At 35.2% G+C, this 144,179-nt stretch overlaps 2 protein-coding genes and 2 long non-coding RNA genes across 6 annotated transcripts in view; 2 read left to right on the top strand and 2 right to left on the bottom strand.

The window, feature by feature from the left end:
* Positions 1–3,630, top strand: part of LOC136025110 (nucleolar protein 14-like) — a 147,476-nt gene extending 143,846 nt beyond the window's left edge. Inside the window, exon 15 of the mRNA XM_065700843.1 lies at positions 3,496–3,630. Within this exon, the coding sequence (XP_065556915.1) occupies positions 3,496–3,589 (94 nt within the window). The 3' untranslated portion in view covers positions 3,590–3,630. The remainder of the gene's footprint in view (positions 1–3,495) is intronic.
* A 13,205-nt stretch (positions 3,631–16,835) lies between these two features.
* Positions 16,836–116,388, bottom strand: LOC136025112 (uncharacterized). Its single transcript, XR_010617014.1, has 3 exons — positions 116,289–116,388; positions 24,077–24,274; positions 16,836–18,688 (listed from the first exon to the last, which is right to left on the bottom strand). It is a non-coding gene; the product is annotated as an uncharacterized LOC136025112 (long non-coding RNA).
* On the top strand, positions 18,884–92,924 carry LOC136025111 (5-hydroxytryptamine receptor 1-like). Of its 3 annotated transcripts, XM_065700846.1 has the most exons (4): positions 18,884–18,985; positions 49,220–49,367; positions 85,493–85,706; positions 91,561–92,924. In XM_065700846.1, the coding sequence occupies exon 4, from the start codon at positions 91,584–91,586 to the stop codon at positions 92,853–92,855; it is 1,272 nt and encodes a 423-aa protein (XP_065556918.1). In that variant the 5' UTR covers positions 18,884–18,985; positions 49,220–49,367; positions 85,493–85,706; positions 91,561–91,583; the 3' UTR covers positions 92,856–92,924. The 3 variants fall into 3 exon arrangements, with proteins under 3 accessions (XP_065556918.1, XP_065556916.1, XP_065556917.1); XM_065700844.1 differs by lacking the exons at positions 18,884–18,985; positions 49,220–49,367 and adding an exon at positions 59,262–59,379; XM_065700845.1 differs by lacking the exons at positions 18,884–18,985; positions 49,220–49,367 and adding an exon at positions 59,269–59,464.
* A 26,829-nt stretch (positions 116,389–143,217) lies between the features above and the next one.
* The window catches only part of LOC136025115 (uncharacterized), an 18,526-nt gene continuing 17,564 nt past the window's right edge, over positions 143,218–144,179 (bottom strand). Inside the window, exon 2 of the long non-coding RNA XR_010617015.1 lies at positions 143,218–143,514. This is a non-coding gene — a long non-coding RNA (uncharacterized LOC136025115). The remainder of the gene's footprint in view (positions 143,515–144,179) is intronic.

Raw genomic sequence — 144,179 nt, forward strand, 5'->3', positions numbered from 1 at the left:
TGGTCTTCCATAGGGAGAATTTTCCGGGGTGAACTTTCCAAAGAAATTTTACACTGGGGGATTTGACCGAATTCCTGTGCAAAATTCTTTTTATTTATCTTAATTTCTCTTTGCCAACTCAACTTTACATGTGAAGATGTTCCGGGGGAATTATCTGATGGCTAGTCTGGATTTCCGGGAAAACATTTTCATGGAAGAAATGATTTTCGGAATAATCGTGAAAACGGTTAAAAATCAAAGTCTTTTTCAAATGAAAGTATACTAAGGAGAATTTCTTTTGGCTGAATCGTCCACAAGAAACTTTATGAGGGGGATTTCACTGACGATGGAATTGTTCGGAGGGAATTTTATGGCGGGTTGTATTTTACGTGGGAGGAACTTTCCACGGAGGCTTTTTCAATGAGGGGAGGGAATTTTTCATGAAGGTTAAGACAGATTTACCGACATTATTTGAAAAACAATCAGAAATTAAATAAAAAACTTTTTTCCAATTGAAAGTAAGGAGCAACACTAAAACCCAAAACGAACAGAAACTATTCTGTAAATGAGGGGGTCACCCCCCTTCTGAATACCTTGCTCTGTACGTATAAGTTTTTTTTAGAACTTTTAAAAAAGCTTATTGTTCTAATTAAATCGCTATTGTGTTTCAGGAGTTGTTCTTAAAGAATTGGGACAAAATTAAAACTTTAGCGAGGTATTGCGGAGGAGGAAAACCCCCTCATATACCGAATAATTTCTGTTCGTTTTGAGTGTTACTGTTCCTCCTTACTTTCAGTTGAAAAAAAAATGATTTTTTTTATTTAAATAAACCTAAGACAAGAGGATATACAGCTAAATAGTAATCCAAGTGTAAAACAAACATAAATCACTATCGATAAACAAATTAAACTTAAAACCAACAGAAACAACAGTCAACAGGAGTGGGCCTTACGTCCCCTAGGCCTAGAAAGTCACTTGTGCCTTACTGAAAACAATTCTTATTTTGAGCTGAGTTTCTATTAAGTGTATTTTGTTTTCAGTAAAGTGTAAATGACGTTCTGGTGTTTACGAGGCATAGGGGACGTTAGTCCTATTCCTCTTTGCTGTAATTTCTGTTTGTTTACATTTAGCTTGATCAAGTTTGACTTGATTTCCGCTCGTCTCAGGTTCAGTGTAACTCTTTACCTTCTTTTGAATTTTCTTTCGTTGAAAAAGTCTTTTATTCTATTTCATTTTGTTTTATTCTGTTTAGTTTTTAATACTGGCCATTTTTTATTTATTTTTTTTATAGCAGCTGACTTTAGAACTTGCAGTCATTGGTACGTGGAATATTATTCAAATAAATGAATTGAAAAGCCTGCATAATTTTTGGGCTTCTATACGGTTGAAACTCATCTGACCACTATTATAATCCTCTCAACATGCCTTAAAAGTTTCAACTTAATTCCCTTAAACGTTCCCGAGATGTCGCCGGCAAAGGCTTTGACTATCTTGAATGTACTTTGTCTTGATTCAACATCCCCCTCAATATGCCATGAAAGTCTCGACTTAACACTCTTAGCCGTTCCTAAGACATTAAACTTATGTCCTTTGGGCCATCTGGATCCACACAGTGTCTGTGATTCAGCCCAACACCCCCTGAACATACCCTAATGGTTTTAACCTCATTCCCATAGAAATTCCTAGGATCTTGCAGATATCCCTAGTGACAACCAGGATGCACATACTTTCTTTTGATTTAATTCATTACGCTCTGTAAATTTCATCTTAATAAACTTAACCGTTCCTTAGATAACGCAGGTACATCTTTTGAGAGCCCTGGAGGCACATATTGTATTTTTATTCTGATAATCTTCTCCAACAATACACCTTTAAAGTTCTAAAGTAACACCCTTATCTGTTCCTGAAATTCTTGACAGACCTGCTTTTGACAATCTGGATGCACAGTTTCTTTTTATTTAATGTCACTCCCCCCTTAGCTTTCCCTGGAAATTCCAAAACAATGTGTCATTTTGACAACCTGAATGCACAAAATTCCTTCAGTTAACCTGTAATGTTTCGGTAGCAACTAAAAACCAACAGAAAATGATTTTAAAACTATGTTACTTAACAAAAAGCAAGAGAAAAGTTAAATTCTGAAACAAGTACAAATAAAAGTTTTGTAACAAGGTAAGCATAAATTGAGCATAAACTAGTGTGATTGAACTAAATGAGTTCTGAAATGAAAAGGAACTAGAATGAGTAATCAAGCCCAACTTGGAAACAACTGGTAGTACTATGGATGAATAGACAATACCTAAAATAGAGCTGAAATTCAGATGGATAAACTAGTCAAAATTGAAGAAAGGAATTATTGTACATTCGACGGGGATTTCCGCTCTCCCTTAAACCATCTGATTACTAGAGTGTTATATGTGCTTCATTGGAAAAAAAATATGTTACAAATAGTTTCTCTTTTATCATAATATTGAAAGATTGGGAATTAATTTCGTTATATCTTAAGCCAGAAGTTTATTTTCAATAGTGTGATATGATGTAAATTTGTATCTATATTTTTATCTTTTTAAATAAATTCCTTTCAAATGTATAGAAAATTAGTTATTGCATCATTTACTGATTCGCCAATCCAAAACATTGGTTGAATAAACTAAACAGACGAGAATAATTTGTGAAAAAAATATATCCTTGTAGAAAAGTACAATTACATGAAAGTCGCATGTTTAATTGTTCTAAGAATTTTTTTTTCTTTCGTTTTTGTTGTTGATGTTTTGATACACACTGTTCGACATACATTATCATTCTCAGGAAAACGAAAAGATGTCCAAATCTTTTAGTGGGGAAAGGGAAAGCTCCATTTTTGTTTGGAAACCGTGATGAGGCTTCTGACTGATTTTAGTTTGCTGTTGTTATAAAAAATAAAAAATGCACCGCTTGAAATAGAAACAGTTTTTAGTTAAGTTCAAATAACGTTCTGGTCTTCAATTGGTTTAAAGGAGCGGTATCTTATTTATGATACCTTAATTTTTATTCGTTTTAAGTTAGACTTGACTATTGATTTTTGATTTGGTTCATGTAATGTTCCATCTACTCATCTATAATAGTATTTGTTAATTCAAAATTTAATGTCATTATTAATTTTAATTTCTGTTTGCTTCATGTTCTACTTTGTTTCTTTGAATTTTTTAGGTTTTAAGATTAGGTTTTAGGTTTTAATGTGGCACTTTAATTTTTTCTATAACCACTTATTTTTTCGGGATTTTTCTTTTGAATTGATATCAGTAAGTATTTGGACTAAACTCACATTATTTAGTTTGAATAAAATGTCAATTATATTACAAGGCACAGCTATTCTGAATAGACAAGTGTTCCTTTTAGATAGCGAGGCCCTGGAATAAGTTACTTTCTTGGTAGCTTGTATAATAGCCAAACGATGTATTGACTTAGGCTCAGGATATTCCCAGTGGAGTTGAATCATTCTTTTGCTTCGAATAACGTTTGAAACTCTTTGTTTTTCAGGGACGTCGAGCGAAAAGAAAAGGTGAAGAAGTTGCTTGGCTCTTTGGCAATGCAAGAAGGAGATTTCAAAAGGCTAAAAAGGAACAAAAAATAACAACTTTTTTACTGCGAATAAACGAACCATCGTTAGCTCTATTCTGCAAAATCAAATCTATAGATTACAGATGAAACAATAGGTTGAAGGTATAACGGAAGGTGAATTCCACAGAGATTTAATTATTTTCCATCCTCCTTTTTTCGTTACTCTTCTTTATCTGGGTAAGCTGAAGAGGGGAGGGGGGGGTGGCTGTCAGCTCAGTAAGCTTTATCTTAGCATTAAGATTGTGGAAGTTAAATTACCAATTCAATCAAAAGCATTCTATTGTGTTTCAGTCTGTCAGTCTGGCATATTTTGACCACAAGTTGTCACTTCAGATCAGTGCTAGTTGATTGAAGCAATCTAAAAGGGTGAAAATGTCAGGTTGTGTCAGTCCCATAAAATCGGGCAAAGTCGGTCTGCAATATCGGTTAGTTTGAAACCTAAACCGCTTAGTTCTTCATTGCGAGATGGCTCTCAGATCAATGGATTCACTTTTTTTTTTAAATGAGTATTGCTAAGCTAGACGCAAGTACAACTGGTGAGACGAGGCCACAGCGTTCTTGGTTTTTTCGTCTCACCCTAACGTTTAATGATGCTTGTTGCTATTTCAAAGCATTACTAGTCTACTGGGGCTAATCCTAAAAGGACAAAAAAGGCATATGCATCGTACTGGGCAAATTTTGCGGAAGGAATCAATTGTTGGTTTAAGACTCTTCGTATTTCTAGTTATTGCAGAAAGAAAATAGTTGGCACATTGCCTATATTAACATTATTAAAACAAAATTTTTATAGGTTTTTGCCTTCCTTTTAACTTAAAAAAGTGACATACAAGATATAGGCTATCTTGTTTCATCTTATGGCAAGCGCAGTGTTTTATTATTTTTATTAGTATTGTTTTAGACTCAATGAAAATAATAAATAAAAAACCAATTTTTCGAATGAAAGTTAAGAGACATATTAAAATGTAAAACGAACGAAAATGGTCCCGTGGAAGAAAAGGACTCCTGCCACCTTCAACCTTCCTCTTTTGACGCAAAAAATGGATTAGTGTCTTAATGAAGGCATTTTAGTACGTCAATTGGAATTTGATAATCGTCCAATTATCGTCATTTTATAATTGGGAGAGTTTTATTTACCGATTGTCCTTTGGAACGTTTGAAATAAAAAAGTTCATTGTTTAGAGCAAATGCGAATAAATATGCATAGTCCCTCTTTGGGTATTGCAGTAATATTTTTTTTAATTTTTATCACTAAGTTCTTGTGTCATTCTAGAAGCATAGAAAAAAAAAATATTTAACGCAAAGAGAGGTGGGTCAGGGGGCAGGTCAAGTACGTCTACAGGATTATATCTGTTCATTTTTAGTTTTAATGCTACTCGATGGTCTTTGAAAGAGAGACACTGTAAGAATACTTCTTTGATAGTTTAAAGTTAATTCGCTATATCTGGACTTTTGCTCACTAACATTCGGGTTTCCGGCCAAAACTCTTCGTTTTGTGCCACAAAATGGCATACACTGCCTAGTTAAGATTTTATTGCGTGAAATGGAACTATCATAAGCCATGGAAAGTCGAGTTTGTATTTTTAAAAATGTATTTTGAGAATGAAAAAATATAATTTAAAAAACAGCCCGCACTAATAGAAAATTCAAGGTCAAGATACAAAAACGGAAATTCCTACGCAATAGGAATACATTTAAAAAAGGGAAAAACTAGGTAAAAAGGAACTATTATATTAATAAAAAAGAATAAAAAGTAAAATAAATGTGGAATATGGGAGGGATGCAAAATGGGTTAACTGTGATGGTTGTTAATTCTTTCTGATGTATAAAGAGCAATTTTTTTGCCGTATTTCGAGGTTAGGACTCGTACGGATGATAAGATTGACTCAGCCTAGAAAACACTATAAGGGGGATGAATTTTGAGGAGGGGGAGGGAGGTGCTTACCGGGAAAATATTTTGGTAGCTTTGGCTGACTGCTGATCCCCCGTAAGATTGAAGAATTGAGTAATTCCTACTGGAAACCTGAAAGATAATGTCCTCTAAATGCACTTTTTCTTTTTAATTTTCACCCCCCCCCCCCCAGAAATAAATCCGACAATAATTACCAAGAGTCTGATCATAATTTTTAGTGCTGTTTAGAAGCGATCAGTGACATGTTTTGACATACACGGTGGGGAAAAAAACAGGAACAAAAGTATACTTGTAAAAAAAGTTAGATCTTTGCGTCTTTAGTAGGAGGGAGTATGGGACTTAACCCTCTCTAAAAGTATTCGATGGGCGCCTGCTACAAATATCCCAGTTCTTGTTTGAAATACCTGTTTGCCAAAGGGGACAAGGACATTCAATTAGAGGATGACCAAACGAAACATGCGTCTTTAAAGGATGAGTAGTAGGACAGTCAAACTTATTAAGCAGCCTTAAGAGGGAAATAGAAGCTGACACTCGATGGTGGATATTTTTCTAGTTGATATTTTCTGACTTTATATTATGGACTTTATGTTAAAAAAAATCGTTATGCTTAGTAGTTACAAGGAGACAGCAGAAATATCACGAGGTACAGGATGAAGAAAAAGGGACGACGTTCCAAGGAAAGTACCTGGCACTATATGTCGAATGAGATAGTCCTAAGGCTGAGGCACTCCATGCAATGTCACTGAGGATGCGTATTAGATATTTCTAACAAGTTTTTAGGACCGTAAGTCATTAACGATTTTCCAGCTGTCAGAAAAATATTTCGAGAGGCTGTTGATCGCAATTGAAGAAAAGGAGGGTTCCTTGGGGTACGCCAATTTGGGAAGGCCAGTCTAGAAGGAAGTTAACCCGCAAATAAGGTTTTGCGTCTTTCTTTTTGACAGGGCTTATGAAATCTTGTTTCCAGACTTGAGGAAATTGACGAGATCCGGGAATCGCATTGAAAAGTATGGATAGGAACTTTGAAAGAAAGTAACTTAAAGTTTTTATAAGGGAAACAGAGACATCCGACTGGCAAGTGCTTGATTCTATAGGTTCCCCAAAAAAGGGTCAACAATGTTGTGTTGTTCATACACCTTGAAAATTAAATCTGTAAATCCCTTGATCAAAGGGAACCCAGTGCAAAGCCGGTGCCAGTTTCGATTGGAGCACCATTTCTCTAAAGTAGGACCTAAAAACTATATTTTCTAATTAACTTGAAGCTTTAATGGATCGTTCACAGAGTAAAGAGACCTTAAATTTTGTTGGACAGGGAAAATAGTTAGGGAACCTGAAAATAGGCTAAAAAGTTTTTGACGGATATCCCGATAGACTAATTTGAAACTTGTGCCCATGACTCCGTAGGCTAAATGGACCAAAATGTACAAAAAATCCTGGTAGGTTGTGAACAATCCCTCCCCAGCCCAAAAATTGGGCTCGAAAAAATACTGAAAGTTTTTTCCGGCCGACTTTAACCTCACTTACTTAGTTCCTTGGAGAAAGGAGACCCAAATACACAAGAAAAGATTACGAAAAACTGTTTGTCTTCGATTTGGAAAACATATTTCTTTCTGAACGTCTTGACGTAACATCGGTTTGAATTTATGTCGGCCAAGGGAACCCTAATGTAAAAAAAACAAAAAAAAACTGAAGCATGGGCTCCCCAAGAAAGGGTAACAAACTTTTTTCTCGAACGGCTTAAAACTTACTTCCGTAAGTCCCTAGATCAGTGGGCTAAAAAATAGTCTTCACGGATTTTTATGTCGGAGCGTGGGTTCCCAAAAATGGGACAAAAGAAAGTGATCTTATGACAAGTTTAATATTTTCAATTGTTGGATCCTGGGCAAATGACATCTCTTATTTTTGGGAGAGGAAGAGGCTGTTGTGAGACTCAAAAATAAGCCAAAAAACTTTTAATGTTTGATCTGTTTGAAACTTGCATGTTTAAGTCCATGTGGCAAAAGGGTCACAGTGTAAAAAAAAAAATGAATTGGGTTCCGAATATTGCCAGCGGAAAGTTTTTCGATTCGATTACAGCTTGTGTCGTCTAATTCGGGGTGAAGCGGATCCCAATGCGCAAAAAAGTGATGAAACACTAAGTTGGCTCGCCCAGACATCGACCCAAAAACAGGCCGATAAAACTTCTTTACTGGTTGAAACCAACATCTGCGAGTTTCTGGACGAAGGAGACCCTTCGTCGAAGACCTCTCTTCGGCTGCTATTTTTATGTGATTTGAAGTGTAGGTGGCATTTAGATTTTGTAAATGTTTAAGCAGTTTTTTTTTTATTTCAATTTATGGATGCCACTGAAAGAAGAGGAGTTAGGACTATTAAAAGAAGACCATTCTGTAAAAGAAGTCCAGTCGGTTATAAACTCTTACTTGTAAGTTCACTGATGAGCCAAATAAAAGTAGTCAGTTCAACAATCGGTTCCAAAAACTATCAGCTTTGTTTTTACTGCAAACAGCTGAAAATTACCATAAGTAAGGCCCTTGGCCATAAAGACTTTTGAATATAGGCCATTCGTTCTCTCCAATAATAGCCTTCTCACAATTATCATTGCTGAGAATGAACCACACTGCAAATAACCTGACATGACAATTAAATAGATAGAGACTGCTAAGATTAATTAATCAACAAAAAATATCAAAAATTAAATATTCCCCCCCCCCAAAAAAAAGACCCTATGGCAGGGGTAAAGAAAAAAAACAACAGAAAAGGGAGACGGAAGCAAAAAGGAGAAAAATGAAAGACGCACACTTTAAAGAGAATTACAAATAAACATCAATCTGATCACTCGCAGAAAATCAACCGAGGCAAAGTTTCTTGCCCAATGAATAAAACAAAACACAATTCTAGCTTGAACCAGAGACATCAAATGCACTTGGACCGATAAATATATAAAATGTCAGAAGATCAGAAATGCTTTCATGATTGTAAATGCATCAAACGAGTGACACTGTAATTAGACACCGTAATCGAGGATAACCATAATTAGGAAGATAATATATAGAATGGTCAGAGAAAAGAGACGGTCTAACCTTAAGGGCCCACCTAATTACCATGGTGGGAACACCACCATGTAATTGAAGAAAACCAAAAGTCATTCAAGAAAAGGTATAACCTCAATTCAAATCAAGCAACAGCTTATTAATAGAGCTATTTGTCACTGTTTGATAGAGTTCCTTCGTTTGTCGTATACCCTAGACGATAGTAATGGGGGAGGGCAATACTACAGACAGAACACCTTATTTGGGCAGTAAAGCTTCCCTATAGTACAGACAGTACACCTTCAGTCGACACTAAACATTACCTATACTAAATTAGAGGATTGACCTACTTACATAACCATACTAAAAAAGAGATACCTCATAAGCATAACCGGTTTTCCTAGCAGCTAGATCCGGTAAATGACCTACATATTCCTGTTAGGATGATTAACATTTATTCAAGCTTCACGTTCACAAGTCAATTGATTCAAGTACAGAAAGGCGTTGATTACTTAAGTAAACAATTTTATTTGATTTCAATTGGGACTAACAGAATATATTATAGTATTGTATATGTAATATTGAATATATAATAGTATTGAACTTTACGTGAGAGCATCTATAACAAAGGGATAGTGTAATCGCTTGTATGATAATATTCACGGGAATGAGTGCTTATATCAACACTTCTTTTAGAGGGAACTTATGGTCATCCGTGTTCCAACATCCAAGGGTACCAATGCCCCTCCCCCAAATTTTTGCCCCCCATTTTTGTACTTAATTTATGTTACTTTTTTTCTTAGAAGTTTGTTCAATTTTTTTTATGTCTTAAAATGATAAAAAATATGCTTAAAAAAATCACTTTTGATATTTTCGAAATACGAAATGAAGATCATAGAGAAATGTTATTTGTGATTTTTCCTATTAGAAAAATAATGTTTATATCGACATTTTTTTTTTTTTTTTTTTTACTTCGAATTTCTTTGGACTTCAAAGTATTGATTAGTATTGAGGTGAGCATCAAATCGAAATTAATGAAGACATATATTTTAAGCGATGATACGGCAGCCACATGAGATAAGTGATAAAATAAAGCCTATTGAAAAGTATTGCTGAGTATCGGGGTATTCATGAAGTCGTATATTTGATCATTTGAGATAATTGGGAAAAAAAAAGGTCGCACATGGTTAAAACTGAAGAAACTCGGGCTTTTAGTTCTCGGAAATAAGAAAACACACCTTTAAAATACATATGATTCTTATTGATGATATTTAATCATTTTCAAGAAATAAGAACATCAGTTTTCAGAAATAAGAACACTCACGGTTAAAACACACCTGGTTTTATTAATAATAGTTCATCATTTCAGAAACTTGAGGTTTAGTTTTCATAAAAAAAGGATCGTACACGTTAAAATTCATATTATTTTATTAAAAATATTTGTACGTTTGGGAAACTTGGGTTTGGATTTAAGAAATAAGAAGATACACGGTTAAAAAATATCTAATTTTGTTGGAAATATTGACCATTTAAGAAGCTCGGGTTTTAGTATTGATAAATAAGAACACACATGGTTGAGATACATCTGATTTATTAAAAATATTTGATCATTTAAGAATGTTGGATTTTAGTTTTGACAAATAAGAACACACACACGGTTAAGATGCATTTGACTTATTAAAACTATTTAATTAGTTAAGAAACTTAGGTTTTACTTTTGACAAAGAAGAACAAAAACTTGGGTCTTAGTTTTGACAAACAAGAACAGACACGGTTAAGATAAATCTAATCAATTAAAATTATTTTATCATTTAAGAAACATGGGTTTTGGTTTTGACAAATAAGAACACACACATGGTTAAGGTACATCTGATTTATTAAAAATCTTTTATCATTTAAGAACCTTGGCTTTCAGTTTTGACAAACAAGAACAAACACGGTTAAGGTACATCTGTTTTATTAAAAATATTTAAGAAACTTGGGTTTTAGTTTTGACAAATAAGAGCACACATGGTTAAGATACATCTGATTTATTAGAAATATTTTATCATTTAAGAAACTTATGGTTTAGTTTTAAAAAAATAAAATACACACGGTTGAGATACATCTGATTTATTGAAACTATTTTATCATTTAAAAAACTGGGGTTTAGTTTTGTCAAATAAGAACACACATGGTTGAGATACATTTGACTTATTAAAAACATTTGACCATTTAAGAAATTTGGAATTTACTTTTGACAAATAAGAACAAACACACGATTAAGATGCATTTGATTAATTAAAAAGATTTAATTAGTTAGAAAACTTGGGTTTTAGTTTTGAAAAAGAAGAGCCAAATTTTGGATCTTAGTTTTGACAAACAAGAAGAGACACGGTTAAGATAAATCTGATTTATTAAAAATATTTTGTCATTTAAGAAGCATTGGCTTTGAGCAAATATTGTTGATAAAATCAGATATATTTTATCCTTATGTGTCACTTTTTTTTATGAAAACTAAAGTCTTAGTTTCTTAAATGGTCAAATATTTTTAACAAAATCAAATGCATTTTAACCATCAGCGACCTTATCTATCAAAACTAAAACCAAAGCTTCTTAATTACTCTAACATTAGTTAACTGCTTTTAAATTAGCGTTTAGCTTGCGTTAGGCTCGGATGGCCGGCCACTGTAACATAATCCAAGCGAACCTGTTTTAAAAATAGTTAACTCAATGTAATCTAGCCGGTTATGCCGCCATGTATAACTATAGTGAAATAGGCAATAGTTGGGGTATTATTCATGCTCATGTGTCTCTGGCTTTGAAAAAATTCCAAATTAGTACGATTTCATGATATTTTTTCATTTTAAATTGACTCTCACACTGTCGATTAAAAAGGAACTAAAATAATCTGTTCACATTTAACAAATAGATAAAGAAATATTGACCAGTATACATTTACCACTTTCATTTTCTCATTCCAAATAAAAAAAGTTTTAAAAAATATTTGAGCAGTTAAAAAATTTGGGTTTTAGTTTTGATAAATAAGGTTGCATATGGTTAAAATACTTTTGATTCTATTAAAATTGTTTGATCATTTAAGAAATTAAGGCTTTAGTTTTCATAAGATATATGGGTTTTAGTTTTGCCAAAAAGGAAACATAGGGTTAAAGTCCATTTGATTTTCTTAAAAATATTTGGGCATTTTAGAAACTTGGGTTTTAGTTTTCAGAAATAAGAACACAACCGTTTAAAATAAATCTGATTTTATTAATAATAGTTGACAATTTGAGAAACTGGGGTTTTAGTTTTCAGAAATACAAACACATACGGTGAAACTACATCTGATTTTATCAATAGTATTTGATAGGTTCAGGTACTTGGGGTTTAGTTTTCATAAAAAAAGATTTCGCGCGGTTAAAATTCATCGTATTTTATTTGAAATAATTGTGCATTTAAAAAACTTGGGCTTTTAGTTCTAAAAAATAAGAACACACACCTTCAAAGTAAATCTGATTTTTATTAATAATATTTGATCATTTTTAAGAAACTTGAGTTATTTTCAGAAATAAGAACACTCACGTTTGAAATACATCTAATTTTATTAATAATATTTGATCGTTTCAGAAACTTGGAGTTTAGTCATTTATAAAAAAATCTCATATGCTTAAAATTGATTATATTTTATGAAAAATATTAGTACATTCAAAAAACTTGGGTTTTATTTTTCAGAAATAAGAAAACAAACGATTAAAATTCTACGAATTTTATTAAAAATATCTGATGATTTAGGAAATTAAGGTTTTAGTTTCCATTAAAAGAATGTATACGGTGGTGAAAACGTGTGATTCTATTGAAAATATTTGACCATTTAAGAAACTCGGGTTTTAGTTTTGACAAATAGGAACACACATAGTTAAGATAAATCTTATTTAACAAAAATATTTGATAATTTAAGAAATTGGGTCTTAGTTTTGACAAATAAGAACATATACACGTTTAAGATACATCCGATTTATTAAAAATATTTGATCATTTAAAAGACTTTGATTTTAGTTTTGAAAAATAAAAAGACACATGGTTATGATACATCTTATCTATTAAAAATATTTTATCATTTAAGAAAGGTGGGTTTTAGTAGTGACAAATAAGAATACAAACACGGTTAAGATACATCTAATTTATTAAAAATATTTGATCATTTAAGAAACTAAGGTTTTAGTCTTGACAAATAAGAACAGACACACGGTTAAGATGCATCTGTTTTATAGAAAATGATTGATCATTCAAGAAACTTTGGTTTTAGTTTTGACATATAACAATACAAAGCGTTAAGATACATTTGGTCTATTAAAAATATTTGATCATTTAAGAAACTCTGGTTTTAGTTTTGACAAATAAGAACACACACGGTTAAGATTCATTTTATTTATAAATTTTTTTGATCATTTAAGTAATTTCGGTTCTAGTTTTGACAAATAAGAACACACACTTTTAATATATATCTGATTTATTAAATATAAATAAATTTGATCATTTAAGAAACTCAAGTCTTAGTTTTTATACATAAGAATACACTTGGTTAAGATACATCTAATTAATAAAATATATTTGAGAAACTTGGGTTTTAGTTTTGACAAAAAGGAATAAACACGGTTAAGATAAATCTGATTTATTAAAATTATTTGATCATTTAAGAAACTCTGGTTTTAGTTTTGACAAATAAGAGCACATACAGTTAAGATTCATCTGATTTATAATTTTTTTTAATCATTTAAGAAATTTTTGTTTTAGTATTGACAAATAACAACATACACTTTTAAGATACATCTGATCTATTAAATATAAATATATTTGATCATTTAAGAAACTCAAGTTTTAGTTTTGACAAATAAGAATACACATGATTATGCTACATCTGATTTTTAAAATATATGAGAAACTTGGTTCTTAGTTTTGACAAATAAGAATAAACACGGTTAAAATAAATCTGATTTATTAAATATATTTGATCATTTAAGAAACTTGGGTTTTAGTTTTGACAAACAAGAACACACACGATTGAGATAAATCTGACTAAAAAAAATTTAATCATTTAAGAAACTGGCGTTTTAGTTCTTACAGATATGATCACACACGGTTAATGTACATATGATTTATTAAAATGTTTGATCATTTAAGAAATTTGGGTTTTAGTTTTGACAAGTTAGGACACACACGTTTTTGTTAAAAATATTTGATCATTTAAGAGACTCGGGTTTTAGTTTTGACAAATAAGAACACACACGGCTAAGATATATCTGATTTATCCACAAAAATTTGATTATTTAAGAAACTTGGGTTTTAGCTTTGACAAACAAGGATGCACACGGTTAAGACACATCTGATTTATCAAAAATATTTGATCTCTTAAGAAACTTGGGTTTTAGTTTTGAGAAATAAGAACCCAGACGGTTAAGGTACGCCTGATTAAAAAAAAAATATTTGACCATTTAAGAAAATTGGGTTTTAGTTTTGACAAATCTGAATACATACGGCTAAGTCTCATCTGATTTATACAATTTTTTTATCATTTAAGAAATTTCGGCTTTATTTTCAACAAAAAAGAACACACAGTGTTAAGATACATCTGATTTATTAAATTAGTTTCATCATTTAAGAAACTCAGGCTTTAATTTTGACAAATTAGAATACACATCGTTCAGATAACTCTGATTTATTAAAAATATTCGATCTAATAAGAAACTTGGGTTTCTTAATAGAACCCAAACGGTTAAGGTACATCTGATTTATAAAAAAATATTTGATTATTTAAGAAAATTGGGTTTTAGTTTTGACAAATAAGAACACAGATGGTTAAGATTCATCTGATTTATAATTTTTGTTTGACCATTTAAGAAATTTCGGCTTTAGTTTAAATAGAAAAAGAACACACACTGTTAAGATACATCTGATCTATTAAATATGTTTTATCATTTAAGAAACTCGAGTTTTAGTTTTGACAAATAAGAATATACAAGATTAAAATACATCCGATTTATAAAATATATTTAAGAAACTTTGGTCTTAGTTTTGACAAATAAGAATTTAATGAGAAATAATTTAATGATTAATGAGGATAATGATCCTCATTTAATGAGGACAAATAAGGATTTAATGATAAAATTTTCGATTATTTAAGAAATTTGTGTTCTAGTTTTGACAAATAACAATTCACACGGTTACGATACATCTGATTTATAGAAAATATTTGCTAATTTAAGAAACTTAGGTTTTAGTTTTCACAAATAAGAAGAGACACGGTAAAGATACATCTGATTTACAAAAATAACATTTAAATATTTAATAAACTTGGGTTGTTTTCTGATTTACAAAAATAACATTTAAATATTTAATAAACTTGGGTTGTTTTCAAAAAAATATTCGAGGACTTAACAAACTTTTGTTTTATATTTGACAAATAAGAATACACATGGTTAAGATACATCGAATTTATGAAGAAAAATTTGATCTTAAAAGAAATTTGGGTTTAATTTTCATATAAAGGAATGAACACGGTTGAAATACGTCTGATTTATCAAAACTATTCAATCGTTTAAGGAAATTGGGCTTTATTTTTGACAAACAAGAACACATGTTTAAGATACATCTGATTTATTAATAATATTTGACCATCTAAGAAACTGGGGGTTTAGTTTTTATAAGTAAAAACACCCACACACACTGTTAGATACATCTTATTTGCTTTAATTTTTATAAAAAGTAACATACACGTATCATCGCTTAAGATATATACGAGTCTATTGATTTCGACTTTATGCATACCTCAATGTTAAGCAGTATTTTTCAATCGGCTTTATTAAACCATTTGCCTCATAGAGCGGTTGTATCAGTGCTTAAAATATATACAACTTTATGCATACCCCAATACTAATCAACACTTTTCAAAAAGTTCGAAGAAAAGAAATGTCACTGAAAGCATTATTTTTCTAATAAAAAAAATCACGACTAACATATCTATAACATCTTCATTTCGTATTTCAAAAATATCACAAGTGAATCTTGTTTTGTTTTAAGCATATTCATGTCATTTGAAGACATGATAAAAAAGTTAAAATAATTTCAAAAAAAATAAAAAATAAAGTACAAAAAAGAGGGAAATGGGACAACAGTTGGTGGAGGAGAATTGGTGCTCTTGGAGGCTGGGACATGGATGACCATAAGTTCCCTCTAAAAGAAGTTTTGATATAAGCACTCATTCCATAAATATGATGATACAAGTAGTTACACTATACCTATGTTATAAATGTTGTCAAGTAAAGTTCCATACTATATCATAAATTCTATTAGTCCAATTTGAAATCAAATAAAATGGTTTACTTAAGAGGGCATCGCCTTTCTGTGCTTGAATCAATTGACTTGTGAAGGTTGAATATATGTTAATCAAGTCCTAACAGGAATATGTAGGTCTTTCACCGAATCTAATTGCCAGAAAAACCGGTTGTGATAATAAAGAATCTTTCTTTTGGTATGGTTGTGTAAGTAAGTCAATGCTCTAGTTTAGTATAGGAAATCTTTAGTGTCCAAACAAGGTATGTTGTTGGTAGTATAGGGAAGCTCTAGTGCCCTAAATAAGGTGTGTTGTCTGTAGTATTGTTCCCCTACCACTGACAATGACATTAGAAGGCAAAAATTGTTGGTATACACATAGTGGAGAAATAAGAGTCGCAATACTGAATTAAACTTTTTTTTTTAGAATCTACAAAAGAAACATGTGTTTTAGCTTTCTAATAATTCCAGGTTTTCTTGATATGTTCATTTTAGTATGACCAATATGACGACCGAAGAAGATATTCTTATCAAAAAGAATGCCCAGGAATCGAACAGAACGATACTGAGAGAACCCCTTGAAAAATGAATTTCCATAAGTTGAGGGCAGGCCAGATAAATTTTTGAAAGGCTTAGCAAATAATTAGCAAACTTTATAAATTAAACGAACCTAATAAGCGTAGGTTTTGGACTCCCTAACAATCTGCCACATCCAAAATATATAAGGTCTTCTTGGCCCTAGGAACGATCCCTGAAATTTTCAAGACAACCCAATAGTCAGATGAAACAGCCCAGTCTTTATACTACTATGAAGCATACCTGTTGGTGATTAGTAACTACCTTGATTGTCGCTTTCTGTCCAGAAAATGAGAACTACAATTTTTCACTTACAATCAAATCAACCTCTCTTTCAAGTTTTTATGAGCGCCTTTTCAAAATGAGGTGACAAGAAAAAACAATATAATAATTTATTCTTAAAATTAACTGAGATACATATAGGGAAAAGGCACGCATACTCATGAAACTTTAATATCTATAATTAAAAATTAAAAGCCTTTGTGTCACTCCCTTGGAAAATCTAATTTTATCAGATCGTATTTCAATTGAAACATAATTTGTTTAGATATTCTGCACCCATTTAAATTTAGTTTTTGATGATATAGCCTTTTGATTGAGGACGCTGATGTTTTGGCAATGATTACCTAATGCCACTGAAACTGGTTGTGAAACTTTCAAGATATTCCCTGACACAAGGTGCGAGGCGGTTAGTTTCTACTTTTGTTGAAGGAATTTAATTATGTCGGTTTATTTTGAGAAATTCTGAGGCGTGTCGAGAGAGTGACGTCGGTTGTAACAATGAGAACGAGTCGAAATGATTCTTTTGTTAATTTTTTACAGATCGAATGCGTCTTGGAGTATTTTTAGAACTAATCCAGGATAAACCAGTCAAGTTTCATAAGACAACAACAAATGAAATAAAGCTTAAAGTTACACGCACTCAAGGGATACTAAAAGTGACAGTACATTCTAGGCTACGTGTGATATGTAAAGTGTAATGGAGACTGAGGGAGGGGTGCTTCAGTTCCAATGGAAGAGTTCGCAACGTTTAGAATAAAATATATGTCTTTTCGGCAAAAAAGCTTTTATTCTAGGCCTCCATCTTCTGACAAAACTGTTAATGGCCCATCTGATTCATCAGAACATTTTAACTTTGTGTCCTAGATTCACCTTAATTACAACCTTTCTTTGTCCCCTAGGAAATAACTATGTGCATAACCATGGAGGTATGTATCCAATGTAACACTTTAGGTCAGCGTTGCCGTAGCGGCCTAAGTCCGAATCGGGATATTAGCAGTAAGTGACTGAAAATCTCCATGTAAAAGAAAAAAAAATTGTTACTATTTTACCTTTATCTGTTAACAAATCAAACTGAAATTACAAAACAAGAAATTAAATGTCTACCACGTAGATTTTATAAATGAAGCAATAATTATTTACTATATTTTTCAGATTCCTTTACCTTTTTAGCAGGTCCGGTTTGCCCCTACTCATGTAATTCTGAACATGTCATTTTGCAATTAGACTTGCATTGAATCATGCTTTCGACCGTGTCTATCTGAAAGCGATTACATTCTTTAGTCCCCTCTACAACTTCTAAAAAAAAAAAAAGTTCCACACTGGCGTTAGGATCAGAGATAGCCTATAGGCATGGGCGCATCAAATTTTGAAAGCTAAGTAATTTTGGCTGTTTAATCATATTCAGTTTCAGTTTGAATCCACAAAGACTTTCCTGCTGCCGTTCGAACTGTGTTTTTTTCAAAGGCCCTTTATGAGTTCATTAGCTTCAATAACGGCTATATTTGGTTTTTCTGTTATCTTTATTTGTTCCTCAAGTAGCTTCGATTTCAATTTAAAATAAAAGCTATTCGTCCCATGGCTCTCTTGTCTTCCAGATTTTATGTTAGTACAATCGGCGCTGTGTGCGTTTTCCAATGAAATATTTAAGTCCTTCAGTATTCTTATGCTGAAAGAAACAATGGTTTCTAATGTATAATTTTTGCAAAGAGTCCAATTTTGTCAATTTCAGCTGCTTACCATCGGTTTTCCGAGAAACACTGAATGAGAATGGAAACAACTTTTCAGAGTTCCTTAAAATTTACTTTTCTCCAATTCTTGCTTAGTCTTTTGCGTAGAATGTATTGCCAGTATCTTTTTCTTTTTTATTATTGTTGTAGCTTTGGTTCAAACAGTTGACTGTTTCGCCGCCATTTTTGAATCAGGATAATGGGTTGGGTTCAAGGCCGTATGTAGGAAGAGGGGGCTAAGGGATTTGAACCCCCCTTCCCCCGAAATGTTTGTCTGACTCCTACAAAAAAAAAAAAAAATCAAAAATGAACATAGATAAATTTTTGATGAATTTTTCGAAGTTTTTTGTACCCCGTCCCAAAAAAAACTGTAAAATCCCACCGAAAAGAATCCTGGATACGGCCCTGATTGCGTTCGATTTAGTGTTGTAGTTTCGGCATTTTAGACTACCTTTCATTTATTTTTATCAGGAAGGGCTCGCCGCACCGCACTTTTTTACTGGTCTGTACTCTACACGTTAAGCTTCAAACCGGTGACATGTCCCGGTGTACCAGGACTGATGGCAACCCTACTTTAGGTGAGTAATCTATGGCATAATTACTGTTCTGGGTTTACCAGGTACGTACGGCGGAATAGGTTCTGAGAGCTCCAAAGAGGATAAATGAAACAAGCAATTAATGAGTAAATTATATTAAAAATCTGTGAGATCATGGAGGACAACCAAAAAATCACTGGATTTCGGGAGGAGACTGGCCCCAAGACCCACCTAATCAGCTTTCAGAAAGAGGGAGTTTAGTCAAAGCATTGCAAAAAAGGGGCATTGCACTTCTAGAAGTTTATCTAAAGTTTTATAAAATCATAATTATTCGGAGACACGGTTAGATCCTGTGCCCCTTCCTGGATATGCTCCTACGTGCATTCATTGTTCACAGCTTCTTGGAGATCGGAGTGTTTGTTATAACAACGAAAAGCAAGAAGAAATAACCTAGAGAAACTAACATTGTTGCTATGCAAGCTTATCATAATGAAATTACTACATTTACTTTAAAATGTGACCTTTTCATCTTTCTTGGATTTATTCCTGCTTTCAGGAACCAAACAATACCATGTTTAATTGTTTCGATTTCCCGCTGAACAAAAACTTCTACACAATTTTAATCACCTTAGTGTTCTAGTTCGCAGATGCTCTAACATTGGTAGGGAACTAACCACTTATGGGTGAATAAAATTGGACAATGGGTCAATATCTAAATGCTCACTCTATTGATGCGATCCCTTTGAGCATAGTGTTTAAAAATGAATTTGGTACAAAAAGTTAAAAAAAAAACAACGAACCACATTAATGATAATCTCCAGCGTTGCCAACGCGGCACAATTGTACCGTTTTTGGAACAATTTAGAGGTCCCTATAGAATGCCGTACATTTGGGAAGACTGGTACAACCAAATTTTTCGGTACATTTTGGTTTTATATGCTCCTTTCTAACTTTGATATTTGCTTATGTTTTAATTTGTCCAAAGTTTTCTACTTGTTAAGGCTAATTTTTAACCTGCTGTTCCAATAGTACGAATTAATCTCTTGCGGCAAAATGTTAGTCGGACAACTGAGTTCCGTTCGATTGAGCACAACTTAGTTAACTAACAAGTCTACTTTCTTCACTGTTAGGGCTTTATTTGCCAGAAAGTGAACTAAGAATGTTTACCAGGCTTTTGCAAAAAGAATGGAAAGTTCGGTAGAAAATTCGAAGTTGCTAAAACATGAGCCGTACAAAAAATTAGGAACAGACCATCAGACTTAGGAAGGGGAGGCCTCGAACAGTCAAAATAATGAAATTGGCCAAAATCATCTTGGCTAACAAGATATGAACCTTTTTGTGAAAATTTATTCCTTTTGTTTCCTTTTACAAGAAAAAACTCCAACATTAAAAATACAGCCGCTGAGTTAGCGCTTTTAATAAGGACCTGCATTATTCAATCTGGGAAATCCTAAGTGAATCTTCACGTTTTGCAAGGGACAAGCCTTTTACCGTAGAGGCAAGCATGACCTGCCGAGTTTGAATTTTTGCCCCAGATTCATTGTAGAATCTAACAACAAAGAATTCTTAGTAGTAGTTTTAAACTCAACTTTTCATTTAACTAAGAATCTGTTCGTAAAAAAACCTTCAAAGTAAACTAACAATAAAAAAAAACCCGGCAAAATCACTTATCAAACAGTTCGTGGTAACGAACTGTAGTAAGGAGCGACCCGGCTCAATAGTAACCAAAACTCTAAAAAATTGAATTTTGATATCAATAGCTACATCAAAAGAATCGCATTTTAATGCTGATTTTAAATATATAAGTTTCATCAAGTTTAGTCTTACCCATCAAAAGTTACGAGCCTGAGAAAATTTCTCTTATTTAGGAAAATAGGGGGAAACACCCCATAAAAATTGTAGGATCTTAACGAAAATGACACCATCAGATTCAGCGTATCAGAGAACCCTACTGTAGAAGTTTCAAGCTCCTATCTACAAAAATGTGGAATTTTGTATTTTTTGCCAGAAGACAAATCACGGGTGCGTGTTTATTTGCTGTTTTTTTTTCCCAGGGGTCATCGTATCGACCAAGTGGTCCTAGAATGTCGCAAGAGGGCTCATTCTAACAGAAATGAAAAGTTCTAGTGCCCTTTTTAAGTGACCAAAAAATTGGAGGGCATCTAGGCCCCCTCCCACGCTCATTTTTCCCCAAAGTCAACGGATCAAAATTTTGAGATAGCCATTTTGTTCAGCATAGTCGAAAACCATAATAACTATGTCTTTGGGGATGACTTACTCCCCCACAATCCCTGGGGGAGGGGCTGCAAGTAACTTTGACCAGTGTTTACATATAGTAATGGTTATTGGGAAGTGTACAGACGTTTTCAGGGGGATTTTATTTTGTTTGGGGGTGGGGCTGAGGAGAGGGGGCTATGTTGGAGGATCTTTCCTTGGAGGAATCTGTCATGGGGGAAGAAAAATTCAATGACAAGGGCGCAGGATTCTCTAGCATTACTATAAGAAAACAATGAAAAATAAACATGAAAACGTTTTTTCAAATGAAAGGAAGAAGTAGCATTGAAACTTAAAACGAACAGAGATTATTACGCATATGAGGGGTTCTAAAAATACTTTAGCATAAAGAGCGAGGTATTTAGGAGGAGATAAATACCTTGCTCTTTATGCTAAAGTATTTTTAGTAATTTCAACTATTTATTCTACGGCCTTTCTGATTCAGGGGTCATTCTTAAAGAATTGGGACAAAACTTACGATTTAGTGTAAAGAGCGAGGTATTAACGAGGGTACAAACCCCCTCGTATACATAATAAAAATATAAGGTTATGAAAGTTTGTTACGTAAGTTAATTCTTAAGTTACGTATATTTTTTACTAATAAAAACGTTCGTTAAAAATTTAAAGTTCTAGTTGCCTTTTTAAGTAACCGAAAAATTGGAGGGCAACTAGTCCTCCTTCTCCACCCCTTATTTCTCAAAATCGTCTGATCAAAACTAAGAGAAAGCCATTTAGCCAAAAAAAGAAGTAATATACAAAGTTCATTTTAATAATTTATGTGCTGAGAGCCAAAACCAAACATGCATTAGTTCAAAAACGTTCAGAAATTAAATAAAAAAAACTAATTTTTTAGCTGAAAGTAAGGAGCGACATTAAAACTTAAAACGAACAGAAATTACTCCGTATATGAAATGAGTTGTCCCCTCCGCAATCCCTCGCTCTTTACGCTAAAGCTTGACTCTTTGCCACAATTCTACTTTTTAAAACAATTAAAAGCTTTAGCGTAAAGAGCGAGGGATTGCGGAGGGGACAACTCATTTCATATACGGAGTAATTTCTGTTCGTTTTAAGTTTTAATGTCGCTCCTTACTTTCAGCTAAAAAAATTAGTTTTTTTTTTATTTAATTAGTTAAGTAATGAATTAAATCGAAAGAGGCTATTGTGCAGTTTATTTCAAAGCGTTGAGAACGCTGATAATCTCTCGACTCTTCAAATAGTGCAAAGTAAGACACCTTGGATAAGACAAGATGCTTATTTCATAAATTTTCTATTACAAATCCCCAAGGACTGAGTTCAAATTTTGGGGTTAAAAAAATACTAAACGGGTAAAAATACAAACATCAAGCGAATAGGCCAAAACCAATAAAAAAACAGATACAACTAGCTAAAATACATTAGAAACATACAATTTAAACAGGCCTTTAAAAACAAAACAAAAACATGGAAATATATACAAAAACATAGGCAACACCTGGGCAAGTAATAAAAAAAGATAAGCCCTCAGGATGCTCGATTAATTTTTTCAGTAATGTAGCATACAAAAGTTTTTTTTTTCATATCTGGAGGTAAAGGTGTAAATAGCCGGGGGCAGGCGGAATCTAGGATAGCAGTGTCTTTTGGGGAAAATTTTTTCCGTGTGAGGGTTTGTTATTGCATTTTTTCAAAAACAGAGGAACAAAAACTCTCCTACACTCAAGCGTTACCAACATAGGTTTTTTTCTTTTCTTAGAGGAAGTGCGTATGGAAGATCAACTTCATTGAAAAATTGAAGAATATTTGCAGGGATCTTCTTGGATGGATTATATTTTTTTTACTGATTCTTCCCGGGAGACGCTAAAGTGACAAAGTGGACAAGCATATTTAAGATACCGGTAGGCCAATAAATCCTTACAGAATGGCACCAATAGAGCTTTGCATGTTCACCGTTCAGTTTTGACTCCTGGGTCCGACTTTACCTTCCCGATACCACAAGATGCAATAATTCGAGATCCATTCCAAAAATGCGGGCAATTTTTGTCAATGAGGTAGTGGCAGCCGTTTTCTATGACAGTGAATGCGTTGTATTTGTGAGTTTTCTAGAAGGTTGAAGAGATCTCTAGATTTCCCTAAAAATAATCTAAAAGGATGGAAGTATTACCCTTGCGTTCTAGAAGTAACTATATAAAAGTATATATATAAAATATTCGTATATATAAAATATTCTATATATAAAAGTTTAGTATGTCCAACTTATTTCACTAAACCCTCCCCCCATTGTTAAACACCAAAAACTTTAGACATACAGGTGTGGAATAGCAATAAACAAAAATAGTTGGAATGTAACCTGACAACTAAAAAATATCACACACAAAAAAAGAAATAGGTTTTTAGTACCAAGATTTCTCTATAGGCTATACATGAAAAATAGTTTTATCCTGTCTATTAAATAGTAAAAATAAATAATACTGAATAAGTAAACATATCGATAGGTGATCCTTCTTTCAATATACAACTTTCAGTGATTCCAGAACCACATGCCTACACTTCTCCAACCCCTAAGTGGGATGGGATTGGGGTATGGATTTAGTGATGGACTAAAATGTAGTTGCAAACCATTAAAATGGAGGATTTCCATTTTCTTTTGAATCAAAATGCTTGACAAGTTTAAAAAATAAATATATCACGTTTACATAAGCAGTAAATTATTTGAAAAATTATTATATAGAAGGGACAAAACCAGGATTGAAAACAAAAATGCACAAACACAAATTGAGCATTTGACATTCTGATTTGAAGTCTAAATCTCTATTGGCTGGACTACGGCTCTGTGAATATAACTTAATCTATACGTGTTTGTAGGACAATAACTGCGCAACTTACTAAGGGGGCTTGAAGGGAGAGTATCTTGCAAACGTTGCAAAGTTGCAAAGTTGAAGTGTTCCTGCTAACTTCCAGTAAAGGGTTTTGGACCATAACTTCTGAAATGATACCGTTTTAAAATTTCAAGCTTTTCCACTTCAGAAGTGACATCAAAAGCACTGTTTTTGGTGCTATATCGTGCACTTGCAGATGGTACAACTGAAAAAAAGCCCGTAGTTATGAGCAGTAGCTTTCAAATGAACCATTAAACATAATTCTAAAAGGTTCTGGTATCCCACTAGCCCCAGCTTTTCCACTTGAGACATGTCACCAAAAGTGCCATTTTTAGTGCTATTTGGCACTTGTAGATAGGGGAATTTATACGAAGAACGTAGATATGAGCAATATGAGCTATTAAACATCTGTCTACGATGTTCTGGTAGCTCGCCAGCCTCACCCCTTGCCATTTTTAATGCCAATGGCACTTGCAGATTGTGGATTTTATAAAAAAGATGTAGATAATAGTTTTCAAATGAGCCATTAAACATCTCTCAATGATGTTTTGGTGACCTGCTAGCACAAGACAAAAGAAGAAGAAGAAGAAGAAAAAAGTGATTTTCCTTGTTGTTCAAGACGGGGGCTGCAATTTCTCTCTGCAACATTTCAACCTTGCTGATTCGAATGGTGTACTTTTCACTTTGATCACACGCCCTTTTTGAGGTATTTCAGGCTGTCCAAATCATCATGAATTTCTTTTTGCAATAAACTTTACTTTTAAGATAAACGGATATAATAGTTACCATTCCTGAATCAGTGTCAGATGGCAATTTTTATTTTCACTATGCAGATTTTTTTTAGGACGCGTTTTGTAACTTTGGTTACTATGGACTTTTGTTCGCTTTCGACTAGGCTGCACCTACTGCTGCAACCATGATTTTTCGGTGATTTGCTCATAGATGTATGCTTTGTATCAAGGCGGTGTCAGTTGATCTTTCGCTCTTGATGCCATAGGCTTACTGAGGAGAATAAAAAAGTTATCAGCGCTCAATATGGGGGAGAATGGAATTTATAACTACTTCAATAAGTTTCGTAATCATACTAAACAGGCTGGGGGGACTATAAGTAATGGGTTTCCTTCCATCCATCTCGATCAACCCTCTGTTTAAGTATTCGTATTGGACTTACTACCAAAATAGATGGGTGGCTTATATATTGATCCCACGAATATTTTGTCGCGAATGGGGTTAGTAGAGCAGGTTGAAGTACCACCAAATCCTAACTAATACACTTTTTAATGTGCATAATCACATGGTCCTTAAAAACACCCAGAAAGGTTCAAGAACACAAAGGGGCACACTATATTTTTGATTGAGTTAAGACTCACTCGATGTCAGTGATACAAGGGCGACAAGAAGCCAAATATTATCTGACCTCTCCGTTCCATCAAAAGAGCGCTTGTGAGCAGATAAAGTATAGATGTTTATTTCAATATAAATTTTTATGTTATTTCATAAGTAGGATTCTATCACTTTTTCGGCATATTAGTATTGTTGAAACTAAAAAGTATTAACCAAAATGTACATTTGAAATGCAGTGAAATGCAAAATGATTTAAGGATAAACGACAATCTTTTCATTTAAATCTGTGTACATTAACAGAATGCTTACTACTTTAAAGAATAAACACATTTCACATTAGTAAGAAATCTCTAAATGTATGTTTAAGTCCATATTGAAATTCCTGTAATGAAATCACTTCTGTCACCTATTTTGGTTGGATTCTGCCGTCATGGCAACCATTGTTTTGAAATCTGGTAAAGTATAAAACTAGCTCAAAACTTAAATCCTGAAGCTTGAATAAAATAAGAAGCTAGAAACCTGTTAAAAGCTAACCAAATGAAATGACTGTAATACAGACATTAATATTAAAATATTTACTTTGTAAGGGAATAGAAATTATTGGCTGCAGGCCAGAAAATTAGTCACTTACAAAACTAAGCAAAGTACGATAAAAGGAGATTTAGTTTAAGCTTAGCTTATGTATTTGCATAGAAACAATGAAATGCATGTACAATAAAAAGCATTAACAAAAAGACTGATTGTCCCAGGGAATGAGGTCAGTGGGACGACAGCCTTGAAAAGTATCAGTTTCAGAATGATTAAGCATCCTTATAAAGGAGCTGAAAAAAATTCTTTTATCTAGTGATAAAGCTCAGAAACAGCTAACTTTTCCCATTAAAACTAAAGAGAGAATTAAAGATTGAAACAAGCAGAAATTATCCTATCATAAACAGCACAATAGCAAAGAGCGATGTGGGCACAATGTATTATTATCATTTTTTTTTTTTTGTTATTATGGTTTTAGACTAGGGCACTTCGTATTAAAGGAGTTGTCGTAGAAACTTCGAAAAGAACTCATTTGATTGGAAATTGAAAGAGCTAGTGCCCTTCTTGATAATCAAAAGTTATTGGAGGGTAACTAACCCCCCTCCCACGCCCACCATTTCCCCAAACACGTCTAATCAAAATTTTGAGATAGCAATTCAACGTAGTTGAAAGGTCCGAAAACTATGTCTTTGAGGATGACAACCCCCCCTCCCACGACCTTCAGTGCAAGGGTTGTAAGTTATGCCCTGGGGATGTTTAAAGTTTATATTCAAAGGGTTATCATATAAACTTCGGAGGTAGCTCATTGGATTGGTTATCAAAAGTTCTAGTGCCCTGTTGAAGATTATGGGTGATCAGAGGGTTGATACCCCCCCTCCCCACACACATGGAGTATTTTTCCGAAATGCATCTGATAGAAATTTTGAGATGGTCCTTTGTTGTCGTAGAAACTTCTAAAAAGGCTCGTTCGATCTGAAATTGAACGGGCTAGTGCCCCTTTAAATAGTCGAAATTGATTAGAGGGCAACTAACCCCCCTCCCACGCCCACCGTTCCCCAAACACATCCAATCAAAATTTTGAGATAGCTATTTTGCTATGTGCAGTTAAACAATCCAGCAATTATGTCCTTAAGGATGAACCCCCCCCCCCACAGCCCTCAGGGCAAGGGCTGTAAGTTCTTCCCTGGGGACATATAAAGTTTTCATAGAAAGGGTGGTCGTATAAAATACGGAAGGGGCTCATTGGATTGGTAATCAGAAGCTCTAGTGTCTTCTTTAAGATTCAGAGTGAGCGGAGGGTGGATACCCCCCCCAACCTCGCATTTTTCCAAAATGCATCTGATAGTAATTTGGAAGTGGTCTTTTGTTGTCGTAGAAACTTCTAAAAAGACTCGTTCAATTGGACATTGAAGGGGCTAGTGCCCCTTTTAATAGTCGAAAGTGATTAGAGGACAAGTAACGCCCACCTTTCCCCCGAAAACTTCTGACCAAATTTTGAGATATCAATTTTATTCAGCGTATTTAAGGTGTCTTGAGGATGACAACCTTCCTCCCCGACCATAGCCCTCAGCGCAAGGGTTGAAAGTTATGCCCCGAGGGCATATAAGGCTCTTATGGAAAGAATGGCCATATAAACTCCGGAGGGGGCTCATTCGGTTAGAAATAAGATGTTCAAGTGTCAAAATGGTTGGGGGCACCCCCCCCCCTTACGTCCAATTTTCCGCAAATGCATCTGATAAAAATTTTGAGATAGCCATTGGTCCAAAAATAGTCCAAAGATCATATAATAAGGCCTTTGAGTTGGACAGAATCCCCCAGAGTCTGGGGATAAGGGTTGTATGTTATACCCCCGGGGTATATAAGTTTTTATGGAAAGGGTGGTCGTGTGAACCTTAGAAGAGGCTCTTTTCATTTGAAATATATAGTTCTAGTTCTCTTTTAAGAGTCAGAAATGACGGAAAAACACTTGCCTCCCGTCCTAACATCCTCTTTTCTCAAGACACATTCAATTGAATTTGTGAGATGGCCATTTTGTTACCAATATTCCAAAAATCATATAGCAATGTCTTTAGGGTGGACACAATCCCCCAGAGACTGTTGGTAAGGGTTGTAAGTTATGCTCGGGGCATATAAGGTTTTTATGGAACGGGTAGTCGTATAAACTTAAGATCGGATAGAGCTCATTTGATTGGAAGATGGAAGTTTTAATATCCCTTTTAAGAGTCAAGACTGAATGGAGGACAATCAACCCTATCCCTCCAAGCCCATCATTCCCTAAAACATCTTTAGTAGAAATTTTAAGAGAGCCATTTTGTCCAGCCTTGTTGAAAGGTCCAGTTATTATGTCTTCGGGGATGTCAACCTTCCCACAGTCCTCAGGACAAGGGCTGTAAGTTAGGCCATTCGTTCATTGTTTACACCTAGTATATGTTATTGAGGAAGGTATGCATGTTTGAACTTTACTTTCCAAGAAGACAAAGGGTATTTAGGTGAGACTTTCAGAGAATGCTGAGGGGCGTGTTGAGCTAAATCAAAACACAGTATGTGTATACGGATTGTCAAAAGGGTGCAATAGGAATGACTGAGTGTATTAAACTGAAAAATTCAGGAAATAGTAATCGAGATGATCAAAAAAGCAATATTTCCATGCAATCAATACTACTGCAACTACCACAGCTACTACTACCACACTACTCCACTTACAGAATTAATGGAATATTTGAACTAAATCTAAAGACGCTAGGTGCATGCACATTGTCAAAACAGCGTATCTCAAGAATTGATTTGGGTTGTCTGAAAGTTGGAACTTTCAGAGAATAGTTAAAGGGGATGATCGTCTCATCAAAAGGCAATATGTGCACAGTACTTCTAATACTACTGTTACTTTTACATTTACTACTACTACCACCAATACTACTACTACTTCTATTGCAGCTGATTGTAGGACTAAGAACATTGAGATGAAAATTTCAAGAAGTATACGAACATACAGGTTATCAAAAGGACATATCATCAATGTCATAGCGATGGCTACTTGTATTAAGTTTAAACTTACAGGACCTGATAAGAGGGATGTTCTACTGACCAAAAGGCAAAAGGTTACTCCTACTGCTGCTAGTATTTTTACCGCTATTCATTGTAATTGCCAGTAATGTCAATACTTTTACTGTGACTACTATTATAACTATGCCTAAGGGTATGAAGGTGAAATTTCCAAGAAATTTTGAGGGGGGAAGATGAACTGAATCAGAACATGCCCTCTGTATGCAGGCTGTCAAAGGGGTGCAACAAGAATATCTTAGGAACAGTTTGGTGTGTGAAGTTGAAACTAACAGGGTTTGTTGTGAGGCATGCTGAAATAACGAAAAGAAAATATTTGCATCCTAATGCTACTGCTTCTACTCATGCTACTGCTACTGTGAGTATTATTACCATTTCTACTGCTACTACTGCCACTAAAAATTAGGCTAATACAATTAATTTTACTGCTACTACTCATGCTACTACTATTAAAACGAAGGTATGAGGGTGAAAATTTTTAGATAAATAGAAACTGTATGGAACTAAGTCGAAGCACACTATGCCAACACAAATTGTCAAGCGGACGCATCAGAAATTCTTCAAGAACGGTTGATGGTATGTAATAAGCTGAAACTTTTAGTGTGTGTAGAATGGGATGCCTTTGAAACCAAAGGTGCTATGTGCATATTGCTACTAATGCTGCTACAACTATTTCTACTGCGCAAGCTAAAAGTATTAAAGTGAAGCATTTAAGGAATATTTAGGCAGATGTTGAGCTAAATCAAAACAAACTATGAGCTTTTACATTTTCAAAAAGGTAGCACAGCAATATCTGAAGAGCAACTTATATTATTAATTTGAACCCTTAAGGTTAAGTTGTGGGGGGCTTTGAACTAGCCACAAGGCATTATATGTATACTTTTAATACAACCACTACAGTTACTGTAACTAATGACGTCTAGGATATTAAGAGGAAACTCATAGGGAACGCTTAGGAGTTACAATTAAAAAAAAAAAAAAAAAAAAAAAAAAAAAAAAAAAAAAAAAAAAAAAAAGAAAAAAAAACTGCATGCATACAGGTTTTCAGATGGGCATATAAGCAATATCATAGGCAACACCACTCTATATTAGCTAGCAATATCATTGAAACATTTAAAGGAAGCTAATTCGTTTCAAAATTAAAAGTTCCGGTGCCTTTTCCAAGCGTATAAAGAGATTAGAGGGCAAACGAACAGAAATTTATCTAAAAAACATTTTGCACAAAACAAATTTTTCAAAGAAAAGTAAACAGCTCTAGTAAGCCAAGAATGAGCAGAAACAATGTCGAATAATCTTCCAAGCGTAAAACTACGACAAATCACTAACAATAAATAAAATGAAACTCCAGACGAACAGAAATTACAAGAATAAAGCCGGGTCAGGCTTATAACGAGCAAAACTTAACATGAGTAACGGAAGATTATTGGAGCAGCCTAATGGAACTCTTTACTTTTCCATAAAAAACTTGTTTTGTGGAAAAAGTTTATTAAATGAATTGGAACCAAAGGAGACAACTTTGAATGAAGAAATAAAAGCTAAAACGGATGGAAATTACAATGAACACTGAGCCTAAACTAAAAAAGAACATAAATTATTACAAAAAAGACTGTTGCCATCTTTTACCTCCCGCACCCTAAAAGGCCAGAGTTTTGTCTAAAGTTTACTGAGAAAATAAATACACTACTTAAATACAATTTTTGTTTAGTTGAATAATTTTTATGAAGTTTTCTTCCCAACAAAATCTTCTATAGGCTTGAGTGTCATTTACACTTTACTTAAGAAAAAAAAAATGTATTTTACATGGTTTCTCTTTTTGTATTTCAACATTGAACACTTGAAATTGTTCAAATTTATTACCTTACGAATCAATACATTTTAAATTATGAATCTAGCTTCATTAGTCTGACATGTAATTTCTTATCAATACTTCCATATTTTTGGTGATATTTCTCTCCAGTGTGTAACATATTGATTGGCAAAACACTTATTTCACTATTCAGCAAACTAAACAGGCTGCTTTAAAAATTACCAATGTTTTTTTTTGTTGAAGTCTGACTTAGGTATCTAGTTTTTAGGTCTTTGAATGAAATAGGATTACAAGAAAAACTATTGGCAAAGAAAAGCGTCATAAAAAAATAAAACTGGTTGTTACTGGTATGTGGCTAGTATGTATTTATGCTATGAAAGTACAGTTTTCCATCTAGAAAATTCCGATAGTATTGTGTTTTTGTTGATGCTAGTGCAGAAAAAAGTTGTTGAAAATTCTTATCGTATTAAGTAAAGACCAAATGACCCTAGGGAGCTAAGCCCATTAATCATTCGCCATTTTTGTTGGGTGGAAGGGGGAACATAAAGTCTCAAAAAGTATATTTTGGCTTAAATTTTCCAACTTTCCGTGAGAGGTTCATAAGATCGTTATGCAGTGCAAAATTCAACTCTGGTTTTTCTTATGAAAAACTGTTTTTTTTTTGTATTTTGAGATCACTACTTTGGCATTATCTTAGATTTTTTTCCCTCTCCGTCGATTTCAGTTTACTGCAGTGTTCCAAGTGTCTAATCTCTCATGGGTTTTTTTTGGGGGGAAATGCAGATCTCTGGCCCGAATAATTAATTAGGAAGTTGATTTAAGAAAGCTGCTTACAGTTCTTGTCCGGACATAAATAGAATGGTTTTCAATTTTCCTTGAGCCAGAGCCTGCATGGTTTGAGCTGAATCGTAGTTTTATTGCCTTTGTCAGAGAGGACTACATGTACTGAAGCTCTTCTGCAAAGCTTTTGTCTCTGTGAACCGTGTTTCTGCTTTCAGAGTGGAACAGTCGAAAAGGCAAGCAGACGCAAGTTTCAAATTAATTAAAGATAGACTAAAATTAAAAAGTATTAAAAATGTGTAACGGTTTCCTTGACCAATCGTCAAAACGTTTTCTATAATAATTGAAATACCAAAAATAGGGATTTTTTTTAATGAATTTCATGTTTTACATTTATTGTGATATTCAGCTTTTGTCATTTTTTTTTCTTCCAAATGTTTAAATTCATTGAACATTTACCGTGCGTTAATTTACATTAACTAACCGTAGCAATAAAGTCTAGTGTAATTGCTAGTAAATGGTAGCCTTTAAGTAATGACAAACCTAAAAAACTAATTAAAAAGCAAAAAATAAACACGCTTAAATTTCTATTGCTTACGTGAGTAAATTTGTCTATCAACCTTCCCAAGGAGCTGTGTGAAAAAGTGTCTAATTTTGAAATCGCTGAATGGAAACAAACAAACTGAAATTTGAAGCTTATGCGGCTTCTGAGTATTACGAAATAGAAAAACGATTTGAAACTTAATCTAGCGTACCATGAGAACCTGAGCTTAAATAATAAATCTAATCATAAATATAGAATGGCTTGTTTTATTTTTGTGCGATTTTGATTTGTCAAGTTTATTGTCCTTCCGATAAATAAAGGGTGAATCCTGCAAAGCTAGCTCATAAGAAGGATTGTTGAATAGCTCATTGAGAAATATATATATATATTTTTTTTCGTATGAGTATCTTAGAAACACTTATGACATTTTAATTTTGTCGAGGGGGCAGGAGGGTTAAGTGAAAACTAGGAAAACAAATTTTCTCAACTTAAGGGAAAGCCGTCTACACTATTTACCATCAGCTAAATTTCTCTGGCTTCATTCTATTACGCAACTAATTGGGGCTTTGAGTTTAGGGTTTAATGTATATATCGTCCAGATAATGTGTTTTAGATCAGTAACATTTATTTTGGACGTGCTTGACATGGTTTGTACCATTTATTTGGACACAATGAATTTTGTATTCCAAATTTGGTATTAGGTATTTCTTCTTACGAGAAGAAAATGATTTTAAACTCCTAAGCAGCTCAAATATAAAATTTTGGATAGACAGTAAAGAGTACAATACAAAACGGAAGAAAACAAATGCTTGGCTCAGATTTCGCATTAGCATTTGGCTCAGATCCATCTTAAAATATGGACTCAAATGGTATAAATATCACTCTAAAGATGACAGTTTTTTGTAAGTGAACAAAAACAGGAGTATTTGCTGCTTTATTTACATAACCAACCAGGTTTGTCCAAATACTAACACCCATGCGTAATTTATGGTTGAATTTCCACAAGTTCTTAAAAGCCTTCTTACAAACAAATATTCTTGGCTTACTGACAGTTTGTTTGTGAAAAGCACAGAAGAGCCATCAAGATTGAAGATTTGTCGAAGTTCATTCTTTGCTATCATCAACTTCTTATTTTTCTACCCACTCTGCGACTTCTTTAGAGTCACCTATATAACGGCGAGTTTCTTGATAAACACAAGAAATACTTTTGGCTCGGACATAGTTTTTTCTTTTCTTTTCAAACTTTTCCTGCTTCAATTTAAGAAAGAGTTTACGCTAAAAGTTTATTACAAGCGGCTATATAAGTTGTCTGTTGAATTTAAGCTATGTATTGGTATCAACAGTAGAGTCAAATTACCGAGTTTTCTGCGTATAGTAAAAAAGGTGACAATGAAAAAAATGTTTTTCTTTTCTTAAAAAAATGGAAAGTTTGATGTCTTGTGTCGAAATGGTTTCTACTGTCAAATTTTTGATGATCAAGAAACAATTCCGTTCTCGTGTAGAAATATATTTTTATACAGAAAAAAAAACTTCTGCTATTTCATAGACTTAAAATTATTCCTAAGAAAACTATTCATAGGCTTAAACTATTCTTTTCAAACTGTTCCTGCTTCAATTTAAGAAAGAGTTTACACACAAAGCTTATTACAAGCGTCTATATAAGCTGTCTGTTGAATTCAAGCTATCTATTGGTATCAACAATAGAGTTAAATTACTGGAAAATGTGTACAACATATAGTTGTACACTGTAACATAATTAATAATCACTGTAAAATGATCCTAAATGGTAACCATTTATTTTGTGTTGACTACGTGCATCTTTAAAAACCACTGCTCAACCCAGAAGCAATGCGGCCTTTCGTTCCTTGAAACTGGGAAGCTCAAGATATAGTTTGTCTCCAATAAAAAGAGAATCGCGTTCACACCTCATAGTAACCAAAAGTTTGAAAATGCGCTTAAAAATGCTTAATAATAAAACATTGCCATTTGTAGCTTATTCTGGAATGGTAACTATTATTTTGACTAGTATTAATATCAAAATGTTATTGCGAACAGGAATTTATAGGAATTTTGAAACAGGCCTGAAAATCCTTGGAAATGGCATAGTTGAAAGTTTGACGTGTTTGTTGTTTAACTTCAAGATGTTTTAACTTAAAAGTTGTTTTCAAGAACGGCTAAGAATATTAAGTTGAAACTTTCATGAAATGAAATGAATGCTGAACTAAATCAAAAGACACCATATGCATCCTGGTTGTCAAAATGGTATGTATGCAATATATAAGGACCAGTTAAGGATATTACGTTCAAACTTTCAGAGAAACTTGAGGGAGAGATTAAAGTTAATCAAAAGTTACTATGTACATCCTAGTTCTCAGAAGGGTACATCAGCAATATCCCAGGAACGACTAATGGTATGTAGTTGAATGTTTCAAGACATGTTGAGAAGGATGTTGAACTAAATCCAAAGATACCATTTGCATCCAGGTTTTCAAAACAGCCAATATCTCAGGAACAGTAAGGGTATTAATTCGAAGTTTTCGGAGAATGTTAACGGGGATGCCGAAATTAATCAAAAAAATTAATTTTTTCGAGATTTACAAATTTTATACCTCACATCTAGCAAATACCCATGTCAAAGTCATAAAAAGAGTTTAGAAAATAATAAAGAAAGAAAAATGAGTGATGCCTCTGATATATATTATCCTCTTGTTTGATTTTTCTTCATATGTAATACTTTTGTCCATTTTCAAAGGGGGCCTCCCTAGGCATATTATCTATAGGTTTTTGTTGAGTTGCAATCGTAGTTCAAGAATGGTTCTAAACCTTAATTTCAAATTGAGCGCAACTTCTTCAAAAAAAAAAAAAAACGGATGACCGTATATTGACAGTTTAAATGAATTATACTGATATTTATTCCTTAAAGTTTTGGTAATTTTTTATTTATGAAAGAAAAAATTTATGAAACTGTTTAAAAGGTGTTTTGTTTTCAGTAAAGCGCAAATTATGTTCTGGTATTGATAAGGCATGTGGGTTATCAGCCGTACTGGCGTTAATTTTTGCTCGTTTTGAGTTCGACTCGGTTATTTCTTGTAATCTCTGTTCTTTTTTAGTTTCATTTATTTATTGATAGCGATTTTTGATAATTTTACGCTTGGAAAATTATTTGACTTTATTTTTGCTCATTCTTGGCTTAATGGAGTTCTCTACTTTTCTTTGAAAAACTTATCTTTTGGAAAAAGTTTTTTTTTTAAATGAATTACTGTTCGTTTTTATTGACACAGTCTTTTTCATTACAAAAAATAATATTTTGTGTCTTTTCAGTTTTTTCCCGTAGTTTGGGTTGCTATTTCCAAGTTGGAGTAACTTTTTCAACAGCTTATAATCCTGACACAAACAGAATCTTTTGATGTAATTTTATAACTCCTGAAGTTGACCTGAAAAATAAAACAATAACATTTGCAAAAGATTCTATGTATAGTTTTCGACAACCTGGATAACCCTCCCCTTTTTTATTTATTGAAATTGTAAGAGCATAAGTAGTAATAGTATTAGCCCCAAAAGTTTTGACTTAATACTCCCAGTCGTTCGCGATGTATTGCTGAGGTGTCTTCTTGGTAACCATGAGCATAATGCCGTTTTGACTTAGTTCAAAGCAACACTTATTTTTAAAAGCATAATGGTAAAATTGCATGTTTGTGGGGGGGTTGGTATACCCATTATCCCTAACGACATAGTTACTGAACCGTTCTACTATGGTGAACAAAATAGCCGTCTCAAAATTTTGACTGGATGCCTTTGGAAAAGTAATGGGCTTAAGAGAAGCGCTGCTTGCCCTCCAATCTCTTTTTACTCTTAAAAAGGGCAACAGAACTTTTGATTTTGAATATAATTAGCTCTTTTGAAGTTTTCAATAGCATATCTAGCTATTATAGAGCTGTGCAGAATATGATATTGCTCATATGCCCTTTTGAAAACATACATGCACACAGTTTTTTCGTCTAATTGAAACTCCTCCTAAACTTCTCCTAAAACTTTCACCTTAATGTCCTTAGCGTCATTAGTTAAAGTAATTGTAGTGGTAGTATTAAAAGTATACACATAGTGCCTTCTGGCTAGTTCAAAATCCACCACAACTTACCCTTAAAGGTGTAAATTAATAATATAATTTGTTCTTCATATATTGCTGTGTCAACCTTTTGAAAGTCCACATGCTCACAGTTTGTTTTAATTTACTTCAACATCCACCCGAATGTTCCTTGAAAGCTTCACCTACCTTTAGATTACACAGTAGCAATGGTTGCAGTAGCATTGGCGTAAGTATGCGCATAATATTTTTGGTTTCTTCAGCATCCCCTTCAACGCACGCTGAAAGTTTCAACTTAACACCATCAACCGTTCTTAAAGCGTTTCTGATGCGTCCGCTTGACAACCTGTGTGGGCATAGTTTGTTTTGATTTATTTCCATTTAATTACTATACATCCCAAAATTTTCACCTTAATATCCTTAAATTTAATAGCATTAGAAGTTGTATTGGCAGTAGAATTAATTGTACTAGTCTAGGCTTTAGTGGCAGCAGAGGTAATAGAATTAGTAATAATAGTAACATTAGTAGTAGTACGAGTAGAAGCAGTAGTAATGGGTTGAAAATATTTTCTTTTGGTTAGCTCAACATCCCTCACGACAAGCTTCGTTAGTTTTAACTTCACGCACCAAACTGTTACTAATATTTTGCTGTTATAACCATTTGACAACCTACATACAGACAGCGTGTTGTGATTTAGTTCACCTCCTCCCCTCTAAATCTACCCTCTTGGCATAGTTGTAAATGTAGTCACAGTAGTAGTAATAGTAATAGTATTCACATATTGGCCTTTGATCAGCAGAAAATTCCTCTCATCAAGTCCTAGAGGTTTCAACTTAATACAATTAGCCGTTGCTATGACATTGCTGATATGTCCTTTTGATAACCAGCATGTTATCATATTTTCCTTTCAGTGCTCTTAGACTTACAAGTAACATCAATAGAAGTAGTAGCAGCAGTAAATGCAGCAGTAGCATTAGCACCAGCAGTAGTGTGCACATATTGCCTTTTGGTGAGATGTTATTCCCCTTTAAGCCTTCTCTGAAAGTTCCAACTTAATACCCAAATTTATTTTGAGATAAGCTACTTCGACAATTTGCAAGCACACATCATCTTTAGCTTGAATTTTCCATCAATACTGTAAAGATTGGTCGGGTAGTAGTAGTGGTGGTAGTTGCAGTAGAATTGGTAGCATGCAAATATTGCCTTTTTTATCATCTCCCTTATCATTTCCTGAATTTTCCAAATCAATATTCTCAGTTATTCCAGTGTTACCCCCATTTGACAATCCTTTTACACATAAAACGTTTTGGTTTAGTTCAAAACATTCTCTAAAAGGCTCACCTTAATGCCCTTCATCTTCTTGGAAAGTAAAGTTCAAACATGCATACCTTTCTCAATAATATATCCTGTATGTAAGCAGCAAACATATTGCCTAACTTACAGCCCTTGCCTTGAGGACTTTGGGCAGGTTGACATCCTTAAGACTTAATTACTGGACCTTTCAAAAGGCTGAACAAAATAGATCTCTTAAAATTTCGATCGGATATATTTTGGGGAATGATAAGCTTGGTTGGGGCTGATTGCCCTCTATTCACTTTTGACTATTAAAAAGGGCAATAAACTTCCGACTTCTAATCAAATGAGCTCCATCCAATCATAAGCTTATGGGACCATCCATTCCCAGAAATTTTTATATGCCCCGGGGCATAACTTACAACCCTTGCCCATGGGCTCTACAGGATCGCGTTCACCCTAAAGACATTGCTATATGATTTTTGGACTATTGGTAACAAAATGACTGTCTCACACTTTCAATTGAATGCGTTTTGAGAAAAAAAGATGTCAGGGATGGGGGCAAGTTGCTCTACTGCATGTTTGACTCTTAAAAGAGAACTAGAACTATACATTTCAAATTAAATGAGCCTCTTCTAAAGTTCACACGACCACACCTTCCGTAAATGCCTGATATGCCCCTGGGACATGACTTACAACCCTTACCCGCAGACGTTTATGATTTTATATGATTTTTGGACGATTTTTGAACAAATGGCAAACTCAAAATTTTTATCAGATGCTCTTATGGAAAATAAAACATAGAGGGGGAGGAGCTGCCCCGATCATTTTGACTCTTAAAAAACAAACTAGAACATATGATTTCCAATCCAATGAGCCTTATCTGGAGTTTAAACGACCACACCTTCCATAAAAGCCTTATATGTCCTCGGGTTATAGCTTACAACCCTTGTGCTTAGGGCTGTGAGGTTGTCATTTTCAAAGATAGAATTAGCAGACCTTTCAATTTCGCTAAGTAAAATGGCTATCTAAAATTTTTGATTAGATGGGAATTGATAGGCGTGGGGAGGAGGGGGGGGGGGCTTGTTGCCCTCCAGTCACTTTTGAGCAATAAAAAAGAAAGTAGCACTTTCAATTTCCGATCTAATGAGTCTTTTTGAAGTTTCTACGACAACTAATGGCCATCTTAAAATTTCTATCAGATGCATTTCGAGAAAATACAAGGTATGAGGGGGGTATCCAGCCTTCAATCACTCTTAATCTTAAAAAAGACGCTAGAACTTCTGATTACTAATTCAATGAGCCCTCCTGCGAGGTTTATACGCTCACCCTTTCCGTATAAACCTTATATGCCCCAGGGCATACCTTGCATCCCTTGCCCTGAGGGCTGAGGGAGGGGGTTGTCATCCTCAAAGGCATCATTTCTGAGCCTTTCAACCAATCGCAAGAATCCCCTACTACGTTTTACGACCATTGATTCTATGCGAAGTGCTAGTTCTTCCTTGTAATTTATGCAATATATTTCACTACATATCATCCTTTTAAAAGTTGTTTTCTTTTAATCTATATCACCCTGCTCCATGAAAACTTTTTTTAAATCCTCTGAGGTCATTTTAGTAGTGAAAAGAAAACATAACTTGCAACATGGACAAAAGTTATTGCTTGCCAAGAAAGTATAACAATATTGTTCAAATATTTTTCCTGTGTTGTTGAATGTCTTTTATTCTTGTACGTTCAGAAGGTCTAAATCGATTGTGTCGAGATAAAACTGGCTAAACAAAGGGCGTAATACGTTCTCTGTAAAGTTGTATTTGATTATATATATGTTGCAAGTTATGGCTATGCTGTTTGACCTATGTGATTGTATGGATGAGTAGGTTTAAGGCATCATTCAAGTGTCAAGTGCTGATCTATATTAATCACTAATGTAGGGAAACAGTCTTCCTTTTCTCCTTCTGTCTTCCTTTTATTTTATTTTTTTTTTATTGTGTTTGTGCTGTTGCATTGGTGATTTCTCTTTTCATGATATATATATATATATATATATATATATATATATATATATATATATATATATATATATATATATATATATATATATATATATATATATATATATATATATATCTATATATATACATTATATATATATATATATATATATATATATATATATATATATATATATATATATATATATATATATATATATATATATATATATATATATATATATATATACATATATATATATATATATATATATATATATATATATATATATATATATATATATATATATATATATATATATATATATTTACGAAATTACTGATTATATTGCTAATTGGCAGTATTATTAGTAAAGACGGTGAGTGCCGTTAATATGTTTAAAGTAGGATAGCCCAAGGCTCAGGATGTTTTTTCACAGTCGAAAAAAGTTTGGAAGAATTGGAAGATAAGCCTACTAACCAAGATTAGAATATTGGAAGGTACAGTGACGACAGTGGTCAAATATGGTTCTGAACCATGGGCGCTCCGAAAAACAGGAAAAGATTTGCCAGATATTTTCCAGAGATATTGCGTACGGATTGTTTTGGGTACCTGACTGACTGACCCTATTTCAAACAGTAGGCTGTAGGAATAGTATGGTTCAGCCCGCTTTGAGAGAAAAGTTGAGATGGCTAGGGCAAGTTCGTCGGATGAAGAGTGACACATTGCCAAATATTGTCCTTTTCGGCCCACCGTCGAGGGGTAATGGAAAGCAGGTCGTCCACGTTTGGGGTTGAAGGATTTCGTAAGTAAAGAATCGCTTGGTGCTGCAGTGAGTCGCTGGTAGTAGTATTAATGTTCGAGAGAATAATGTATACACAAAAAGAAATAGCACACCTAAGTAAAATAATCTTAAGCCTAAACTTTGAAAAGAAATGATCAAATTCACCAAAAAGAGGGTATAGGCAATGAAAACACAGAGAGAGAGAGAGAGAGAGAGAGAGAGAGAGAGAGAGAGAGAGAGAGAGAGAGAGAGAGGGGTAAGGTTGGGACTGTTGAGAAGGAAACTTGTTATGAAAACAATTCTCACTTCATAATATGCAGAATAATTTTAGTTCACACATTTTGACTGCAGCTCCGCTTTACTTTACCCTCAACACCCTAATATGCAAATATGTATCCCAAACTATATATTTTCCATGTGTATTCCGGTTCTTGATTTCGTCACAGTTGATTCAATTTACGGGTACACGGGTTGAAACAAAAGTGACAAAGGGCGAAAAAGTGAAAACACTTAATTGGAGCTATATATTTGCACGCAAGGGGGGGGGGGTATAAAGTAAAGTGAAGCTGTAGTTGAAATGGGTCAACTACAATTGTTCTGTATATTATGAAGAAAGAATTATTTTCTTCAACAGCCCCAGTTCCAGGCTTTTAAACAAAAAGATATGTGCGTGTGTGTATGCGTGTTTTTGTGTTTGTAATTTTCCTTTTTGCTAAAAAGCAGACAAAACTGACCAATTCAAAAACCCAAAAATTGAGGCAGAATAATTTCGGAACTATATCAATGGGCAAAACCAATTAACTGGATATGTGACGTTTTCATAATAAGCGTGCAAGGGCCGAACATAGGAGGATGAGATAGTTGGCGTTTGGCTATATTTGCAAGGACCAAAGACCAAGCTGCGGAATTAAGCTCACTAGGATCGAAGGAGCAAAAGAGCAATAAGGAGGCGGAAAAATTCGAAGAAGCGAGCTTTTAGCTCGTGCACAAACATGTATTGGCGCGACTGCTACTACTAATAACAACTCACTGCGGCACCAAGCTGCCAGAGACAAACACATATACACACGATCCTTTTCTATCCCAATCTATTCAAAACCTCCCTCTTTACAACCAGGAATTTCTCGTTTCCCTTAAATTTTTCCTTATGGAATGGAACTACTGGTATCAATAGCCAATAATTCAAGTTCTCTCAACAGCCACTCCGAGTGATATTACATAAAAAAACTAGTTTTTTTAACTGAAAGTAAGGAGCGACATTAAAACTTAAAACGAACAGAAATTACTCCGTATATGAAATGGGTTGTCCCCTCCGCAATCCCTCGCTCTTTACGCTAAAGCTTTTAATTGTTTTCATATACGGAGTAATTTCTGTTCGTTTTAAGTTTTAATATCGCTCCTTACTTTCAGTTAAAAAAACTAGTTTTTTTATATAATTTCTGAACGTTTTTGAATTAATGCATGTTTGATTTTGGCTCTCCACAAATAAATTATTAAAATGAAATTTGCATATTAATTCCTTTCTTGGCTAAATGGCTTTCTCTTAGTTTTGATCAGACGATTTTGAGAAATCAGGGATGGGGAAGGAGGCCTAGCTGCCATGCAATGTTTTCGGTTGCATAAAAAGGCAACTATAAAGTTTAATTTTTAACGAATTTTTTTATTAGTAAAAAATATACGTAACTTAAGAATTAACTTACGTAACAAACTTTTATATTCTTTAATTTTTATTATGTATATGAGGGGGTTTGTACCCTCGTTAATACCTCGTTCTTTACACTAGATCGTAAGTTTTGTCCAAATTCTTTAAGAATGACCCTTGAATCAGAAAGGCCGTAGAATAAATAGTTGAAATTACTAAAATACTATAGCATAAAGAGCGAGGTATTTATCTCCTCCTAAATACCTCACTCTTTATGCTAAAGTATTTTTAGAACCCCTCATATGCGTAATAATCTCTGTTCTTTTTAAGTTTCAATGCTACTCTTTACTTTCAATTGAAAAAACTTTTTCATGTTTATTTTTTCATTGTTTTTTTTTATAGTAATTTTAGAAAATTCTGCGCCCTTTTCATTGAATTTCTGTTCACTCATGACATATTTCTCCAAGGAAGGATCCTCCCACATAGCCCCCTCCCCTCAACCCCACCCCCAAAACAAAAAAAATCCCCTGAAAACGACTGTACACTTGCCAATAACCATTATTATATGTAAACACTGGTCGAAGTTTTTAACTTGCAGCCCCTCCCCCAGGGACTGTGGGGGAGTAAGTCATTCCCAAAGACATAGTTATTATGGTTTTTGACTATGCGGAACAAAATGGTTCTCTCAAAATTCTGATCTGTTGACTTTGGAGAAAAAATGAGCGTGGGAGGGGGCATAGGTGCCCTCCAATTTTTTTGGTCACTTAAAAAGGGCACTAGAACTTTTCGTTTCTGTTAGAATGAGCCCTCTTGCGACATTCTAGGACCACTTGGTCGATACGATGACCCCTGGGAGAAAAAAACAACAAGCAAATAAACACGCACCCGTGATTTGTCTTCTGGCAAAAAATACGAAATTCCACATTTTTGTAGGTAGGAGCTTGAAAATTTTGCTATAGGGTTCTCTGATACGCCGAATGCGATAGTGTGATTTTCGTTAAGATTCTGTGACTTTTAGGGGGTGTTTTTCCCCTATTTTCTAAAATAAGGCAATTTTTTTCAGGCTCGTAACTTTTGATGACAAAAGACTAAATTTGATGAAACTTATGTATTTAAAATCAGCATGAAAACCTGAGTCTCTTGATGTATATTTTAGCATCAAATTTCCGTTTTTTAGAGTTTCGTTTACTATTGAGCCGGGTCGCTCCTTACTACAGTTCGTTACCATGAACTGTTTGAAACGAAAGCTTGCTGCGAGCTGGTGAAATTTCTCATAACAATGCAAACTAAACTAAAGATTTAGGGAACAATTTAAAAGTGCGGACTTTAAGGCGCAGGATATAGGCCAAAAGCCTCTTTCTTTTCTTGATGCATACGTAGTGTGATGTTTTGGCCTCATTAAGAAAATAAAGTTCTTTTTCACTTAATTAACCAGTAAAGTTCGTAGATTTCCTACCGGCTCAAGTGACCAACTAGCGAAGAGGCAAAAAAAGATTCAAGTTACGTTTCTTTTTCGATGATTTTCCTCACATTACAGACAAAACTTTCTCTGGGTTTCGCATTTGACATCATTAGATACTGCAAGATAGAAAAGACTTGTAACGTGTCTTCGAACACGTTACATTAAAATGAAACTCGCACTCGAAACTTGTTGTAGATAACTTCGAAGACCACACTGCCTTTCCATGACGAAAGTAAAACAGTTCAAAATAAGGATAAAACCTTTTAATTGACAGTGAACAGATATAAAATTATTTAACTGGATATTTCGAACACATATACAGTGTTCATCATCAGCAATAAAACTAAACAAAAACTGCTGGTGATGAACACTGTATATGTGTTCGAAATGCCCAGTTAAATAATTTTATATCTGTCTACTGTCAATTAAAAGGTTTCATTCCTATTTTGAACTGTTTTACTTTTGAAACTTGTTACTTTGAATGAAACACATTATTTGAAAATAAAACACTGTTTTCATTTAACCTTTTTCACTTCCCCCTTTCCGTGTTTACATTAGCTCCTAGAGGTCGTTAATCATCGGAAGTTTCCTTTATGGTGTTTTTGGATTCAGTAGAATTCTTCGTAAGCTGCTAGTTGCCTCAGAAGTTATGGTCTAAATGTATGACCGCAAAAACCGGGCAGTTTTTTGTGTCCTAATCGTTCATAGTTACAAGATCAGAATTTCACCCAAATTTGAAACTTTTTTTCTCTTTTGCTGGCTAGTAAAATTCTTCAACTTTTCCAGAAACACTATAACAAAAAGTCCCAATGCCCAATGCCACAACCAGATAAAATTGCAGGCCGAATCACATCAAAATTTGGGTATGACGACCCGTTAACATCGAATAGACAATTATATTTTTTAGCAGAATTTTCTTGTGACTTAGGGTAAATATTATAAGGCAAGAGTAAATATGATATTTTCAATAGGGCTCCAGTTTTTCCATAGGTATTCCATAGATCTTTCGGAGATCCGAAGATCTTCGGAAAAATCCGTAGAAGTAGAAACACTGCTCTCTTTTCCTGTGGAGTTTTTCCTTTTACGGGTGCCATCTCTGGTACCCGCTACTAAAACCAGTGTGTGCATTCTCGGGATTTCCCCCCTATAATAGGTATTTTTGAGGTCTATTAGGGGCAAATTTTTCATTTAGGGATTTGGGGACTTTAAGAGTCTTCCGGATTTCTTAAGGAATTTGTAGGCTTTTTTCTAAATCTAGTGGTTTTCACAGTATAGCGCATAGATTCATTATTCAATCAAATAAATCATGGAGGAAGCTAGCTAATAAAAAAAAAAAAAAAAAAAAAATAGAAAATAGTGGTCCATTGCACCTCCCGATATGTGCCGAATTAGCATTTATGCAGATATCGGACTATCTCCTTTGAAACTTCCAATTTCGAACTATATGAGACATAGACTTCAGAGCGTTATCATCAAGAGGATAAGCACACCTAGTTAATCGCAAGATTGAAAATATGTTCTTTTTTTCGTAACATTTGCTCAGATTAGTTTTTTTCTTCATATTTAATGTTTTTTACTCTGTATAATCTATCAATTCAAAATTAGATTTTCTTCTGTTATAATCTTTGAAAGTGGAATGGAGTCATTGAAAAAAAAGGTAGGGATACATACAATATAATTTTCTGAATGAAAAAAAGAAATTATTGAAAAATAAAATAGGACTTGGTTCTTTTAATAATAAGATTTGTAATATAACTAGATTGGTTAAATCGATTGTGGTTTGATGACTGAAGTTGGTAGGGAGTGAGGAGGTGGGCTATCTCCTCTGGGAATTGTTCAATAGGTTTAGTTTTTACTTCTAATGTCTAATCGATACTCATATAATTGTCAAAACTCTCAAGTTGTTAATTGAAATACCTAATAAGCCCGAAAAACTTCTCATTTTATAGAGGTTTCAAGCTTTTATCTGCAAAAAAATGTTGAATTTTGTATTTTTTGCCAGAAGAAAGATCAGGGACATGTATTTCTTCCCTGGGAAGATCGTATCGCACCAATAGTCCTAGAACATCTGGAGAGGGCTTTTTTGAACGGAAATCAAAATTTCTAGTACCCTTTTTTATGTGGTCAAAAGAACTGGAGGGCAGCCAGCCCCCTTCAAGATACCCCTTTTTTATCAAAAATCGATCGATCAAAACTTTGAAATAGCCATTTGTTCATCATAGCTGAAAGGTTTCAAAGCCATACGCACATATAAGCAATATCAACCTATACTCTTTTTCTATGGTTTTCGGTTTTAATAAGGGCCAAATTCCAGTTTAGCTACTTTTCGCTATCTTGGACAAGGTTTAGGTTAGGAAAATGAAACTTTCAGGAATGGGTCTACAAACTAAAGCATGTCCCGCGAAGGTATTTTGAAATACCTACCTCTACTCCTTCTCCCTTCAGAGGGCCCTGACCTTTGATTATTAAAAAAAAATTGTTATAAAAGTGAAACCATGCAAAACAAGTATTCAGCTTAAATGAAGTATAAGAAAACTGTTTTCAGCTTCAAAAATTTGCTCAATTTCAATCTATAGGGTTTCAAGGATCTGCAGATACATTTCCTAAATTTAGAAAAGATACCATTGGTATGGCTTAAATTCTACTCAAATACCAGGAATTACATTTTTAGAACTAAAACTAGAGAAAAAGAAAATGCTAACTGAAAATTAAGGAAAATGTTATTTTGCAAAAATTTCAATAGGTATAAACCTGTCAAGTATAAACCTAGGTATAAACCAATAGGTATAAACTGTCAAGTAGGCAAGTTTCTAAGATTTAGATACTAAAAGAGGGTTAACTAACATAGAAGCTTGGTAATATCTTCCCAGTGCATGTTTTTAGTCTTGGGTTTACTGCTAAAAGTTTCATTTTCCTAATCTAAGCCATTTTCAAGAAAGCAAAAAAGTAGCTAAACTAGAATTGTACCTTAATGAGCAGTACTAGGAGACCATATTTCGCTTTGTGAGAGGAATTTCAGATATAAAATAATATTCAGTTTACCCCGCCCCCTCCGAAAATGTATACCCTGAACACTCGGATTCACAGAAAAAACTATTGTGTAATTTCTTCAGGAAAAGTTTTTTCAGGTTTCCATCTAAAAAATAAAAAAACAACCATAAAGTACAGTGTAATTACTGGGACACCAGCAACAAGTTTGAAGATGATCTTTTCAATATTTTCATGGAAAAAATTTGTCCCGGTCTTATTTTTCTTTAACAAAAAAAAAGACCCAAAGAAATTTTTTCTTCCAATATATTTCGTTTATTACTGACGATTAACTAAGAAACTTTTTCCACAAAATAAGTTTTCCAAGAAAAAGTAACGAAATGCGTTAAACCAAAAATGAGTAAAATTGAATCAAATAATCTACCAAGCGTAAGACTACCACAAATCAGCATCAATAAATAAATGAAACCCAAAACGAACAGAAATTTTACAATAAATAACGGAGTCAAACTCAAAACGAGCAGAAAAGAACATGATTGGGGTTCACAACTCCTTTGTCTACTCAAGGTCAGAACATAATTTGCATTTTACTGAAAAAATGAAATGTTTCCACTTTAATAATTTCAAGAAAAAAAAATCATTAACAATTCAAAGAATAAATATGAGCAAATGTATATTAAACTGACAATGCAAATTCATTTGTATTTTTTCAGTAGAGTGCAAATTATGTTCTGGCCTTGAAAAGGCATAGGGGTTGTGAACCCTGATCATGTTAATTTCTGCTCGTTTTGGGTTTTACTCGGTTATTTATTGGAATTTGTGTTCATTTTGGGCAAGCCTGGTAGATTAGATGATTCAATTTTTGCTCACTTTTGGTTTAATGGAGCTCTTTACTTTCCTTGAAATACATATTTTGTGGACAAAGTTTTATCTAATTACCTGTCTGTAATAAATGGAAATATATTTGGAGAAAAACATTTTCGTTTGATATTTTTATGAAAGTTACATATGCTTACTAAAATTTGTGAAGGGCGAGACCAAGTTTTTTTTATTAAAAATATCAAAAAAAAGGTTATTTTCAAAATAGTCGCTGGTGTCCAGTAATTACGCTATCTAAACTAGAGTAAAAAGAAAATAGTTCCCATATTTGTTGGGGAAAACCGGGGTTTTGAATGGACAAGGAAAATAAAATTAAATATTAAAAGTAAATTTTTCGAGTAGATCTCCGATGAGCAATTTTCACCGATCAAGGGATAAGCCCTGGGAACCAAATCAGGAAAACACAGGGAGGAAGCAAGGATTTTGTTGTATTCTCTGCGAAACGATGCGAGAAGGCATTTTTCAAAATTTCAAGGGTAATTTTCGCTTGAGAAAAAACAAAACACCAATCTAAAGGTACTTCTCTACAGATAGGAAGGTAATTTTCGCCCTTACCATTCGCGCGCCTGCATAGATCATGGAAAAGAAGCAAAATAACTAGTCATCACATTGATAAATAGTATTAAGATTTTAGAGGTTTTTTAGTTAATTTAGGGATTTTCTTCAATAATCTAGTGATTAATGTGCTGATTTAGTGATTTTTTCACCAGGTAGCAACCCCAAAAGAGCCTTCTAGGCGAAAGTTCTAGGCGTTTACCCCCTCCCCCTAGGGAAAATAGGATTTTATAAATTTGAGAGTTTCTCTTAGACATTCTTATTGATATAAGCAAACATCAATACAAAAAGAAGTCAAAACAAAAATAATACTTGAAAAAGCGACTGGCTGGATATTATTCATGCCAATCCTTCGTACCAATTCAAATAAAAACAAATAAGTTGCAAAATTAGTTATAGAGAAGGAAAAACAATGGCAAAGAAAAAAAAATAGATTATATTTGTATGGTACAGGATCTGAGATCTGGCACCGGAATCTATGGATAAAAACCGAACTTAACTATTCGGTAAATGCAAAGTATTGTTTTAAACGTCAAACGAAGAAATTTTGGTAGAATTAGAAATTCTTGAGTTGTAAAATAAGTCGTCTTAAGCAAATGCTATTAAAAGTCAATATAATAAGGCATTACTTGTGACTTGGAAAGCAGTCAGATAATGGAGAAACTCTTAGGGATTTTGGTGTTGAATAGGGATTTCTAGAAATTCTCCACCAGCATTTTAGGAGTTTGAAAAAGATTTAAGTGGAAACATTGACTAACGCGCCGTATGCAGTTTAGAATTGTAAGTTTGTAATTATATATATTGTATTTATGATTTTGTTATTATCTATTGCTAATGCTAGTGCAGTATATACCAATTTGATATTAAGTTTTTCTTTTATTTTATTGTTTCTTTTTTCCTCTTTGTTTGCAGTGTAACTGTATAACGTTTTTTTTTCAGTAAATAATAATAAATAAACCTATGCCTGTGAAACTTTCTCTGAAAACATGACAAATTTTGTGCTTTTGCACATAAATGCATAGGACCTTTCTTAAACAGTTTTCGGACAAATCAAACTCGGTGATTTAATGTCTGTGAAGATCATCTTTTTAGTAATGCTTTCCCCTCGTCAAAAATTTCGATAGGTAGCTTTAACAATAATTTGTTTTATATTACTTGAACTCACCGCTAAAAGAAAGTAATATTGATGCACGTCCTTTTAAAATTAATTTTTCGGAGTTTTGTTACGATTGCCACTTATTGCCCTTTAGCTTTTCATCATTACCACCCACAGTTTTCTAACCTTTGTTATGCTACGTGCTCCATTTGTATTGTTTCTTTTGTTGCTCCATTTCTTTTGTTTTTCCATTCCTTTTTGCTCCTAGGGCGTGGGCCAAATCCTAAGTCAAGCAGTTTTTTTTATTGCAGGATTTTTTTCATTGAATCTTTCAAAAGATCGGGCAAGAAGAGGAGGTAATTCCCCTCCCAAGGAAAGGACAATCTTGTCTGGAAAACCTTACCGTGCAAGAATTCCAAGTATTTGAAATGTTGTACATTTTTCGAAAAGGACAATCAGGTGTGTTTGTTTATAAATTTGTTGTTCTTCACCAGATAGTGTATGATTTTTTTTCACCATACATGGAGGAGACTTGTAGATCTTTGTGCAAGTGGGGGATGGTCGTCAGAAGTTTTTTTTTGCCTAAATTATTTAGCTCTTAATTTCGTATGTAAACTTCTGCTTGTTTTTAACTATTTACTTAGTATGCAAATTTCTTATTGACCCAAATTGTCACTCTCTTTCTGATGACCCAATTGTCACTCTTTAGTTAGAACTAAGAAGATTCGAAATTATAAGACTCTTTCAGTTATGAGTTTAACATACTAAAAACAAGCTTGATTGATTGGATAAAAAAAAACCTTTGGCAAAAATTTTGATTAGTATAAGGAAATGAATGGATAATAAAAATTATAAGTTGGTAGCTGGTTGGATATGGAGTCAAGTTTTTGCCACGGTTGGGTTTTATCCACATTTAAATGCAGTATTTTGTTGAATTCATTCTAAAGAGACACAGAATGATCGGTGGCAGAACATGGTATTGAATGAGTGATACTTGGAACTATAGAAAGGATATGATTGTATTTACTAGGCTTTTCCACTCAGATTAATCATTGAAAAGTTTCTAGATTATCAGACTTCTTCTTATTGTTTTATTGATTATGGATTCGTCTTAACTAAACAGAATCGTACACATATTAGAGGCAATCTTAAACGAGCATACCTATGCATACAAGCTACAAGATGTTTAAATTGCATTAGTGAAATATGTTGAAGTTTCATCCTGGAAAAAGAAGTCTAAAGAATGAAGGCTTTTTTGTACATACAAATTTTATTAATAAAAACAAATTTACGAGCATTATTAAAAAACTTTATTTTAGGACATTGAAATCAATATTATACAGGTAGGAAGGAGAAATTTTCAACTAGAAAGTTGTTCAATCGAGGATTATCAACATAAATGCTGAGTAATTAGCCATAAATAAATCCACAACATCAACAGTATAATACAGCATGAAAAACATTACTTTTAACAAATAAACCTGAATGTATTGAGAGGAGGGGGTGATTTGTTAGAGATAAATTCAAGGGAGCATAAGACATGCGCCTTAATTCTATATTGCGTTAATTTTTCTTGGTATTATCTTCTGGAATTTTCCAGCCTGTGACACTCAATGGCTGACACACGGCACCCTCTGGCAATTATTATCACACACTGGTCATTTTCGCGTAATTTCTGCAAAAATATCTGTTTATACTAGAATCGATCGTTTAAACTCAATCGAAAATCTCCAATAGCGTTTCTTCTGATGACTCCTGGTAATTGAGGCGTCCGTTGCACAATTTACCATCCTGATGACACCGTCTGGCATACATTATCCCACCTTGGGGTTTTTCGACCTTTTCTCCACAAGATAGCTTGATAAACTAAAATCACTATCGTTTTATTTGAACAGCGGAAACTTTCCATTTCATTGTTAGATTGTGATGTTCCATGGCAATTCCCAGCCTATGATACTCACTGACCGACACACGGTACCTTTTGGCAAGCATTATGACGCAAATGAGATTTTTGGCCATTTTCTTACAAAAATATCCATTTACACAAGAATCGATCGTTTAAACTGAATGAAAAATTCCCAAGAGCGTTTCTTCTGATGACTCCTGACAAATGAGGCCAGTGGTGTACAATATACCAGCCCGGTGACACCCTTTGGCGCACATTATCACACCTTATCACACCAGGGTAAAATAAACAACAGATATGTTATTTTGGGTATTTCCCTGCAGAAATATCTGTTTACAGAAGAATCGATCGTTTAAACTTGAAAACCCCCAATAGCGTTTTTTTATGACTCTTGTCAATTGAGGATTGCGTGACATAGTATATCAACCCTATGACAAAACAATCGATTCTAGGGTAAGTGGGTACTTTGGCAGGAAAATGTCCAAAAATGTCATATGTTCTATAATGCTTGCCAGAGGGTGCCGTGTTTCAGCCATTGAGTGTCAGAGGCCTGGTAATTGTCATGGAACATCGCAATCTAACAATGGAATGGCTAATTTTCGCTGTTACAATAGAAATTTTTAGTCTTATTAGTCTTTTTAGTGAATAAAGTTGTTTTTGTGGGAAAAAGTTTCAAAAACCCTTAGGTGTGATAATATGCACGAGAGGGTGTCATCGGGCTGGTACATTGTGCCACGCTGGCTTCAATTGCTAGGAGTCATCACAAGAAACGCTATTGAAGGTCTTTCATTAAGTTTAAACGATCAATTCCAGTTTGATGCCACGGGCCAGCCACATATTTCCACAGTGGTGTGAATTTCCATGGGGGGCATCACTAGGGGGTGGCTTGAGAAAACACAGACCATTTGATTTAAAACATAATTTTTATCAAGAATATCCTAAAAATTCCTCAGGAATGATGATATGCATCAGGGATGCGATTGGCCAGTCATAGTACCCCAAGGTGGCGTCAATTGCTGTGGAACGTCGCAATCTAAAAATGAAATGGCAAGTTTCCCCTGTTAAAGTAAAAACAATGGTCATTTTAGTTTATAAAGTTAAATTTGTGAGGAAAAGGTTGAAAAACTCTTAGGTTAATAATGAGCGCCAGAGGGTGACAGCGAGCTGGTGCATTGTGCCAGGCTGGCCTTCATTGCCAAGAGTCATCAGTAAAACCGTCATTACAGATATTTCATTAAGTTTAAACGATTGATTCTATGGTAAACAGATATTTTTGCAGGAAAAAGCCCCAAAATGTCATGTTTGTGATAATGTTTGCCAAAGGGTAACGTTTGTCAGCCATTGAGTGTAACAGGCAATCCATCCATGTAATCAATGGAATTGTCATGGAAAATCACAGTCTAACAATTAAATGGCAAGTTTCCACTGTTCAACTAAAAAAATTGTCATTTTTAGCTTATTAACTTATTTTGTGGGAAAAAGTTGAAAAACATTAGATGTGATAATGTGTGCCAGAGGGTGTCATCCGGCTGGTACATTGTGTACCGCTGGCCTCAATTTCCAGGAGTCATCAGAAGAAACGCTATTTGGGTTTCTCATTAAGTTTAAACCATCGATTCCGGTGTAAACGGATATTTTTGCAGGAAAATGCCCAAAAACCCTATCTGTGTGATAATGCTTTTCATACGCTACCATTGTAAGCCATTGAGTATCATAGGCTGGAAATCACTATGGAACATGGCAATCTAACAATGAAATGGCAAGTTTTCGCTGTTCAAATGAAAATAATGGTCATTTTCAGTTTATAAAGTTATTTTTTTGAGAAAAAGGTTGAAAAACTCTTAGGTGTTATAATATTTACCAAAAGGTGTTAATGGGCTTGTAAATTTTGTCAAGGTGGCCTCAATTGTCAAGATTCATCAGAAGAAACGGTGGTGGGGATTTTTATGAAGTTTAAACTTCTGATTCTAGTTTAAACGGATATTTTGCAGGAAAATGCCCAAAAATACCCTTATGTGTGATAACGCTTGCCAGAGGGTGCCGTTTGTCAGCCGTTGATTGTCAAAAGCTTGGAATTTCCAGGAAATAATACCAAGTAAAAATGAGCAAAATATAGAATTAAGTCACATGTCCTATGCCCCTTGAATTTACTTATAACAAGTTACCCCCTTCTCTCAATACATCTAGATTTATTAGTTAGAAGTACTTACAGTATCATATTTTTAATGTTGTGGATATACTTATAACTAATTTCTCAGTATTTAAGTTGATAATCCTCGATTGAGCAAATTTCTAGTTGGAAACATCTCCCTCCAACCAATATAATATTAATTTGAGTGTTTTAATATTAAAGTGTTTTAATAGTGCTTGTAAATTAGTTATTACTAATAAAACTTGTATGTTCAATAAAACATTCATTCTTTAGATTCCTTGTTCCAGGATAAAACTTCAGTCTATTTTAGTAATGCAATTTAATTATCTTGTGGCCTATATACAAAGGTATGCTCGTTCAAAATTGTATCTAGTATGTGCAAAATTCTTTGTAGTGAAGAGGAAAAGATACACTTTGGATCGTATATGACGGTGTACAATATTCTAGTAATAATGATACTTTTGCTTTTCTTTTACCTCTGCTAGCGCATTCAAGTTCCAATAGAATAAAAGACTCTATTACTAAAGAATGTGATAAGAACAATCCTCGATGTTATTTGATAATACCCTCTAAATAATTTCTTAACAGGCAGGTGCACATCAAATATAACCAATTTCCAGTGATCGATTTTCTCCCCCGCATGTCAATTATTGCAGACATAGGAAACGCGTGATCCATAGATTTTTCGAATTGTTTCCATTAGAAAGTATTCTCCGGATAATAGTAACATCTATTGCTTCTTGGTCCAGCTGTCTAGCGCACAGCTCCATTGGGTGGATATCCTTTTTGATTCCTAAAGAGCGCAAGAATTATTAGATTATATAGGATCCCTGATAAAAAAAGAAAAACCCATTAAAAGATAATTGGATCTCTAAGAAAATGCCTTGAAAAAAAAAATGAAGAGAAAAATATCTTAGAGTAATACGCAACGCCCGCGTGTGCATCGTCATTACGTAACGCACCACTTGTGCTCTCTCCTCAGTTAGAAGCGGGGATTCTCCACGGGCCCTAAAGAAACACGTCAGATGAGAATATGTCATCCACAACACTGGTAAACTTTCCCCATCACGTGAAAACTAAAGAAATCTTGAAGAAAAATGTCTTGAAAAAAATGTTGTAAAAAGCATTTCGAAATGTATTGAAACGTCATGAATAACATCTTGAACAAAAATGTCTCAAAATGTCTTGAAATGTCTTAAGACGACTAGAAAAACGGCTTGAAGGAAAATGTCTTAAAAAAAGTTCAGAAATGTCTTGAAGAAATTGTTTTTAAAACTTTCTGAAATGTCTTGAAACGTCTTGAAAAACGTCTTGACGGTGTTGGATGCTATGTCTCCAGTGGAATCGGATGCTATGGCCCCGCTGGAATTGACTGATGGGGCCTCCTGTTGGCATTAGTTGTAAGGGCCCCCCGTTGGAATTGGATGCTAGGGCCCCGGTCGCACTGAATTCTAGTGGCCCCAAATGGAATTACTCCCTAGGGCACCTTTGGAATTCATTGCTAGGGCCCCCGTTGGGATTCACTGCTAGAGTCCCGTCAGAATTGTTTTTGCTATGGCCCATTAGAATTTACTGCTAGAGCCTCTCGTTGGAATGAGTTGCTTGGGCCCCAGTTGAATTGGTTGCTAGGGCCTCTCCGGTGGAAAAGATGTTTAAGAGTCCCATTGAATTGCTTGCTAGGGTCCCTGGGTCTTGAAGGTTCCCCACTATTGGGTCCTGAAGGTTTTCTCTGGCCGTCGCGGTTTTTTAAACATTCAAAGAAATTATTACGTAACGCGTACGTTTGCACCTTGATTTGACGGGGTCCTGAGGTTTTTTCCTGGTCCTCATAGGCTTTTAAACATTATAACTAAAGAAAACATTTGCGTAAGTAAAAAATCCCATATTAGACAACAATTAGGTGCACTATTGTGTTACGTAACATACAGGTGTACTATAACATACAAGCGCACTAAAGTTTTGAGTAAGACCCAGGTTTGCGTAATAACCTCTTGAGGGACTAGTAGTTCCAATAGTATACTCCCTATGGTCGCGATTAAAGGTATAGGGCCGTCACTATTGTTATTATTATTATTATTATATTTCATTAACAATGGCATAACTATGCATCTTCCATATCATGCGGTTTTTTCCAGATAAGCTGATTGTATAGTTTGTGCAATTACTTTTCTCAACTAGTGTTGTAAAATTACCATAAAATGAAAGATCAGAAAGTAAAATTGGTATAAATAGTAAAATAAGGTAAAATAAGGTGCTACCTAGTAAATACAGGGTAAAATTGGTGTTTTAGAGTTCCCCCATAGCTACAAAACCAATAGAGCATTTCTTTTCAATCATCACTTACAGCTTTTAATGAAAATTTTTAATGATGCTGATTTTTCATGGGCTTAAAAAAGATGACACCCCTTCATCTTGAGTTTCATCAACTTAATTACTCAGCAATTGGACGGTGCCTGATTTCGAACATCTATTTTGTAAAAAAAAGAATAAAAAATAAAATAAATAAATCGCACTTATTGTTATTTGGGAGCAAAATCATATTAGTCATTATTTTCTACATTTAAACCTAAGAAATGGGAAACCTAATAACAGTCTTGCATATTTAAAAGGCCGTATTCAGTCACATTCTTGTGCCTGGATAACATATATATACATGTTATTTTTCATTTATTTATAAAAGTATCGAATACAATTAAAAAGAGGTTTGTACCACTTTGATTAATTTGATTAACTAAGTACTGGATCATAAGAGTGGAACATTCAGTCACTTTTACAGTTATCAAGACTGTCTTCAACAGTATTTGCTTGTAAATGTTGTTCATATCCTTCAGACTTAGATTCTGATTCAGGTAACCTTGCCTGTTCGAAGTATCCCCGCACTCCCCTAAACGAAAGTCCTGGATGCGGCCGTGGGGATTAAATATCAATTTTTACCTCCAACCTCCTATTGTCTCTCTTTTAGAGCTAATTCTGTACATATTTGAAAATTCTTTGAAAACAACTGCTGAAACACAAGGGCTGTTAAACTAGAATAATATTCTAGTTCTAAATGAATAAATTTTCTAGTTCTAAATAGAATAATATTCTATTCTAAAGAAATTAATATTATTAATTTCTTTTAGACACTGTAGTCAGTAACAACTCATTCGATAGCAATTCGTCGAAAACCCAGATAAATCTTAGAAATGGGCCCTGGAATTTTCGATTTCCAATTGACTAAGTCCCCTTCAAAGCTTATTCGACTACCCCTTACACATGAAGACCTTCTCGGAAAAAATAAATGATCAAATATTTATACATTGAACCCTTCTGGGTATTTACCTTCACTATAGGTAGTGAAATACGATTGCCCCTGACTTAAACAGGAGAGTAGAAATTTTGGTTTCTCTTTTAATGAAAATCCTGGAATTACCCAATGGTAAAATAGGGGGGGAAATTTTTGTGGGGGTTGTTTTACGGGTGGGGGGTGGGTAAACGCCGGCTCCTAGGGAAAAGACAGCATGAATACAAGATTTCTTGGAATTGTGAAATTTAAAATAAATATGATTATATTGATTATTGATTCTTTTTCGGTCCTCCACATTGTTGGAAATCCAGATCGTGTAGTTTTTTGTTTTTTTTTCAATGAGGCGACTTTAATATTTGAACCAAATGGCTTCATCCGTTCTTTTTGGAGACAATCGACATTTAAAAAATATCCATAAATAGAGACCATGCTTTAAGTAGAGATATTGGAGTTATTCCTATAAACCCAATTTACAATAACCTAAAATTAAAGGACTCAAATATTTTTTTTGTTAGTTTAAATTAAGATCATCTATTCACACTTTTAATAAAAATTATGTCAGCAGACAAGCTATGTCAGTCACTAAGCATAGAATTCTTGCCCAATCGTGAATTGGTGAACAGTCTTTCATTTATTCTGACTTGTTTTTTTTTTACTGTTTAATCCAATCTTTCTTCTGTTCAGTTAGAACTAATTCAAAAGATTGGTTTTTCTTCTTTTTTTTAGTACTGAAGACGGCCAGACAGAAGTCCCTGTCTTAATATCTGCTTCTATCATTTTTGCTTTTTTTTGTTCCCTGGCTGGCATTACCCTCTTTTTTCAGCTATTTATTATTTTTTTTCTTGTTTGTCATATGTAAATACTGCTTCTAGCTCTTTCTGTGTTTAACAGTTCTGCCGTTCTTGGAAGACATCTGACAGTTTATAAGCGGCTACAGAATTCCTGTTTTGTTTTAAAATCACTTTTCTGTGAATAGGCAGCACCCCAGCAAAGTACAACTGTTATTTAGACGATAAATCACATCAGTCCAGTTTTTGTTAAGAAAGAAAAAAATCGCTCAGTGTTTTTCTTGTGCCCCTCGGTATTGTGCACCCCTGAGACCCGGCCTAGTGGGCCCCTGTGTAAATCCTGGCCTGGGAAGGGGGTGGTGAGGTAGTAATTGATATACAATCCCTTTTGATTTCTCACAAAATTTCTGGTATGCGTTGTTATTATGAAAATAAAAAGTAATATTAAACTAAAAAATAAGCAAAACGTATCCCGGATAGGAGGGCAGCCATCCCCTTCTTCGTCCCCAACCTCCTCCTTGTGGTCGTAAAAATTTCGGAAGATTCTCATTCGATTGGGTATTGAGAGTTCTATTCCTTTTTTTAAAATCAAAAGCAATTGAAAAACCAATTAGCCTCTCAGTCCTAGAACTATTTTTTATATCTGGTCCTATATCCGGAAAGTGATCACACGCCCTTGATCTTTCGTTGATAAAAAAATACACTGAATAAACGTAGATGGCAGTTTTGACCTCTAAAATGGGGTTCTCTGATTTTTTTTGTGGTTATGGAGAGGGACATATACGTTATTGAGTGTCTTTTAATGCCAAAACATCCTAACTCTCATTTAGCCTTCAGGTAAATACATCATTAAGAAGGGGCGGGGGTGGAGATAGAAATTGATATTTAATCCCTTTAGATTTCTGGGAATGTTTCTGGTTTACGCCGTTATTATGAAAGTAATGAGTATCATTAAACCCAAAAATTAGCAGAATTTATTCTGTTTAGGAGGGGCAGCTGCCCCTTCCTAGTCCCCAACCTCCCCTTGTGCTCGTAGAAACTTCAGAGGATGTTCATTCAATCGGAAATTGAGAGTTCTAGTCCTTGTTTATAAGTTGAAAGTAAAAGGAGATAACCACCCTCTGTCCTAAGGATGTTTTGACATCTGGTCCTTCTGTTACCTCCTTTGTTACCTATTTTGTTACCTCTGGTCCTTTTGACGTCAGCTTGACATTTTGACGTACCTATTTATACTTTCTCTGTGGCTGCTCAATTTTACGTGGAGAATTTTCCACGGTGGGATTTTTGGAGGAGTCTTCTGGGGAGAAACACTAGCTCCCCTTCTTTCAGCTTGTTTATACAGTCTTAGTATTATTTCTCCAACTAAACGGCCCAATATAATTGTTTCAAATTGGCTTTGAGACTAAATATAAGTTTTCACGGTAAAAACCCCTAGGCCCTTCAGATCCAGCTTAGAAACATTGTATTACTAGTTTTATCAATACAAAGATTACTGAATGAGCATGACGTGCGTATACATTTATCTCTGATATTCCTGAGTTTGAGGAAAAACTGGGAAAAATGTAGAAATAGATGAATCACATGCGAAGTTTGAAAATATAAATTGCAAGTCTTGAAGACCTCTAGACTTCGGGAGAAATTCAGAGACCTGAAAACCTCCACCCTCCATACCTCTATTGACTTGATGTACTTTTATACAGAGTCCTTCAAAACAGGTTTCAAAAGTTTAGGAGAAAAGACTTCATTCTGAAAGAAGACTATGCTCCCCATAAACTGAGGCTTGTAAATACATTATTCTCTATCTGGGATTGAATTAATAGTTCTCATAAGTAGCAGTATAAAAGGTCTAAATGTTAGCATCGCTATTTTGCTCAGGAAAGCGGATTAAATTTATCAGAATCTATCACAAAGCGTGTTTCGGGCTATCGATAATGATTTTAGCCACAAACCGACTCAGTGTTCGAACAAAGATCTTTTAGGTAGTGATAATTTTTAACGGATGACTTGTTTTTAGTTAGTCCCATGAGGCAAGGCAATCTAGATATGCTTTATGCAAGTAATTGACACAAATTAATATTTTTGCTTCCTTTAACCCCCCCCCCTATGTTCTTTTGCATTAAAAACTGCTTTGCGTACAAAATAAAAATGAGATAATGCGCATCATCAAGGAAGGCGTTAAACTTCCAGCTAAGAGAAAGAGCTTGGAAAGATGAAACGCTTTTTCAAAATGATGGTAGTTTATACTGTCTGTTCGATGGGCAAAGAAACATTTAAAGTAGTTTAATGCAGAATTTCAAATTAAATTTGGATATGAACTGATTAAGAGGACTATGTAAAAGGTAAATGTAGTGCATGTGAAGGATGTTTATGTTAAAAGCATAAGCTCCGTAAGGAGTATAATCGGCACAAGTATAAGGACCTAAGGTAATAGTCGAGAATTACGGCTCTTCCTAAGGAAATATCGGTACTTACGTGTTATAGCAACCACACTTTGTTCTTGAACTTTAATGAAACTAGTTTTCTGTGTACAGTCGGAGATTATCCATCTTAGCCAGAGCGAGATAAAGTACTATGCAGATATATTCCAATTAAATATTTATTGTGTAGAGGTGGCTAGAAAAGGTATATAATATAATGCGTTCTGGACGCTTTCCAAAATTCTCTGTTGTAGTTCCCATTATTTTATTACTTAACTATTATATTTTCATCATATTTTGGTATATTTCATAAGGTTTAACTTTCACTTCTTTGGTGTGGTCGCTATAACATGTAAGTTCCGAAATATCTTGATAAATCAAAAGTAGTACCATTAGATTCCTTGTTTCATACTCCTTTTCAACATAACAGTCACTACCCTGAAAATATAATCCCCTTCCCCGATAGACCTACACATAGCCCTGGTAATTTATGTCTTTGTTGTTATTCCCATGTTTTGATCTTTTGCGTAATGAGTATCTGCTGTGAAGACCCCAAGGTATCCAGTTTAATCTTTGTAACTGACTGAATATTGCATACGAAATACTATTTAAATGAGGTAAAAGTGTGTATAGGCTAATACTGGGAGGAAACATAATAACCTGATTAATATAAATATGTTATATATCAATTAAGAATTAATTGTTTCAGTGTTGTTTTATTTAAGTTTCATATATATATACTATAACTATATGTAGGGATATCAGAGGAGGGGTACCATGATAATAGTACTTCTCTTTTTTATAATGTTCCCTTCAGAAGGGTGATGATTCTGAACTGTTGCCAGAGGCAGGGACGGATCCAGGATTTTCTTTAGGGGGGGGCGCATAATAGGTTACTTCGATAAACTTGCGAACAAAGAAATAACTGCAATTTAAAGGGAACCTCGACAATTATGTGTCGTAGGTAGGTAGTAGAAATGGTCGTATATTTAATCTAAAATCTGGTGAGGGTTTAAGTTCTAATAAACTTGTTAAAATTAAAATGGTATAAAAATATTGGTACAAAAAATAGTAGCCTAAGTTGTAAAAACCACCCCACCATAAAAAATGTAAAAAACTTTTCACCATCTCTAAAAAATATGATATTTAATATTTTCTGCATAATTCTTTGCCTTTGCACTTCTGGCCGCCATAGCGGGTGAGTTAAGCTTTTTACTGTAAAAAAAAAAAAAAAAAAAAAAAAAAAAAAAAAAAAAAAAAAAAAAAAAAAAAAAAAAAAAAAAAAAAAAATCGGTCTTGTACCATCTTTAGGGGTCATGCACTCTTTGTAACAGTTTTTATTGGTCAACTCATTTAGAATGTCGCTTGACTTTATGGCATCGTTTAATAAATATGATAGTAATGAAGAGTAGGAAATGAGGATAAATATATAACTTGTATATTTGTAAAATATATATTAAACATTAAATTCTTGTTCTTTTAGGGGGTGTAACAAGAAAAACAGAACGAAGAGATAAAAAAAACATAGAAGAAATTTAAAACGAGTCTTTTAAGTATAGGCAATAAAGCATTGACTAATCTCTGTTTCTTAAAAAAAAAATAGTGTTTTGATAAACAGTGTCAACTTTGACGAAATCTCAAAAATTTACTAATCAAAATTTTACCTTTCATAACAATGTAGCGTATCTTTCCACTTTTTAAAGTTGTATATATTTCGCTTCAGGTACATAATTCACAGTTTTATAAGAATTAATTTAAAAAAAAACAAGTTTTTAACTGCAGGTAAGGAGCTACATTAAAACTTAAAACGAACAGAAATTATCTCGTATATGAAAGAGGTTGTCCTCTCCTCGACTCCTCGCTCTTTACGGTAAAGTTTGACTCTTTCTCACAACTCTACTTTTTAAAACAATAAAAAACTTTAGCGTAAAGAGCAAGATGTTGAGAAGGGGACAACCCCGTTCATATATGGGATAATTTCTGTTTGTTTTAAGTTTCAATGTCGCTCCTTACTTGCAGTTAAAAAACTTGTTTTTTTTTAAATTTAATTTCTGAACGTTTCTTAGTTAATACATGTTTTGAATTTGGCTCACCGCACATGAATAATTGAAACGAAATTCGCATATTAATTTTTTTGGCTAAATGGCTTTCTCATAGTTTTGATCGATTTTAATCAAAACTGGGGTGGGGAGGAGGTCTAGTTGCACTCCAATTTTTGGTTACTTAAAAAGGCAACTAGAACTTTATTTTTTTATGAACGTTTTTATTAGTATTAAATATACGTAACTTACGAATTAACTTACGTAGCGAAGTTATATATTTGTATATTTCTATTACGTAGATTAGGGGGTTCTCTTCCTCGTCAATACCTCGCTTTTATACTAAAGCTTCAATTTGGTCCCAATTCCTTAAGAATGACCCCTGAATCACAAAGGTCGTAGAATTAACAATTGAAATTACTAAAAATACTTTAGCGTAAAGAGTGAGGTATTGTGGAGGAGACAAAACCCCTTATATACGTAATAATTTCTGTCGTTTTAGGTTCTAATGCTGCTCCTTACTTCCACCTGAAAAAAGTTTTTTTTCAGTTATTTTCTCATTGTTTTTCAAATAATGCTAGAAAATCCTGCGGCCCCTTCATGGAAATTTTCTTCCCTCATGATAAATTCCTCCATGGAAAGATGCTATCACGTAACTCCCTCCCCCAACCTCCTTTAACGTGAAAACGTCCCTCTGAAAACTTCTGTACACGTCTCAAAAACCGTTACTATATGTAAAGAATGGTCAAAGTTTGTAACTTGCAGCCCCTCCCCCGGGGAATGTGGGGTATTAAGTGGTCCTGAAAGACATAATTAGTAGGTTTTTCGACTATGCTGAACAAAATGGCTATCTAAAAATTTTGATCCAGTCACTTTGGGAAAAAATGAGTGTGGGAGGGGCCTAGGTGCCCTTCAATTTTTTTTGGTCACTTAAAAAGGGCACTAGAAATTTTATTTTCCATTTGAATGAGCCCTCTTGCGATATTATAAGACTACTGGGTCTATACGATCACCCCTGGAAAAAAAAACAAATAAACATGCACTCGTGATCTGTCTTCTGGGTAAAAAAACACAAAATTCCACATTTTTGTAGATAGGAGCTTGAAACTTCTAGAGTAGGGTTCTCTGATACACTGAATCTGATAGTTTGATTTTCGTTAAGATTCTTTGACTTTTAGGGGGTGTTTCCCCCTATTTTCCAATATGAGGTAAATTTTCTCAGGCTCGTAACTTTTGGTGGGTAAAACTAAACTTGATGAAACTTATATATTTAGAATCAGCGTAAAAGTACAATTATTTTGATGTAGCTATTGGTATCAAAATTCCATTTTCTAGAGTTTCGGTTACTATCGAGCCGGGTCGCTCCTCATTACAGTTCGTTACCACGAACTGTTTGAAAGTCTATTTCTATATTTCCACAACCGCCATATTTATTTATTACACGGTCATACCTTAATATTTTGGTGAATGTTTATAATGATTAGTCCTGTCAGTCTAAAGTCCTGTCAGTTTAGAGCTCTTCGTTTGTACTTACTCTTCTATTCATCCTAAAATATTCGAATAAATACAAAAATCGTAAGAAAAATATTAACTCTAATAAGGATGCATGTAGGTATGTGCTTCAAACTAAGTATACGAGTCAGATTTAGCATTAAGTAAGGGAATTGTCCTGTAAAAATTTTGATTTATAATCAACTAATTGTGGAAATATGACTCGATGGCATGTATCAAAATAAATATAAAAATCCTCAGCGATATATAAAGCAGTTTAGACAATTTTATGGACAAATATATGCAATCCCTATACAAAAACGTAACTATATTTTGTGATTGGTTTGTATTGAGAAGGCGAGAAATTCTGAAATAGCATTGTAGTTGCATTCCGTTTCCGTCATTCAAGATGTGTGAATTTCCACTTTTTATTCATATTTTATTAGTAAATGTTTAAAAAAAGCGATGACCCATCTCTACCAGCTAGATAAAAATATAACACATAATTATTTGCCTTCTTTTATAAACAATTTTTCGAAAATCTATTCTTAGTAAATGATTACTCAGATCTTTGAAGGAGTATTTCGACTCATATACTTAGTTTTCAGTATATATTTATGCGAACCTTTATTAACGTTCTAAAGAGTTTGTCCTTTATTTTAATGTTTTAGGATGAATAGAGCTTTAACATATAATGCGGAGCCTTAATTAGATGACAATAGGCAGTAATGTGGCCACCATTTGCTCGGCAATTTCCGAAACTTAAATTAATAATTTTTGTACTTGTCATACATTTACTTTCTATTATACAAATCCCCTAAAAAACAACAATGTTGTGAAAACAACCCTGCTTTGCAAAAACAAGCAAACCCAAAAAACCAAAGCAGACAACCAAAAAAAGTAATGATATCAATTTTTCGGCTCAGTGCCATAGCAAGACTCGAAAATAAATTTTTGGCCATAAAAAGAAATGAATATTTTGCTCCTCAACCCCGTTGTGACAGCACAATTCTGAAATATAATTTTGACAGCCTAAAGAAGCTAGGATTTAAAATTTCCCCTCCTCGCTATTACGAAATGAAGATTTTCGGCTGGTATTGCGTGCGGTATTCTATGGGACTAAAGCCACCCTGACCACCGTCCTATTGACACCCTTGAATATATATGTAACTTCATTTTACCAAAGGATTTTTTTTATCTTTTCCGTCTTATTTATTACTTTGTTTAAATAATTGCATTTCTAGGTTATTAACGGAAAGAGTTTAATTGCAGTCTGTGACTTGAAATTGACTCGTTATCTTGTATCGCCAACATGAGACAATAACTGGTTTTCATGGTCTTTATACCTGATTAAATAAAAAACAAGTTTTTTTTTTAACTGACAATAAGGAGCGACATTAAAACTTAAAACGAACAGAAATTACTTCGTATATGAAAGTGGGTGCTTCCTCATCAACGCCCCGCTCTTTACGCTAAAGTTTTTTACTATTTAAAAAGTAGAGTTAAGAGAAAGAGTCAAACTTTAGCGTAAAGAGCGGGGCGTTGATTAAAATGCGATTCTTTTGATGAATCTATTGGTATCAAAATTCCGTTTTTTAGAGTTTTGGTTACTATTGAGCCGGGTCGCTCCTTACTACAGTTCGTTACCACGAACTGTTTGGCAATATTAGCTTCGGCTCGGTGGGAAACTACATTGTAGCTTTATTTTAGTTAAATATTTAGTAGGTATTTTGGTGTGGTTAGATTAGTTTAGGTTACGTATTTAATATATTTCGGCCTAGGTGGCCACCCTGACATAATTCTTTGTTGTAGTTTTCATACTTTTTGTTGATGAAGTATTATATTTTCATCATATTTTGTTTTGTTTCATTAGCATAAAGTAAACTTCACTTCTCGATAGAACTTGAGTGTGGTGGCTATAAGACACAAGTGCCGATACAAAGTATTTATTTTTCTCCTAAACAGTATGTCGTTGTAGGGATGATTGAGTAATTTGAAGAAATTGTAAGACCAATTTTTACCGTAAATCTTCCGTATCTAAATTCCTTGCAAGATTCTGGTTTTTACAATGTGCGACTTGCTCATAACTTTAAACAAAATTTATTTGTGAAACATGGGCCAGAAGCAAAAACTGGGATATTGACCTTGCGTTTCCATAGATTATTGTCCTGAATGCTTATCCTGTGGGTATATCAATCATTCTAAGCAAAAGAAATATTCCCAAAATTCGATCTGAAATCACAATAGATTTTGGAGATGCCAGGGAGCAAAAAGTGGCACACAAGCGGGGCTGGTCGCCCTCTGACCTGAAAAGGAGCGCCAAAACTTTGCAATTTTTTTCGAGCGAACATTCTCCCAAGTTTCTAAGACTGTTCTTTCAGTACGATGAGGCCAGAAAAATAGTAATAATAAAATGGAGAAATATACGTTTACTGTAGGTGTGAAATACTGGACTTCTGGCTTAATCGGTACTAAAGTCTTCATCTATGAGAACACACGCTATTTCCTTACTTATTGTCACTTCGTCAACTTTAATTTTAAAATTTTAGTTTTATCATCAGTAGGATCCTTTAAAAGCTTTTCTGAATAAATTTTAACTTTAGCTATCCTTAGGAACATATGTCCACTTTCTGAAAAATATGAAATTGTTTATTGGATCACTAATAAAAATCATTTTTCACATGCTCACATGTTTGGATTTAATCATTTTGATGTAAAAATTGAGTATTCAAACATGTTTTATAAATTTCAAGACATCGAGCTTATTTGCTTAGCTCATTTATTAATGTGGTTTTCTTAAAATACTTTCATGCTTCTGAATAGTATTCAGAGTTGTTAACTTTCAAAAAGTCCTTAGAAACACTTACCAGGATGTGGCAACTGGGCAAAACATCAAATTACTATGACCTAATGCGCTAACATTTAATTGAAACATTAAGCATCCATTTTGGAAATAATCCATTTGCAATGTGTATATTCCTCTTGCATTGATTTTCGTGCTTGGAAAGATTTAATAGTATCCTCTGGGATATGGCTACTCTACTATAGTAATTTAAAAGGCATTACAAGGCAGTTTCATGCCATCTAAATTCTGTTTTAAATCTCTTTTCGGGTATTGATTTTTTGTGTGTAAATCTACTTTCTAGTATCTCCCTTAGTTTACAACGATGTTTGGTTATTTTTTTCCAAACTTGTAGAAATATTTGAAGAGAAACTTCGTAGCTTATGCTGTTCTTACATTTTTAAGCCTAAAACCTTACCTTGTTCAAACAACTGCCCATCTAAAACATTTTTTTCTTTCTTTCGTTATTTATTTATTTTTTGTCTCGCGTTCAGTCCAAAAGTTTGTCCTGCTATTTAGTCCGCTTAGAATATCCTTACTTGTATATCAAGGAAGGCGACACTTCCATTTTAATTTTAGAAATAAAAAAAAGTTGATTTGATACACTCTACATTTCCTGTTGTGTTTGAACAATACTTTGAAGTACTGCTGATTGGTTCAAAGTTTGGGATTATATACATTGATACAAAAGATCCTTAGAAATATAGTCAACATAAATTTTGATCTAATGACTTCTTTTGGGTTGGCCATTTTAATTTCTGTTGAAACAATTGTTAAATTTTAAATTTGTTTGATTTCCGAGTCTCATGTTGAATTTCAGATCTTTTGTCATTTGGTTTCTTTCTCCATAATATCCTCACCCCAAAACGATTTTACTACTGATCAGCCAAATCTGTAACCGGCACCATAGATGACATCTGAAACCCCGTTTACATTTTTGGCAACCCTTTCAACAAGTTCGGCTGGTCATCAGAATAGATGTATATCCCTTACCTTCTGAAGGGGGCTGGAGATATGGCGACTTTTTTCAACATTTTTCAAACCCCCATAAAGCCAATTATGAAAATGAAGGAATTGGGGAATTTTCTTGGTTGAAAATATTTTAATTCTTGCACTGATACTAAATGAACTGAGTTTTATCAGGCTCGTAGGCTCCGAGACAACTAATTTGTGAAAAAACTCTGCAGCCCTCCGCCCAAAAAAAAGAACCCCATAGTTTTTTTTGAAAAGACTGGATAATAGTCTACAACCACATATTTACCACAAAGTTACCACATAGTTACCACAAAGTTACCACATATATCTGCTTATGACGATCACTGTATATGTGGTTGAAATATCCCGACTTTTGTCCGGATATCTGTTTTCCCTGTTTAATAAATGGACTTATTCCTATTTGAACGGTTATTTATTCGTCGTAGAAAGGCAATGTGGTAAAAAAACAAAAATACTTAATTTAAGGTATTTCGTCAAAAATACCGGATAATGGTCTTTATTTTCCAGCCTGCCCACAGGCTGGCTACTTGTCCCTGTAAATAAGACCTAGTAACTGAAATATCGGTTCTAACCCCTAAGGACCCGTAATGGCTCTGGCAGATATATATCCTTTATGGACGTCCTGGGTTTGTTGGATTTTTCAAAAGAAAACCTGGTAATGATACTGCTCTAGTTATCAATTGCACGTATAATTGAAACGACATAACAAGATCCCCAATTTGGAAATGATTACTCTATTTACTAAATTATCAACGCTTTTACTCAATTATTAAAGTCACTACTTTGTCCTATAGGCTACCGGAATTAAAATACCGAAACTTGAATTAAAGCTAGACTTACGCTAATTGTTTCTTTTCTTTTGATTAAATAGCGTTGGTTTCGATCCTCAAATCTCTCAATTCTTAGCACGAATTTTTCTCTCTATCTAAGAAAAGAAAAAAAAAAAGATTACACGCATCGAAGACAGTCTCAAAACACACTATGTTCTTTGGATTTATATTATTCTGTATTTCCTCACACCTAATCTATGTTTCTAGTTTTAAAATACTTTATTACTTTGCCCCTAAACATAAAACCTAACATGATTTTATCGCTTCTAAAATTGCAGCGTGAACAAGCCAAGGCACCACTATTTTTCTCATAAAATAGAACCACCGCTTACTGTTTTTCTTCTGTAAATGACCTTAAAAATGATTATTATGGCACTTGGTATTAACCAAGTGACATATAGCAATCGCAAATTCTGTCGGTCTGTCGGTCCCGGTGTTGCTACTTTAGGCACTTCCAGGTACGCTAATTTGGCAGGCGTATCAGGGACCGGACCAGATTAAATTAGAAATAGTCATTTTCCCGATTTGACCATCTGGGGGGGTGAGTGGGGGGCCCGTTAATTAGGAAAAAATAGAAAAATTGAAGTATTTTTAACTTAAGAACGGTTGATCAGATCTTAATGAAATTGGTGTTTGGAAGGATATCGTGTCTCAGAGCGGTTATTTTAAATCCCGACCGGATCTGGTGACATTTGGGGGGGGGGGGGGGGGGTTGGGAGGGAAAAACCTAAAACTTGGAAAATACCTAGAGTGGAGGGATCGGGATGAAACTTGGTGGGAAAAATAAGCACAAGTCCTAGATACATGCTTGACATAACTGGAACGGATCCGCTCTCTTTGGGGTAGTTGGGGGGTGGGTTAATTCTGAAAAATTAGAAAAATGAGGTATTTTTAACTTAAGACCGGGTGATCGGATCTCAATGAAATTTGATATTTAGAAGAATATCGTGTCTCAGAGCTCTTATTTTAAATCCCGACCGGATCTGGTGACATTGGGGGGGGGGAGTTAGGAGGGGGAAACCTAAAATCTTGGAAAACAATTAGAGTGGAGGGATGAAACTTGGTAAGGAAAATAAGCACAAGTCCTAAATACATGATTGACATAACCGGAACGGATCCGCTCTCTTTGAGGTAGTTGGGGGGGGGAGGGTTGATTCTGAAAAATTAGAAAAAATTAAGTATTTTTAACTTACGAACTTTTTTGTGATCGAACCTCAATGAAATTTGATATTTAGAAGGATATCGAGTCTCAGAGCTCTTATTTTAAATCCCGACCGGATCTGGTGACATTGGGGGGAGTTGGGAGAAGAAAACATAAAACTTGGAAAACAGTTAGAGTGGAGGGATCGGGATGAAACTTGGTGGGAATATAAGCACAATTCCTAGATACATGATTGACATAACCTGAACGGATCCACTCCCTTTGGGGTAGTTGCGGGGGGGGGGGGCTAATTCTGAAAAATTAGAAAAAATGAGGTATTTTTAACTTACGAACTTTTTTGTGATTGAACCTCAAAGAAATTTGATATTTAGAAGGATATCGTGTCTCAGAGCTCTTATTCAAAATTCTGAACAGATCTGGTGACATTGGGGAGGGGGGAGAGTTGGGAGGGGGAAACCTAAAACTTGGTAAACACTTAGAGTGGAGGGATCGGGATGAAACTTGGTGGGAAAAATAAGCACAAGTCCTAGATACATGATTGACATAACCAGAACGGATCCGCTCTCTTTGGGGTAGTTGGGGGGGGGGGTAATTCTGAAGAATTAGAAAACTTACGAACGGGTGATCGGATCTCAATGAAATTTGATATTTAGAAGGATATCGTGTCTTAAAGCTCTCATTTTAAGTCCTGACCGGATCTGGTGACATTGGGGGGGAATTTTGGGGTGGGGGAACCTGAAATCATGGAAAACGCTTAGATTGGAGGGATCGGGATGAAACTTGGTGGGAAAAATAAGCAGAAGTTTTAGATACCTGATTTACATAACTGGAACGGATCTGCTCTATTTGGGGGGGGGGTTAATTCTGAAAAATTAGAAAAAATGACGTATTTTTAACTTATGAAGGAATGATCGGATCTTCATAAAACTTCATATTTAGAAGGACCTCGTGACTCAGATCTCTTATTTAAAATCTCAACCGAATCCAGCTTAATTGGGGGGAGGGGCAGTTGAGGTGAACAAGAAATCTTGGAAAATACTTAAAGCGGTGAAATCAGGATGAAACTGGATGGTAAGAATAAGAACATTTCTAAGACACGTGACTGACATAATCGGACCGGATCTGCTCTCTTTGGTGGAGTTGGGGGGGGGTAATTTTGAAAATTGAGGTATTTTTAACTTACGAAAGGGTGACCAGATCTTAATGAAATTTGATTTTTAGAAGGGTCTTGGGCTTTAAAGCTCTGATTTTAAATTTCGACCCGATCCTGTGAGATATTGGTGGGAGTTGGAGGGGGAAACCGGAATTCTTGGAAAACGTGGAAATTGTTTTTTTTTACGAATAGGTGATCGGATCTTAATGAAATTTGATATGTAGAAGGAATTCATGTCTCAGAGCTCTTATTTCAAATCCCGACCAAACCTTTTGACATTGGGGGAGTTGGAGGGGGAAATATTGGAAAACACTTGGAATGGAGGAATCGGGATGAAGCTTGGTGGATAGAATAAGCAAACGTCCTTGATACGTGATTGACAGAACCGTACTGGATTCGCTCTCTTTGGGGGAGTTGGGGGGAGGGGTTCATTGATTTAGCGAGTTTGGTGCTTCTGGACGTGTTAGGACGATGGAAATTGGTGGGCGTGTCAGGGAGCTGCACAAATTGACTTGATAAAGTCGTTTTCCAAGATTTGAACATCTGGCTAAAGGGAGAGGAAAAATTAGAAAAAATTAGGTATTTATAACATACGAGTAGGTGATTGGATCTTAATTAATTTTGATATTTAGAAGGGCATCGTGACTCAGAGCTCTTATTTTAAATCCTGACCGGCATTAAGCCTCTTATTTTCCTTTTAAATCAATCTATTGATTCATAGAATTTTGCTAGAGCTCATACCATATGATCTCTTGGCTCTTGGCTCTTCTTGCCTCGTCACAAGTGCCATATGAGCTCTTAGCTCTTGTTTTTTCTATGTGTCAATGACTAAGCCACCTAAATACTTTACAACTGATTGCAGAACTACGGCATTGCGTTGCTTTATTATTTATAATTCCTGCAAAGCCACTTTTCTGAAGACAGATTTCATTGTTTGTGGGTTTTAAGAATGAAGTCTAAAATTTCACAATTTTATCATAGATAATAGCTTGTTTTTTGCACTAAAGTACTCGTCAAGTCAGTTTTGCACTGAATCTGCCTTAACTGGATGTTATACTAAGTTCCTATTTAGCTTGTATCTACACTAAGTCATTTCACAGCTTAGACTTTGCCTGTTGCTGCACTGAGTCAGGACTTTGCTTATTTTGGCACCGATTTAAAATTCGGCTACTTTTTACATTTAGCCAGTTCTCAGATTAGACTCTGCTTTGTTTTTGTCCTGAGTAAGGAGTTATATCGCTTTTACGATGGGAATTAACTATTTATTTCTTCTTCTTTTTCACGGTCTCAAGGCTTGGTCGGTTTTTACACTGAGTCACTAGCCTATAGCTCAAAACTCGTGAAATCACTAATTCAAGAATTTGCTTGTTAAATCCACTAAATCAGGACTTAATTTAACACACGGCCAGGACTCAGTTCCTTTTTTCACAGTCAGTTTTCATATTGAAATTCGCTCCTTTGTTGTTTTTTTTTTTACCTGAGAGAGGACTTAGCTTATCAAAAAGTTCTTGGTAGCGATCTGTAAGTAAGGAGCGACTCAGATCAATAGTAAACGAAACTCTTAAAAAGATTTTTTATAACAATAGATAAATCAAAAGGATTGGATTTTTATTCAAAATGCATAGAGTTCATCAGGTTTACTGTTGCCCATTGAATGCTACTTGCTTGAAAAAGTCTGGGGATTTTCGGAAAAGGGGGTAAACACCCTCAAAAGGTCAAACGACCTTAATAAAATTATCACCGTAAAATTCAGTATATCAGAGAACTCTATTGTAGAAGTTTAAAGCTCCAATATACAAAATGTGGAATTTTGTTTTTTTTTCCCCAGAAGAAGGAACATGGATATGTGTTTATTTTTTTCATGGGTAGTCGTATCAAATCAGTATTCTACAAGATCGGGAGAGGGCTCGTTTTGATCAGAAATCAGAAGTTGTAATGCTCTTTTTAAGTGACCAAAAGATAGGAAGGTCACAAGCCCTCTCCGAAGCCCCTTTTCCCCATTAATATCTGATCAAAATTCTGAGGTAGGTACCTCATTCAGCATAGTTCACAGGTCCAATAGCTGTGCCTCTGGGGGTGATACAACCCCCCATAATCCCTGGGGAAAATGCTGTAAGATATGCAATTTGCCCGTTGTTCATATATTTGTTATTTGGAACTATACAGAAGCTTTTTGGGACATTTTTTGCTGGAGGGGGTCCACGTGAAGAATTGTCCATCGAGAGTTTCCGTGTGTAATATTCTCGGGGGAATTTTACATAAAGGGGTGAGGGTTCGTGGCGTTATTTAAAAGACGCTCACAAATTAAATTAAAAGAAGTTTTGTCAATTGAAAGTAAAGAGTAACATTAAAACTTGAAACGAAAAGAAATTGTTCCGAATATAAAGGACGCTACCCCTTCCCTAACCCTTGCTCTTTACGCTAAAGTTTGAGTTTTTGTCAGATAACGCTTTAAGAAAGACTGCTCAAACACAAGGGCCGTAGAGTTTCAATGAGTCTTTTTTTAAAGAACTTTAAGACCAGCCTCTTACGATCGCCCTTTCTATGCAAGGAGTGTGGGGTGAATTGCTCTTAACTGGGTTATAGCCACTGTTTTGTCTTTGGTTCTATATGCCTTCCTATGCATTATCTAATAGGTAATGAATATTCTTTGTGAACACAAAAATCTTGATTATAAGGCAAGGACGTGTATAATTGTCGTAACACGAAAATCCTACCAGGGAATTTGTCCTGGAAAACTAACCCCCCGAAAACTTATCAACGGTAAGCTTGTCCCCAAAGAATGCTTTCTCTGAAATACTCGGCCTCGCAAAACTCCACTTTGGAAAATTTGTCCCCGAATAAAATGTGCCCCGGGAAAACTGCCCATGGAAAACATACCCGAAGGAAAACTGATCTAAAAAGAATTGTCAGGAAATCTTGTTCCCAAGATTTATAAAAATTTCACCAGGAAAACTTGTACTAAGGCATCACTCCAGATGCTGTCGTTAAACTTGCCCCCACCAAAAAAAAAGGAAAACAATTCTGGAAAATATTTTGGGTGCAAATTTTACCTTGAGATTCAGTTCTTCTGGGCAAGCTTTCCCTTGAAATGCGTGTGTTTTGGGGACAAATTTTCCGGAGGTACGCTTTACAGGGGCAGTTTTGGGAATATTCATGGAATCTTCTATTCTATCGAACTTATTGTCCAAGTTCTATATCTATCTATTTTGGCAGTTTAGAATTCTCCATTCACCAGTAAGGTCAATTGGGGAGAGGTGAGAAATTTTTTAGTATATTTTTTACTTCCCTCCCCAACCCTCTAGTTTTAAAATAACTGTTCTTATGGTATTTTGACTGAAAAAATAACTTTTATTAATAGCTTTCAATGAAAAAATGAAAAATTTGCCTCTCTAATAGATTTGACAATTCCATTTTGTCCCCCCTCACCCCAAAAACCTGAATTGACGCCATAGCTATTCATCGTACTGATTATTTACGCAAAAGATGCATTTTCGGTTACCAACAGATAAGCTCTTATCCTAAATAATAATAATAAAAAAAAAAGAATTATTGAAAGAAACTAACGGAAAAGTGGCTCTATTTCTATTATCACCTTTAAGCATGATTAAATATTCAGCTCTTTCTTATAGTTGAAACGACTGAATGAAATGCCATCTAGTGAATTTCCCCTCGTACTAAGATATTAATTTACATAGCTCTGCCACTTCATCAACAATGCTGGGGATCTAACAGATTACGCAACTTATTGAGAAATGTGCTTGATTTTCGTATCACTTCTGCGAGTGGGAGTGAAGAGAGGGGGACTATATAATGGGAAAGGGGGCGGATTATATAGGGTAATCACAACTGTTCAAGTTTTCCAGTATTATCAAGTTAGAAAGTAACGAATTATCAAGCTAATAAGTAATTATCAAGGAATTGTCAGGATTTACGTAGCTATTTACAAAAAGAAATTCCAGAACGAGTTTATTGACTTGGTTTAAAAAAAAGTCAGTGAAAACATCGCTGACAACGTTTTGAGTTCAGAATTTTATTTTGTAATGGTAGATACGCATCTGATGGTCTGTATTGAGATTAGCTGGCTGTCACAATCCATTCTGTCAGATTGGAAAAAGGTTGCTAGATCACATTATTAGATATTAGTGAGGCTAATGGCGAAACCGGTAGGATGTGACCGAAAATAAAATAGGACAGTCAAGGAGATAATTTCCCGAGGGTATCCTAGCTTATCAGTTTTTGATTAAAAAGTATAGTGTCTTGATATTAAAGTATTTAGGCATATCCATCTATCGGTATTAAGGGTCAACATTATTAAATGTTGTATAATAGTATAAAATGTAACAACAAGGGTTTACATTATTTTCTTGATTTAAGTAGAGCATTTGACAATGTTGACCGTATAATTCTGTTTAGAACGGTCTTAGGAACAGGAATTCCGTCACCCTTTTTAAGGGTTCTTCTCTCGATGTATTGTTCGACCAGAAATGTGGTAAAGATAGCAGGAAGCGTTATATCTAGAGTTTTTTTTTTAATGTAAAAGGTGTAAAACAGGGTAGTACCCTATCACCGAAACTTTTTGCTATTTTTATAAATGATCTTGCCGAATACCTTGAAAAAAGGTGGGCGCCAGTTGTACACCTTGGAAATAAAGTATTATCATTACTATTATTTGCCGATGACATTGCCTTGTTCGCCAGATCCAATTCGGAGCTACAAACTCTGTTAGATTTAACAGCTGAATATTTAGAGGAAAAGAAACTGGAAATTAACACAAAAAAGACAGAGGTGATGATTTTTTGCCGTAGACAATCAACAGGAAATAAAGATGAAGAAAGTTTTAATTTGAATGGTGAAGCTGTGAAGGTTGTGTCTCAGGCAATTTATTTAGGATTCCATCTAACATCGAACGGAAGATGGAGCAATCATATTTCGAAGATGGCAAATCGAGGAAAAGCAGCAATGGCAACTCTGCTCAGGAACAGTAATTTGACGGGAATAAGTGACTTAAAGATGCACAAAAACATGTTCAACTCAAAAATAAGGCCAATCCTCCACTATGGAGGGGAAGTATGGGGCCTAGAAGTGGCAAATTCATTAGAAACCCTGCAGCTACAATATTATAAACGAATGCTAGGTCTGTACGCCACAACTCACACACTTTTCATCAAGGGAGATTTGGGACCTTTCTCCATGAGAAAACATAGACAGATCCAATTAATTAAGTTTTGGCTGAAAATACTGCAATGTCCCTCCTCAAGACTCATCAGAACAGCGTATGATGAATTACTTACCCTGGGACAAAAATCGTCATGGCCCTTCCATGTCAAAAAAATACTGGACAGCACAGGTCTATCGTATGCATGGAATGGAGGAGAGGGTCCAATCTCAGATCAAAAAGCCTTTCTGTCAGAGATCCAAACAAGGCTGGAAGACCAAGAAATTCAGAAATGGTGGAATGACCTTAGCCAGGCGGAAAGGTTAAGTTCTTGCTATAAGGTGAAAGAAAATTATGGTGAAGAGCTATATTTTAAATTAGGGATTCTAAAAGAATCCCTGAGGTCTTGGATGCAGGTGCGAGCAAACTGTCTCCCTCTTCACAGTATTTGGAAAAATAGGTGTCACCCGGAAATACTGTATACTTGCCCAGTTTGCGGTGATCTTGATGGGCTAGACCATTTTCTTTTCAGGTGTCAGGGGCTAAGTGAGCTAAGAGGGAGCTTTCTTGGGGTGGGTAGTCGTGAGCCCCTTCTTGGAACTTTGAAGTCGACGTCGAAAATAAATATAGTAGCAGTGGCAAATTTTGTCCGGAAGGGTCTTGTTATTCAAAAGTCGATTGTTACATAATTTAGTTTCTTTGTTATTATGTATGTATGTATACGGCCTGAAAAAAGGCTTTAAATACAGTCATTCATTCATTCATTACGATAACAAATAATCTAAGCTACGTTAGTGCATTATTCCAGCCAATAGTAAATTTGGAGGTTTATTTTTTCCATTACTTAGCTAGATAGAAGGTAAACACGCCACTAGATGCATCTTTTTATTTTCTTTCCAAATATACTAATTACTTCCTTCACAAATTTTATGTTGAGTCCTTGAAGGGACCTTGAAAGTGAAACATTGTTCTTTATTGGTTAACGGTCATCAGAATTTCTGAAAACTACCCCAAAAGAAACACAATTAGGGTATTACATGTTTTAGTAACACCGTTGTTCTTGATCTTAGTAAAACCGGTTTCTCTGTCTCCATTCGGAAATAATTAGCTTAGTTGCAGTGAGATAAACTATTATATGTAAGTGTATTTCAGTTAAATATTTAATATATAGAGTTGGCTAGATTAAGTATTTAATATAATGCGCTCTGGGCGGCCTGCTTTCCATAATTCTCTGTTGTATTTTCCTTAATTATGTTATTAAAGTATTGTATTTTCATCGAATTTTGGTATATTTCATTAGGATTAACCTAACTTTACTTCTTTAGTATGATTGTTATAACACGTAAGTACTATACTTACTTATCTTATTCCTAAAAGCAAATTGCTACACTTAACCCCGCCACACTCCCTGACGGATAAATTTACGTATAACTCTATATTTTAAACTATACTTTTCAACTGCGCGTGTCTTTTCAATAGTGCGAGTATGCCACTAAGCGTAATAATATGAAAAAAACTTCGTTTTCTTAAAGAGTTAAAGAGGCTGCGTCCCAAAGTCGAACCTTAAAACGTACAGGAATTAGGAGAGGCAGTTGGGGGGCTGCCACCCCCCAAACCCCCTGCTTTTAAAGACTCTTTTGTACAGGTTTTTTGTTATGGGGGGCTGCCGCCCTCCTAACCCCCCGCTCTTGACTTCGGAAAGGCCCTCTTTTAATTAACAAAAAATTGAAATGAATGAATAATGGAATAACTTCGAAAAATGTTAAACAACAGAGGACAGGAGAACCATTGCGCCGAAACTAGTAATTAGTAACAATGAAGTCCCCCCACAACAAAAAACCTGTACAAAAGAGTCTTTAAAAGCAGGGGGTTTGGGGGGTGGCAGCCCCCCAACTGCCTCTCCTAATTCCTGTACGTTTTAAGGTTCGACTTTGGGACGCAGCCTTATTAACTCTTTAAGAAAACGAAGTTTTTTTCATATTATTTCTGTACGTTTTTCTTTTGTGAAAAAAAAACGCCCGATAAGGGACTTGAACCCTTGACTCGAGGATTAAAAGTCCCACGCTCTACCGACTGAGCTAACCACCTGCATGTGTCTAAATATAACTTTTAAATAAATTTTAAAACTTTCAAATTAACATGGGCTCTTATGGAGAAATGGGTTAATTAAGTGGCTAATGCGTGGTTTCTGGAAAACAGGGAAGGAGTTATCGGATCGAGCTGAAATTTCGCGGATAAGCTCCTGGTTCCTAGGGGACCTTAACTTGTGAATTTCAGCCTGATCAGACAACTTTAAAGGGGGGCTGGGGTTGGTGGGTCGAAACTTTCGGCCAGATTTTCCCCATGAAGGAAAAGTCGGAGGGGGATGAAATTTAGCAGGTTTCTTAGTTGGAGCTCGGGCTACGAAATGCATCCCTCCCCATCCCTTTGCAACCACTGGAACCGAAGATAGCTTACCATTGTCGTGGTTCGCCTCTTTATAGAGGCACGAGTGTGCCTCCTTGATAGGATTTTATTTATTAGTGAGTTAAAACCGAAATATTAAATATTGTGATTTTATTTAACGAGAGATATGAACAGAAATTACATAGAAAACTAAGTAAAGAGTTAAAATCGCTCTTTACTTATTCAAGTAAAGAGCGATTAGAACACTCAACGATAAGAAATGACTAGTGGCAATCTTCATCTAAGCACACTAAGATATAATTTATCTCTTAATGACCAACCACACAAACATAAAAAGGGTTAATTTTTGACAGTTTTGAGCTATTAATTAAAATATGTGTTTTAAATGGCTAGATTAGGTTAGTAAATGGCTATATTAGGTTAGGCATCTATTATAATGTTCTGGTTGCCTGTTTTCCATAATTCTCTGTTGTAGTTTCCATAATATTAAAACACAATATTCAAGAACTTGACTTTCAATCATTATCCTAATAGTGATTCCCAGGGTTAATTTTTTACTAAACTTTTTTGACAATCCAATTACTCGTTTTAAATCATTTTCTCCAAATGCGGCTAGTCCTGATGTTAGCCTTACTAGTTACTAGAATTGTGGCTATTTGGTGTTCGTTTTTACTATTTGCGTAAAGGGGCCAAATGTATTAATGGCAATCCTGACGTGTTTTGACCCGTTTCTTACGATATTAAATAAAAAAAAAACTAGTTTTTAAACTGAAAGTAAGGAGCGGTATTAAAACTTAAGACGAACAGAAATTACTCCGTATATGAAATGGGTTGTCCCCTCTGCACTCCCTCGCTCTTTACGCTAAAGTTTTTAATTGTTTTAAAAAGTAGAATTGTGGCAAAGAATCAAACTTTAGCGTAAAGAGCAATGGATTGCGTTTTAATATCGCTCCTTAGTTTCAGTTTAAAAAACTAGTTTTATTTTATTTAATTTCTGAACGTTTTTGAATTAATACATTTTTGATTTTGGCTCTCCGCACATTAATTGTTAAAATGAAATTGGCATATTATTTTTTTTTTTTTTGGCTAAACGGCTTTCTCTTAGTTATGATCGGACGATTTTTAGAGATAAGGGGTGGGGAAGGAGGCCTAGTTGCCCTTCAATTTTTCGGTTACTTAAAAAGGCAACTAGAACTTTTAATTTTTAACGAACGTTTTTATTAGTAAAAAATATACGTAACTTAAGAATTAACTTACGTAACAAACTTTTATGCTCTTATATTTTTATTATATATATGAGGGGGTTTGTCCCCTCGTTAGTACCTCGTCTTTTACACTAAATCTTAAGTTTTGTCCCAATTCTTTAAGAATGACCCCTGAATCAGAAAGGCCGTGGAATAAATAGTTGAAATTACTAAAAATACTTTAGCATAAAGAGCAAGGTATTTATCTCCTCCTAAATACCTCGCTCTTTATGCTAAAGTATTTTTAGAACCCCTCATATGTGTAATAATCTCTGTTCGTTCTAAGTTTTAATGCTACTCCTTACTTTCAGTTAAAAAACTTTTTCGTGTTTATTTTTTCATTGTTTTTTTATAGTAATACTAGAAAATCCCGCACTCTTTTCATTGTATTTCTCTTCCCCCATGACATAATCCTCCAAGAGAAGATCCTCCCACATAGCCCCCTCCCCTCCCCTCAACCCCACCCCAAACCAAAAAAATACCCATGAAAACGTCTGTACACTTCCCAATAACCATTACTGTATGTAAACACTGGACAAAGTTTGTAACTTGCAGCCCCTCCCCCAGGGACTGTGGGGGAGTGAGTCATTCCAAAGACATAGTTAATATGGTTTTCGACTATGCGAAACAAAATGGCTATCTCAAAATTTGGATCTGTTGACTTGTGGAAAAAAATGAGCGTGGGAGGGGGCCTAGGTGCCCTCCAATTTTTTCGTCACTTAAAAAGGGCACTAGAACTTTTCATTTCCGATAGAATGAGCCCTCTTTTGAGATTCTAGGACCACTTGGTCGATACGATGACCCCTGGGAAAAAAAAACAAAAAAAACAAAAAAACAAATAAACACGCACCCGTGATCTGTCTTCTGGCAAAAAATATGAAATTCCACATTTTTGAAGATAGGAGCTTGAAATTTTTTCTATAAGGTTCTCTTATACGCTGAATGCGATGGTGTGATTCTATGACTTTTTGGGGGTGTTTCCCCCTATTTTCCAAAATAAGGAAAATTTTCTCAGGCTCGTAACTTTTGATGACAAAGATTAAATTTGATGGAACTTATATATTTATAATCAGCATAAAAATTCGATTCTTTTGATTTATCTTTTAGCATCAAAATTCCGTTTTGTTACAGTTTCGTTTACTATTGAGCCGGGTCGCTCCTTACTACAGTTCGTTACCACGAACTGTTTGATACAGTTTCTCAGCGAGTAAGAGGAAACGAGTTTGACGAAAGTGCAAAATGACTTTGTACTGCCCGTTCTACGAAGTTAATTCAACGAGCTATATTTTTCGTGTAACCAAAGAAGTTAATATATTTAATACATTCGCGACGTCTATACGTATTGAAAATACGAACAGTAAATGCATCCAGTGCTAAGACATAATTTATCCCTCAATGATCAACGACACAAACATACAAAAGAGGTTAATGTCGGGCGGTTTCGAGCAAGTAATTAAAATATGTATAGTAAATGACATACTGAAAATTATCATAAATTAGATAGAGCATTAATTTGAATTTTTCAGTGAAAGCAAAAATGGTTTTCAAACTTTTTGACTAGGTTCCAGGATTAATGTTGGGCGGTTTCGAGTTAGCAATTAAAATACGTGTAGTAAATGCTTCCGATGCTTGTGTTGTGAGCAAACGACAAATCAATATCTGTAAAATTATATGGTAAATTGTAATTTACATTTTAGTGGGGGAAAATAGTGCCACCTTCCACTAAAGCAGCGTAATTTTTTCAAACAGTTCGTGGTAACGAACTGTAGTAAGGAGCGATCCGGCTCAATAGTAACCAGAACTCTAAAAAATTGAATTTTGATGTCAATAGCTACATCAAAAGAATCGCATTTTAATGCTGATTTTAAATATATAAGTTTCATCAAGTTTAGTCTTACCCATCCAAAGTTACGAGCCTGCGAAAATACTGTAGAAGTTTCAAGCTCCTATCTACAAAAATGTGGAATTTTGCATTTTTTGCCAGAAGAAAAAACACGGGTGCGTGTTTATTTGTTTTTTTTTCTTTTCCCCAGGGGTCATCGTATCGACCAAGTGGTCCTAGAATGTCACAAGAGGGCTCATTCTAACGGAAATGAAAAGTTCTAGTGCCCTTTTTAAGTGACCAAAAAATTGGAGGGTATCTAGGCTCCCTCCCACGCTCATTTTTCCCCAAAGTCAACGGATCAAAATTTTGAGATAGCCATTTTGTTCACCGTAGTCGAAAACCATAATAACTATGTCTTTGGGGATGACTTACTCCCCCACAGTCCCTGGGGGAGGGGCTGCAAGTTACAAACTTCGACCAGTGTTTACATTTTTTGGTTTTGGGGGTAGGGTTGAGTGAAGGGGGCTATTTGGGAGGATCTTTCCTTGGAGAAATATGTCATGGAGGAAGAAAAATTCAATGAAAAGGGCGCAGGGCGCAGGACGAATCTGGTCACGTTAGAAAAAACGTCAAATTCAGAGCTTAATATACAATGCTGGGTGTTCGGAGCCTCTCTATTATGGAGTATAATTTGAAAATAACGCAACTATACGAGCGATAAAACATATATACCACAACCATAACTCAACTAACGAAAGAACTGCTAAGAGATAACACAACTATAAAGCGAAAACAGGTGAAAACTAATGGGAAAATAAACGAACTAAGAGGTGAAGGGGCCCAGAGAAAAAATATAATCCTTTTCCAATTTTGAGCCTAACTTCCGCAAAGGAGTAATAATGTCAGAAGCCCCGAAATACCGAATTATTTTCTTTTTCCTATAAGACCGGGGTAGATGAAACAGAAACTTACAATAGCGGAAATATAATATACACAATTCAGCCAGATCTTGTCTTTTTTTCAGGATAGATGAAATACCAGATAGGAAAAGTATTGAATGGTCGCAAAAACTAGTGTATAGCAATGCAAGCGCTTTTCGATAATAATAACCACGATTAGCTACTATTTTACCATAACCCGCTTTTAGTTTTTCTTTAATATGCCGTACAATATTGATCCTAAAAGCTAGTAGATTCCAATAAATATGAATGCTTGACCGCCGCAAATCAGAGACACAATGGATGGAGAAGTTTGAACGCGGATTTCAAATGGGCATAGACTTTGCATTAAAGACTAGTTACTCACACTTATCAATATTCAATGACAGACCAACAGTTTTGAAATGTTTTGAAATAGATGATACGGAATTTGAGAGGCTAGATCTAGAACAGCTAGATCTAGAAGTATATCATCCGCATATGCAATACAAAGACATTTACCAAATTACAAAAAAGAAAGGGCATAATTTTGTATAACACACTGCGATACAAATGCTGAAAAGATACGGTGAAAGAACACCACCTTGAAGCACTTCCAAGCGGGTTGGAATATTCCCATAACAATTAGAGTGAAACTTAACCGAATATGGGAATCAAACAGTTCGTGGTAACGAACTGTAGTAAGGAGCGACCCGGCTCAATAGTAAACGAAACTCTAAAAAACGGAATTTCGATGCTAAAAGAAATATCAAAAGAATCGGATTTTTATGCTGATTTTAAATATATACGTTTCATCAAATTTACTCTTTGTCATCAAAAGTTACGAGCCTGAGAAAATTTGCCTTATTTTGGAAAATAGGGGGTAACACCCCCTAAAAGTCACAGGATCTTAACGAAAAATCGCACCATCGCATTCAGAGTATCAGAGAACCCTATAGAAAAAATTTCAAGGTCCAATCTACAAAAATGTGGAATTTCGTATTTTTTGCCAGAAGACAAATCACGGGTGCGTGTTTATTTGTTGTTGTTTTTTGTTTTTTTTTTCCAGGGGTCATCGTATCGACCAAGTGGTCCTATAGTGTTGCAAGAGGGCTCATTCTAACGGAAATAAAAAGTTCTAGTTCTCTTTTTAAGTGACCAAAAAAATTGGAGGGCACCTAGGCCCCCTCCCACGCTCGTTTTTTTCCCAAAGTCAACGGATCAAAATTTTGAGATAGCCATTTTGTTCCGCATAGTCGAAAACCATAATAACTATGTCTTTGGGGATGACTTACCCCCCACAGTCCAGGGAGGGGCTGCAAGTTACAAACTTTGACCAATGTTTACATACAGTAATAGTTACTGGGAAGTGTACCGACGTTATCAAGGGCATTTTTTTGGTTTGGGTGTGGGGTTCAGGGGAGGGGGCTATATGGGAGGATCTTTCCTTGGAGGAATATTTCATGGGGGAATAGAAATTCAATGAAAAGGGCGCAGGACTTTCCAGCATTACTATAAAAAAAACAATGAAAATATAAACATGAAAAAGTTTTTTCAATTGAAAGTAAGGAGAAGCATTAAAAGTTAAAACAAACAGATATTATTACGCATATGAGGGGTTCTAAAAATACTTTAGCATAAAGAGCGAGGTATTTAGGAGGAGATAAATACTTCGCTCTTTATGCTAAAAAAGATTTAAGTAATTTCAACTATTTATTCTACGGCCTTTCTGATTCAGGGGTCATTCTTAAAGAATTGGGACAAAACAAGATTTAGTGTGAAGAGCAAGGTATTAACGAGGGTACCAACCCTCTCATATATATAATCAAAAATACAAGAATATAAAAGTTTGTTACGTAAGTTAATTCTTAAGTTACGTATTTTGTTTACTAATAAAAACGTTCGTTAAAAATTAAAAGATCTAGTTGCCTTTTTAAGGAACCGAAAAATTGGAGGACAACTAGGCCTCCTTCCCCACCCCTTATTTCTCAAAATCGTCTGATCAAAACTAAGAGAAAGCCATTCAGCCAAAAAAAGAATTAATATGCAAATTTCATTTTAATAATTTATGTACGGAGAGCCAAAATCAGACATGCATTAATTCAAAAACTTTCAGAAATTAAATAAAAAAAACAACAAGTTTTTTGAAATGAAAGTAAGGAGCGACATTAAAACTTAAAATGAACAGAAATTACTCCGTATATGAAAGGGGCTTCTCCTCCTCGACACCCCGCTCCTTGCGCTAAAGTTTGATTCTTTCTCGCAACTCTACTTTTTAAAACAATAAAAAACTTTAGCGTAAGGAGTGGGGTGTCGAGGAGGAAAAGCCCCTTTCATCTACGGAGTAATTTCTGTTCGTTTTAACTTTTAATGTCGCTCCTTACTTTCATTTCAAAAAACTTGTTTTTTTTTATTTTCTCATTCTAAGTTGTAGCTGCTAAACATTTTTTTTTTTTAAACAGAAAGCTTCAATATCTAAGTGTTTGTTTCTATTTGTTATCTGATACAACAGATTTTCAAAAATATTTTTTTTAAAAACAAAGTTTCCAAAATACCTAGAAAGAGACGAAATCATATCGTAGGTCAATGTTAAACGTATAGAAATTACTATAGATTAATTAATGAATCCCAAAAATAACGGAAATAAAATTAATAATGAAGTAAAATTTAAAACGAAAATATTACCACAAATGAGAATGGGGCAACTGTCCTTCTCATACCCTCTGGGCTAAAGTGTGTTTGCGGTTCAATAAAAACGAAAATAGTGCTTCAAGGAAATTTGGTCAAAAAAGTTTAACAAATGAGAAATCATTGAAATTTTAAATGTAAAATAAATATTACATTGGTGATACATCGCTTGTTACTTCATCAATACTACTGGGTTGACCATGAAATTTGTTTGTTATATCAGGCCATGCAACAACTTGCATTTTCTGGTTTTCTTTTTACTCACACCCCCATTATGATTTTGTCTATTTTGCCGATTGGCATTAAACAAAAAAAAAAATAATAATAATTAAGCTTGGGTTATCATTTAAAAGTTTTCCTTGGGAATTTGTTATAAAAAACAGGGACCAAACAGGTCCGTTATAATCAAGGTGGTAGTGTTGACTGAGCAAATATAGTTATGTGTTCGACGTATAATTAACCTTTATTTTCTCAGGCCTCACCAAATTGAACGGATGGCCGTAGAAATTTGGAAGATATCTTTTCGGTCAAAATTCTGAGTTATATTGCCCCTGTAAGGTGCCAAAATATATCAAAGGTAAACATCAGCCCTTTTAACCCTGTTTTTGCTGCTGGAAACCCCCCACAGCTCTATACTACATCGGATTAAAATTGCTATATAATCATGCTATGTAAACAGACCATTTAAAGCAGAGGTTTCGCAGAAACATTGCAGTAGAAAAATGTACTGATTCCACCTTGTTAATGTCTGATTGCGCAATGATTTTGGCATACACAGGGTCTTGGGACCTTATATTATCCTCATACTCACCTACCACCTCCAAATTATAGAAAGCACCGCTTTTGACCAGTGGCTACTCAGAAATTTGTTAGGGAATCTGACTAGACTGTAAAACGGAGGGCCCTAGGCTCAAGCACCCCTCCCCTAGCTTCCAACTTCATTAATAAGATAGACGTGTTAGACCTTGCTAATCCAACCAATTTGTAACTCTAGCCATTTTCCACTTCTTCAAAGCGTGATCGTCCAGTAATTTTTATGCTCTAAGTTCCACCTCATGCTGGGAAGTGCGAACATTAACATTCTTTCTGCCCCCTCCTCTCTGTCTGTCTATTTGTCTCTCTTTATGTCTGTTTCCCTTTCTCTCTCTCTCGTTCTCTCACCTTCTTACCCTGTCACTCTCTTTCACAAAAAATTTCATTTATTCGTTATATTCTAAATTGAATGATACTCTTATTATTATCTCGAAGTCCATATTTTTCCAGTTATCATACAATACTTTACAGGTGTGTCATTAAAATACATCAGCGTCTTCATTCTATGAAAGGATACTAGAGATTATACTTCCCACCTGGGATGAAACCATAAGCCTAATTGCAATCTCCAGCCGTGGAAAATGTCATGTAAAATAGATAGAAGGGAAAAGAGAAGAAAAAAGTTGCTATGAAAACCGTTCCCTGTAGACAAAGGAGTATGTGACTCGTTCAGAAGCAGAACTGAGTAAGTAAAAAGAAAACCATAAGAAACAGATAATTCAACAATAGCATACATTTTAAAACATAAATCGTTTGTTTGTAAATACCCAGATTTTTTTTGTGTTTGTCTATGTGTTTCTTTATTGAAATTTGACTTCAGATGACTTTAGTATGAACATTGTTGAATTGTCTATCAGGCATGTGTTTATTACTCAATGTGCAAAATATTTTTGTCATTTTTTAGCCTTTTTTTGCTTTTTTCCTTTTTTTTAGAGAGAAAGAAATTTATTAAAACGAAAAAAAGATAACAAAATAAAAAATACAACAAATTTCCATAAACAAATCGGTCCCTAAAGTGGACGAGGTTTCTTAGCTGACACATAATATTAAAGCAAGGTCCTAGATTATTATTAAAAAAAACGGTATATTAGCTTTACTTAACTGCGAAAAAAAAATAAACCAAACAATGGTATAACTCTAACCTTTTCACACATTTCTATCACTGAAACACAGCTGCCAACACGACTTAAAATTCCCTTAGCTGAGTTCAAAAGCACACTAACCTTAGGTTCACACACAAGAAGTTGCTGCGATAGGAAATTTTCGTCAATCGCAGCAATTGGCAATTTTCGTTGCCTTGTTGTTCACACATGATTTTCGCATCGGTCAAATTCTATCCGTAAAAAAATTGAAATTAAAGCACATGAGAAGAATAAATTAAGAAGATGTTCTGCTTCTATCTCTTGTTGCAAGGAGGATAAAGAGAAAGAGGAAATTTGTGACCTTTTGCTTTCTTTTCATATATTATAGAATTAAACTGAATAGCCATTATCAGCTTCTCAATAATATTAATCAGTATCTTCCATTATGTTGCTGTTGCGCGCAGGAAATTGCCATAAAAATTGCTTCATCACCCAAGTTGAATTTTTTCAACTCTGCGAATTTGCTCAACGGAGCAACTAAAATTGCTCAAACTGGCAACTAAATTACGGCGATGGGCGATTTTTGCTCCTGTGTGAACATGTGTGTGAACCCAGAGTAAGAAGACAAAGGTGAAGAGAAAACGTGTTTGACCAAACAACACAAAAAAGATACACATTTACAAGAGAAAAATAGATTTAACTTTTTTTTTTAAAGATAATCCGGCCAAAGCATAAGAAAAAATTAACTCAGTACTCCGAGTAAAAATGCGGTTTTATCAATTTGGCTTCTAAACGGCCAGTATGTCAACAAACTATTACTACTACTACTACTACTAATAACTCACTGCAGCACCAAGCCGCCTGAGGCAAACACAGCTACGCACGCTCCTCTTCCATCCTAATCTATTAAAGCCTCCCTCTTTACACCCTCCCAGGAAGTTCCCATTTTCTTTAAATCTTTATTTATGACATCCTTCCAACCCAGACAAGGTCAACCTGCTTTCCGTGTAGCCCCAGACCAGGTCGCATATTAGGAATCAAGACTTTCACGAACACGGCAGTGCAGTAGCTGGTGTTTATAATATTTATAAAAGTCTGATTTTAAAGCATACTACATTTTTGCATAGTATTTTTCTAACTCTTTTGCTCTTTTACGTTCTGTAAATCAAATCAGGATTTTTGAAGGCTGTGCTGCTGATGTAAAATTTGTTGCAGTAAAAAAAAAACTTAAAAAATATCGGTTTAATGGTTTGGCCAATCTCATGCTCGTATATCAGCCATTAAAATAAAATAAGAACATAGATGAATTACAAATACCTCCAAGTCAATAAGACCCTTCATTTATATGTGTGATGTTTTGTTGTAACAAATCTTTTTTCTTTACTAAAATGTATTACCGTTTGGTATTATAAATTTCAATGCAATATCTCTTAGATACTTCAATATTAACAGCTGGTATCAAGCAAATATTTAAATGTTTATCCCTCTGAATATATAAAAAAAAGTAATACTTTTTTTTTGTTTGAAGTCTTTTCCGTTTAAGAGGTTGATTATAGTTTCCTCATGAAAAAGAACTTTCATTAATAACTGTCCGTTTTATTTGACTTGTTCTTGCTAAGCCTAAGATGGAAGTTTTTGATTTCCTAGCTTGACAATCCAATAAACCGTTTCTACCAGTGTCAGACAACAAATTCCAGACAACCTTTTTTGCAAATCATCTAATGCAAAATAAGTCGATTTTTTTTTGTGCGTGTCTTTCCAAGTGTATGATGTTACGCAACGACTAAGGTAAAAAACAACCTCCTCTCTTCAACCTAGAGATGAAATATCTTCAATATTACTTTTGAAAAAATGGTTTAAAAATGCCTTGCTGAGTCTAGACCCGTGAAGGTCCCCTTTCCTTTTGTAAAGTATTGTCTATCCCTTTTTTTTCATCAATGAGACTATTAATATTGGAGAGTAAATTTATTCAAATTAATGTTTTAACTAAACATTATTTTTAATCGTCAATCATACTCCCCCCGTCCTATTTTGTAAAGTATTGTCGATCCTTTGTTTTTTCATTGAAATTGTTAACGCTGGAGAGTAAATTTATTCAAATCTGTTTTTAATCAGCCGAAGTTCTTGGCCGTTTGTGTTTCTTGAGTGTAACTATAAAATTTGAATGGGGAGAAAGTTACGCTCATTTTTTAGGTTTGAAAAAGGTTTTTATGTGGTAAATATCCCTTTTTCCTAGATTTCTTTATTGTCTTGAAAAACTTTGTATTGATTATGTGGTAATTAATTCTGAAGATGCTTTTGTAGCTTCTACACTTAAAGGATATGCGTTCAAAACCATCAAAAATTATGATTTTTATTTTAAAGAATTTTTTGTCATCTACATTAATACTATCCCATTCCAAGTAGCCTCATTCCATATTTGCACCTAATGCCAGTGCTACCTCCACTTCTTAGACCACTTACGTAGTTCGATCTTCGGACGCCTTGGAGTCCATTAAAATACAGTTTTGACCCGGCAATTAGGGGGAGACCAAAACTGACATCAAAATTGAAGAACTACATCATATAGTATCCTATTTCCTCCATTAGCAAGGTCAGACATAGATGAAAGCACCCTTTTTTTTGTTTATGGGCTGGTTTGGGTTTTAATGGTGCGTCAATGCAATTTTACGCCTGTGAACTCAAATATGGACTAATGTTGGGCCTCTTTACTAGTATCAATCTGACTTCAGAAGTTTGGAGGGGGGTGATTTTACTTACAACAATTTTTTTTGCAGTAATTTTTTTCAGGACTAAAGAGTGCAAATCTGAACAGAAGATTTTCTTCAAATTCACTCCAAGGTCCGTCTTACCTCTCCCACTTTGAATTTCAGGCCCACCCTCGCCCTTTAGCACTGGGAATGCGATGAGAACGTCAAAAGATTGTAATTTATCACTTCAATCCTGGATTTTAAAAATTCGGTGACTATTGAAAAAGCATGAAAAGTAAGAACTAAAGAAAAAAAGAGGAAACAGGAACATTTCAATCACAACTTCGTTTTGGATTACTATGACTCTAAAAGAATGACAACCTCGTATTGATTAAAACGTTATTGAATAAAACACAGAAATTGGCTTAATCACATTGGTGATCGACATGATGATGGTCCAAAAATGTTTGAGGCAGCTTGTTCCATGGCACAGGTTACAAGCAATAGGGAGGAAAAGGTTACCCTTGTTGTAAGTGCATCAAAGGCTATCACAGTCACCTTTACAGCTACAGTCAGTCAGTTTGGGAAGGCTTTCAGGTGCAGGCGGTATATCAGTGAAAGTGGGTTAAGATTCTGATCCCCTCCACTGACCTCATGTAGAGTGAAAAAGGCCCTAAGATTTGGAATTTGTCAATTCTGGTGTCATTTTTGGTTTTCCAAGACTTGAAATCATAGGAAACGACCTTTCAATCTACCAAATTCTGCACAAACTAATATTATGATTTTTGCTCCCCTTTGGCCTCGCTTAGGGTAGAAATGGGGTACTAAGTAATGGGATTTTCCAATTCTAATGTCATTGTGTGTCATACTTGACTTAAAATCATAGGAAACGGCCTTTAAATCTAGGGAATGTTGCAGAAATTTAAATTCGAGATTTCCCCTCCTTTCCCTAAAAAAAAGAGGTACTTCTGCACGATCGATTTTGACCTGTTTTGAATATATTATTAAACAAATTATTTTGAACATTTGGTTCCAAAAAGATTCTGTTACTCAAATGCCGAGGTTATCCCATTTTAATGATGGTTTTCCTGGACTATTAAACTCTGGCAGTGATAAAACTACTCTTCAAGTCTGATGTATGCTTCCAGAACAATGACTCCTTAAAATAGAGCTTGTTTTGGGAACATTAAAAAGTTTAGAAACACGGCAAATATAAAGGCTCATGCATCATTTTTGGCCAAATTTTTTTGCGAACATGTAATTAACAGTGAGCAGATATAATGGTAAAAAGAATTCATAAGTTTTTTGAAACAAATCTAGGCTTTTTTAGGTTTCTTCATACACATAAAGAAACCCAAACTTTAAACTTTTTCTTACTGATCACGCGTCTTTCGAGAAAAAAAAAAAACAAAAAAACTAACGGGTGCTACACTTTTGAAATTGAAAATCACATTGAGCATAACTTTCACAGGAGATCCAACTTGTCAAGATTTTTTTCCCCTGAAACATCTCCTTAATGATGGGGACCTTTTCTATGGCCTAAGGTTTTAATAACAATTTCGAACAGGCTTCAGCAGTGTAGTAATTCTGAAGACTTATATTAGTCGGAAAAGGACCATTTGCTCGTAGCTCAACATTGTTTTAAATAGATTTTGTTGCCAGACGTTTTGTACCCACAAAGTCTGAAAGAATATTATAGCATGAATATAGCATGAGTACTTTTAGTTGCTATTTCTTGATCGTAATAATCTTTTTTATCATAGTTTTTTAATTTTATTTTTTAGGTTACATAAGTTAATGATGTTTTGGTGCATTCACAGCGCTCATCGCCTTCACCGTCCGCAGAACATTCTTGTAAATGCCTATGCCACTTTAACCCCTGGTTTCTACTGCTGCGATTTCGCGCAAAGTCCTGCGACATGCGACAAATGACACAAATCGTGCGACAAACGACGCAAAACCATTCGTTTTGCTGCAACGTCGGATGCGTTGAATAATTTTAACTCATACGACAAATCGTATGCATTGTTCTGATTAAAAAAAAAAAAAAAATCATAACCAAAGTCATAGAGCTGACTGAAAAGCTAATTTTGGCTAATTTGAATTCTTCTAGAGTTTGTTCCTACAGATTAACAACTGCAGAACTATCAAAAACACTATTAAGAGCCATAGAAACATTGGCAGCAATTGAGGTAGACGAAGATGGGGAAAGTTATTTCTTCACGATTCTAGAGCAACTGGGATTGTGTCCGGAATAGTTTGTCGCAGCGATGCAAAAGTCTGCGTTTCTTTGTGAACCTCCATCCGATTCTGTCGTACGTCTGTTCCGCCAGAAAAAGATCGTGTCGGGATTGACGCAACAATGGGAACCAGGGGTAAAGCTCCTGTTTTACTAATGGCAGATTCACAAAAGCTAAAATTAACATTTTTTTTTTCATTACTGTGCTTTACTCAATTCTTGTGGCAAGATTTTACTTGAAATCTCAGATGGTTCCATTTTTAAGATTTGAATGATCCTTGAGCTTACTTATTACAGCTAACAAAAGATTAATCTTCCGATATGACTAACGAAATGCAAAATGTTTTCTTATATGTTTAAAAAACAACAGAGCAAAAATGGCATGAACCGGACCTTTGCAACCCAAAAAATTGCTTTTATTCCTTTGCAGAGGACTAAAGTTCCTGAAATGTATCAAATTTAAAGATCTAATTAAAAATTAATAAAAAAATTAAAATATTTGGACTTATTTTTTTTTATTTTTTTCAGCTGAGTTACAACTATCCGAGCGAATGGATACCATTGAAGAGGGACGCAACGAAACAAACTCTACTCTTCTGGAGAATCAAACCTCTACTTTTACTGGAAATCTAGAAATTATTAGTCTTTTCATTGTTCTTGGTAGTATTACAATATTGACAGCCATTGGGAACTTCCTTGTGTGTGTTGCTGTGTGCATGGTACGAAAGCTTAGGAAACCAGCAAATTATCTGCTAGTTTCTCTTGCTGTCAGTGATTTGTGCGTGGCTTTACTCGTTATGCCAATGGCTCTAGCTTACGAAGTGTTTGGAACTTGGAAATTTGGTGGAGCGTTGTGTGATCTTTGGATAGCTGCTGATATATTATGCTGTACCGCATCAATACTCAACTTATGCGCTATTTCTGTGGATCGTTACTATTCCATTTCAAGACCTTTTGATTATGGTGTTAAACGTACGCCAAAGCGAATGATGGTTTGCATAGGTATTGTATGGCTTTCAGCTTTGTTTATAAGTGTTCCACCACCCCTCATTCTTGGCAATTATCACGGAGGAAATGGAAAAGAATGTTTCGTGTCACAGAACTTTTGGTATCAGATCTATGCGACATTTTGTAGTTTTTATTTTCCTCTAGTTGTAATGATGTTTGTTTATAGAAAAATTTTTCAAGCCGCAAATAAGATCGTGAAGGAAGAGAAAAAAGCACAGAGACACTTAAATATGGACCACGGGATACTAAATGCATCCGTTGCCTCCACCAATGAAGTTAATGTAGGAGAATCTACTACTTACGCTAAAGTTGGGTCAAATCGGGGTAGTCACAGTGTATTACTACCAGTGATAACTCCTGGACAATCTCCACAGGCTTCTCCAATAAATGTGAAAGTAAAGCGTACAGAGAATACTCGACGTTTGCGTTTTATCTTAGCCAAGGAAAGAAAAGCCTCTACAACCCTTGGAATTATAATGAGTGCTTTTATTTTTTGTTGGCTACCTTTCTTTTGTCTTGCTTTAATGAGACCTTTTATACCGAATGAAAGCATTCCACATTGGTTATCTTCCTTCTTTTTGTGGCTTGGATATATCAATTCAACATTAAATCCCGTGATTTATGCCACATTCCATGCAGACTTTCGTCGTCCATTCAGAGAAATTATTTGCTTGAGATGTAAAACGTTGGATTCATTAATGAGAGAAGAATACTACAATGAACAATATGGCTGTGTTGCAGAAATACCTTATCACAGACCTAGTGGCAGTAGTAATTTTGAAGGTGAAAGTACAAGAAAAGAATCTTTTGTTTAAATTGAGAATTACATAAAGACTTAATTTGTTTAGCTAGGTGACCATTTATACAGAATAATCGTAAAATTATAGGTAGTTTAAGACATGCAATTCTTAGTTAGTTAGTAGTATAAACATTTGTTAAGCGATATATGTAGTAGATAGAGTAACTTCCTGTTACCCGTAGCACTTGATTTTAACTCGCTAATCAGAGACGAGGTGCGACATAAAAACTTAAAACGAACAGACATTATTCCGTATATGAAAGGGGTTCCTCCTCTACGCCTCGCTCTTTACGCTAAAGTTTGACTCTTTCTCATAATTCTACTTTTTAAAACAACAAAAAACTTTAGCGTAAAGAGCGAGGCGCTGGGGAGGGGAAAAATCCATTCATATACGAAATAATTTCTGTTCGTTTTAAGTTTTAATGTCGCTCCTTACTTGCAGTTAAAAAAACTTTTTTCATTTATTTAATTTTTGAACGTTTTTTAATTAGTGTATGTTTTGATTGGCTCACCGCTCATGAATAATTAAAACGAAATTTGCATATTAATTTTTTCTTTGCTAAATGATTTTCCAATAGTTTTGATTGGACGATTTTGAAAAAAAATGGGTTGGGGGAGGAAGCCTAGTTGCCCTCCAATTTTTAGTTACTTAAAAGTACTACTAGATTTTTTTTTACGAACGTTTTTGTCAGTAATAAACATACGTACCTTACGAATTAACTTGCGTAACGAACTTCTATATTTGTGTTTTTATTACATATATGAAGGGCTTTGCACCCTCGTCAATACCTCGCTCTTCACATTAAAGCTTGAATATTGTCCCAAATCTATAAGAATGACCCCTGAATCACAAAGGCCGTTTAGTTGAAATTACTAAAAATGCTTTAGCGTAAAGAGCAAGGTATTGTGGAGGAGACGAACCCCCTTATATACGTAATATTTTATGTTCGTTTTAAGTTTTAATGCTGCTCATTACTTCCAGTTGAAAAAAAATATTTATTTTCTCATTTTTTTTTTAAATAATGCTAGAAAATCCTGCACCCTCTTCAAGGAAATTTTCTTCCCTCATGATAAATTCCTCTATAAAAAGATCCTCCCGCGTAACCCTCTCCCCTCGGCCAATCCCACCCCAACGCAGAAAAGTCCCCCTGAAAACGTCAATTCACTTCATAATAACATTTACAAAATTTAAACAATGGTCAAAGATTGTAACTTGCAGCCCCTCCCCTGGGGACTGTGAGGGACTAAGTCGTCCCCAAGGATATAGTTATTAAGTTGTCTACTACGCTGAACAGAATGGCTATCTCAAAATTTTGATCCGGTGACTTTGGGAAAAAATGAGCGTGGGGGGGGGGGGCTAAGGTGTCCTAGGATTTTCTTCGTCACTTAAAAAGGACACTAGAACTTTTAATTTCTGTTAGAAAGAGCCCTCTCGGGAAATTTTAGGACCACTGGGTCGATATGATCACCCCTGGGAAAAAAACAACAAACAAACAAATAAACAGGCATCCGTGATCTGTCATCTGGCGAAAAATACAAAGTTCCACATTTTTGTAGATAGGAGCTTGAAACTTCTACTGTAGGGTTCTTTGATACGCTGAATCTGATGGTGTGATTTTCGTTAAGATTCTATGAATTGTAGTTGTTTTTTCCTCTATTTTCTAAAACAAGGCAAATTTTCTCAGGCTCGTAACTTTTGATGGGTAGGACTAAACTTGATAAAACTTATATATTTAAAATCATCATTAAAATACAATTACTTTGATGTAACTATTTGTCTCAAAATTCCGTTTTTTAGAGTTTCGGTTACTATTGAGTCGAGTCGCTCCTTACTACAGTTTGTTACCACTAACTGTTTGATTCCTTCAGGTTTCGAATGTTACTAAGATTTTTGGTATTGTGTCAAAATACCTCTAATTATCTGAGAAATTTTTACACATGTGACATTATCCACCCATTTTAATACAAATTGTGTTAAAAACGATAATCTCAGAAAGATAAAATTAATCTAAAGCATGTTTCTTTTTAAGCCAGTACACGCTGACTGCCCGAAATCTTGTTGGTAATGAGGATTTTACTGATAACATACTGATATTCAGCTAATAGGAAAGTGCGGTACTTTATCGGTTATGTAATAGACGTTTGGGAAGTTAAGTTCGATTAATGCTAATGAAATGAAACAAAATATGATGAATATATAATAGTTTAGAAACAAATTTGGGCTATAAATTTGCACATTAGGGGGGCGGTGGGTAAAGCATATCATATATTAGATACGTAAGCTAATCCTTGCTGTATTTAATATATGCTATGCTTTACCCCCCCCCCCCCTCCCTAATGCGCATATATATAGCCCAAATTGGTTTGCATAAACTAAACCAAAATACAAACTAAATACTTAAATAAAATATAGCTACCATTTATTTTGCAACCAAACCAAAGCTAATTGTGTGGTATAAAGAAGTTGCTTGACCAGTTTCTCGTGTCATGCTCGCATCATTCGCAATCGAAATTGTATAGTGTCTATTATATAACCGATAAGTACCGAAAATTCCAGTGATCACACTTGACCAACTAGAAAGGGTAGTTTTAAGGCTAATTGAAACAGCAATTTTTTGGTATGTATGTATATGTTTATTTCCCCTCATAATGCAAAAAAAAATTCAAAACTGACGGAGTAATACGAGAAAAAAAGAAAGAAAAAAAACACACTTCTAAAAACGAAATCAAACTCAGCATTTATAACACGAAAAAACTATAGGAAAATACTTAGGAAAGTGCTATTACTGCCCAGGCGTAGTATATAACGCTCATTTCGCTTTTCTACTGTACGCACTGGAATAGCTACTCCGTAACGTGTTGACAGAGTTGCATTACTGGTCCATAGGGGCAATCTAAGCAGATATTTTGCATATTTGTAAAAACACTTCTTTATGTCGCAGACATCTGTCTGCCAGAAAAGAGACCAAAATGGGGCAAGCGCAAGCACATGGGGAACTACAAAATCTTTATATAAAGTATCAAGGATGCGACGGTTAAACTTGAACTTCAGCACCACCAACAGGCCATATGCCTCCCTAGTTTTATCCGCAAAAAATCTTTAAGCAGCACCCGTGTCGATCAGAGATTTTTTTCAATTGGAACTCCAAGATACGTAAGACGTTCTTGGTCTTATATGACGTGTTCACCAAGAGATACAGCAACGGGATCTTGGCAACGGCGATTAAAAACTAGAATCTCACTCTTACTATGATTAAAATTGAGACCAATACGATTATATTCATCAGACAATATAGGAAAGTTTTCTTCAATCCCTGCTTGTGTTCTACTTACGTTCAATACGTCATGTGTGTAATTTACTAATGAAACATCTATTTCTTTAAAAATACGTGTCGTGAGGGCCTTTTGCTGGGGCTCGATTTTAATTTAAAATTATCAGCCCTTCTTCTTTTTCTTCTTTTTATATGTTTGATTTTTTTTTGAGAGGTTAATTGCTTAATCTCAAGGCAATTCCAGGTTAAAATTATCAGTCCATTTCTCCGGTGTATTATGCCACGGAACAAGACTACTGCTTTTGCAGCTGGTTTTTATGGCACTTGATATTTATCACGCGACATATAGCGATCGCAAATTCTATCGGTCTGTCTGTCTGTCGGTCCCGGTTTTGCTAGTTTAGGCTCTTCAAGATAAGCTAAGACGATGAAATCTAGCAGGCGTATCAGGGAACAGACCAGATTAAATTCGACTATTCGCTATTTGGAATGTTGGGGGTAGGTCGGGGGACGGTTAATTCGAAAAAATTAGGTAATTTTAACTTGCGAACGGGTGACCGAATCTTATTGAAATTTAATATTTAGAAGGATATTGTATCTCAGAGCTCTTATTTTAAATCCCGACTGGATCCATTTTCATTGGGGGGAGTTGGAGGGAGGAGGGGAGCTGGAAATCTTGGAAAACGCTTAGAGTGGAGGGATCGGGATGAAACTATGTAGGAAAAACAAGCACAAGTCCTAGATACGTGATTGAAATTACTGGACCAGATCCGCTCTCTTTGGGGGAGTTGGGGGGAGGGTTAATTCTGAAAAATTAGAAAAAATGAGGTATTTTTAACTTACGAAGAAGTCATCAGATCTTAATAAAATTTCATATTTGGAAGGACCTCGTAACTCAGATCTCATATTTTAAATCCCGACCGGATCCATTTTCATTAGGGGGAGTTGGAGGGGGGAGGGGAGTCGGAAATCTTGGAAAACGCTTAGAGTGGAGAGACCAGGATGAAACTTGGTGGGAAGAATATGCACAAATCCAAGATACGCGACTGACATAACCAGACCGGATCTGCTATCTTTGGGAGAGTTACGGGTGGGGGTAATTTGGAAAAATTAGAAAAAATGAGGTATTTGCAACTTACGAACTGGTGATCAGATCTTAACGAAATTTGATATTTAGAAGGATCTTGTGCTTCAGAGCTCTTATTCTTAATCCCAACCAGATCTGGTGACATCGGGGGGAGTTGGAGGGGGAAACTGAAAATCTTGGAAAACGTGATAATTGAGGTATCTTTATCTTACGAATGGGTAATCGGATCTTAATGAAACTTGAGGTATAAAAATATCTTGTGTCTCAGATGCTACGTTTTTAATTTGAATCGGATCCATTGGTGGATTTAATTTGAATCGGATCCGAGGACATTGGTGGTTGGAGGGGGGGGGGAATAGAAATCTTGGAAACTGGAAATCTTAAAGTTCTAGATACGTGATTGACATAATTGGAACGGATCCGCTGTCTATGGGGGAGTTGGGGGGATTTCGAGTGCTTTGTCTAGTTCGGTGGTTTTGGGCGTGCTAGGACAATGAAAATTGGTAGGCGTGTCAGGGACTTACACAAATTGACTTGATAACAGTCGTTTCCCTGATTCGACCATCTGGGGGGCTGGAGGGAGAGGAAAAATTGAAAAAACGAGGTATTTTTAACTTACAAATGGGTGATCAGGTCTTAATGAACTTCGATATTTAGAAGGACCTCGTGTCGCAGAGCTCTTATTTTAAATCCCAACCGTATCCGGTGATATTGGGGGAGTTGGAGGGAGAAACGGGAAATCTTGGAAAACGCTTAGAGTGGAGAGATCGGGATGAAACTTGGTGGGTGAGAATAAGCACAAGTCTTAGACACATGATTGACATAACCGGACTGAATCCGCTCTCTTTGGGTTATTGGGGGGGTGGGGGTGCTAATTCGGAAAAATGAGAAAAATTGAGGTATTTTTAACTTAAGAACAGGTGACTGGACCTTAATGAAATTTTATATTTAGAAGAAACCCATGTCTCAGAGCTCTTAATTTATATACTAGCCAGATCTGGTGACATTGGGGGAGTTGGAGGGGAAAACTGGAATTCTTGGAAAACGCTTAGAGCGGAGAGATCGGGATGAAACTTGGTGGGTAGAATAATCAAATGTCGCAGATACGTGGTTGGTGTAACCGGACTTGGTCTGCTCTCTTTGGAGGAGCTGGGCGGGAGTCCAGTGCTTTGGCGAGTTCAGTGCTTCTAGACGTGCTAGGATGATGAAAATTGGTAGGCGTGTCAGGGACCTGCACAAATTGACTTGATAAAATCATATGAACTTTGCCATTTATAAGAACCTCGTGTCTCAGAGCTCTTATTTTAAATCCCGAACGGCATTACGCCTCTGAATTTCCTTTTAAATCAATCTATTGATTCTTAGAACTTTGCTAGAGCTCATGCCATATGAACTCTTGGCTCTTGGCTCTTCCGACCTCGTCACAAATGCCATATGAGATCTGATTTTTCTCATGATCAGCGGTCTGTTGCTACGTAGTGATAAAAGGTACAAACTCAAAATTTTCCTTGGGCATGATACTCGTGAAACGGGGTAGATATAATTTTTTTTGGTGAGGTAGAAATTTTTTTCAAACTTGGACAGACAGATCTTAGTCATCTAAGAGTTGGAGCTGACACTAGGATTCCGTAAATAGAATTCCTTCTTTGACTTTTTTCAGTTTTGAAGTTTTGACTTTGTGAATCCCTTAATTTAGTTTATAAGTAAAACCTCCTAACTTCGAAGTTAGGATTTTTAGGGATCAAATAATCCTCAATGCTGATAATTCTCATTACTGATGCTGATACTTTTTGGAAACCTAAGCAAAATGTCGGTATCTGTCATAAATTTTTGGTAAATGGTGCTTTGACTCATTACTTCGAAATGCCAAAGTTCTGATCTTTTTTTTTACAAAATTTTTAATTTTGATATTATTCGTACTTTAGACTCGTAATGCCATAAAATACATAAGGAAACATTCCCTCTTCTAGTATCCAAAAATAAACTGTACACTAAGAAATAATTTCTAAAGTTGTTATTGCCCATTAGTTCCCTTAATACTCTTGATTCTGGATAGATAGATGTTCTAAGATCTTGATCTTCTAATGACTGGATCTTAATTTTCCAGATATAAAAGTCCTTTTTTGACTTTTTCTATTTTGAAGTTCTGATTCTGCGACTTTCCTACTTTTTGTCAAAGTAAAATGTCCTAGCTTAGAAGCTTAACTTCTTTGAAATCAAATAACTATGAATCTGATACAACCTCATTTTGTCTCTTTCACAACCAGAATAAATTTTCATGCCTCTCATAAATTTTTGGGAAATAATATTTGAAATCCTGAATTCAATACGGAAGGTCCGATTTTTTAAGTTTTAGATATTGATGTTTGTTATATTTTAGAATTTGAATGCCATGAAAACTACGCAAGAAGACTTCTATATCCAAAAATGAAACGTACATTAAAGAATAAAAGTTTACAGAAATTAAGTTTACATAGTTTAATCAAACAGTTCGTAACGAACTGTAGTAAGGAGCGACCCGGCTCAATAGTAACCAAAACTCTAAAAAACGGAATTTTGATACCAATAGTTACATCAAAAGAATCGTATGATGATTTTAAATATATAAGTTTCATCAGGTTTAATATTACCCGTCAAAAGTTACGAGCCCGCGAAAAGTTGTCTTATTTTAGAAAATAGGGTGAAACACCCCCAAAAGTAATAGATCCTAACGAAAATCGCACCATCACATTGAGCGTATCAGACAACCCTATTGTAGAAGTTTCAAGCTCCTCTCTACAAAAATGTGGAATTTTGTAATTTTTTTTTGCCAGAAGACAGATCAAGGATGCGTGTTTATTTGTTTGTTTTTTTTTTCCCAGGGGTGATCGTATCCACCCAGTGGTCCTAGAATTTTGTTACAGTCCTCATTCTAACGTAAATGAATAGTTCTAGTGTCCTTTTTAAGTGACCAAAAAATTTTGGATGGCACCTAGGCCCCCTCCCACGGTAATATTTTCCCAAAGTCACCGGATCCAACTTCTGAGATACCCATTTCATTCAGCATAGTCGAAAAATCTTATAACTATGTCTTTGGGCACGACTTGCTCCCCCACAGTCCCCGTGGGAGGGGCTACAAGTTACAATCTTTGACCAGTGCTTTCATATAGCAATGGCTATTGGGAAGTCTACAGACGTTTTCAGGGGGATTTTTGGTTGGTGGGGGGATTGAGGGGGTTATGTGGGGTGAACTTTCCATGGAGGAATTTGTCATGGGGGAGGAAAACTTCCATGAAGGGGGTGCAGGATTTTCTAGCAGTATTTAAAACAAACAATGAAAAAATAAATATGAAAAAATTTTTTCAACTGAAAATAAGGAACAGCATTAAAAATTAAAACAAACAGAAATTATTACGTATATGAGGGATTTGCCTCCTCCTAGTACCTCGCTCTTTACGCTTAAGTATTTTTAGTAATTTCAACTATTTATTGTATGGCCTTTGTTATTCAGGGATCATTCTTAAGGAATTGGGACAAAATTTAAGCATTAGTGTAAAGAGCGAGGTACTGAAGAGGGGGCGAACCCCTTCATATACGTAACAAAACTTACAAATATAGAAGTTCATTACGTAAGCCAATTCGTAAGTTACGTATATCTTTTACTAATAAAAATGTTCCTAAACAATTAAAAGTTCTAGTTGCCTTTTTAAGTAACCAAAAAATTTGAGGGCAACCAGAGCTTCTCCCCCGCTCCTTTTTTTCTCAAAATCATTCGATCAAAACTATGAGAAAGCCGTTTAGCCAAAAAAAAAATATACAAATTTTGCTTTAATTATTCATCTGCGGAGAGCCAAAATAAAAAACATGCATTAATTTAAAACGTCCAGAAATTAAATAAAAAAGCAAGTTTTTTTTTAACTGAATCTAAGGAGCGACATTAAAACTTAAAACGTACAGAAATTACTCCGTATATGAAAGATGCTGTTCCCTCCTCATTGCCCCGCTCTTTACGCTAAAGTTTTTTACTTTTTAAAAAAGTAGAGTTGAGAGAAAGAGTCAAACTTAGAGGAAAGAGCGGGGCAGTGAGGAGGGAATAGCCCCTTTTATATACGGAATAATTTCTGTTCGTTTTAAGTTTTAATGTCGCTCCTTACTTTCAGTTAAAAAAAAACTTGTGTTTTATTTAATTACAGTAAATGGTACACAATTTTAATATAAGTAAAAACAAAAACAATAGAGGACACAAGAGCCTGACGGTTGCTTCGTAGATACAGAACTTAATTTAGAAGTGCTCCAACTCCCTGTAGACGTTACAAATAATAACTTACAATAATCGTAATGCATTCGCAAACGCAATACAGAAATACTGAAAAGTATTTCACGCCCCTTGATATATAGGTGTATTTGCTACTTGGCAACCGTGCCCCCCTTTGCACCGGAGGTCTAGTTTTTTCTTTGCATCCTAGGATTTATTTTGAAGCTTTGTAATGGCTGAGTCGAGGCTAATGTCAAATAATTTGAGTTCTGTTTCGAGCTCTAGCTATATCCGATTTAGATTTGGTCTAGAACCAGTTTGTTCCCAAAATTGGCGTCGGCGAAGTCTCAATGTTAGCTAATTATCTCTGTGAATAGGTCTTCAGAGTTCTAAGTAGTAGCGTATTCCTTGACCTTGTAACTACATAATGTCTAAGAAACAATGCTCTCTGACAGTGTGGAGAAGGCTGTACTCTTTTAGTCTGGTTCAAACCAGTATTACCAACGCCTGGAAGAATATATTATCTAGTTTGTAAACACATTTTAGTTTGAAGGGAAAACTATTTTCTTGTCAAAACATAGAATTTTTTATAATATATTTAAAAAAATAAATATCATGATTTAATAAAATATATACCGTTTTCCTACATATTGAATATTAGTACAAGAAAAAAGAAGGTAGGTAGCCCTCGTCTAGAAATAAAGAGTGATTACCCAGCTGTTAGGACATTCTTCTTTCCCTACTATGATTTAGTTGAATATACCCCTCCCCGCCAAGAGTATAAAAGCTCCCATGATTTTTCAGGGGTGCCAATGGAGAGGTGCCTTGTCCCCCAAGATTTGAAATGTTCTTTTTTTCTGTTTTCATTGACAAAATTGGAGATTCAAAATTGCACGCCTTGATTTTTAGAACAGCATCTGTTTGGCATCCTCATTTTAAAATATCTTTGCACTCTAACTTTTCACGAATGGGCACCCGTTTGACTTTTACTATAGTTTATGTTCCCTTGAAAACATACATAAAAGCACTTTCTATTTAAAATTGAGACTGGCAGTCAAATACATGGCCATTAACAGCCATCACAAAGGTTAAACTGACAAATTTAAAATATGAAATTTGAGAACAATTAATTGAACAAGCAGGATCATATGAAAAATTGAAAATTGTCTAAATTAGGTAAAACACACATAAGAAATAGGAAGAATTCGACAGCAAATATTATCAACTGAAACCCGAATCAAGATGACACTCAAAGTTACAGACTTGCCATAGCTTTTTCCGGTATTTTATCAATTTAGGTGTACCACCATTCTTGTTGAGGGCTTCTAGTCCTGTGTTACAACTCTCTTTGAAAAAGCAAATCAAGCTTAGTAAACATGTGTTAACTTCTATTTATCTTGCATAGACTCAAAACTGAAAAGACTTCCTCGAAAGATGCAGGAGAATGAGACAGTATCATTATACATTTAAGCTGTGAAGACTCTTCATTACAGGATTGTCACATCGTCCAAATAAATTAAGGGTGAAAAAGAATGTTTGTGAAATGAGACCCGTTTCATTTCATAGTAAATATTTTCAAAACCGGTCTCTTCCACAAAGTTTGAAATTTACTTAAAGAAAGACAGCAACAGCAACAAGTAGGCTTAAGATAAGATATTTAATTTTAAAAAATGACAATCACAAGTCCCAAAGGACCCAGTTCGCATTTTTGAGTCATAAAACCATAAAAAAATCCTGAAAACAAAAAAATAACAAAAACTGGCTAAACAATGACAAAAACAACAAATTCAGAAAAGCAAAGCCATTCATTTGTCAAAAAACAACACAAAAAAAAACAAAGAGCAAAAAAACTTTCTGAATGTCAGAAAGTAAAACAAAACTAAAAACAAAACAAAACTAAAAATCAAGTAAAGTAAAGTAAAACAAAACTAAAAATCAATACGATTATAATCAATACGCTATATAATAGTATTAAGCTTAGTCTGTCCTGTAAAACACTTGTTACTTTTCCCATGCTATTAACAAAAACGAGATTTTAATCTTCTTTTTTATTTCTTACAGTGATTGGATCCTTGGGGACTGATGATCCCGTAGGAAAACCAATTTCCTTCAATTTAAGGCTGAAAATTTATGGACAGTTTGTCTTGTCAGGCAGGCTTTCTTATTTAAGAGACTGAACATCATAAAAAAAGACGCTTCCCAAATAAAAAAAAAAAAGAAAATCATAATATTCAAGCATGAAAATTTTGGATATGAATTCCGCTAAAACAAAGGAAGAAACTATGCCATTATTTTTAAACCTACGTGAAATGTGGCAACAACTTTGAATCAAGACTAGTAGTGCAAACCTCATTTGGTCCATTTAAAGTTTGTGATTTGCTGTATAATGAAAACCTCAACAAATAAGTTTTACGTGCACGGAGCAACAATGGTGTCGAATTGATTCGGGACCTTCAAAAGAAAGAGTGCATGAAAAATCTAAAGCCGAACTGATCGCCATGACAAAAAAAGAGAGAAAAAAATAATCTCAAACTGAAGAAAACAAACTGAACTACAGCCAGTAAAAAAAAAGGTAGATTAAATTGACGTAGATATTTTACCCGTATTTAGCAATGCGTCTTCAATACTAAAAGCAGACGAATTAAAAAAGATAATTATCTAAAATAATCTATAAAACCTAAAAATAAATGAAATCTAAAACTAAGAAATGAAAAACAAACCAAAATCTAGTTTTATACGATTAATACTACTGTGATTGAGTACTGATTATGTCTATATGACGAGTTATTCATCATTGAAGTAACTCTAACTAACTTCCGTGGTGCTCAATCACAGTAGTATCAATTGTATATGTAGATATTGCTTTGCTCTTTATTTCTTAGTTTAAATTTTAATTGATTTTTGGTTTTATAGATTAATTTAGATTTTGTCTCTTTTTTTTATCTACTTGTAGCGTTGAAGACGCTTTGTTTTACACAGAAGAAATATCCACGTAGTTTTAGTTTGTCCTTTCCTTCTACGGTAGGCCCGTTTTTTTTTTTCTTCATCTTGAGATTTTTTTTCGCTTGTTTTGTCTTGGAAAGAGAACGAAATTTTCACTTTCCACAAGGTTTTTCCAAAATCCGACAGCCGTTCAGGAACATGTCCAGATCACAAGAATTTATGCCCCTCACCCAACAAAATAGGATTTGGCTGGACGTGGAAACGGCTCAATTAGGACATTAGCAGTTTTTTATTTTCACCAAATGCTAATTGCAGCAACACCTGAAACTGAGTAAAGAGTAAACCACGACTAATGGTAACCGGAAATTCAAAAACATATTTTGAAAAAAAGTCAAGTGAAAAACAATTCCTCATTTAAACACGGACTCATCTTAGTAATAAACGTTTACTGTGTCAAATTTTTGGGAAAGAGCTTAAGCCCCTCAAAATCGCAGTAGATCGAAAAATTAAGTTTACCACTAGAATCATCAAGGTTATAAAACCCTTGCCAGCTAAAGCTGTAGAGCCCCCTATTTCCAACACAATGAAAATCAATCATTATAATAACTTAAATACAGGCTCATCTTACTAGTAAAACTTTAAAATGGATAACAATTTTTGGGAGTCTTGGGAAAGAGCTTAAATCCGTTCAAAAATTAGCTGGATCAAAATATAAAGGCTATCTTTGGAATCACCAGGGTTAAATACCTTGAACTGAAGGTTTCTATCTTGAAAAAAAAAAAAACATGGAAAAGCCCACTTTTAAATGGGCTTCAGTGACGTGTCTCTTCTTTTTCTTTTTTTTATTATGGTGTTGCCTCCTTCTCAATGCGCCGCTCTTTATGCCAAAGTTTTACCTTTTGTACTGATTCTTAAAGAAAGTCTCCTGAAACAGAACTTAGAATAAAGGTTAGAAACAGATTATTACTTCCAACACAAAAAAGTTTTTTTTATGGCACTTGGTATTAACCAAGTGACATATAGCAGTCGCCAATTCTGTCGGTCTGTCGGTCTGTCGGTCCCGGTTTTGCTACTTTAGGCACTTCCAGGTAAGCTAGGACGATGAAATTTGGCAAGCGTATCAGGGACTGGACCAGATTAAATTAGAAATAGTCGTTTTCCCGATTTGACCATCTGGGGGGGGGGGGGAGTAGGGGCCGGTTGATTCGGAAAAAATAGAAAAAATGAAGTATTTTTAACTTATCAGCGGGTGATTGGATCTTAATGAAATTTGATGTTTGGAATGATATTGTGTCTCAGAGCTCTTATTTTAAATCCCGACTGGGTCTGATGACATTGGGGGGAGTTGGAGGGGGAAACCTAAAATCTTGGAAAACACTTAGAGTAGAGGGATCGGGATGAAACTTGATGGGAAAAATAAGCGCGAGTCCCAGATACATGATTGACATAATCGGAACTGATTTGCTCTCTTTGGGGTAGTTGGGGGGGGGGGAATAATTCTTAAAAATTAGAAAAATGAGGTATTTTCAACTTACGAACGGGTGATCGGATTTCAATGAAATTTGATGTTTAGAAGGATATCGTGTCTTAGAGCTCTTATTTTAAATCCCGACCGGATCTGGTGATGGGGGCGGGGAGTTGGGAGGAGGAAACCTAAAACTTGGAAAACACTTAGAGTGGAGGGATCGGGATGAAACATGGTGGGAAAAATAAACACAAGTCCTAGATAGATGATTGACATAAACGGAACGGATCCGCTCTCTTTTGGGTAGTTGGGGGGGAGGGGGTATTTCTGAAAAAATTAAGGTATTTTTAACTTACGAACGGGTGATCGGATTTCAATGAAATTTTATATTTAGAAGGATATCGTGGCTCAGAGCTCTTATTTTAAACCCGACCGGATCTGGTGACATTGGGGGGTGGGAGTTGGGTAATTCTGAAAAATAAGAAAAATGACGTATTTTTAACTTACGAAGGAGTGATCGGATCTTCATGAAGCTTCATATTTAGAAGGACCTCATAACTCCGATACCTTATTTTAAATCTCAACCGGATCAAGCGTAATTGGGGGGGGGCAGTTGGGGGGGACCGGAAATCTTAGAAAATACTTAAAGCGGTAAGATCAGGATGAAACTGGATGGGAAGAATAGAAACCTGTCTAAGATACGTGACTGACATAACTGGACCGGATCTGCTCTCTTTGGTGGAATTGGGGGGGGGGGGTAATTTTTAAAATTGAGGTATTTGTAACTTACGAAAGGGTGACCAGATCTTAATGAAATTTGATATTTAGAAGGATCTTGTGCTTTGAAGTTCTAATTTCAAATTCCGACCAGATCCTGTGACATTCGGGGGAGTTGGAGGGGGGAACCGGAATTCTTGGAAAACATGAAAATTGGAGTATTTATATCTTACGAATAGATGATCGGATCGTAATGAAATCTGATATTTAGAAGGAATTCATGTCTCAGAGCTCTTATTTCAAATCCCGACCAGATCTTTTGACATTGTGGGGATTTGGAGGGGGAAATCTTGGAAAAACACTTGGAGTGTAGGAATCGGGATGAAGCTTGGTGGATAGAACAAACAAATGTCCTTGATACGTGATTGACAGAATCGTACTGGATTCGCTCTCTTTGGGGGAGTTGGGGGGAGGGGTTCAGTGATTTGGCGAGTTCGGTGCTTCTGGACGTGCTAGGGCGATGAAATTTGGTAGGCGTGTCAGGGAGCTGCACAATTTGACTTGATAAAGTCGTTTTCCCAGATTCGACCATCTGGGGGGCAAAAGGGAGAGGAAAAATTAGAAAAAATTAGGTATTTATAACTTACGAGTGGGTGATCGGATCTTAATTAATTTTGATATTTAGAAGGGCATCGTGACTCAGATGTAGTTCTATAGAGCATTTTTCGGCTTTAGTGATTCCAATGATGCCCGTTTCATTTTGATCCGACACCACTATATCAGAGTTTTTCTGCTCTTTGTTTAAATTCAGATAATTTATTTTAAAACTAAGCTTTTCCTATTAAGATTGATTCACTGTTTTTCAGGACTTGAAATACTGCATCAGATACATGTAAAAATTGATTTTTGATGAAAATCGACTATATGAGGTTTGCACACAGCAGCCACGATAAATGAATTAGACTTCCAGGAATGAATATCACAAAAAGTCAAACAATTGGTCCACTTTTATTAATAATTTGAAATAATTGTGGCTAATTTATTATGTTTTCCCTTTTTTCTATGTTTTTGTGGATGTTTAGATGAATAAATACGATAGTTTTCAACATAACTACTTCACTTTTTCCCTAAGTTGTTTTTCGAATAAGGATTCCAAATTTCCTGATTAAATTGGCTTTGCTCTTAAATATTTTCAGCTATAGGTGTAGTATTAGGAAAATAGTCAGCAGTTAACATTTCTTATACTTTATGTGAATCAAGAACATCTTAAATATTCAATATTTCACACAAATTGGGTTGGAGATATTTGTTCTTCGGATATACAGCATATATACATTTTACTCAGTAGATTTTTGTTACTTCAAAAAAGCAAAAAAAACACTATTCGTACCGTCTTCAAGGCTATTATTTTTTGTGGGGTATTAGATTTTGAGCAAAAAAGGCTATTTTAAATAGCTCTCATTATACTCCAGAATTTTCTTACCAAAATTACTGGTTATCGTCTTCGTATAGCCTAGCCTACTGACTACATCTCCTCATATTTTCATAATATAAAAGCTCACGAAACAAGAGACGTAGCTAGAACAAAGCTTAATTGAGGAAGTCTGATTTGATCTTGGAAGTTCTCCTAAAAAAGGTGCTATTGATCAAAAATGACTTAGTAAATTTTTAAAGCATTTATACAGAGAATATCCAATTATTTTAAAGATAAACATTGCCAGTGACAAGTTAAGGGTTCGGTTTGATACCTTTTTTTTTATCCAAGTGTTGCGTTAACTGTAAACTTTAAGTTTGTTGTGACACTTTAAGTTTAGTATACAGCCATAAGTCATATATGACTTATTTGATGACAAAAAATGCAAAATATGTGTCTTTTTAGCATTTTATTTTTTGGTTAATTGTTCTTCTATTTGTTTCTTTTTCTGGGGGGGGGGCATGTACCCACGTCTTAAATGCTATCAACTTTTTCGTGTTAAACTTTTTCCTGCCATAACAATCAAAAAAGAAAAAGAAAGAACGCCACACAAATTTGTTTTTAAAATAAAAAAATTTGCAATTGTGTCATATTAGTACTAGCTGGACAATGTCCTGTGGGTTTGGTTGTAAATTATAAGCGTGATATAGGTGCAAAACAGCCAAAATAATCTAAAGAACATCCGAAGAGGATTGGAAGAGAAGTAGTATCACATCCATACGTTTCACGACGCCCATAGGGGGTTTACCTGGATTTACTAGCCCCCTAATCATTTCCTTTTTCTTCAAAACTTGTTTCTTCAGGGCAAGACGCATGTGGTTGTTACAAAATATTCAAGATTTCTTTTCTTCAAGACGTTTCCCCTCAAGAACTCCCATGCCACTAGCCAAGTGGGGAATCTCCAGATGTAAAGAAATTGATTATACTACCCCCTAAAGATGTTTTTTCTTTTCTTGTTTCAGACGATCCAAGATGTTTTTATTCAAGACTTTCTTCAAGACTTTTTTCAAGACTTTTCAGGACGTTTCAGGAAGCTTTTTAAGACGTTTTCCTTCAAGAATGTGTATGTGTGCTTGTGTGTGATTGTTTGTTTGTATATGTGTGGTTTTGTGTGTGTTTGTGTATGTGTCTCTGTGTATATGTGTGTGGGAGCGTGTATTTGTGTGTGTGTGTTTTTTGTGTGTATAATCTTTAAGATACGAAGTGTAAGATACTCTTAGCTTGAAGTTATTATTCAACAATAGTCAGGCAGAAAAAATTTGTACAATTGGAGGAAGAGAGAACCCCTTCTCAAAAACAGGGGACCAATATTGATAAACAAAGTCCATCACATTCAACATGTCAAGTCATGTTCTAGTAGAGGTTTCAACAAACTGCCATTGTCCCCAAGAAATATACTATCTTGCTGCATAGAAAAGTCAATTTTTTAAGAATTAAATAATAAGAAAACAAGGTTTTTTAACTGAAAGTAAGAAGTGACATTATGACCTAAAGCGAACAGAAATTATTTCGTATATGAAATGGACTCTCTCCTTCTCAACGCCTCGGTCATTACGCTAAAATGTGACATCTTTGTTGCAACTCCAGTTTTTGAAAATAAAAACTTTAGAGGATAGAGCGAGGTACTGAGGAGGGAATAGCCACTTTTATATACAGAATGATTTCTGTTCGTTTTAAGTTTTAATGTCATTCCTTACCTTCAGTTAAGGAATTTTTTTAATTTCTGAACAATTTTCAACTAATTGAGGCTCGATTTTGGCTCAATGAACATAAAAACTTAAAACAAAACTTGAATAATAATTTTGCCAGATTTTATTATGTATATGAAGGGTTGTCCCGTCCTCAATTCCTTTTTCTTTACGCTAAAGATGTTAGCGCTTTTAAAAAAGTTTCCTATTCTAATTAAACGGCACCCTGTTTCAGTAGACGCTCATACAAAATTGGGACAAAAAGTCAAACTTTAGCTTAAAGAATAATGTATTGAGGAGGGGACAACCCTTCACATATGGAATAATTTCTTTTCATCTTTTAAATAGTGGCAGTAAATATTCCTCATCCACCATGAAATGTACCCCTCCTCTCACGGAAAAATTGTGTGTGCAAATTTATCCATTGTAAACTGCACTTCCCCTGTCAAATTCCCTCCAGACAGTTCCATCCTTGGTGAGAATCCCCCTCCCTGTACAATTGCTTGCGGACGATTCAGCCTGAAAAATTCTCCTTGGCATTGTTTCATTTCAATAAGACTTTAACCTCCAATCTGTTTCCTGATCACTCCAGAAATGCCCCCTTCAGTGGAAACCATTTCCCGGGAATCAGAAAATGCGGAGAAAAGCCCATGGATAATTCTCCCAAAACATCTCCACATGAAAAATGTGGTAAAGAGAATATAAGATAGTTAAAATGAATTTCGTACAGTAATTCTGTCAAATCCCCCCAGGGTAAGATTTCCCCGTGAAAATCCCCCCCCCCCAAATTTTCAACCCCAAGGAAGATTTTCCCTATAAACGTCCACCCCAAGAACAGCCCCCATCATAAGAAAATGTCTGCATACTTCCCAATAACAAATTCTACACGTAAAGAATGAGCGAATTTCATAACTCACAGCCCTCTTCCCACAGATTGTGGAGGGTTGTTTTATACCTGACGCCATAATTAATTGATCTTTTAACTATATTCAGCAAAATGGCTATCTCAAATTTTGATCAAATGACTTTGGGGAAAAATGGGCGTGGAAGGGGGCCCAATTACCCTCAAGTCTGTTTGGTCACTTAAAAAGGGCACTAGAGCTTTTAATTTCCGTTCAAATGTACCTTCTGTCAATCTTCTAGGACCATTATTTTGATAAAATCAGCCTTGGAAAAAAAAACAAAAAACACAAAAAACAAACAAATACACAGGCATCCATGCTCTGTCTTCTGGCAAAAATAACAAAATTCCACATTTTGCAGGTAGGAGCTTGAAACTTCTACAGTAAAATTGTCTTGTACGTTGAATCTAATGGTGTGATTTTCATTAATACTCCTTTGATTTTAAGTGGTGTCTCTTATTCATTGATAACACTAAACTTGATTAGTTTTATATATTTTGAATCAGCATAATAAGCTGATTCTTTTGATTTATGTATTGGTATTAAAACACCGTTTTTTAAAGTTTCGGTTATAATTGAACCGAGCCTTACTTACAGTTCCTTACCACGAACATTTTGATAATGGAAGATTTTGGGCATGTTACATTTCATAACTGCAACTATGCAAAACACAGCTTTTATGTTTCAACAACTTTTCTGTCGCATTACGTAATGTCATGACCCCCAAAAATTTGGCGAACCTTATAAATTTTTTATAAAGTCTATAAAGTTTATAAAGTTATAAAATTTATAAAGTTTTCCTAGTAGCAAGACGTTCTTCCTCTTGGTGGTTATGAGAAATAATGCCTTTTCTAACATAACCTTTTAATATACTCTGGTAGCACTTTTTATTGTTTTTTATTCTTTTTTTGCACATCCTAAGACGTAACCTTTTTGTTTATTATTGTTTTTTAAATATATTTTGAGATAAACGCTTTTATTGATTAATTTTTTCTTTTTCTTTTCTTACGGGTGAAGACAAGCGAGGATTACTTACTATTAAGATTTCATGCCATCCAGTTTCATAAAAGGTACGTGCTTTATATTTTCATACGTGTACCCTGTGATGTTTTATGGCTCGGGGACTGGATTGGAACTTAAAAGACATTTGTTTTTCGGGGCGAAGCTCAAAATTTGTATTTGGGAGAAAGGGTAAAAAAAAATTCTAAGGTCATCACCAGTGCTTTATGAAGGATATTTCGGAGGGAGGGGGTATTTTTATAAGGGGGAGGTACAAATAAAATCTGAAAACCCATCAAAAATTTGCCTATATTTGTAACGCTTTTATGAGTCGGACAAAAATGTAGAGGAGGTTCAAACCCCCTATCCTTCCTCCCTGCATACGATCTTAGTCCTCATAAGTGAGCACGTGCTAATCCTATTTTTTTTCTGCCTGTCGTCTGACAGCCTTTTTGATGTTTATACAAATAAAAAGTAAGGCCTTTGCCGGTCATGTGATAAAAGGCATCTTTACCGCGTGAATGGAAACTTACAGCTACCCTTTAATTTCCTTGCAAAGTAAATGGATTGGAATAATTTGTCTAATATAAAGAACTAAAACAGTAGTAGAATGTTGTCCCTTTTCAAACTACAGTAAAGATCACAGGCCCAAAATCAAACATGCAGCTCCTTGTTAACTTGCTTTTATCGTCTAGTGTCTCCTGTACCGTGTAATTTCTTTTTAGGGAAGTAGGTTAGACGGAATAATGAGGAGTGAGAGAATTAAACTTTCAAAATATTTTTCTCGAAGTTGGGCGAAGTCTTTAATATATGACGGGGAAAAAATTACCTAGGAGATAAATTAAAAGTCCATACATTAATTTACTCTTTATTATTTGCACCTCCCCAATTTACGTTTTTCAACTGTTTTCAATGTAAAATTTAAACTAAAAATTTGTTTTGCTTTACAATGTATCTAGGACGACTGCAAAGTGGAAACATGTATCCATTGTATCTATTGCATATGCACATCTTCTCTTTCTTCTTTCCTTTTTTTCATAAGGACGTAAAAGAAAATAAATGGTCACACAAAGGCGAGAAAGGATCATATGAAAAGCAAATGTGATTCATCACTCGTGATTTTGTAAAATGACACTGATAGCGCCAAGTTTAAGCACTTTATGGCGTATAATGATCATTTTTATGACTCCAATATCAATAATGTATTATAATGGAGTAAAAACTGAAAAGTGCTCAATTGTAAACCACCCTAATTGAAAACCTATACTGAAGTTAAGAATAAATACAAAAGCATAAAACGATTGTATGTAACAGACCTTGGTTTGAAATTAATAGATAACAAATTAACTTAGTTAAATGCATATTGAAACCAAAACAACATTTTCTTTGTTATATAGACCAGAACAAAATAGGCAACAGTTTAATTCTTTTAATTTTGAAAATTACTCGTCCTTAGCCAATGTAACATTTACTGGTACTTTTGTCTTATAGCCACCACACCCAAGATCTTGTATCGCGAACATAAGACATTAACCGGTTTCCATGGTCTTTACACCCGACAATATTCACTTTGGCTCGGTGGAAAACTACATTGCAGCTATATTTTAACCAAATATTTGGTTGGTATTTTGGTTAGGTTAGGTTACGTATTTAATATAATACGGTCTGGGTGGCCGCCCTTCCATAATTGTTTGTTGTAGTTTTCATAATTTTTTTGGCATAGTATTATATTTTCAACATATATTGTTTTATTTCATTAGCATTAACCAAACTTCACTTCTCGATAAAACTTGAGTGTGGTGGCTATAAGACACAAATACCCTTTTATTTATAACATCTGATCTTCAATACACAACTTCAATAAACTGTAAGTTTCCATTCACCCGGTAAAGATGCCTTTTATCACATGACCGGCAAAGGCCTTACTTTTTATTTGTATAAACATCAAAAAGGCTGTCAGACGACAGGCAGAAAAAAAAATAGGATTAGCACGTGCTCACTTATGAGGACTAAGATCGTATGCAGGGAGGAAGGATAGGAGGCTTGAACCCCCTCTACATTTTTGCCCGACTCATAAAAGCGTTACAAATATAGACAAATTTTTGATGGGTTTTCAGATTTTATTTGTACCTCCCCCTTACATAAAAGCTGTGTTTTGCATAGTTGCAGTTATGAAATGTAACATGCCCAAAATCTTCCATTATCAAAATGTTCGTGGTAAGGAACTGTAAGTAAGGTTCGGTTCAATTATAACCAAAAATCTAAAAAACGGTGTTTTAATACCAATAATAAACCAAAGCATCAGCTTATTATGCTGATTCCAAATATATAAAACTAATCAAGTTTAGTGTTATCAATCAATAGTTACGAACCTAGAAAAACTGCCTAATTTTTGGAAAATGGGTGGAGACACCACTTAAAATCAAAGGAGTATTAATGAAAATCACACCATTAGATTCAGCGTACAAGACAATTTTACTGTAGAAGTTTCAAGCTCCTACCTGCAGAATGTGGAATTTTAGTATTTTTGCCAGAAGACAGATCATGGATGCGTGTGTATTTGTTTGTTTTATTTTTTTTTTTTCCAATGCTGATTTTATCAAAATAATGGTCCTAAAAAATAATTGACAGAAGGTACATTTGAACGGAAATTAAAAGCTCTAGTGCCCTTTTTAAGTGACCAAACAGACTTGAGGGTAACTGGGCCCCCTTCCACGCCCATTTTTCCCCAAAATCATTTGATCAAAATTTGAAATAGCCATTTTGCTGAATATAGTTAAAAGATCAATTAATTATGTAATTAGGTATAAAATAACGCTCCACAATCTGTGTGAAGAGGCCTGTGAGTTATGAAATTCGCCCATTCTTTACGTGTAGAATTTGTTATTGGGGAGTATGCAGACATTTTTTTTATGAGGGGGGCTGTTCTTGAGGTGGACGTTTATAGGGAAAATCTTCCTTGGGGTTGAAAATTTGGGGGGGGGATTTTCACGGGGAAATCTTACACTGGGGGGATTTGACAGAATTACTGTACGAAATTCATTTTAACTACCTTATATTCTATTTACCACATTTTTAATGTGGAGATGTTTCGGGGGAATCATCCATGGGCTTTTCTCCGCATGTTCTGATTCCCGGGAAATGGTTTCCACTGAAGGGGCATTTCTGGAGTGATCAGGAAACAGATTGGAGGTTAAAGTCTTATTAAAATGAAACAATGCCAAGGAGAATTTTTCAGGCTGAATCGTCCGCAAGCAATTGTACAGGGAGGGGGATTCTCACCAAGGATGGACCTGTCTGGAGGGAATTTGACAGGGGGAAGTGCAGTTTACTATGGATAAATTTGCACACACTAGTTTTCCGTCAGAGGAGGGGTACATTTCATGGTGGATGAGGAATATTTACTGGACCTCTGTTACAGCAATTACATCAATTTTGTGTAGTGGAGAGAGGGTCCATAATTCGGTCAATTTGTCGAGATTCAGACTTTCAGCGTTCGTAACTAGGAACTTAGGAAAAGTAAAACGGTTACTAAAGCGAGAGGTTATTTGTTTGTTAATTGTAAGAAGCAGAAGTAAGTAAGAGGAGCGTGGGTCTGGGGAAGGAGAACACTCCTTTTCAACGGGGATATTATTAGCTTGGCTGGGAATCGCAGTGGGATGGAGATGATCTGTTAAACGGCTGTTACCTGGTAATTGCCATGGTTGGATGGTGATTCAGCTCCGTCAAGGAATTGCTGGTTTGCGACAGAGTAGGGAGGGTATATGGCAGCATACTATGAGTGGGCAGGAAATAAGATTTCTGTATGCGAGAGTGGGGCGAACAGGTAACGAAGGATAAGGGAGGGGAGTTTGTAAATGGGAAGGGTTTATTAATTGTTGAGCTGTGTCCAACAGACTTCGATAAGAGATTTTTGCTTAGGTGCGTTGTACTAGAAAATGACGGCGGAAGAGAGATGAGGGGCTCTTACAATTTTTATCTTTGGACAGGGACACTAGACCAGGGCCTAAGGGAGGGAGCTTACACTCTCATACTGTTGATGCATGAGCAAAACTACAACATTTGTCAATGCGAGCTAAAACTGGACATAGATCTACATGGTTAAAACTGCACTTAACGGAACGTATAATTACCTGAAATAAATATACGACAAACTCTCGGTTAAGAGAAAAATTACCCAATGAGGCCAAGTTATGGCATACAAAACAGCCTTTACTCACAAATAGCATTCCATACTGTGCAATCTCCACTGAATTAACCAAAAACTATTGTTAGGAACTTTTTTCTCCACTTTTGTTGTCTTGATCCGGTCTTGATACTAAAGCAATAGCAGTCAAAGCAACGCCAATATCACTTTTTCTTCTAAAGGACACAGGAAAATGATTCAGATCAAAATCTAGCAGACTTCCCGTCCCCCTTGTTTTAAAGTGCCGTTTTATTTTCGGGACCCGCGTTTTTAGGCTATCTTTTGGTGTATGTTTTATAATAAACCCATTCCATCGTACCCCCTTCTTGAAATAAGCGAGATAGCCAAGCGTGGCACCCTGACTAAGTTGAAAAAATGTAAGTTAAAAAAAAATGTTTAGAATCAAAAATAAAAAAGATTCGCTAAATAAACAAATCAAATGTCTTTGTGGAACTGTGATACTAAGTAACTCTCCATCAAACCTTTAAAACAACGCTCGAGTCCAAAACGATTCACGTGGTGCTCACCAAACGGTCACTACCGCTCCAATAAAACATCGAGATGCGGCATTTACGATATGAGGCTATCACAGTACTGCCAAATTATTCTTGGAAATCTAATGCTTGTTCCCAGTAACTGTTATCTTAAGGATAAGGCCAGATGGTAAAAAACCACACGCGAGGGGTTCGTAAATTTTTTGCTCCAGATACACCCCTATGGCTGTGATTGTAGCTTTTTTATTGAGGTGGTACGAGGGACTATCAACTCTAGAGTACACTGGGATATGGCCCTCACAGTTACAATGGGGTAATTCATCTTTTTGAAATGTTTTATGACACCCCTCCCTCAAAAACGGATTCCCTCCCTAAGTGACATTATACTTAAGGGACCGATGAGGCCTCGTAAGCATTTTTATCTTGTTCTGATTTAGCATAAACCCTATTTATATATCTAAGTAATTATTTCTTAATAGGGCAAAGAAAATTTTTGAATAAGGGAACCAACTGTAAGGGAGTAGAAGGGCCTTCTCTGCTGTTTTCAGGGGGTAGAGGTCAGGAAGAGAGGTTCAGTTTTATTTTGTTCTGAATAATACAAAACTAGCCAGTGGAGATTTAGGTTCCATTCCCACTTTCTCCAAAGGGAGTTAAGGGGATGCCTCACAATCTTTGCGTAAATGCCACTACTTCCTCGAGTAATTGAAGCACAGTTAACCAAGAGAAGCTCACAGCTGTCTCCGTACGGGAAATTATATAGTAGCGTGGTACAGGCTGCCCATAACTAAAACATAGCTAAAAAAAACTAGAACTTACAAGAAAGTAACACAAACAGATTAAAAACGCCATACAATACAAAAAAAGGAAAGAGCTGCATCTTAAAAACTATATTCGTAAGATGTTCTAAACAACTTCACTACATTTCCTCTTTTTATCTCTTCATGTTTAACGACCTCTAGAACAGAAGATTTTAGCAGAGACAAGTTTACTCTAGTTTTCCTTTTTCCCATTTTTTTCCATTGAAAAAGGCTTCTCGGTGTGAAGCCGAAATATTCAACTGTAATTCCAAAACTTTCGTAGCATGGCACCCGTTCTGAAAACTGTCAAACACGTTGGAACTGGTAGTTTCCAGCTGTTTCATATTTTGTCGATACACCCAGGGAGACTTCGCATTTAGGAAGTGCTGGGACGCTCTGAAATGTGACAACGTAGCTTCGACTGCCTGAAGGTAAAGATCCTAGGTCACCGTACGATCGGTTTGGATGAACTTCTTCAGTATGTATGTCATTTTCATATGCTATATCCACCGTTTTGCCGTACCCAACTTTTCAGGAAAGTGACTGTTTAATAGAAGAAAATGTCTTGGTGACTTTTGCCAGGGACAGACTTTCCTTTATGCTTTGCTCGTCTGTTTGACATTCCAATGCATCAAAATGCTCAGTGAAGAACTCTACAAGCTCGCTGGAGGCACTGAATATTTTTTCCCTATCTGCTGAATAAGCGTCATACATTTCAGTGAAGAGAAGTATTTTCAGTGCCCAATCAGTGAGTATTTGTCTTTGCACAATTCTGGAATACGCTTTCCCAGAAATGATATCTAGAACAGCATCCTTTCATTGTCTGTCCAACAGCCCCAGAGTAACTCAACAGTGTTTGGAAACCACAAAGCCACAAGACGTTTTTGTTATTGGACTTGCATCTCTCACCATAGCAATGATGGTAAGAGCTCTCCAGTATCTTATTGATTATGCTAATCGATCGTGGGCAATGGCTTCCAGCAAGCAAGGGTGCAGGAAAAGTCTTGACATCTTCCACAGCAAGCCACAACATTTTGAGGGATCCAGAATGAAAACTCGTGGTAGTGGATCATACAGAAGGCTAAGTCCTCCTAGTGTCTGTTTGAGATCCTTAATCGGCATTCAGTTCTTTTCTGTTACCAGTCTTGGCATGACAAACTGTCTCCTCTCAAATACTGAAAATCACTTTTTTCTGAACGTAAAATTAAGACTTTCATTTATCTTTTAAGGTTGAACGATGCATTTATAGCAAATCACTTTTATACTTTAAACTATCAATAGGAATTGTATCATTTGCAAAGAATAAGTAGTGGAAGAATCGAGAGAGGTCGTTTTGGGAATGAAGCTAATCCATCAAGGAAGCACGAAGAAGTCAAAGTAGTTATTGGGGATCCTGCCAATAAGTTATGTAGGTGTAGCTTCACAAACAAGAAATCTATTGAACAGAACTTGTCATCGTTGTTGCAGATGTAACTAAGTCAGAGGCAAGAATCATCACGTTTATCTGGAAACTTTAACTTCAAATCCTATCGTATCTTTTGCACTACGTCAGATACCTTTGACAGAACAAAGAAGAAAGAAGACAGTTTCAAGGTTAGAGTCAGAGACTTTGAAAATACACTGAGAGAAGTTTGTGGAAGAGAAATGACGACCAGTCAGGAGCACTGATTCATGGAGTTTTTGCTGCCACTGTCAATCTGCATGCTACTGATGTAGTTTACCAAAAATCCTGCTACTTTAACTTTCTAGCGGAACGTAATATTCCCAACAAGTATAGCAGAATTTTTTCACAGTGTGAAAAATGAAAATCTGGTTGACCACAGAACTCGAGTTAGAGCGATGTGCTCAAGAAAGTTATCGAGCTTTCTCAGGCTAACGATAATGAGTAACTAACACTAATTGATGTTAGTAAAACAGTTCAAAATAGGGATGATACCTTTTTATTGACAGTGAAATATAAAATTATTTAACTGGATATTTCGAACACATATACAGTGTTCATCATCAGCAATAAAACTAAACAAAGACTGCTGATGATGAACACTGTATATGTGTTCGAAATATCCCGTTAAATAATTTTATATTTCACTGTCAATAAAAAGGTATCATCCCTATTTTGAACTGTTTTACTTTCGTCATGGAAAGGCAGTGTGGTCTTCGAAGTTATCAACTGAATGATGTTATTAGTATGAGAAACCGGCTAATGGGTGGTTCAGAAGATTCTGTATACAGTAAAACATACATGGAAAAGAAAATGCGAGAGAGATTTGGTGAAAGCGCAGAGATAAACGGCACACATAAAGTCATTATGCTAAGAGCCACAGCTCATGGCATTCTCCACGAGTATCTCTTAAGGGCAAAAAGTATCGAATTGGAACGGGAGAATGAAACTATCTTCCGAGCTGCAGCAGCTATAATCAAAAGTGATTTCAAAGGTATTAAACACCAAATGGTTGTGTATCCTAATTCTTGAAACCTCGGGGAGATAAAAGACAACCTCAAATAGGTACCCTCATCTTTATAGCTTTTTCTCAACACTATTTTCGTAAGAGAAAAAAACAGACAGGAAGGTTGCGTCAATAGGTCAGTGCATGCAATAAGCCTGTCGGCCAAAGGCAATCAGATGACCTTTTCAGATTAGATTAGCTGTTCAGTTGCATTATCTGTTTAGCAGCTGCTTTCTAACTGACATGCTCAGTGCTATGGGCTTCACCTAATCATTTTACGATTACGATATCTTCGAGCATAATACTGCGGTTTCTAACAGCAAAAACATAGAAGAACTGGAAGGAATTTTCTACATGCAGCACAGAGCTGATAACTTCAACCACAACTTCCGAACCCTTGGTGGTAACGACACTTTTCACGATATGGGCATAATTGTTTCTGTAACATCAATGTTGAGGCCTTCAACAGTATTTGAGAGGAGACACTTTGTCATGCCAAGACTGGTAACAGAAAAGAACCGAATTCCTATTAAGTATCTCAAACAGACACTAGGAGGACTTAGCCTTCTGTATGATCCACTACCACGAGTTTTCATTCTGGATCCCTCAAAATGTTGTGGCTTGCTGTGGAAGATGTCAAGACTTTTCCTGCACCCTTACTTGCTGGAAGCCATTGCCCACGATCGATAAGCATAATCAATAAGATACTGGAGAGCTCTTACCATCATTGCTACCGTGAGAGAAGCAAGTCCAATAACAAAAACGTCTTGTGGCTTTGTGGTTTCCAAACACTGTTGAGTTACTCTGGGGCTGTTGGACAGACAATGAAAGGATGCTGTTCTAGATATCATTTCTGGGAAAGCGTATTCCAGAATTGTGCAAAGACAAATACTCACTGATTGGGCACTGAAAATACTTCTCTTCACTGAAATGTATGACGCTTATTCAGCAGATAGGGAAAAAATATTCAGTGCCTCCAGAGAGCTTTTAGAGTTCTTCACTGAGCATTTTGATGCATTGGAATGTCAAACAGACGAGCAAAGAATAAAGGAAAGTCTGTCCCTGGCAAAAGTCACCAAGACATTTTCTTCTATTAAACAGTCACTTTCCTGAAAAGTTAGGTACGGCAAAACGGTGGATATAGCATATGAAAATGACATACATACTGAAGAAGTTCATCCAAACCGATCGTACGGTGACCTAGGATCTTTACCTTCAGGCAGTCGAAGCTACGTTGTAACATTTCAGAGCGTCCCAGCACCTCCTAAATGCGAAGTCTCCCTGGGTGTAACGACAAAATATGAAATAGCTGGAAACAACCGGTTTCGACGTGTTTGACAGTTTTCAGAACAGGTGCCATGCTACCAAAGTTTTGGAATTACAGTTGAATATTTCGGCTTCACACCGAGAAGCCTTTTTCAATGGAAAAAAATGGGAAAAAGGAAAACTAGAGTAAACTTGTCTCTGCTAAAATCTTCTGTTCTAGAGGTCGTTAAACATTAAGAGATAAAAAGAGGAAATGTAGTGAAGTTGTTTAGAATATCTTACGAATATAGTTTTTAAGATGCAGCTCTTTCCTTTTTTGTAAAGTATGGCGTTTTTAATCTGTTTGAGTTACTTTCTTGTAAGTTCTAGTGTTTTTTAGCTATGTTTTAGTTATGGGCAGCCTCTACCACGCTACTATATAATTTCCCGTACGGAGACAGCTGTGAGCTTCTCTTGGTTAACTGTGCTTCAATTACTCGAGGAAGTAGTGGCATTTACGCAAAGATTGTGAGGCATCCCCTTAACTCCCTTTGGAGAAAGTGGGAATGGAACCTAAATCTCCACTGGCTAGTTTTGTATTATTCAGAACAAAATAAAACTGAACCTCTCTTCCGGACCTCTACCCCCTGAAAACAGCAGAGAAGGCCCTTCCACTCCCTTACAGTTGGTTCCCTTATTCAAAAATTTTCTTTGCCCTTTTAAGAAATAATTACTTAGATATATAAATAGGGTTTATGCTAAATCAGAACAAGATAAAAATGCTTACGAGGCCTCATCAGTCCCTTAAGTAGAATGTTAATTAGGGAGGGAATCCGTTTTTGAGGGAGGGGTGTCATAAATACATTTCAAAAAGATGAATTACGCCATTGTAACTGTGAGGGCCATATCCCAGTGTACTCTAGAGTTGATAGTCCCTCGTATCACCTCAATAAAAAAGCTACTATCACAGCCATAGGGGTGTATCTAGAGCCAAAAATTTACGAACCCCTCGCGTGTGGTTTTTTACCATCTGGCCTTATCCTTAAGATAACAGTTACTGGGAACAAGCATTAGATTTCCAAGAATAATTTGGCAGTACTGTGATAGCCTCATATCGTAAATGCCGTATCTCGATGTTTTATTGGAGCGGTAGTGACCGTTTGGTGAGCACCACGTGAATCGTTTTGGACTCGAGCGTTGTTTTATAGGTTTGATGGAGAGCTACTTAGTATCACAGTTCCACAAAGACATTTGATTTGTTTATTTAGCGAATCTTTTTTATTTTTGATTCTAAACATTTTTTTTAACTTACATTTTTTCAAGTTAGTCAGGGTGCCACGCTTGGCTATCTCGCTTATTTCAAGAAGGGGGTACGATGGAATGGGCTTATTATAAAACATACACCAAAAGATAGCCTAAAAACGCGGGTCCCGAAAATAAAACGGCACTTTAAAACAAGGGGGACGGGAAGTCTGCTAGATTTTGATCTGAATCATTTTCCTGTGTCCTTTAGAAGAAAAAGTGATATTGGCGTTGTTTTGACTGCTATTGCTTTAGTATCAAGACCGGATCAAGACAACAGAAGTGGAGAAAAAAGTTCCTAACAATAGTTTTTGGTTAATTCAGTGGAGATTGCACAGTATGGAATGCTATTTGTGAGTAAAGGCTGTTTTGTATGCCATAACTTGGCCTCATTGGGTAATTTTTCTCTTAACCGAGAGTTTGTCTTATATTTATTTCAGGTAATTATACGTTCCGTTAAGTGCAGTTTTAACCATGTAGATCTATGTCCAGTTTTAGCTCGCATTGACAAATGTTGTAGTTTTGCTCATGCATCAATAGTATGAGAGTGTAAGTTCCCTCCCTTAGGCCCTGGTCTAGTGTCCCTGTCCAAAGATAAAAATTGTAAGAGCCCCTCATCTCATACTCCCAACCTTTCAGATTACGATGAAATAAAATGGGTAAGTATGAGACCCAAAGTTTTGCCTTGCTCTTTTAATTCGATTGTTTTTTGCTTCTTTTATTATTCCTCAAATCAAAACGCTGCACAAAGACAGCAGTTCTTCCAACAACTGCATAGTAGTGCCGACTTTGTCCTTTGCAATTTCCCAAACGCCGGTATTTTCCTAGTAGGTGATCCTAATGACCTAAATTTAAATTCTCTTTGTAGTTCCCTTAATTTAAAACAGATAGTAACAAAATTCTACTCTTGATCTGATTTGCACGAATATACACACTTTCTATAGCTCACCTGTTCCTTTGTCCGCTTTTTGAGGAAGCTACCATTTTTGTTTATTAATGAAGCCTCTTTCAAGCTTTAATCATACATTTTCTCTTACCCCATTCTCTTATCGTCCAATTTCAATGAAGGCCTTTTTGAGTTTGGATCTTGGATTACTAATGAAAACTGGCCAACTCTTAAGAGGAATAATGACATTAATGTTAAAGTGTCTTACTTCCAAAATCTGATTAAAACCAAATGCTTAGAATACTACCCTGAGAAAAAAGCAAAATTGTATTCTAATGACAAACCTTACTTTACTACTCAGTTAAAAAAAACTAATTAGACTTAAAATTAATCTTTATTTAGAATGGCAAAACATCTACAGCTAACTCACTCCATAAATATATAAAAAAAGGAACACGTAAATCTGGTTCTGCGTATTACAACGTAAATTCAAGGATGTATTTTCTACTAAGCCAAAACAGCGGTACAAAAGTATAAAAAAGATCTGTGGAAAAAAAAACAATAATATTATAGATTTCCATTTACAAGAAGAGCCCGTGTTTACAGCCAATTATCTGAATAAATTTCTATCCTGCGTAATTGAAAGCCCCCTCCCCTCTCTGTTCATATTGCTTATGATCTAAACTTCCCTGTTATTTTCCTTGTTATTTTCCTGTCAATTTCGCTGTTATTGCCTCAGATGCTGAGGCAAAAATTAAAACATTAAAAAGTGCAGCACCTGTCCGCTAGACATCCTAATTGTACTAATTAAAGCCTTTGCAAACATTCTTTTAGAACCTTTTTCCGTACTTTTTAATGAAATTACCTCTACTGGTATGTTCCCTGTTTTTTTGAAATTAAATCTTATTACTCTTGTAAAAAAGAAGCATATCAAACAAGATTTTGCTGGTACCCGTCCCATTACTCTTACTACGGTTTTTTCCAAGTCATATGAAAGCTTTTGAGCTGATTGATTGAAATAAAAATAATCCCAAATGTTGACCAAAGGCATTTCGGAAATTTGTGCTCTACTTCTGCCACACACTATGTTGTTTTCCTTTTAGACACTGCATGCAACAATTTTGAAAAACTCAATACCTGGCTCAACGTTATAGAAGTTGACTTACAAAAAGCTTTGATTTAATTAACCATAATACAGTAGAAAAGAAACCCACTAACTTTCTAGTTTACCCTATTTAAAAAGAATAATTTCGTCCTTCCTTTCTAATAGAACGCAAGTCGTCAAATACCTGAATATATATTCTGATCCCCTCCCAATTTATAATGGTGTCCCTCTGGGAACCCTCTTAGACCCAATTGTATTTCTTACCATGATAAACAGTCCTGGTATCGATTTTCCGGATAGATGGAAATTCGTTGACGATTTAACTATCTTCAGTACTGAACTAGCTTTCAGTACTGAACTAGCTTTCATGGTGTAAACATCTAAACTAATCGGATTATTTTTCCTTTTTCACATACCTGATAGTCTGAGGTATGAATTTTTGTCTCACTTGCCAGATCTCGCAGTATTTGGCAAAATACCAGTTTTTAATTAAAACTTGTGTGGCGGTTTATAAAGGTGTCAACATCTATTGATTTCACATATTTGATATTCTGTGGACTTAAATTGAATGTAAAGAGAGAGGGAATAGAAGGAGAGGAAAGAAAAAGAAAAAAAAAGAGAGGAAGGAGAGAGGGAAGGTGGAGTAAAGGAGAGAGGCAAGTTAATTTTAGAAAGCCTTAGGTCAGTGTAAGATGGAAGACAAATTAATTTTGAATCCTGTTTTGAACTTTTTAAGCCGATCTCTAACTGATGGAGTTAGGCAAAAGTTAATCCAAAAGGCAGTTGGCGCTTATTTTGGTCGCTTATTTTGATCTTACTTTGTCCTAGTCCTGGCAGCGATGTATCTGAGCTACGCCGTGGCAAAAATGAATGGAAGCTTCTCGTCTCGTCTAAAGAAACCGCTAGTCTAATTGTTGAAAAGGCAAAGCGTTCTGACCCCACTCTAAATGCTACACTTAAGGAGCCTGCTTTTGTTGCTGTTATTAAACAAGTACCGGACGAACTAGTCGACTCGTTGGCAGCGATGTATCTGAGCTACGCCGCGGCAAGAATGAATGGAAGCTTCTCGTCTCGTCTAAAGAAACCGCTAGTCTAATTGTTGAAAAGGCAAAGCGTTCTGACCCCACTCTAAATGCTACACTTAAGGAGCCTGCTTTTGTTGCTGTTATTAAACAAGTACCGGACGAACTAGTCGACTCGTTGGCAGCGATGTATCTGAGCTACGCCGCGGCAAGAATGAATGGAAACTTTTCGTCTCGTCTAAAGAAACCGCTAGTCTAATTGTTGAAAAGGCAAAGCGTTCTGACCCCACTCTAAATGCTAAACTTAAGGAGCCTGCTCTTGTTGCCGTTATTAAACAAGTGCCGGACGAACTATTCGACTCGTTACTGAAGGAATTAATCCCAAAATGCATCAAAACAGCTAAGTGTGGTGCGTCACGCACATTCAAAGTGTATTTCCAATCAAGAAAAGACTTAGATCAGTTCCTTCAAGAATCAGTGAAAATTGGCTATGAGCGGCTTGCCACCCAGGAGTTTGTGTTTTTACCTCGTCGACTGCCATATGACTGGCCACCTTGCAGCAAACTGCAGAAACACTACCCTGTGCTCAAAATGCGGAGCTAGTGACCATAAGTCTAAATCTGAATCCCCGTGTAAGAATAGTCCTTTTGTGTTAGTTGTAAAGCTCCAGGCCATACGTGCTACAGCATTAATTGCCCTAAAAACCGTAAAACCGTGAGCTAATGACTCCTGTGATAAATTTCATCTCTTGGCATATACATGGTTGTTTCGCGATTAAATTACCAGTGCTGATTATTTGTTTACTTTTTGGTTTTTTCTTGTTTCTTTTTCCTTCCATTTCCCTGCTTTTTCTTATTTATCCTTACCTCGATTATACTATTTTTTATTTTTTTAATTTTTTTCCTTATATTTTTTCCTTATACCTTTGATCTGGTGGGTTTGGTCATGGAGTGGAACTGCCATCCACCATGAGTAAATCGACGGTTTCTATTGGTGACCAGGTTGGTACCAACTCTTTGGGGGAACGTTTATTGAATTACAAAACTATCCTTTAGATATTGAAAATATAATTCATAATTCAATTGGAAGTAGAAATCTCAAGATTATTGATTCTAATTCGGCTAATAAATGTAAGTATGTTTCGCATTTAAATGGTTCTGCCTCCTCTAAAGGTGATGATGTCTTCTCTGTGCTTCATCTTAACATTCAGGGACTTTGCTCGTCTTTTGATGAGCTGAAACGGATCGTCAGTGGTGGAACTCCTGATGTTATAGGATAATGTGAAAATTTCCTAGATTCAACAAAGGATATCCTTTTATATATTCTGGGATATAGGATGGAGAGGCTGAATAGTGGCGAGAGGTGGCCTTGTCCTTTATATTGCTGATCATCTTACATATATTGTCCGAAGGGATTTGAGCAGAAATGAGGAAGGAATCTCTGAATATCTTTTTATTGAAATTAAATCAATGCGTAATTTTTTAGCCGTGGGTTTGGTTTAGGGCTGCTAGAGGAGACGGAGAAATCCCAGTTACTCGTACAGGCTATTTGCCGATTGTTCCTAGCGCTCCATCTTATCCCGAAGTTGTTGCAGAGGCTCTTGGTGTACTCCAGAAAAAATCTCGTGTCTTTGAGCTGACATATACTGTTGTAACATGAGATCCTGCAGTGTACAAAATTATCGTTGGTTTAAAAAGTGAAGATCCTGAAAAATATCAAGACGTCATCCCAAGAATGGGAGGACTGCACCTACTTAAAAATTTTCTGTCTGTTATAGGCTATTTGATGAATGGTTCAGGATTGACACAAATATTTTATAATTCTGGAATACTTTTTACTGGATGTACTAAGAAGGCATTAACTGGGAAACCGCATTACCATTGTCTACACACACATCTGATTGTGACGGAATTCTTCTCAAGACTGTATAGGAATGCTTTCGGATACTTTCATACCTAAAGTGAGCTTGGGTCACAGTATTTCGAAAGATTGAACGATTTGATCTTCAGGCTATTGATTGAAAAATCGAATGTCAAAAACCGTCTTGAGTCAATGATTAGCTTGTTTAATATGTTTGATGACAGTTTTGCTACAAATCCTACTGCTCAGTTGTGGATTTTGTATAAGAAGCTTGTTCTAAATCTCCTTCAACTTTGATTGCCAAAAGAGCAGGTGACTGAAATAGTCATTACACTGGAACAAAACTGATTTCTCCCTACATCCTGACATCTGGACCTTACAAGTATACAACATTTTGATCAGGTACCTCACTGATATGGAGAACTTGTCCGCAGAATAGTCGGAAATTTTCTGCCAAATACTTTACAATATGAAAAAAGTGAGTGGAAAAATAAACTCGAGTTCACCAGGTCATGCTGTTGAGTAGATGATTAATTTGGAGTCAAAAGAATGAGGTGGTACTACCGGCGTCCGTACGTCACAAAAAATCAATCCACGAAGTATTCAAAAAGTAGAAATTTTGAACTTCTACCTGTTCGAGCTCAAGAGAAAAAAAAGAACAACGCAAGTCTCCCCTCAAGGCATTCCCTATATCCTTTGTCCTTTTTCAATCCATGAAAGCATTTTCCTTTTTTCAGCATTCTACAGGATTGCGTTCTATGTCTAAGTTACAAAGCTTAAGTGATTTTGACGATAGCCAGTATTCAACAGAAGCCTTAGAAAAAAGTGAAGAGGAATTAGATCAGAAAGTGGTGACTTTTGCACAGGAGCATGTTGACCCATTCTCCTCCAGAAGTGACACTTTCCTCAATGTTATAACTGAAGAGCTGGCGATGAGAACTATGGTCTCATCGATGAAGATGCTGCTACATATTCAAAAGTGAAAGTAAAGACGTTCCAAGGCTCTAAAAAGAACCCAAAAAAGCCATCACGTAATACAGTGCATGCCATTACTGAATTAAATGTGCTCTAACAGATTGATTTTGCTTTTAATACTGACTATGGCTCAAGCACCGATGTATTGAAGAACAAATAAAGTCATGAACTTATTTCATATCCACTGGCACTATTTAGATACGCAAAGTGGAAGCACTGTCTTATGAACTGACTGTAAGTGTGCTTTTATGAAATTTCTGAAGTACACTCTTACTATCGAAAAGTAGCCAGCCGAAGTGCCAATTTTCCAAGAGACAGAAAGTTTGACAGTTGTTGTTGCTTTTAAGCCTTTTATAAGAGGCCAATTCAAAGAGGGTCGAAAGTTTAGTAGACTTTGCTAAAAGGACTTTTTCGAATCTACTAGGGAAGCTTCCCAAACAATCTACTCAGCTGCATGTTGTAGCAGACTGTTATGATGGACTATTTAAAGATCTTGAGGCTACGCAAAGCGGAAGCCCTATCTTAAGAACTGGCAGTAAGTGTGTTTTCTTAGAATTTCTGAAAGACACTCTTACTATCGAAAAGTGGCCAGCCGAAGTACTACGTTTCAAGAGCCAGCAAGTTTAAGAGTTGTTGTTGATTTAATACCCTCTATAAGAGGTCAACCTCATACGAGGGATAAAACTTTGGTAAACTTTGCTAAATAGTCTTTTGCATATGTCCTAGGGAAGCTTCCCAAACAAACGACTCAGCTACGTGTTGTAGCAGACCGTTATTATTGACTATTTACAGAAATTGAAGGTTCTGAAGTCATTTCATTGAAAGACAGTAGTGGTTGCCATGAACTGCGTGGAAACAGGCCTGGAAAATACTTTTAAATTAGACCAAACATGGTTCTCTACAGCTGGGAGTCTACCTTGCTTATTATCCGAAGTAAAGCAAAGCTTATAGAATGCATGTTTGATCTTTGGACCGGTACTGACCGCAAAGGCCCTGCTTTTCCAGTGTACCTATCAGCAGGATTTGCGTATAAAACCCGAGTAGTTCAGCTGCTTCTAGGGAACCAAACTTTAGACTGCGAGGGATTTGATAATATAGCGAGCAGCATAATTGAAGAAGTAGATAACTAGACGGGGTGCAGGACGGGGTGCAGGGATGTAAATGTGGGAGCAAATGATGCATTTTGCTTCAGTTTTTAAGACGATTGAAAAGCAAAGCTGTGGCAACGGTAAGCTTTGGTTCGCTTGCGGGACAAGGTTATTACGATTACTGAACTTGCAAATAAACTCCTATCATCTCCAGTGAAATCAATTGTGTTTTGCATATTTTCACAGGTTGTGACACTGTGAGCTTCATTTTCTCCAAAGGAAAAAAGACGACCCTTAGAGCAATTGTGCCTTGGTTACCTCAAATATTTGCTCTTACTGAAGCGATTTTGGAACAAACCGACCAAGTAATTGAGCTTGAGGAAGATATTACGAAGCTGTATTGCAAGATTTTGATCGCCTCATACAGAGAAATGGAGGAATTTTCATGCAGGAATGACCTCCACATTCACTTGTTCTCTCACCGGAAAATGCTGAAGAGCCTGCCTCCAACCAATGACTGTTTTGCCTTAAATGTGAAAAGGTGCATTTACCAGTGGTCCTTTATGCTGCATGCCCTTATGTTTTGCTCCTCGTACCTTTTCTGCTCGATTTTGTATGGGAGATGAAGGACAGATACATAGTACCCATTAAATCAACCTTTTCTGCTTGGTGATCTGCTATCCAGAAAACTTCACCATATATCCACTATTCAGAAAACTATTTGCATATATGCAGATATAGGTTACGATTTACAAGACGAATTAAATGCATTAGGTAAATATATTGAAGAATCAATAAATATATTGAAGAATCAATCAATAAAAGCGATCTGAATCAATAAATAAAAAAGGAGTGTGTTTCTTAGTTATTTTTACTAGCGAGAAAGAATATTCATTCACTGTTAGTCTATAATCAATAGTGATAGTGTCAGGATTAAAATGCTTGGATCTGAGAAACAAAAGTTTATACGGAATCTAGTAACTTTGAAGAAATGCTTGATTCTAGATGATGATTTTCAAGAGTTAATTTTTTTAAGAAAAATATATTCTAAAAAAAAATACTTAATGATATAATCAGAAATTATTCTCCATCTTTGGACTATTGAAGGAAACTTTTACTTCGTGGCCAGGATGCATTTACATAATTTATTGACATATTAACTGAAACAAAACAAACTATATGGTGGATCCGCTTTTGAGTACTACCTAGAAATTCATTTAAGACGGCCATTTTGCAAAGCAAGAACAAATAAGTGGACATTTGAAAAAAATCCTGTCTAAACGAGTTTAATTGATTTGATATGTGACGTCATTCGGTTACTCCTCCTAGACTATATTCATTTTATTGATTGCAAGTCAGTTTTTTTTGTCAGTGAGACAGTTAACATTAAAAAACGTTTTACATATGTACATTATGTTTTTATACTTTGGGCGACTGGTAAACCTTTGAGAATTGTACTATTGTTGATGACTATAATATACCGTACATTATGCAATCTATGTAAGTTGCATCAATGATAGGTAGAACAAGCGCAAATTAAAGACTGTAATTCCTGTCTTGAAGATATTTGTGACCCTCACACCTCACACTAGTGCTCTCCTATTTTCCAATTGTCACTATTATAAATGGAATCAATGGGAAAATACTTACCCTGGTATGATTTCAAAAAAACTCTAAACATGATATCCGTTTAGTTTCAAAAGACTGATATCCCCGTGGTTTTAAGTTATTTTGGGAAGAATAGCCCGGTCCGCTCTTTAATTGCTCGAATAATAAGAGAGTCTGGTTTTTATGACATCGCTGTGTAGATACTGGCTACTATGATTGTAAACCTACTGATTTTTATTTGGCTTTTACTGAAAGTGATTGTTCATTTGAGAATATAGCATGTGACATTGTTTCAAATAAACAGATTGAAACATGTGAATCTTATGATATGAATCAAAATAGAATTACTGAATTTACAAAGAGATGTAGAAAAAATAAAATTACATTATATTGTAGAAAATGTGACCCTGACTTTGCATGCCAAGATGAATCCAAAATGAATCGTCACGAATTGCCACCACTTATCATTACCGATGGTTACATATACGTAGAAGAAAAAATCTAAAGACCATATAATTTTTATTGTACATACAAGCTTTATTAATAAGCAAATTTACATTCATTTTTAAAGTATTTCACTCTTAAGGCACTGAAATTTATATTGGACAAAAAGGAAAAGTATTTTCACCCAGAGAGTCGTTCAATCGAGGATTTTCTACATAAACGCTGAGAAATTCACTGTAAGTATATCTGCGACATGGAAAAAAATATAATGGTGCATTAAAACCACAGCTTTTGGTTGATAAATCGTGTACTCACTTCTGATTTTGAATAATATATCTTCCACATTGCTAAAGAAGGTTTCAATGTGAGGCGCTTAGAATGCATACGGTAGACCAAGAGGATCAGAAAATACAATGTTCTTTGCTGTTTGAAATATACAGAGCCTATGTCCCATCTTTTAATTTGATGGGCTACTATTAACAATGATAAGGATATTGCTAACGATTTGAATACGGTCAAGGAAATCTGAGGGTATGCAATAAGATTTATATTTGGACATGCAGGGATCCAAATTGATGACATAGATTATTCATTTGTGTTCATGGTGCCAAGTCTAATAAAACACTGCCATCAGGATATATTCCCCAATAGGTTTCAAATTGATATAGCAATATTAAGGCTATAATACGCTCCAGTGATTCTGCAAAGGTGAATTCTACCTTTGCCGAAATTCTTCTATAAGGCTATAATCTCCTCCAATTGTTCTTCAAAGGTGAATTCTACCTTTGCCAACATTCTTCTAGTATTGCAAATTCTACTGTGCAAGTTCGGACAATACTCAAATCTTGAGTAGCAGACAAAACAATTACAATGATACCATGATTTTTTGTAAACACTTCATCGGTTATACCATTTTCAAATAGCTCTGAATCTCGATCTAGGGATTGCATTGACAATTCATATGGGATCCTATAGGAATTATTAAAAGATAAAGTGTAAAGTAGAATTCCATTTACTATACATACAAGAGATGAAAAAGCTAAAGCAAGTTTAGACAGAATTTCGCCATTGGTAAATGTCGAATCGGTGTAGTTACGTGAACCCTTTCAATATGCCATTGATTCGTTATTGTAAACAGAACGGGCAGTTTGATACTATTTCCTCTAGCTCTTAATTTCTCAATTGCAAAGGCAACAGAAGTCAAAACCTGCTGCTTTCGTACATGAAGTATTGCCGAGATGAGAGAGACTGTTACATTAGGTGCAAAGGCAACAAATTTTCGAAAAAATAAAATTGGACAGAGCAAGTTGTAGCTTTATATCAATCTTAATATTGGGTGGCATTCATTGAGGTGTATTAAATATTTCATGATTTATTTTCCCAACCAGGTGTAAATCTTTAGTTATTGCATCTCTAAGTATATTGCTAGTGTCATTGTCCATTTAATATTCATATCCAGTAACTAAGACCGTCAATTTCTTATAGGACATTGAAGTCATGGACATGAAATGTATATAATACATAGTTTGAAATATAGTTGCTTGTACTCACCAATGTTCCAATTATGTAGACACTTATTTATCTAAGCAATTTGTGTAGTATACAGTTTTGGCAGGATAGCCCCTCGGCTGTAGTTGGTTTTTCACCGTTGGAATTTTAGACATTCACATACAAATCTATAAATGTGGAAGTCAAATTTATATAAGAGTCTTCACTGGAATGAATTTGAAAATGTTCGTTTTCAGAGAGCAGTTGTTGCGGATAAAATTCTTCTTAGCAACCATGAGTGACACTCACATCAATATTTTCTACATTGAAAATGTTTTTAGATAAGGTACCCGAAGGATGAGATTCTTTATGTGGTAAATATGCCATTTCTAGGGAAAGGAATCTTTTTTCGATCCAACAATTTTTACTGTAGGTTTCTTTTTCTTCTTTGACAAGAGTGATGTTTTCTGTTTCTGACCTGAGCTGAGAATGATGTTTTGCTTCTTGCCCTTTTTAAACCTTTTCTCCTTGTGGTGATTTCAATCTTTCGCCGAGGGATCACATGCCGGATTTGAGATTTCATGAAACACTTTCTTTGAAGTCTTTCCTAGGGCTCGAATCATGTAGTGTAGAGGAAACAAAATCCACGTCAACTGGAGCAGTATAGTTTTTAGCAAGGGATAATACAGAGTGAAAAACTTAGTAAACTAACTATGAAGACCATAGCCTGACATTGACAAACTACCCCTGTAATAGTCCATTCTATGACCCAATTGTCGTGGTCTAAAAGTAGAAACATAGGAATCAATATCAGGACAAACAAAAGTATTTTTTCTACTAGCCATCTGAATGAAAGGGTCAAAAATGAATGTAATCACTGATAAACCTTTTTTATTGCCAAAGGACCGCCCAATTTTCTTCTTAATGTTAACTGACAGAGTTCCAAATACGAAGTGCTGACTGGAATATAATGAAGGTGCTTTATATAGTAGTGGTGAATTTGTTCGTGAGTGGTTATTGTTTCAAGAACACGGAGGAGGGGGAAATTTGTATACCGACTCTCAATATATCAGCAAAGCAGGCATAAAGAAATATACAATTGTCTGATGAGAGGCTGTGTGGATAGTCTGCAATGATAGCATGTTTCATACTGATGATGAAACCAGCACTTTAACCCTCGATTATATCCCGTTTAAAACCAAGAATATTGTTCAGAATGATCATTTCAATCTCGATGGGGAAGCTAATAAAAAACGTACCCTTTTCCATTGAATTGTTAAAATGGAAGGAATCATTCTTACGATCAGAGATTTTTCTGTTTATACCATGATACAAATAATTCATGCTACCATATTTCTTGTAGTTTAGGGTGAGATGTGGGTATATATATATATATATATATATATATATATATATATATATATATATATATATATATATATATATATATATATATATATATATATATATATATATATAAATGGATTTATATCTGAATTTAAGACGCCCCCAGGTCCACCTTAGTTACTACGGCGAAAATGGGATATATGATGGGAAACGTTTAATGAACAAATATCGTAGACCGTAACTATTTTCTTTGCTTTTCTATTCTTTCTATAATATAATAAAGGAAAACAACATTCTTCACGTAGATTTTGAACCTGGGCTGCGGAAGTTTTATGCAACAGCGTTTAAACGTAATAAACAAAACATTCTGAAAACAGGACTTGTAGTTTCAATATTACACGTCTTTCTAAATTCAACTTTGATAAGCTGCGTCTAACCAAAAATATGACTTCAAAATGACTCCATAGCCCCTATGTAAGTGGGACGGCCTTACAAAACCTTACAAAATAATTCACCTTACCTAACCTTACAAAATAATTCAATATTATGCTCAAAATGTTCCGCATGGATTCAAATTTAACCATCGACTTTTGATTCTGGCAAAAATAATTAGCTTTTTTCCTTGAAAATCGTTCTTTTTCACAATTAACTTGCGACATATGAGTTACACTTGATCTATGCCACCCTTCCCTAAAATAAACACTGACTACTCAAATTGGAGGTAGTTACATTTTCCATATGGAATTACTAATCATAACTACCCCCCCCCCAAATCAAAGATTTAGCGTAAATATAATACATTTTACATGACTATTTTAGGGAAAATATAAGCATCATTTTACGAGAATAATAAATTTTTATTGTTAGACCATTTTCCTGGCCTAATTGCTATTAAGGCGTGCAAACTACAAGATGGAAAGAATGCCCCCTTTCGCTCAATTAGTTAATGATATGTGTGACGATACGTGTCCACGGAAAGGTACAGCCCAAGTGGCTGAGGGATATTATTTAATATGTATCTAACCTGTCTGCCATAATATACTTAGATTAGCAAAGGAGACTTTTAAAATGACAGACAAATTTACAGTAGATCTATATGACGGAAGAAAATAAGTTTATTATACCTACGGTAAAACTTTTTTACGAGGGAGGGGGTGTGGTTTTAGTTTTAAATCATAAATAGTGAGTTATTGTAGGTCATATTTCAGTATGATATTTTTATTTTTTGGTGGGGGAGGGTCAGCTATCCTTAATATGCATAGAGACTTACCTGTTGGTATGTTGGGTGTTGTTATTTTTTTAATCTTGATGTATCAAGTTCCAGACCTAATATAAGACTGATGAAAATGCTCGTCTGATACCCGGTTTTAAACCCCCGTGAACAAGGAATTTACTCGATCCTACTACAAGAATAACAAGCCTTTGTTCCTAGAAAATCAATAGAAGTGTAGACTGTATAACGGTTCACTCCTTGTTCCTGGATATAACGGAAAAATACTTTGTTTGCTGACGACAAAAGGCTATGTGTGTGAGGGGGAAAAATATTGGACTATGATTAATTTGGACTATTTTCCTACTTGGGGCCCCTGAAGTTTTTTCCTGGCCCTTGTGAGTTTTTAAACAATCAACGAAAAAAACTATGATGTAACTTTTGCGTCTTGACTCTGTAGAGGGCCTAAACTCTAACAACTCCTATTACACAACAAGCAAAGGAACCATGAATGGCGGGCAGGGGACCTGAAGGTTTTTTCTGGCCTTCGCGGGTTTTTAAACAATCGAAGAAATATTATGATGTAGCGTTTATGTTTTCTCCTTGATTTGACTAGCCCCTGATGTTTTTCCCCCCTACACCCCTAGGTTTTTAAACAACCAAAGAAACTGTTACGTAATGCGTACGTTTCAATCTTGACTAGTGGCCCAACTAGCCAATCTTGACTAGATTTTTTTCCTGGGCCTCGTAGGCTCTTAAAAATCAAGGAAAATATTACGTAACATATACGTTTGCATCTTTATTAGCACCCCGTGAACTCCAACAGGTCCTATTATTTAACATTCAAGGAAATCATTTACATAAGTGAACAAACCCTATTATGTAACAGCCAAAGAAATCTTGAAGTAAACAAACTCCTATTATGTAACATACAGGTGTACCATACCGCTACACGTGCACTATAGTATTACATAAGACCCAGGTGTGCGTAATGACATCTTGAGGGACTAGCACCTCTAAAAATATACCCCTACTGGCATCGTGGGATCCAAAGGGCGGTCACTACTAATGGATCAATTGTCAATGATACATGCTGACTACTAGGGCGCAATGACTGAATCTGGATGCTTGGGCCTGACAGGACGTAGAGAGGTTTCACTACTAACATATGACATTTTGAGGTTGTTTTGAAAGGGAAGAGCAATTTTACCAAAAAGGACATTTTTTAACCTTCTAAATTCCAAATGCCGCTTTGTGGCATACCGAGTCTCTTAACCCAAACCGGAAATCTTTATTCAAAAGATTAAAATATAATAAGAAATGAAAGGAAATACGCTGGAAATTAGAACAGAGGTATGGGATGACTGAAAGAATAATAATTTGCAGCTCATGACCTGAAATAGATCTTAAAAGTGGATAATCTCGATAGATGTATAAAAGCAAAATAATATCTGCAAAGGGGGAAAGTTTCATTGGACTGAGCCAATTCAAATAAATTGTAAAACTATGCTGCATTAATCAAGGGGACTGCTACAAGCAAGAGAAAAAGCTCTTTGGGAAAAGCCTCGTTAAATTTCTTAGGGCCCCTGGCCCTAACCCCCTTAAATATGCTACTGCCTACTCTCTGTGTAAGCTCTTATTCCCATTTTTGATTAGTAATCAATATCATCAGACTTTTGCAAAGTTACTTAGCACACCAGATTACTTAAAACATGATTGTAAACACATCACTTCAAAATACATAAGGCTAAAGATAGACAGACCAGTGGCACGCCGCCACACGGATGGTAGTGATGACAAGCTGTTGTGCCAACGAAATTTCTCTCCACGGTAGCAGGTATTTCATTGACAGCACACCACTGAAAAATCAAGACAGCGTCTGGGTCTATATCAGACACTATCACTGTTCTCCTCATTATCTATGCCTCCTGTAGTAATTTTAACTGAAATAGAATGAGCGTTTTTATTTGGAAGTGCAAAAGATAGTATTTGAATAAAGTAGAAGTTGCCTGTTTTCATTCATCTACAGGATTACAACATCACATGAGTCATCTCAACACTCTGACAGCTGAGTGAAAATGTTTTACCATGAGGATTTTTTTGGGCGTTAAGAGTGGGGTTTTAAGGACAATTATCAATCCTGATTTCTAAAGTCAATCAAATTCCAAGTTCAACCTCAGAAATAGGAAATGTTTGTGATTTTGTATAGTGGATGCAGTTTAAACTTATTTTTAGGTGAATTAATGCTTGCTATTGATATTTACATGCTTAGGGGAATTTGAACATACTACTGGTTTCTACTGGTGTCGAAAACAAAGAGAATTATTTTTCATACCAAAAAGTCTTAAAATTTCACATTCACACCGATGTTTATCTAAAGCTCCAATTACAGTATCCCATTTTTAGTATTCCTTTCCAGATGCTGCAGTTTCCCAGACATCAAAGACAAAGAGGAAATTAGTTTTTTTTTTTTTAATCTTACCTATAGCGTATTTTATACACCCTATGCTCCGGAAACACCAGGTATTCACAAATTTTGTCTGTTGGATCAATTACAGTCCATATTTATGCATGCATTTTAAGTTACTATAGAGCATTAGGGGACAAGTGTCAGTCTTTTTTTTAACCCATAACATTTTTTTTTAAGATTGAGTTTACCCATCCCCTCTCTAGTTTTTATAAATGATCAGCCTGGTAACAACCCTAACAGAAGCCTCATGCATTCTCAACTCAAAAATGCTCCACTCAATTGAGGTTGTCTGTTATTTTTCTTTTTCTTCTTAGTATTTTTTTTATCATTGTTTCTGCTTGTATTCTCCATAATACGGGTCGTGTTTATTGTGTTGTGAGAGCAACACTTTTGTTTTGTCCTTTTTTTTTTTTTTTTTCCTATGCCACCGATCTCAGCCTATTCCTGGAAACTGGTAAGGGTCTAACCTGAGCGGTTTTTACGGAAAGTGTGGACCTGAGGCTGGATTCATGAATGTGACATTACATTTTGGAAAGCTCCACGGAACTCTTACCTGAGACCAAAAAGGATGGTTTTTGCTTGTCCACGAGCCAGAGCCTATGGTGTGCGAAGTGAAGCGGAGTTATATAGCTAAAGTCAGAGAGGATTATCTGAAGTTGTGCAGCCAAGCTTTCGTTTCATCAACCATGTTTCTGCTTTCGAGTGGAAAGCTCCGTTCTAGCAGGCAAGCAGGCAGGCACCACTTTCAAATTGAAGATGGACTAAAATCTGTAAGTGTTAAATACATGCGGCAGTTACCCGGCTTCACAGCCAATTTATCTTATTTGAGCGATAAATAGGAAAATTTATAGAAGAAAAATGTGGCATTTTCTCACGGGTCCGAAAGTACTGCCATCTATTGTTTCTACTCATTTCTGTTCGTGATTTCAGCTGAGTTTATCATTCAGTTTTTCGTAATCGGAATTGAGGTAGAAAAATGGTATCAGATGTGCCTAATAAACTTTAAAAGTTCTCTCATTGCAAATGAAACTGAAGCTTATCCTTCGCTCCTTTCTAAGTGGTGACGTTAGAAAGTTGGCCTACGGCAAAAAAATCAACTTTTGAACTAAGACAGATGGAATTTTGTTTTCGACGGCAATTGATAGCTCCTGATGAGCTGATCAAAGTATATGATATCCATTTTTTGGTACAAAAATTCCTCATGAGGTATACCAGTTTGAAAGTTTCAAGGGGTTGACAACTTCAGTAGTAAGGTACATACTGAAACGAAATCTAGGCCGATACAAATTGAGAGAAATGTAGAGGACTTGTAAGCAACAGTCGGCTGTTAGGTAATAATAACCTTCGGCAATGAGGGGTTAGCAACTTTTGCTAGTTGGTGTATCTATTATCTGTTTCCAGTATATTTGATGGTAAAACCAATTTGGTTCCAGTGGCAAGACATGTAGGGGACTTGTAAGAAATAATCTGCTGTTAGGCTACAGTCAACTTCAGCAATGAGAGGTTTTCAACTATGCTAGTCAGTGTACCAAGTTCAAGTTCAAGTTCTATTTATTTTCATAAAATAACAATAACAAAAATAATATCCCAAAGGGCTCAATGGCCCGTTATTTGGGAAACGGCATACAATACATATAGGATCATACAACTTGTCATAAACATACTAACCAACATCTAAATATAAATATGTAAGGAAAAGAAATCAACTCACCGGCAGTCCCCACGAAACAGCGACCCCCACATCAACCGACAATAAAATACAAATTGAAATTCTCGCGTCATCGAGGATACAACACCAACAAAACAACAACCCAAAAAAGAAAAAATAATAATAATAAACCATAAGAAATATTTAATAAGAAGCCTTTAATAAGAAACCTTTCATATGCCTCTTAAAGGAGCCAAGTGTTCGTGACTGCCGGATCTCAGCGGGAACCAAGTTTCAAGCACGCCCCACAGACACAGCCAGGCCGAAGTCTGAACGAAATGAGGGACTAGTTTGAATCATGACATCCTCCCGGTTATGAGCCATATACAAATTTACTTCCCCTACTAGCTTAACCAGTCCCGAAAAATAACATGGGAGATCTCCCTGGAGGTATTGATATGCCAACGAAGATAGAGATAAAACATAAATATCTTTAATTTTGAGGAGGTCAAGAGGAGTGTGTGTTGCCAACTGGAGAATTCTTGCCGCTTTCTCATAAAGATTGTGAATAGGAACAAGTACCGGGGGAAATGTGGACATCCACACAGACAAACTGTAACATATACAAGGGTAAATCGGAGAAAAGTATAAAAGACGGAGGATAGGGAAAGGAAATAAACGCTTTAATTTTCGGATGATCCCAAGTCCACGGGATATTTTCACTCCTATTATTTGAACCTGCCACTTAAATGATAAACTTTCATCCAAAAGAGCTCCCGGGAATCGCACATATCGATCCGGGGGACGACTTATGGAGCCTCTTGGTGTATGAAGCTCAGTAATTGTGGGGCAGCTCACACCTTTACGAGAAAAAATAAGAAGGTAGGACTTTTTTTACATTTAAAGTTAGTTGATTTATGTCAAACCGAAAGAGTATTTTCTCAGTCATTGCTTGAAGCTTTAGAATAAGGGATGATTCATCCGGAGCTGCAGCACCTAAAGTAGCGTCATCTGCAAATGCTATTAATTCTTCTCGACTATCAGGTGTGAACACCAACGTACTCTGAGAGTAAGATTTTTGACACAAACAGCAAACATTGTTAATTGGTGTGTTAAAAAGTCGGTAGGGATCGTTCACATAGATGAGGAAGAGGGTTGGCCCAAGAATAGAACCTTGGGGTACTCCGTATTCAATTGGAACTTTTTCGTCAGTAACTTTCGTGGCGATAGATCTGTCAGTTAGGTATGACAAGAACCAAGACAATGCTTCCCCACGGACACCAACATGATAAAGTTTACCTATGAGAATCTTATGTGTTAGGCTGTCAAAAGCTTTCTTTACATCAAGAAAAATGGCTGCAGGAATAAGATTAGAATCTAAAGATCGTCATATAAACTAAAGAAGTCTATTACAAGCATGTTCTGTAGAGTACTTTGCGCAAAACCCAAACTGATGCTGATGGAAAAAAAATTTAGCTTCAAGAAATCTCACCAGACGTTTGAGCATTGCCCTTTCAAATATCTTAGAGAACACTGACAGAAGAGAAATCGGCCTGTAGTTCCCAGGATCCTTTCGGTCACCTCCTTTAAAGAAAGCTATAACACGTGCAAGTTTAAGACGTTGGGTAAATACTCCTAGTTCAAATGACCTATTAATCAAATGGTAAATTGGGGTGATAATCGATGGAAGAATATGTTTAATTACTTTAGCAGAAATTTGGTCGAAAGCTGCTGAAGAATTCTTTAAGGACAGAACAATATTTCTAATTTCCTGCACCGTAAACTCCCCAAGAACCATTGATTTCAAGCACGAGGGACCTAAGAACTGCTTCCAAGACTGTGACACAGAGGAATAAGAAACGCTATAAGGAGTTTTTTTCCCTATCTCCGCGAAGAATTTATTCATATGATGTCGAATTTGGCCTTTTTCTGTTACAAGTTGATCATGTACAATGAGAGACTTAAGGAGAGCTTTTGGTTTCATGGATGGCCGACTAACTTCCTTAATCACGCCCCATGTCTTTTTTATATTTCTACCGCAATCAACAAATCTTTTTGTAAAATATACTGTTTTAGCTCTGCAAATAATTGATTTAAAAAAATTACGATACAACTTAAATGCTTTTAGCTTGGCCTTATTTGGTCTTTTTTTGTACTCCTTCCAAAGGTTTTGCTTCCTTTTTATTGAATTTAGGACTCCAGATGTTAACCAGGGAGCTATAGGTGTTGATCTTTAAACAACCCATTTATTTGTTTCCGGTGAACTTGATGCCTATCACGGGAGAGGGACTTATAAGTAAGAATCGGTTCACGTTGGGTGAGAAACGGCTGTTAGATCATAATCATCTTCGGCAATGAGGGATTTCCCACTTTTGCTAGTGGGTGTACTTATTTTTTGTTTTCCGGTGTATTTGATGGTTAAACCAATTTGGTCCCAGTGGTAAGACATGTAGGGGACTTGTAAGTAATAATCGGCTGTGGTCTACAATCATCTTCAGCGATATTGGGTTTGCAACTTTTTCTAGTTGGTGTACCAATTTATTTTTTTCTGGCAAACTTGATGTCTATCACGGGAGAGGGACTTGTAAGTAAGAATCTGTTCACTTTGGGCTAGAAATTTGTACAAATTGGTGCACATTGTATTCGATCTCTTAAAATCTGATAGAATTAAGTGTTACGCAACGGGTACAAACGATAACGCAAGACAATGAGGTAGTTTCGTAATAATTAGTGTCACCTATGGTACTTTTATCCTGAAAAGTTATGGATAGCTTTATAATACCAACTAGATTATATAAAGTAATGATTAATAAAGTCAAAGATTATATAAAGGCTGCAAAATCAATTTAGTCCCTTCTTTCGATATTATTTTGTTGTTGTTGTTTTTCAACGCTGAGGAATAGACTTTGGTCATGTGATAACTTATTGCGTTCTTGTTTGAACATACCGTTTTAAAAACTCGATAGGCTGACAACTTCATCATTTAACCGATAGTGAAGAAACAAGCACAAACGAGAACGTAAAACAATGAGATAGTTTTCTAATAATTAATAGAATGTCATATATGGTATTTTGATCCTGAAAAGTTAGGGATAGCTTTATAATACCAAATAGATTATATAAGACGTTGTTCCGAGTTTTCATCCGTCACGATGTCTACGATTGAAAAGGATTAAATTCAACTGGCTGGAAAGTCAATTTAGTCCCTTCTTTCGATACTATTTTATTGTTGTTTCTTTCAACGCTGAGGATGTGATGCTGAGGCATGTGATCACATGAGCCTTTGTTCATGTGATTACTGATCAATAGTGAAGAAACAAAACCAAAGTGTTGCTCTCGCAACACTTTAGTCGGCGAAGCCGGACAAAGATTGCTGCAATACTTCACGTTGCCCGGGCAACGTAGGTCTAGTCTACATTCTATGTTAGCACCTAAATTCCTTCTTCTTAAGTGAAAACATAGGAAATTTTTCTTACCAATAACTATCCACTAGCTTTATTACAGATAATAAGTACTAGTAAATACTATATCCTAAATAAGTACAATTTGGTAAACACTTTTGGTGAAAACTTTGGAGGGATAGCGTTCCATTATTCTATTATTTCTTTTTGAAGAAAATCTGCCCAGGCTTAAAAACAAAGGGACATTCAAGTACCAAATACTATAGAATTTTGATTTTCTACACAAATTCCTTGAATTCTTTACTGTCCTTTTATATCAGAAAAATTAAAGAATGAGAAGCTAAAAAGAAGAATTCTTTGATCATCACCCGGACTTTATTTCTGTTTCATAAAAGAAAATAGGGAACATTTAATGGGGAGGTGAAATAAGACGTCACTTTTTTGTCTATAGCTTTCCTACTTCTTCTTGAACTGACCGTTTAATAGTAAAATATGACTCTCCAACTTGTTTTTGAATTGAAAGCAAAAAAAAATATACTATCTTTTGAACAGAAAGGAAAAAGGCTAACTATGATTTTTGGACTGACCACAAAACAAAATGATTTTATTTAATTATGCAAACCAATACTTATGTTACATCACTATTAATCGCTAATCTTCTTCAGCTTCTTGAATTTCTGTTTTCTTCCGTTTCATCGCCTTCGAGACGAGTGTATCCAGTCCCATGATACATCTGTCACAAAACTATGGACCTGCATAAAAGAAGAATTCATGTTGGGGTTCAACTTGCTTCTTAGAGGGCTCTTGGAGCCTCATCAGAGAAAAACTGTCTCTCTGCTGATACACTAGAGCGTTGAAGGGATATCAATATCTGAAATTAAAAACAGTTGTAGCGCAAGTATCACCAAATTATGATATCACTAGTTGATAGAAATAATCAGTTTCTTAGGTAAAATTACCAAACAATCACCAAATCACCAAGGGGAAAAATCACTATATTTGGTGATAACTCACCAGCGTTGGCAACCCTTTCTGAATTTTGCTTGGGGTCTATGTCGTACCTCAGTGCTTTTTTTACTTTTAGGGCACACACTTAGATTTAGTAGATAACCCCTTAGGTGATTTGGGGAGGCGAAAAAGGAAAATGTTCAGATGATATTTGGAAATGTTCCAGGTTAATTGCCTAAGAGTTACAAATTTCTGCTGTCACTGCCTTTAATAGGCTTTGTCTAAGCTTCTAGGGGAGTTTAATAAATAGCCTAGCCTTTTTGTTGAAAACTGTATGATTTAGAGATTCCCGAGATTAATGTATGCTTTTCTTTTATGTGGGCAATTGATGATACCTTTTTTTGTGATTTTTTTTCCTTTTGAATGTTTTCTAGTTTGACAGGACAGGCTAACCAGAAAAATTGCTTCTGGTTTTTGGAAACTAGAAAAGCTAACTGCCTGTTAAGCTGATTATTGGTTATTAAGAATAGCAAATGAGACAGTTTCCTCTTTTCCAACGTATGATTAATAAAGTCGTCTATGGATTGT

This window comes from Artemia franciscana, chromosome 3, assembly GCF_032884065.1.
Source record: "Artemia franciscana chromosome 3, ASM3288406v1, whole genome shotgun sequence".
Taxonomy (NCBI): domain Eukaryota; kingdom Metazoa; phylum Arthropoda; class Branchiopoda; order Anostraca; family Artemiidae; genus Artemia; species Artemia franciscana.

Coding starts and splice junctions, on each gene's coding strand:
- LOC136025111 (XM_065700846.1), top strand. CDS start 91,584: ATGGATACCATTGAAGAGGGACGCAACGAAACAAACTCTACTCTTCTG.